A 144179-nucleotide genomic window follows, 5' to 3' on the forward strand; every position below is an offset into this window, starting at 1 on the left:
AAGAGAAAAATCGTGTAAATTCTCGTAGATGGCGTCACATTTAATGCATCGGAAGGGAATTCTCATTCCGATGTTTAAGGAGCCGCGATTACCGGCCGCGTGCTGAGACACGTAAACTGATACAGAAACAGGAACGATTGCCACACGTATCCAAAGAGGGTTTCGTCGTTTTCCTCGCCGGATGCCGTTAATGGAACCAAGCACGCCTTGGCAAAAGGATCGTGAGATATGTGAGTTACGTAAGTTAGTTGCTCGGTAAAAGTGGGTCGTCTCTGTAAGGGAGGCTTGATAACTTTCAAACAGATCTCTCAATAGACTTCACGATTTTAAATAGTTTTGGATCCGAGTCGATTTCGAACTATTGGACGATAGTCGCAGAAGTAATGGAGGATCCATTCGATGGATCTAAATGAAATGGATTTTCAAGGAGCAAAATTTATTTTATAATTGATATCGAGTCACGTTTTCCAAAATATGGGAATAGTTTTAAAATATTCAATTTTCTAGGTTAAGATTTATCTTTGTTATCGAGTTGTACAAATTTGAAAAATTTATAATTTATAATTGATGAAAATATAACGATAATATTTTAATTGTAGTTTTTTTTAATCGTTTTAGCAATATTTCTTTTCGAGTTTACAATGACATTATAATTGTTAAAATGAAAATTTATAATTTATTATTTATTTAAGAACGAAAAGTTATTGTTGATCACATATCTCAATGTTTTATTTAAATATATTAAAAATATAAAATATTTTTACATGTGTATTCAAAGAAGTTTCTTGAATGAAAAATTTTCAAATGATTCTTTTGACGAAGAATTCATTTATAACTATGATTCGATATTGAGAATTATTTAAAAATATATATTTTTACAAAAATAAGATAAGACATTGCCTAGAAAATATCGAATATCATATAATCAAAAAGTTTAATTACTTAACAATAATATTCATTATTAAAATATTTTTAATTTAATTTTTTAAACAGTATTTGATACAATCTATGATCTGATATATAAAATCTCAATGTTCATGAAAATGACTATAATCCATCATTTATTAAAGATTACTTCAAACATATTTTTGTTCAAAGTTTAATGCTGCATCCAAGCTCTAGTAATTTTTGTATAAATTTTTGACAGAAACGGGCTATTAATTATGCAGTTTTCATAAAAGTCGAGATTCATTATTCGATGTTACAAAATTGGAGAAATATCCCTTCGATCGATAAAACCATTTGTGCAGCGATAATACGATTTTTATCGATAACTTTGACAAGTTTGATCATTTGCTATATTTTGCAATACTTTTCCGTGGGGAGTAATGATTGATGCGAATCGAGACGAAAAAGGAAGAAAAACGTGACAACTGTGTGAAAAATATCGGTGAAAATTCAAAAGTTCAAATCGAGCTCAAAGAGATTAAGAAAAAAACCTTTTATTACATCGAACAACTGACAAACGTGTGAAAGAACGCCGATTCTGAGCGATACGTATATTAGAAAGACGCCTTGAACTATAGAAACGGAGATTGAACAATAGTAGATACGTGACGCGAATGTGTGTTGCATGTGTGAAAGATTGAGCCCTGCAGACAAGAGACTACGAATTCGTCTCTCACGAATTTTTTTGAAGTTTAAGCTTAAAGTGTATATAGTATATATATATATCAAAAAAATCAATTTTTCAATCTTTGTATCTTATTTGAAAGTTTGAATATGATAAAAGCACTTGATTATAATAAAAAAAATCTATAGTAATTCTTTGTATTGCATATATAATTTCTAATAAACTCTTTACAGAAAATTTCAATTTTAAAAAAATAAAGTATCACAGTATTGTTAAGATAAAAGAATAAAATATATTTATATTTGTACAGAATTTCCACTAAAATTAGATTTTTGTTTATACCGATATTTTAGTAATATCTATTGGGTTGGCAACTAAGTAATTGCGGATTTCATTCATAGATGGCTTCAGTTGAATTTTTAGGTTTACTGGCGTAGTCCAAATGTAAAACGCATTTTGTTATTTGATAGTGTGTGATTAAATTTAAAAAGAATTTGTTTAATATCCACAATCATTTCATTTCTTTTCGATGTAATATTCTAATTAAAGAAAAAAGAAAGAAAAAAAATTATCGTTCCACAGTCGTCATTTAACGCGATCCATCTATTTATTTAGCCAGCGTATCTCGGTAAATATCGGCATAGGTTAGGTTTTCGACACGTTTTCATACAACATAACCTCATCGCCCGCTCGAAGACGTGTCGTACATTCGTGCACAGTCATGCATATTTACGTTGCTCTGCACGAAAGCAACACACATAGAACGTACGTACGTTTCGTTCCACGTTGAGGAATGACTCAGGGGCTCTGCGCCCCTGCGACGATTGCGGCTCAGGGATCAGGAGAGGGAGAGGCGAGAGGAAAGCGAAAAGCACATTGCGCAGGACGTCGGCGCCCTAGCGTTACGGCCAACCCCTGACGGATTCGGTCGTTGTTTGCCAGCTCCGTATCGCTGGCAAGTCCGCGTGGAGAGAAGACGGACGAATATACTCGCGCGGTTGTTAAAAACACATTTGTTGTTCTCTCCTTCAATTCTCATTTCATTGAAAAACGGTGAGAGGGAAAGTTTCTCTTCAGGAATCGATCTTACGTAGCGAAGAAGAAAATATAGAAGAAGGAAATAGAGCTAAGAATCTACCGTGTGTGCCTCTATTCCCATGAGTTGAAACGGCGAGGAGGAGCGGCGGTAGGTGGTGGTGACAGTGGTGGTGGTTGCGGTAAAACGTGTCCACGAACTCTTCCCCTCCCCCTCTCCCCCTCCCAGGAGCCGGTACGAGTTACAGGACGGTTAAGGGTGAATTACAGAAAAGGAAGGAGGAGGAATATTCGTCGATATTCTTCTCCACGATCATTTTTCGATCGCATCCCTTTCCGTTGGGATTGTGGTGGATACGTGCGGAGAGTTATGCGCGTGCTATCGATCACGCGGCCTGATTGCGGGGATATGTGATACCGGAAGTGGGTAACGGCAGGCTTGACCTGCGTGCAGGTGCGTACCACTGTATGCGTACATGCACAGGGGCGCGGGTAGAGCGAGAAGAGACGTGTAGAGAAGGGTCGAGAAGAGGCCGCGTGCAAGGGCCAGTCGTGAAGATGCACGCCACAGACGCCGTCGACGCGACGGCGTCCCTGCCGTCATCCACGTCCTCCGTGCCCGCCTCCAGGAGCTTGGGACACGAAGTCAGGCTCGTCCTCGTCCTACTCGTATCGTGCTGGATCGTGCAGGATCGGTCAGTGCTCGGCATGTCCGAGCCGCCCGAGCTAACCACGGCCGAAGGTAAATTTTATTCATAGTTTTTTTTCAATCATCGTGCAATGATTTGGAAAAATAAATTTCAGTCTTTTCTTGAGATTTTTTTTTTCTCTTTTCTCGTCAGAGGAGAAGATGAATTTTGAAGCTTGAAAAGAATTAAAGTATTTTAATCGTTGGGAATATTTTCTTTGAAAATAGAGCGGAGTTGTGGATAATTTTGAGGGATTGTTGGAAAAAAGAAAAATTTAGAATTAATCTAGAATAATCAACTTTTCCATCCAAGTTTTATATTTTTTTTTTCAGAAACATGAGAATTTTATGGATATAATTAATTGTAATATTTTTTTGAATATAAATAAATCGAGAGAGAAAAAATTTATCGAAAGTCAACCGACAGGTTATTTAAATCGATCGAAGTGAACCGTGTCACTGATTACTTTTCTTCCACGTCTTCTTACGTATCGCTTTTTACCGCCGAATCGATACCCAAGCAAATATTATTCCAACATTGACGAGAAACTACGCGTGGATCGATGTCAAGATCTCTCCGTGTTTTAAGCCTTCTCGTCAGAGCAACGAAACACGTATGCATATCGGATACACAATAAGCTTTTCGCGCGATCGAGCACGAGTTATTTATCTACAATTGACCTAATATATATATATATATTTTACGAGTTTTCAAACAATATTGTCAACTCGTCGATAATCTTTAATACTTCTTTATGAGATCCGGATAACTATGCTCTTAAATGCATCGAAAAAGCATAACACGACAATTCCGTTCCAACGAGCAATTTTCACAAGTTTCATATGTTTTAAAAATTCTCATTTTTATTAATATAGGAGAAATGAAACCTCAAATACTTAATTTTAAATATTTTATGTTTTGTCATATCATATATTTTGCATATTTAAATTTAAATATATATTTACATTCATGTGACATAAATTTTAACAAAGTAGTTTTATAAAATAGGGAATGGATAAAATTATTTATTTTAATTCGGTATTAAAATATATTATTTTGCATTGTTCAGATTGTTGTCTATAAAGAACGAATATAATATTTAATTTTATTAAATCAAATTAGAAGAGAATAATGAAAGAAATATAATTTAATTAATATGTAATATTTCTGATAATTTTGAAATCTCTATTTTAAAAAATTTCAAATACTTAATTTTAAATATTTTATGTTTCGTCATACCATATATTTTGCATATTTAAATTTAAATATATATTTACATTCATGTGACATAAATTTTAACAAAGTAGTTTCACAAAATAGGGAATGGATAAAATTATTTATTTTAATTCGGTATTAAAATATATTATTTTGCATTGTTCAGATTGTTGTCTATAAAGAACGAATATAATATTTAATTATCAAATTACAAGAGAATAATGAAAGAAATATAATTTAATAATATTTCTGATAATTTTGAAATTTCTACTTTGAAAAATTTCAAATTTTATACGCTCTTTTCGTTTCAGATCATCGCCACATCATTTCTTTTTTCTATATATATATATATTCTTATTAAATTCTTATGAAATATTTTAATCGAATAACAAAATTATAATATAAATCGAATTTTTTTATTTTTCAAATTTGGAATCTCTCTTTCATTTGCATTACGTATATTAAATGCTTTGATATTTAAAAATTATTTGAAATTATAATATAAATCGAATTTTTTCAATTATCTTCCCATCTTTCTTTAAATTGTTGGAATTGATATATCTCCATCTTCTTGAACGAGACTAACGTTAGGCTCGAAAGTTCGATCATCAGTTCAAGAGGCTCGGTTTATTTCCTTTCTTCCACTTTGTGCTCTCATTTGCGTCCTTATTTCCTGGACGAATAAGCTCGAGTTTCCTCTTTCCAATCGTTAAATCCAAGCAAATTGCACCGGTAATGTCATTCCCTGAATTTCTTTAAGATCCGTCAATCTCACGTTAATCTCTTAATTTTTAGATCTCTGAAATTTATTGTCATTATTTTCCTTAATTTCGTACATATCGTAATTTATACATTCTTTTTTATTTTCAAAAATAATGAATTTAATTCATAATTTTTTTTGGAACAATAATTTGAAAAATTATATCGGATTATCTCATAATTTTAAAGATAAAAAATAAATAAAAATCATAGATAAAAATAATTATTTTATAATTTTGCATTTGTTTTTTTGTAACGTTACTTTGAATCCATATATATTTGAAATTTTTTTTTTATTTTTCTTTTTTTCTCGATAAATATTGATCTGGATACAATATTTGTATGTTGATATCAATAACAAATATTTTGAATCATCATTTATTAGAAATATTTTTAATATTATAAATATTTTGTTACATGTTAATGTTATTTTAAAATATTATAAAATATTTCATTTTTATACATTGTATAATTATAATATGATAATTATTGTCTTGAATAATAATGAATAATTAATTATGCAAATTATTTAAATATATACATAATAAATAAAATTTGTATATCAAAAGTATCTCTGAGAACATTATATAAGGTTAACTTTTATTATTTATATGAAATTTATAGATATCTACTTTTATTAAACATCAAAAAAAGAAATAATTGTTTCACATTATTTAAATTTTTATTCAAGTTGGACACTTTGAAATACTGGGACAAGATGAAAGAAATATCCAATCTTTTATTATTAGAAAAAGAAAGAATATTCAATCATTTTATTTATCCTCAGATACTTTGTTTCTCGCTTTACCCATTTATTATGCATGAAACTTGTGCAAAGTAAAAAATATAATTATATTATATTAATTAGAAATAAAAATTAAAAGGAATTGGAACATATTTTTTTAATTAGCATATCAATATTACAATAATGTGAAAATTTTATGATTTCACAATTCTATCAAAATAAAATTAAAGTAAAGATAAAATAAAGATAGAATAAAAGTAAAGATTATTGCAAATGTGGTCATAGATGCAATAATGGCAAAGATATCACGTTTTCCCTAAAAAGTGTTACAAATTTCACAATTTGTTCTCCCTAACTCAGTTCAGTTTGATCCCGACACTAAGAAAGTTATATCGATTCTTAAACAAGGAGCACTTAACTATGCTTATTGCATCCAATTTCTCCATTCTTTTCTTCGGTCTTTTATATCTGTACGTAATATTGATGTTCATTTCAAAAGCGTGTCAATTCAGTATTTAACTTTTCTCTCTCTCTCTCTTTTTTTTATAAAAATTAATATTTTTTTTGTATTCAAACTCAAATGATTTCATAATTTTTTAAAAAAGATATTATAAATTTTTATAAAAATTTCACATTATCTTTTAAATTACATTTATATCGAGAATCTTTCAAGTCAAATTGCTACGATTTTTATATTATTTGATTAAAATTTAAATGATTTTGCTTTACAAATTAAAAGTTATTTAATAAAAATAATTTGTAAGTTCATAATAATAATTTTAACGTATATAAATATCAATTTCTTAATACTTCAATCCAAATATCTTGATATTCTTTTGTGATATCTCAAATATGAAGCTTTCCTTATATTTCAAATCGAATTAAAGAAACCACATTGAAATAAAATTATCAACAATGGAATTTCGATTAATTTTCATACTTGGTTTCCAATTAATTAAATGTTCAATTTACTTATTTGGATTTATCCGAATATATCAAGACACTTGCTCTCAATTCATAAAATTAATAACAGTTCTATTAATAAAATATTTTCATCCACGAAGAAATTACGTGAATTACAATTTTGAAAAAAATTGAAATTCGAGATGCGTTACAAAAAATTGTAATAAAAAATATTCTCTGACAAAGGTAACGAAGAGACGAATAGAATAAATTGCGCCTCGTTGACTTTCCTCCGTATCGATTTCGTGGAAAACCGTTTCACGTAGAGAAACAGGCTTCTTTGATTATTCTGCAATGCGCAATAGCGCGATATAAATTCGTCTCTCTTTTTTCCCTTTCCTACGAAAAGGTCAACAATTTGAAACATCAGTTTCCAAGGTATCGAAGATCCCTTCGATCGATTCAATGGCGTCGTTCGAAATGTATTTTCCAATCAAAATATAGTTCTGTATCCGTATCCGGTCCTATTGTGCCAATAGCACAGCGGTCGTGCATCGACACATGGTTTTGGTTTCTAGTACATTTGCAAATTGCGCAAGGATAGGTTTGCAGTCTACGTTGCAGTAAAATGTGTTCCTCGTTTTATTAAATCATATTGCTTAATTAATTCGTTTAATTTACTTTGAAAGAGGCTGAATCTAATCGAGTGTTTTGATCGAGAAAAAGGAAACATGATTGTTATAGATTATTATCATTAGATTGTGGATATTTATGAAGAATTTGAATATAAAAAAATCTGTACAAGATATTAAGAATGGTATTGTATGTTAATAATACATGTTATATTTATGTTAGAATTTTTAGAAAAAATTAAAATTCATAAATTAAAAAAAAGTTTTCAAGAGATGCATTTATGTATCGAATCAGTATTTTATATTTTAATATAATGATTTCTAGTTTGAAAAATTTGTTTTTTATAAAAGTAAATTGGATAAAGATTATATTATTTGTTTGTAAAAAATTATTAGAGTTGAATATAATTATACTTTATATTTGTGTGTAATATAGAAAAAAAATGATATTTTTTTTCCTTTTCTCTTGTGAAAAATGGAGAATGAAATTTAATTTTTAAAAGTAAAATTATATCTTTGTAAATTGAAATTATGTTTTGTTACAAATTAAAAAATATGAAAATATGAGTAATAAAGATAATAAAAAAAAAATAGGAATCAAGATTAATTTATATTGGATCATTTGAAATTTTCATATTTTTGATAATTATTGTATTTTATATTTCATGAGATTAAAAAGAGAATAATTGAAAAGAATAAAAGCGTTGAATATCTACAATTCTACAATTAAAAAAAAAAATAGTTTATTGATTAATACGGAAGATATTTTTTATTTTTCTGAGTGAAAAATGTTTTTTATCAAAGAGCAAATAAAAATTATTGAGCTATCCATCACTTTTATTTATTGCTCTACTATCGCATTTCAGTCTTGAAACTTTACAAAACTTTTATTTAAAAAAGATTTAATGTTTTAAAATCTTGTGAAAACTATGTTAAACAGTTTATCTTGTAAAAGAATTTTCATCAAATTAAAATATTAAAATATAAAATAGTAATATAAAAGATGGAACTTAGTGGATAATGATAAAATTTCCATATGTTGAATATTTCTCTTTAGATCAAAAAATATTTCAAATAACAAAATAATAATCTGCTGTTACTATCTTTCCTTACCTTCTTGTTTACATAAGAATAAAAACAAGCTTTTATCCTCCATCTTTCTAGCATCTAGCCAAACACGATCGGTATCGACATTCGATTCAAGAACAATTTCAAGATGAAATTCGATCATTGGCCAGGTGATTTCGCGAGTATGGTCACAGGGGATGCCTCCTCCATATAATAATCTTGTGTTCTCAAGAGTGGCTTCGTGCCAACCGAGGCCTAAACAAATCCTAAGCAAGCTCACATTGGGTTCTTGCTTGGTTCAAATATCGATGCATGGGAGCATCAGGTTGTGAATAAATATTCGATGTCAGCCTTTATGAAGCATTCCGAAAGGCTCGTGTCATGCGAACTATTTAAAAACTGGAATTTTATCAAACGGCAAAAAAATCTCATCAACGTTAAATACGACGCAGTCGTATGTCCTACATAATTTGATTGGATGAAAAATATTCCCCTTATTATTTATGTTCCCTTTTAAAATATCGTAATGAAAGGAAAAAATTCGCCTCTACAATGATTAAGATAATTTAGGGGAAAAGTAATATTTTCGAAAAATATTACAATTTCAAATGGATGCTTCGAGATAGATGATATCTCGTTTGTATTTTCAAGCTAATGAAACATGAATATCAAAAAACATAGAAATCAAGATATCTCATCGTATATTCTCATTTTTGTTAAAATATTTCTTGTTTTATTGATTATTAGATATAATTGTTTGTTAATATTTATTTATTAGGATTAATTTCTTTTATTTTTTGCACGAGTTATTTAAAAATTTGAAATATTAAATCTATAAGTTATTATATGCTGAAAAAGTGTAAAGAATAAATCATTATGCAGTAATTACTATGCTCAATTTTAGAATACAATGACCTAGATATGTAGAAGATACCGATATTGTACTCTAGATATTGGATATTATGTTTTACGTTCTTTATTATATTTTTATTCTTTTATTTTCGTAAATAAATTTTACAGATAAAATTTACCTATAAAATTTCATTTACATTTTGCATTTTTATTTGTAGATTAAATCATAATTTAAGTTGGTTTACTTGGAGATTTATTAAATGATGCATCAATGAAAATTCACAAAAAGTTGTTTAAATATTGAAAAAACGATGAAAAAATTTTTTCTTAGAATTGGATTTATGTAATATAAAATAAAAATATTTAAGAAGTTACATTTAGAAGAAATTATTCAAATGATTACACTTTTCTGTAATCTAAAAGATTTTTGTTAGGTATTTTTATATATTTTATATTGTGAAATATAGAATATTTTTAATTTGCTACATCAATATATAAAAATAAAAAAAGAATAATGATTTGATTAGAAAAAAACTTGATTGAAATTATAAATATAAATAGAAATAGTTAAATTAAACAAATTGAACAGATCAATTAGTTAAGTGCACATTCAAATTTAATTTCTTATTCATCAAGTGACAAATCGGTCTTTTCCAAATTTAAATTACGTAAAAATATAATTTTAAAAAATTTCACGATTCGAGTGACAAAAATAAAATCTATTCAGATAATGAAAAATAATAATTTCAACTTTTTAATCATACATTCGCTGTAACGACGGTATAAAAAATTACAATTTCAGAGAAAATAATTTCGAATCGCTGCAAGAAGAATGTAAGAATGCTTAATTTAAAAACTCAGGATTCTACCGAATAAAAATAAAAGAAACGATAAAAAGTTTCTTAAATATAAAATATACATCAAGAGAAATGTGAAATGACATAAAAAACAAATTACGAATCATTGCAGGTAAATAAAAGGTAAATTTTTCTTTTCCACTTGCAAATTCTAAATCTTAATAAATCTCAAATAATCTTTTTCCCCATGTTTCATATTGGCAAAGACACACAATGAAGCCATTACATGAAATACAACATCTATCGTGGCATAATTTATCGTGAAAGCATTTAGTGTAAGCCTTGTTACCGCTAAATATATATATATATATATATATTTTACTGTGACAGTATTCTATGCAGTTCAATTAAATAGATTTTCAATTTTAATCGCACAGAACATTTAGACAGCAGCAAATGTCCCGTACTAAGCTCGAACAGAGTACGCGATGTCACGGCATCATTCAGCACAAATTCATACAAATATATTCAAACATTTGCAAACTCAAACACAAACATATTCAAACGTTCAACTTTTAAATATCCACAAATGTGTATAAAACGTGTTCTATAAGTCACATTTCCATTAGATTGTTTTGCAGAAAATTGTTTGTGAAAATTTTATAAACATAATAAAAAATAGAAATAAATAATAAATAATTTGTCTTTATATTTTCTTCTGCATTTTATAAAAAATATTAATTTTATATAAATTTTTGTATATTTTCTATAAATTATAAATTTTTGCAATATAATCAGATTTTTAAAAAATATAAATTCAAAATATGGATCAAAATTATAATTAATCAACTAGTTTTAAATTTTAAAGAAAATTATATTTCAATAATTTCATGATATAAATCTATTTTAATTTGTCAATATCGAAAAATAACTCGTTATTATTTTTTAAATTTTATGAAATTGTGCACAGACATTTGCAAAGAAGTTATAATAATAATTAAAAGATCCAAATTTACATATCGATAATCAATTATTAGAAGGACTATTCATAAGCTTTTGTTTAATATCATATAAAATTAGTTATAGTCGATATAGATGTACATAGAAAACTATTTACAAATATGTACAAACTGATCTATATATCATTACGTGCAAAGACATGGAGAGAGTCAGTTTCGTGACACTCGTGCGTGCAAGGATTACCTTGGTAAGAATTGAGCTTACCCCGTCGTGTATAATCGATATAAAATGATATTATATCGCCAACTATCACAAAGCTGGCACCCTTGAATTTCTGTGACGCAGTTCGACGCCAATATCGCGTCGCGTAGTGCGTTCATCACGGACAATTAGATGAGTCACCTTTGTGCATCGTAATTGCACGGAGAGAGCCACTACTCTTTCCGATATCTCCCGTCGAAGCGAACGATATACCATATAAAAAAGATGATAATGATGAAGAGGCCGTGCTCTCACGTACGTGACAGTATATACTTTGTACACGAATCTCTGCGTTTTTTTTTTTTTTTTCTTAATTAATAAGTCGCTCAGTGGCCGCTTAGAAGGACATTCCTTTTGTTTTTTTTTTTAAATCGCTGCAACCCCCTTCTCATTGCTTTTTTCATTTTCGTATTGGGCTTCCAAATTTTAATTGTTTAAAATCTGAATATTCGATTCATCTCGAGCTCAATATTTATACCGATTTTCGTGAAATTTTATAAATTGTATGTATATGTAATTTATTTAGATTGACAAGAATTGCACGTGTTTTAAATTTTCATTATAGGCTCAAATTCTTACTTGATTAGTCCAATTTTTAAAAATTATTTTTTATATAGTCTCAACAAAATTTAAATCGTTTTTTTTCATTCTTAAAAAAATTATTATCGCTATACAATAATTTTGCATTAAAAGTATTTTGTGAAAAGTGATTCTATTTCCATTTCACTTTCAAGTAATTTATATCTTAAAGAATAATATTATTTAACAAATAAGACTTAACATTTTTGTTTATTTTGGTCTTTTTGAATTAATCTCTGTATGTAAACATATATTTATAAAAATTTGATTTTTTAATGAATTCTTACAATATTAAAAATATTATAATTATTGTCCTTATCTTTCTTCTATCTTTTTTAAATCGATATATATACTATTTATTTTTGAAAAAATATCAGAATAAAATAAAAGTAGAAAATAAAAGTTTTTTATGACAATATTGTTTCGAATATATTTTATTATTAGAGGAAAATTCTCATACATGAAAATTAAGATTGCTTATAACGCAAATTCATATTTACCTAATCCATGTTATATGAGAATTTATTAGATATTATATAAAAGTATTACAATATTAATTTTATTTATCGAGAAATATATAATTTATTTGATCTATTGTATATAAACAAATATTGGAAATATAACAATAATTCTAAAGTTTACACGCATGAAGTTGAAAGTCGACGAGCTAATCAAAAGTTTAAAAGTGCTAATTAAATCACCTTGTTCTAAACTTTGTTGAAAATGACAAAACTTATCAAATTTTCAGCGTTATAAGTTATCTGGAAATTACTTTTCTTCCACTTTTATGGAAATCATCTCGATTCGGCAAATATGATAAACTTTTAATTAATCAAAGTTTACGATATATTTATTACTTCTTGTTTCTTTTCTTCTTTTTTTTTTTTTCGGATTTACGACGAACTGATTAAGTCGTTCATTCGTTCCCTTTGATTTCTATGCGTCCGCCAAGTTTTTTTCCATGTCGTCTATCGATCTTCGAATATGGTGGCATATTTCTGGCATAGATGAACACAAAGTTTTCTTTTTTTTTTTCCCCCCTTTCCTTTCTTTGTAATATTCAGTGTACTATAGATAAAGAGAATCAATACAAAGTCCTTTTGAATTCTTTTTTTGCTACTTGTCAAGAAAAGTTGCATTATAAATTTCACATTTTTTTAATCTTTTTTTTTCTTATATGTATAAAGTTTATCATAGTATTTTGTATTTTATTTTTCTTTCTTTATTTTTTATATTTTAATTACAATTAAAATATATTTTTTTCTTCTTCATAAATTTGATATTATTCAAGTTAATTATTCAATGTAACGAAAGTTGATGAACTCGATTCAGTTGGATTGTAAAATTGATTTTCCATAAAAGTTGAAGTACATATGTGGAAATATGTACGCCTTTTACGAGTTTCGTCGTCATAAAAGGCGATTGTGAAACTCGAACAATCTAATCAAATGTGTTTTTTATTTTTGTTGCAGTTTATCGATAGTTTTTTTTGAAGAATTTATTTATGATCGTTTAAAAAAAATGAAATTCACTGCTTCAAAGAATTACATCATAAATGAAATATTTTTCGCTTTAATTACTGTGGAATAATTACTATAAAAATAAAAAAGTTATATATATTTTTTAATAAGTTTTATTTTTTAAAGTTATATTTATACAAAAAATTAATATCGTACACAAGAATCGAAAAAAGTTAATTTCTTTTTTTTTTTATAAAACAAAAAAGATTTTAAATTGTAAAACTTTTAAAATTTATATAATATTATATAATATTATATAATTTATATTTTTATCCTTATAAAAATTTTACAAGAATACGTTTCTAAATTATAAAACTAATAAAAATAAAGCAGTTTTTTTAAAGAAAAAAGAAATTTGAAAAAAAATAAAATCTTTACAATTGATGTTCTTTAGAATAAAAATTAAAATATTAAATTAAATGGATTTAAAAAGAATGGAATTAATGGAATAAAATTAAAAAAAAATAATAATAACTCTAAAAATATAAAGAAAGAGAGAGAATAGACGCTTTTTTAAAAGAAAATGATTTATTTTATAGAAATCTCAAGAAAAATCCTTTCTTTTTATAAAGAAGAATGAAAAAAAAAAAACACGATATAAAGAAATCGTAGAATCAAAAGAATTTCACATATTTTAATCTCACGAAAAAAGAAAATTACATTAATTACAAATAATTGAGATCATTGATCCTCAAATATTTTAATCTTTCGCATCTGACGCGTAGGAGGTTGCCTTCTTTTACTTGCCTTTAAAAGAATATTGCTTTGATTATAAGAAAGATTTATTTTGGGATAAGGATTTGCCAGAAAAACATGTCGTAACATTTAATTAATCACGAGATATCCCCATGATTACATAAAAATTGCATCCACTTTTTGTCAAGTGGTAATTAGAACGTGCCCTGAGGTTGCTTCGTTTTAAAATACACCGTTGAAATTCTTACAGATCTCAGACCAGCAGGTAATAGATATATATATATATAGATTTTTCTTACTGCATGGAAAACGAGTTTTAACTATCGTAGGGTGTAATTAAAAGCACATTGTCCGCAATACTTCGATTGCTTTTTATTTCACAGTTTATTTACCTCAATTGTGTATCGTGCTAATCTTATTTCTCGCCTATTTTTTCTTCAACTCGTAAAAACAATTTATTTCATTTCATTCTTCTTTTTCTTAAACTAATAATAATATAAATGAATGATTTGTAATGTGGTTGATTTGGAGAAAAATTTATGCTTCTTTTGTTTAAAATGTATAAGATTGAAAAAATTATTTTTTTGAATAATTTTTCTTTTGGCAAAAAAGAGAATTTTTATATTATAAGGCAAAATTTTATTGCCTTTTTCTTTCTTTTATCAATTAAAGTAAATATTCTATGAAAATGTTATTTTTAGAAAATAATAATTTTTTAATATATGAGAAATGTGAATTTCTTGAATTTATTATTGTTTTCTTTTTTTTTTTTTTTTTTTTCATTTTTTTCTTTCATCAATAAATGTAATCTAATTTATGAAAAATACATAAAGATGAAATTTTAAATTTTCATATAAGAAAATGAAATTTCTTTTAAAAAATTTAATTTTCCAATATTTTTTAACAGAAAAATGTAAATTTTTTATTAAGTTTGTTTTCTATTCTTTTCTTTCTTTTCTTTTCATTATCATTAATATATTTCAGTTTGTGAAAAATAGATAAAAATATATTATATATAAATTATATAATAATTAAAGTTTTTAAAATATATAAATATATACATATATATAATATATATTTTTTTACAGAAATGATTCTTTCATCTAATTAAAATTTTTGAAATATTTATTTTGATTTTAGTTTCTCAGGACAATTTCCAATCATTATTACTTTTTTGTCTAGATTTATATATAAATTTATACATTTATAAATCAAATCAAATTTATGCTTTATATTTTATAAATATATGCAAATGTCGAAAACTTTGATCTTTTATGCATGATGTATTTTCTTACTAATCAAGTTAAAAAATTTCTGTTACTTGAATTGAAGTTGGCTCAAAAACATATCAAACATATTTGAACTCTTCTTCTTGTTTCAAATTTCAAATCCAGTCCAAAAATTTCTGCTACTTAACTCGAAAATATACATATTATTATTCTTTGATTCTTATTCTTGAATTCTTCTTCTTGTTTCAAATTTCAAATCCAGTTCAAAAATTTCTGCTACTTGAACTTGACTCGAAAATATATATATTATTCTTTGATTTTTATTCTTGAATTCTTCTTCTTGTTTCAAATTTCAAATCCAATCCAAAAATTTCTGCTACTTGAACTTAACTAGAAAATATACATATTATTCTTTGATTCTTATTCTTGAATTCTTCTTCTTGTTTCAAATGTCATCTATTTTTGTATACTTTACTAGTTAAATCATTTCTTTCATTAGTTAAAACTTTTTTCTAATATGTAATTAATAAAGATAATTAACCACTTTATATTTAATCATTTTATGATCAATATTGTATTTATATAAAGAGATAGAAAGACCTGTTTCGTACAGACAAAGTTTTGCAGATTATTTATAAAATATATCTGGTAATGGTGTGCTTATAAAAGAAATAAATGAATTAGAAATTAAAATTAGAAAATTAAAAAATTAGGAGAATAACAAAAGAAAAAGAAAAATATTGTTATATACATATATTCAATATATGTATATAAATATTAATTTGTTATTATATATTAACTTCAAAAAGAATGAATTTATTAAATATAAATAAAAGATAATTATCTCTTATTATTTTAAGTAATAAATAATATACATAAATTTGAAATTAGTTATTGTATTTATTATTCTATCTATATGTTATTATATTTGCTATTTAAAAAATATAATAAATTTATTTTTTAAACGAATCTTAAATTATAGTGAAAAATTACAGTAAATTATTATATTTTATTTACAAAGAATTATATTTTTTTTATTAATAATTATTAATGAAATGAAATTTATTTTTATTTATTATTTTTCTTATTTCTAAAAAATTATATCAATATCCAAAATTTATAACATAATGTAAATTGAGTAATTATTTCTGATAAAATATGATGTAAATAATATTTTAAATCTATACTGATGTAAATCTATATATATATAACTAATTTCAAATTTATGTGTATTATTTTATATTTAAAATAATAAGAGATAATTATCTTTTATTTAATATATTTAACAAATTCATCCTTATTGAAGTTAAAAACTTAATTTATTTAATAACTACCTCGTTATGTCTGTTATTCTACGTTCCATTTCATTCGCTTTTTGTTTGCTATTCGTTAGAAAGGTGAATGGTCGAGAAGTAAAAAACGTAAAGACACTGCAGTCTGCACTGCGGACTCACGTGCACAAGCAAACTTCCCGCTTAAAGTCAGAAGCCGTAGTTACATTCTCTGGAACATTCTGTTAGACTTGACTGAACCAGTTACGAATTTGACAGTGATAACAAACAATGATGGTTACGAAGTCTCATTGATTCCAGAATTAAACCATTATATAAAATTTCACGAAGGAATTTGATCTTTCTTTTTTATCTTCTATTTCCTTTCGATACACGATTGTAATTGTGATCTCAAATTTTATTTATGTTAAGCTATCATATCATTTATTTTGATTTCTCGATTTTTATTATCCTTTTTTTTATATACTTAATTATTTTTATAGTAATGGAACAAATAAAGAATAATTGAAACTTAATAGAAATATAATAATATAATAAAAATTTCTTATTTTAAAAAAGAATAAAAACTTTTTATCTTTATTTTTTAAATTAGATACTATTGCAATTTAATAATATTTATTAATAAAAATAGTTAGAAGATTTATTATATTTTTTAAAAAAATTCAAGTTCTTTTATATAAAAAAATTCATATTTTTATCATTCTTTTATAAATAATTTTAATATAAATAATATGAATATTATTTTTAAATAAATTTTTAAAACCATTCTTTAATGGTTATTTTATTAAATCTTTTATAAAAATTTTAAATTATTTCAATTTATTGTAATATTATTTAATTTTTTATTTTAAATAAAGAGATACTTTAATATAAATAATATTCTTTATCTTAAATTTTTAAATTTCTTATAATTTTACAATTTGTTACAATATTATTCATTTTTTAAATATTTTATTTTCCATTTTTCCCTATTGAAACACAAAATAAACTTAAAAATTATTACAATCTCATAAATATTTTCTAAATTGCAAACTAATGCTGTATTCCCAATGAAGATCGAATTAAAAATAATCAATATTCTCATTAATTGTATGGCACGATGATTACGTTCTCTTAGATCACGTTACATCGATGATTGTTACATCAAATGTAACAAGTTCTTGAATGTATTACGATCGAATTAGTAATTTTGTTTTCATCGACTTTATACAATCAATCGCAACGTGTGCAAATTTCATATAGAAATTTCAGAATGCTTCGAAATTACGAAAAATAAATATTTCAAATATTAAATTATACAGCTGAGAAATCAATTTATAACGGTAATCAATAATCACGATAAATGGGAAATATAATATTTAAATTTTCGAATAAAAAGAGTCTTGCCCATTAAAATGCATTTATTTCAAGTTATGCAACTTAATGTGGCACACATTTTCTTGCGTAATGTATTACTTAATGTTATGTAATGCATTACTGTAAGAGCACAAGTTCATTCACGAACACGAAAATCGAAAAAGAACGCCCGGCCTCCCTGCTTTTAAATTAATTCGTTTTCTGCTCGTAGTTGCAGATGCAATTAATGAGCGACATTAATTCTTTTCTTCTCAAAAATTTCAAGTTTGATTTTTTTTTTAGATTTAAAATTGTATAAATTATTGATCTTAACAAAAATTTATTAAAATTGTTAAAATTGTTAAAATAATTGAGAAATTAAAGTGAAAAAAAATTTTTTATAAAAACGAGAAATAAGAGAAATATTATTTTCAAATTTAATATATCTTTTTCACTAGATTTTTCTTCCAAAATTTCTCTTAGAGGATAAATAAATTATTTTAGAATTATTGAAATAAAAAATTTTCTTACTTTGAAATTGTAAAAATATTATCTATAAGAATACAAAATTTTAATAAATTTTTTTCGTTTTCTGCTCGGTTGCAGATGCAATTAATGAGCGACATTAATTCTTTTCTTCTCAAAGCTCAAAAATTTCAAGTTTGATTTTTTTTTTTTTTTAGATTTAAAATTATTGAGCATTGATCTCAACAAAAATTTATGCTAATATTAAAATTGTTAAAATAATTGAGAAATTAAAGTGGAAAAATATTTCGTATAAAAACGAGAAATAAGAGAAATATTATTTTCGAATTTTTATAATATATCTTTTTCACTAGATTTGAATGATTTTTCTTCCAAAATTCTTAGAGGATAAATAAATTATTTTAGAATTATTGAAATAAAAAATTTTCCTACTTTGAAATGTTATCAACAAAATTTTAATAAATTTTTTTCGTTTTCTGCTCGGTTGCAGATGCAATTAATGAGCGACATTAATTCTTTTCTTCTCAAAAATTTCAAGTTTGATCTTTTTTTTAGATTTAAAATTGTATAAATTATTGAGCATTGATCTTAACAAAAATTTATGCTAATATTAAAATTGTTAAAATAATTGAAAAATTAAAAGTGAAAAAATATTTTGTATAAAAACGAGAAATAAGAAAAATATTATTTTAGAATTTTTATAATATATTTTTCACTAGATTTGAATGATTTTTCTTCCAAAATTCTTCTTAGAGAATAAATAATTTTAGAATTATTGAAATAAAAAATTTTCCTATTTTGAAATTGTAAAAGAATAAGAATACAAAATTTTAATAAATTTTTTTTATCGAAAACAATAATTTTTTAAAATGTAAACAAAATGTGTTTTTGAAATGAGCTATATTAAAAATATATAATGTTACAATGATTACTCCATCTCTATCATTTCATCATACTTTCTTACGTTTAGCACGAAAATATCATACTTCTTTCGTAAGCAATTCGCATACGTTGTATAGCCTTTCTCCGCGTGATTTTGCAATCAATTTTTTACCCGTAGAACTTATATATTTCCATTATAATATAATTATAATATTTCCAATAAACCATTAAAACGATGAATATTTTAGATTTTTTACTCTTTTTTTTTTATATCTAACAATTTTTCTATAAATATTTTAATTTTTATTATTTTAGAACAAAGTAAAGGAAATTATTGTTAAATTTATATATTGATCGAATAATATTTAAATGTTCTATTACAAGCAGAGTATATTAAATTAATTTCATCAATTTCATTTATATATAACTTATAGATGTAGAGTATTATATATATTATGTATCATATATCCAAATAGATACTATATTATATAAATAGAGATACTTATAATTATAAGTATATTTTATAAGTTATAATTCCAATTAAAAATTTAAAATAAAATTAAGAAATGTTTCATGCTGAAAAAAGTTTAGAATTAAAATTAGTAGTTGCTTATTAAACTCTTATGAAATCTTAATAAAGAATCATCAATAGTTTCCAGTCAATTAAAAAAAGAATCTTTTCCCTTAAAAGATATTTTTCTTTCTTAATAAGATAATACAAGTTAATTGATGATAATGGATGATTAATGGAGAATCAAATTAAATGACCACTATTAATTATTAAGGGATGTTATCAGTTGAATATCATCGATAAGAGAAAAACTAAAATCGTTTACCATTCAATCAAATGAATAAAAAGGAAAGAAGATTTATTCGATGATTTACAAAAGTTTTCAATATGCAAATAAAGGGAGGAAATTATATCAAGTGCATTGCTTACAATTAGACTTTGAAACAATCCCTCTTATACCTTTTCAATTAAAATATTTTGCATCTTTTTTCTCGAGATATTGTAACATTTAAAATTCAATACACTCTTTGACTTTTAAATAAGATTAAAATATGCTATTTAGAGATCTATTGAATAGTTGAAATAAAAATGACTGAATTCTTATAGCTTTATTGAAAATAATATTAAGAGAAAGGAATTTTTACCATAAATGGATGATAAATTTAAAATATTTCATTAACTTATTCTTTTTATTTTTTATATTTTATATTGAATTTTTCATGAGAGATTATTTGCTTCTAACTTTTTCAAAAACTATATTAATAATATAAAAAAAGCATTTCAATTTTATATTCATTAAAATACACAATTTTCTTTTTATATATCATATAACAAAACGATTGGAACAATATTATTCAAGTAATATTCTGTAAACTTTAATTGATAACAATTTATAGATTTATTAAGATCTGTTTTATCTTTATTAATAAGGTCATAAAGAAAATAATGAAAAGAACAGTTTTTACGTGTACGTTTTCAAAATATCAGAAATAGAATATGTTGGAAGAAAGATTACATATTAAAAAATATTTATACTCGAGGTTGTTTCGAAAATAGAGAAGAGAACGGCGGAATAAGAAAAGTATGAAATCTGCGACACAAGATTGGTAGGTTTGAGCGCACACGAATTATTCACGAAACTCTTCTCGCTGTAAACCATTTCCTCGAAATAATGACATTCATAATTTATAGTCCCCGATCTTGGCCGATGAGTTGGATGAAATATTCAAGATAAAATCAACTGAAGATACTTTGTTTTGAGATTCGTGATTTTAAAATATTAAAAATATATTTAAATTGAGATATATTTCTATATTATTTTTTTATCATGTAATTTTTAAAATATAATATAATAATTAAAAATAAAAGTTGTCTCTTATAGGAATGGAGAAAAAAATGTACATTAAAAAGAAATATTTGAAATGGAAAATTACATGATATGTAAAAATTAAATAGTGAAAAAATAAATAAAGTTTAAATTACGACATTTTAATCTTTGTTTCTCGATTTTTTAACTGCATACATAGAAATGAATTATAAAATAATATAATATACAGTATAAATATGCAATATAATGCAAATAATAAATTCATATTTTATATTTAATTAAATAAAAATACATTTCATATTTAATTAATGAAACAAATTTTGACGATGCTATTTTACAATGATATAAAAGATCAGTAAATTAAATGGAATTAAAAAACTTTAAAAGTATTTTGAATTTATTTATTTTAAATTAATACAACAAATATAAAAATCAATCTAAAAAAATTAATATATTAAAATGAAAGAATTTTTTTTTTGATTTCTTTTATTTATATGTATTAAACAAATAAATTAGGAAGAAAAAAATTAGAAATAAGTGTAACAAGAAGAAGGAATTGGCAAGAAACACAAAGTACTTCAGAAGTGCTAAGTAAAGAAGTACTGTTAACTATATACAGTTATCGAAAATACTTGTGTCAAGATAAACCTTTTAGGTTTTCTATTCGATGTGAAGTAAATATCGTTCCATATTTACCTACATCTCGAAAGAAATAGAGAGAAGCGTGAAAATTTATTTAAAAAACATTTCGAGCAAAAATCACTCGCTGATACTTTTTCTCTGCAAATCGATACATAATGGCGGATTTTTAATCCACAAATGGAATAAGCGATTTGTCAAAAGTGATTTGTCAAAAAAAAATTGATAAGTTTTTTTTCTTTCACAATTCTTGTAAAAACTTTAGCGAGGACAACGAACTTGGTTTAAATTAGTCCTCTAATTTCTTTTCAGATGGGTTGGCAGATGTGTGATGTCAAACCGCAGCTATCTGTTGCATAAATTGCCACAAATACTAATGGAATATTTAAATAGAAATATTTAAACCTTTGTATAGAGACACATAGGGAAGGATTGGATATTTGAAAATTCGTAAAGGATAAAATCTATTTCCACAGAAATCCATTAGTGGTAATTAAATACTGTATGTCTTGTAAGATTATCTGCTAGCTCGTTAAAGGAAATCTCTTAGGAAAGTAAACTCCTCTTGTTATCACCTTCTGTTTCTCGGATCATTTAAATCGAGTTGTCTTGATCTAGAAAATTTAATTGCAATCAAGGACAAGTCTTTAAATATGAAAGACCGAGATAACAATTAAATTTAATATCATATTTATTTTTAAATTTTATATTGCGAATTACTTTAAAAATCATCTTAAGTTTCATTTTAGAAAAAGACGGAAGAAGAAAAATTATTATTAATAAAAAATATGTAATTAATAAAAAAGAAGAAGATAGATTATAATGATTTTTTGATTATGTTCTTAGAAAATAAATTATTGAATGATACTGGCTTTTCAAAAAGAGAGATCATTTTATAAATAAGAATAAGTAAATTAAAAAAGAAAATTTTACTTTAATTTATAATTATCAAAGATCATTTGCCAATTACTTTTACAATATTTTTTATTTTTTTACTGATGAAATTGCCAATTTTTCATAACAAAATCTATTATATCGAATCATGAAATATTTATATAACTTTTTTTATTAGGAGAAAACTGCTTTATATTCAATCAATGTTAATCGATAACAGAATCTTATTATATGTAAAAATTTAAAACAGAAATAATTAAAAAAAAAATATATCTAAAAAGATACTTTTCTTTTATTCAACATACAAAAAAAAAAAAAAGAAACAATATTGATCGTAATTTACTAAAAATTCTATTCTACATCTATTATACACTTTTTTTCACACTCATTTTCATCTTACAAACCAGCTATTCTTAAGCGAAGAATCGTTTTCTTTTCTTCTCGAGTATAAAAGCAAAAATAGAAGACAAAAGAAGGAAAAAAAGAAAAATAAAAAGAATTGCGTAGGAAGAAAAAAGGATTGAAAATAATTCTAAAGCAAGAGATCACATCGTTTCGAGAAAGGGGGTTGTTTTAGATGGTGGCGTGACAGGCGCACGATGATGATTATCGTTTCTCACGCAACATTGTAAACGCTGGTTGCACTTTTTGCCATTATCGTTATTATACGACTTTTCACACAATGAGTCGGCCCAGCCGTATGCACCAGTTTCGCGTCAATCGGGGCTAAATCGATCTTTATGGAAGCCAACCTGTCGACTGCGACACTGTCCATGTCCCGTGTCTCGTATAAAAAAAAAAAAAAAAAAAGAGAGAGAAAGAGAAAAAGCGTTGAAACTGATTTAACGAGCTATGAACCCATTAACAAAGATTTTTATCTATATTTATACCGTTAATTAACTCTGTTACAAAGTGAATCTCGAAAAAGACTTGAACAAACTGTTAAGGATAATTACATAAATTTTATCTTTATCTTTGGAGAGTTAGGATTTGAGGTTATATTCCATATTCCATGATGATACAATATTTTGATACAATATTATTTATTTATATTACACTATTATTATTATATTATTATATTACACTATTACACTATTATTATTATATTATTGTTATTATGATATTCAAATGTTGTTATATTAATTTTTTGTATGTTATACAATATATAATTATATTAATTTCATATTGTTCTATTACTGTAATATATACACTCTAAATAAAATAAAATATAATAATTTTTTTTATATCATGATACATATATAAGAATGAAATAACATAATCATATAAAATATCTTGTTTGTAATAATATTAAAAAAAAAATTTTAGATAAAAATCAAGTTTTTAAAGTATGCATATTTTAATCTATTACTTTTTCTCGTAAATTTATTACATGAAGATTATTTTTTTTTTCTAAATAAATTTTGTTATTTTTTATAAAAAAAGTTTTATAAATTTTTTATGTTAGTGTTAAATTATATAAAAAAAAAACATTAATTTTAATAAATATTTTGATTTGAATTTTATAACATTTACTATTTAAGAGATAAGAATAACTACTTTCCAGGAAAATAAAAAAACATTTGTTCGTGTTTTCCTTCATGTTTTTTATATGATGTTTTACAAAATTTAAATTAAATGTATTTCTAGAATTAATTTTTCGATAATCTTACGATAACGAATTATATAAATTCGTGTATGAAAAATTATATGATATCATTTAAAAATTCTATTTAAAAATACTTTTATATGATCTCTATTTATGAAAAATTCATAATATTAGAAATATGTGCTTTCTTCAAAATTATATTAATATAAATTATACATTTGTATTAATTTTTATTTAAAACAATTTTACATAAAAACAAATAAAATATTGAATTAGTTATTTCGTTAATATTTGTTAATTTAAAGAAATAATGATACTGAATAATCATTAAAATTTATTGACTATAATAAATGTATAAAGAATATATTTTGATCAAAATTTTTAATTGTAATGAAAAGAAAGTAATCATTTTTTTAAGAAACTTGTTTTGACTTTTTCACAATTTTATACATTGTCAAAAATTATTAGAATCGATATATGAAAAGAAATAAATAAGAAAGTAATCATAAATCATGAAATTAATATTTATAATTTGCGATAATTTCAAAAAGGAATTCAATTCAAAAAGGAAACATAATAAAAAAATAGAAAAAATAAAATTATTCTTTAAGTTTAATATTTTTATGTTCATTTTAACTTGGAAAATTGTTTATCCAATCATTTGTTGTTAAAAAGTTTTTTTAATTTTAAGATATTCATACATATTTCTAAAATAAAATTGTATGAAAAATCTCTTCTTTCTACAATGGAATAAATTTTTCATGAAATTTTATTTTCTTACATGAAAATTATTATTTATAAATTATTGGAAAAATTTAAAATGCCACTTTGTATATTAAAGAAATTATTTTTAAAATAAATATTTGCTTTAGTATTTAATTTATGGGTAAAATATTCACTGGAATATCTGTGTATAATAAAATAACAAAGAATATTTCTTTTTCAGCATGAAAATACTTGAATATCTAATTTGTGCATTATTCTGTACTTTATAAAGTCAAATACAAATGCTATATTCTATGTAAATGTATCGTCTGTTATGCAAATTAACAGCTACGATTCTTTCCAGCGTAATTCACATAACACTAAGGAATAATAACACAATTTTTCTCAAAATTCTTTCCATACGAGATTTAAGTACTTTCTTGAACTATGTATATATTATAATATGAAAGTAATTATAAATAATAAACAATAATAAACAAAATATATATATATTTTCATTTTCTAAAAAAAAATTTAAGTTGTTTGCTTTAATTTTAAAAAAATTGTTCCATTTTTGTAAACATAGTAAAAGAGTTAATTGAAAATTTTATCAATTTCAATTCTAAGAAAGTTTAAGACATAGTTACAATTTCTCTTCTGTATTTTTTTATACATTGATATATTTTAAAATTTTAATATCTAGTTTTTCATTTTTTTTTGTATGATATTTATATATGATTAAAAAAGCTCTTGCAAAGGAAATACGTACAAAGGTTAAACCAAAGACTCCTCTAATCCTGAACTTGACCTTTATAATTTTACGGCTTAGTACACAAAATCTCTAATACCAGTTCTTGTCCAAGGAATAGAAATATATATATAACGGTTGTCTAAAGAAATATTGACCAAGTTTAGCTTCACAACCTTCACCGATTTGTTCGAAAGTTCATTTACACATCTCAAAACGTCCATACAAGTATATCATCAATATATGAAATATATCAATTATTTTACTTTTAACCCTTTTATTTTATTGAAATTAATTAATTTCGTTTAATTAATTTTTGTAATATTATACAATTTGTTTTTTCTCCTTTTCATATTTTACGAATAAATAAACCTGTACATATTGATTAAAATTGAAATGAAAAATAGAATAGGATTATTTTATCATAAATTTTTAATACAAAAAATTTATATTTTTCTAGAGATAACATAAAAGTTGAAAATAAATATAATTCTCCATGGAATTCTGAAATTTACGCCACGTTGTTTTTTTCTCTTTGAAATACTTGCTGGTAAAGGCACAATTTACGCCACCTTGGGGAAAAGAAAATTCCACGAATGGAAAGATCATTGAGCACTTAGTGTCTAACGTTCGCACCTATTACGACGCAATAAATTCTCAATCATAGTAATAAAGTAATATATAAACATCCCTCGAGAGAACATCGAGTTTAAGTTAAGTTATTTTTACGATATTTTCTTAAATAATATATATTGTCCCTTACTCTTGTTTTTTTTTTTTTTATGTTTTTCGAAATGGAAGAAATTTTATTAAATTTACACGAGAAGATAAAATTTGTGAGTTTTAATTAAAAAGAATTTTTAATTGAAAATTAAATTCAAATAAAAATTATTAAAATTGATGTTTCGATTTGAAATTTTAATTCTATTTGGAAGAAAAAAATTTGTATAAAATGTAAAGAAACTAGATTTAGACTGAAAAACCTCATTCTAACTCGTCGTTTCTAAATCAATAATTGATTTCGATGAAACTTTAATATATGCTTTAAATTTTTATTATACATTCAAAATCGTAATTGTAATAATCTTCTAATAATCTAAAAAGAAATTCTTCTAACATCTCAAAAGAAATTCAAGTTATTTGATGCAATTTTAAAAAAGTTATTTTATTTTATTATTAAGTCATAAAGATTTAAAAATTACATTAAAAAAAAATATATCTGGAACAAGAGAAAAGATGATGGTATTTAAGAATAAGAATTCGATTTCTTTCTTGTTTCGACATTTTAACAAAGGATAAAAATAAATGGTAAAAAGGATGATAAAAATATTTAATGGCAGTCAGCTTCGACCAATTATTAAAATAGAAGCAGTCGCTTAAATCTTAAAACGGTAGCTCGAATCGCGTGCATATGGCCAATAAAAGTTCGTGTTTGAGCTTTAGATCTCATCGACGCCAACTATATAACGCGAAACCATCTGTACGCCAGAATTTTTATACTTTCTTATCATCCTTATTATAACATTCAAATCCGTTTAATGCTAGGATTTCTAATTAAATTTTGTTCAATGTAAGGATCATACGTTGTCGATTTTTATTTAATATTAATATTTTTCATAATCGATCAAGAAGCATAAATAATGAAAATAATTACATTTGTTCTATACATCTTGTTCTTTGTATTTTTTAAAAGGGGAAATTATTGAAAAAATTGTAAATAATTAATACTTTATTTGAGAATTATACAAAGAATTTCTCATATTTAAATAAAATTTTGAATATAATATTCTAATAAAAATAAAAGACTAAAAATATCAAAATAAACAGATAACAAAAAAAATGGTGATATTAATATTAATATATTCGCCATATGAGCCAATTCTACAATAATATTTCACGCTTCACGTCGTAAACAGGTGACTGAATTGAATTATTGAGCGAATCTTCTGAAAATGATGGATAGCCCCCTTTGCCATTCCGATTCGAATTGAAGCAAATTATTCGTCCAATAACATTTGCAGTTTATCATTTAAAATTATTCGGAAAACGTGACAGAGACTGAAATGACGATGGAGCTTCTTCTTTTCACAGATATTTTACGTTACTGACTCTGACGAAATAAATAAAAAAAATAGTAAAAATATAGAAAAGTAGTAGAAATATAGAAAAATATAGAAAATTTCTTTTCTCTTATTGCATTATTTTTTCATAAAATTTATGCAGTTTCCTAATTTATAATTATGTAATTTTAAACATTGAAAAAATTTTATATTGATCTTTCCTTGTACAAATAATATAAACGTGAAAATATTAAATTAATAAATTTAATATGGATAATATTTTAAAAAATACATATATGGAATATACACATGTAGGTATATAATTATAATTATATTTGAATTTAATTAGACTTTAAATTATAAATAATTAAATGAAAGGAAAGGAAAGATTAAGAAATTGTGAGAAAAGAAATGAAAGAATTGTATTAATTTTTAGAAAAACAATTTTTATTATAACATAATTATAATAAAAAAAATAACATATATCTATATTTATAATATATTTCTTTACCCTTTATAATGCTACATTCTCGATTATTAAATCATTTAAAGAAATTTAACTCTAATAATAATCTCTAAAAATAATATTATACGAATTAAGAGTTCAAAATATAGAAGAATACAATTTAAACAATCAATATCCACAATTCAAAGCTACATTCTAATTATACATTTTTAAATTTGATTATATATATATCAATAATAACCAATTAACAAAAAATTATTTAATTATATTTGATTCTCAATGTTCCAAAGTGGTCCCTCAATTTTACGTTAAAATTCGCTTTCGAATCTTTTGAACGAAAAGTATTATTAATTAAAACGATGCCAAGATACGAAAAAGGCTATTTTATCTAATTATTATATCAACGAATTCCCTTTAAAAAAACGATCAAAATCAATAAGATTCTACTATAGGCCTAATAGGTACCTGGCTACCCCTAGTTGTTGGGTCGGCCGTGTCTATAGGTGGTTGCCAGTTTGAAACTGCGACGGGCGTGAGACGGTTCACATGTGGGAGCGTTGGCAGTGTGCCACTGCAAAGTGACCCACTTTCAACGCGTAGATTGACCCAAGAGTCGCCATTTTTACCGAGCGGTTCTCGAGTAAGAGCCGCGGTCACCTTTTCCTACCTTTTTTCCTTCCCCTCCTTCTCTTCTTCTTCTTCTTCTTCTTCTTCTTTTTTTTTCAGGTCGTAGTAAGGAGGACAGATCGTTAACTGACCACGCAATTACGCGCGAACAGCTAGTTTCTTTGATGTTCGAGTCTCTTAAATTTGCACGTTTTCCCGTATCGCGTAGTCGTTTCAAAGCGGAAATTGCAAGCCGCGTTACCTGCAAGCGGGCAGGGTTTCTACCGGGAATGGGGAATCGTTTCAACGAAATGCACGTTTTCTTTTCAATTTGATAGGATCACAAGGTTTCAATCCATTTATAATTATCGTGTACGAAACGTGGATTAAAAGTAAACGAAATTTTTTAATTTACGTTTAATGCTTTGTGAAACGTATTCTCTAAACAACGTTTCATCCAATGTGTTATGAGACTATCAATGTATCATGAAGATGTTTTATTTTAATATAAACATAAAATATATATAATTTATGGACGATTAATGCAACAATTAAAAGTCATTATTGATTACAAAATTGAAATGCTGGTTTTTTGGTAATATTTTAATTTTTTTTATATTTTTAAAAAATAGATTTTAAATAAATTTTATCCTTTAAACTTATTTTTCAAGAACTTATTTGTAAGCAATTTAATTTTAATCAAGCAATAAATTCAATTTCTAAATATAATACAAAATACATCATACAAAATGAAAAAATTAATATATAATAAATTTGATGTATTTTCATATATTTTTATTGTCCATTGTTATAATATTTTATTGTCCATAATTTATGGACGATGCAAATGCAACAATTAAAAGTCGTTATTGATTACAAAATTATGAAAATGCTGGTTTTTTGGTAATATTTAAAATTTTTTTTGTTTAAATAAATCTATTTAAACAATCTATCTAAAGAATCTATCTAAAGAACTATGAGATCACTTATAATTCAAACAATATATACATATACATATAATTAAAAACTACATTTTTAGAAAATAGATTTTAAATAAATTTTATCCTTTGAACTTATTTTTCAAGAACTTATTTGTAAGCAATTTAATATTCATACAAAATGATTTCCTGTAAATTTGATGTATTTTCCATAATATTTTATTGTCCATAATTTATGGATGATGCAAATGCAACAATTAAAAGTCGTTATTGGTTACAAAATTAAAATGCTAGTTTTTTGGTAATATTTAAAATTTTTTTTGTTTAAATAAATAAAGAACTATGAGATCAATTATAATTCAAACAATATATACATATAATTAAGAAATAGATTTTTAGAAAATAGATTTTAAATAAATTTTATCCTCTGAACTTATTTTTTAAGAATTTATTTGTAAGCAATTTAATTTTAATCAAGCAATAAATTCAATTTCTATATATAATACTTATACAAAATGATTTCTTACATGATATAAATATGTAAATGCTATTTTGAGATAAAAAATATCTGAAATAAATAATTTTTAAAAAATTCTAATAATTTCTTATCATGATAATATATATATAAATTATCTTTTTTATTAGTTAGTTATATAAGTATTGAAAAATAAGTTATAAGATATATTATAAGATATATTCGATTTTCTTTAAAAATTCAACTTTTGAGATTTGTAAACGAGACTTAATGTAACGTTAATAGAAAAAAAAATTGAAAAATCACATTTTCATTGAAAAAAAAAAAAGAAACGTGTCGGAAGATAGAAATAAACGTCCTCGTTGATCATCTTCTTGAGCATAATTCGACAAATAACGGACCAAGAAAGAATGGAATACTGTCCACCCTCAACTCGCCTTATTCTACTTCGTCGCAATGGAGAATGGTTTTATTTCGCTCAGTAGAATGAGTGAAAAATACGGACTCGTAGTCGGGGAAATCTTAATTAACGAGTCACCTCTTCTCGCCAACGAAGAAGACGGTCAACTTTGCGAAAAGTCGACTTGACTGCAGGACTTTATGCAAGAAACTTTCTTTTATTCCGAAAGTACTGGAATTTTATTTCAAATTTTACGCTTTTTGGAGCAAAAAATTTAACGAACGTGTTGGAAATAAATTTGATATTTCTGCGGGTAAGGTGACAGAACCTAGTATGTTAATTTTTTTTTGAATATTAAGATATGAATTTTTTTACGTGTATTTTATATAAATAAATGAAATTATAATTTACAGAAAACATCTCATCAACGTGTATTATTTAATTTAACAAAAATCAAAGAGAATAAATTATATATATATTTTTAATATTCTATATCCAATTTAATTAGATATTTTATCATAGAATTTGTATTTTTGATAAATCTTTGAAAAATCTTTTATAAATATTTTATAAATAATATTAAAAATAGATAAATTGATGATAGAAAGATAGATTAATTGATCAAAGCATTGATAAAACAAATGACATTTACTAATTACATTGTAATTATATTACTGATTCATCAAGACAACTGTATGACTGTATCAATTATATCAACATTCTTACTTATCAATTTAATGGAATAAAATTATTTTTATTTTTTCAACTTATTATAGTTCAAGTGATAGTATTACATTAACAATTAAAATAATATTAATTATCAAAATAATAACAAATATTATTTCAGAATTCTTTGATAATTTTTCTAAAAAAAATTACATGAAAGAATTAAATTAATTTTAACTTTTTATTTGTGAAATACTATTATAATGCTTGCCTTTATGGAATAGGTTTCCTTTAGTAGCCACAGATCAATGCAAACGCCTTCTCCATTTCTAGAAATTCTTTTTATGGCCACTCTTGGAAATCAAGTTTAAATCACTCGGTATATTTCTTTATTTTTTCAATCGTTTGGAAATAAAATGTTTTCCCAGAATTGTTTAATAAATAATATTTAATACAAAGATGGAGCGACTATTTTAGCCAAAATCTATGAAATTAACTATGAAACTTAGACTTAATGTTTAATGAAACAGAATTGTAAATAATATAAATAACATTTAATAACAAATTATCTTTCGATGAATCTAGATATTCTGTCATTTATTTTCACCTCTAATCATTAAATATTTAAATTTTAATCTTTATAATTGACGTAATTTTTCATTAAACATAAAATTAATTTTGAAAATCATTTCTTTTTCCTACAATTTTTTTTATAATTCAAAAATCAAATCGATTAACTTTATTTTCTGAAAAAATTCTTAATCCCAAAATATAATTATTGTACTCTTAACTGTAATTGGTTAATGAATAATAAAAATTTCTTATTACTTTAAAATTGCAAATACACACATAACTACGACTTTCTAATTTTCTATACATCATTTTAATTATACATCAACTTTCATGTGAACCTCTTTTTTTATTACAAATGTATTGTCGCTGATGAAATGACTTCCTGATTTTATGTATTATTATTTATTCATCTTCTCTTTTATCTATATATTATGTATAATTATTTATCGTCATAAATTAGGAATTATGTGACATAATCGAAGAATGAAGATTTAAATGTAGAAAAAAATTGCATTGGACAGGTTAGCAAAGTTAACATTTATGTTAAACAATATTAATTACGAGACATTCTGGCACAATACCCTCTGTCGGATTAACCATTGAGAGCGGCGCCATCGTGGCGTCTCGATGATATCACGAAACCACTTTGCACGCACCTTTCTCGTTATTTGACATATCTATGGAATACTGATAATGTCGTGATCGTTAAGTTCCTCTCGTTTCGTATTCAGGCTTTACGTGTTATCGACCGTACATCATTCCATACATCTGTGTGTTCTATTTCTATATATATATATATATAGCTGGTCTATCTTTAATTCTCTTGCACGAATATCTATATTTGCGAAAAAAAAGGGAACTTACCCGAGGATCGATCGTATCTTTATTTATCAGTTTGGAAAAATTGGTCAAACGAACCGTGTCACGATACACTGAGAAATGTTTCGATGGAAAATGAAATTCGATGAAATTATATTATTTATTTATGGATGAAAAATTGCCATCTCAATTTGTTTTATTCTTAAAAGTATTTTTAGTCGATAATGATATTATTTGAGAAGATTTTTAGGTGATAAGTCTTATTTTTTCTATATTTTTCAATAAATTTTCAATTCTTTATGTTCAATCTTAATTTTTGTTCCTCTGTGATAATTATTAAAAATTATCATAGGTAATAAAAAAATGTCTATAAAGAAAAATGAAGATAGATTTGGAAAGTTACTTATTTGAATTTATTTATTATATAATGATTCATTTTGTAATGAATATGGATAACATTGGAAAATCATTTATTATAGATTAATTATTACATTAATTATTATAGATTGTTTTATTTAAAATTTATAATAATCTTCGTTTTTGAAATATAATCATAAAAAGAAATCAAGAAAAAATAAAAACAAAAAGAATTAAAATAATTAAAATAATTATATATTCAACTTGACAGACAAAAAGAAAAAAACAATTTTATGTAAAATTGTATTTTTTATATGTAGAATAAATAGAGTTTTTAAAAGAATTTTTTTTAATTTAATTGAAAATTTTATTAATTTTTTGTGAGATAAACCATTACATAAATATTATAATTTAAAAAGAAAAAAATTCTAGTAATAATTTAAACACAATTCAAAAGAATAATTCAAAGAATATATAAATGTAAAAAAATTTATGTAAAATTGTATATTAGTAATAATTATAAAAAAATATAAATTCAATATGATTAAAATTCAAAAAAATTACTTATTAAATTTAATTTATCTAATTTTATATAAAAAAAATATATTTTATATAATATAGAAAAAAATATTAAAGAAAATAAAGAGAGCAGAAATAAAAAAAAGAATGAAAAAGAAAACTAATTTTTAAATGATATTCAAGTAAGATCATTAAAAGATCATTTTAATTTAATTGAAAATTTTTAATTGAAAATATTAATTTTTTGTGAGATAAACCATTGCACAAATATTATAATTTAAAAAGAAAAAAATTCTAGCAGTAATTTAAACACAATTCAAAAGAATAATTCAAAGAATATATAAATATAAAAAATTGTGTCAAATTGTATATTAGTAATAATCATAAAAAAATATAAATTTAATATGATTAAAATTCAAAAAAAATTACTTATTAAATTACTTATTAATTTATCTAATTTTATATAAAAAAAATATATTTTATATAATATATAAAAAGATATTAAAGAAAGTTTAAAAAATCATTTTAAAACATTTTAAGCAAAAATATTCTCTATAATTATTATGTACATATTAGAATATAATCAGGCAATTTCATTTCAAGCTTATTAGATTTTCTATCAGGTATATCATCTCGCTTGTACATCTTTGCGTCATCGTACAATACGGCCACCCTTTAAGAAAGCGAACTTTCCATTGTCCCGCATCCTAAATCCTAAACGAAATTTTCTTTTCACGACCAGGTTTTTCACGATAGGTAGTTGAACGTATTATAAAAAAAAAACCTTTCTGGTTACATTCTGTTCTGACAAAAGAAACCGAAAAAAATATCAATTTATTTTGTACCAAAAAGTACTAAAGAGTATCTTTTTCTTTTTAATTTTTCCTTTGACAATATTTATGGACAAATTGAACGATTTCTTTATAACACTGAAGGTGTTTTTATAAATTACGCAATGTAGAAATCTATACAAATATTTTTGTTATAAATTTTTTGAAATTAAAAACTTAATTTTAATTAAAATTATCTCGTACAATAATTCGAAAAAGTTTGAAACTTTAATCTTTTTAGATTATTTCATCGACTTTAATGATTTTACGATAAAAAACTTATATTTTATTCCTTATTTTTGCAATAATCGCACTTTCATTTCTTCCAAAGGATAAAATCATAAATTCGTCTCATTTATTTTTCCACACTTAAAACACAATTTCCCAATCGCTAACTAAACGAGTTACACGAGAGTTACGCGTATTTTTACAACTCATTCGATTCTCGAGAGTCGTTTCTCTAAATTGCGATCACCACGATATTATTTCTCGAATTCTCGATCGTATTCGGCCCAAGTGCTATTGCGCGATGACAATGCAGCAATCAAGCTCGGTCTCTTTGCCTTGCAAAAAAGGATTCCTTCCTTGACTTTGCCTGGGGGATATCAACGAATTCTTGAACGCCTCGACGTCCGTTGAACTTCGAAGAAGGGAGAGCACTCGAGGAAAAGCATTAATCGCACGGACAGAGCGATCCAAGCACGCCAATCTTCCAATTCTCCGAGCTTTTTCTACGAGTAGTTAATTGACTGAATTTAGACGATGAGAATGACCATCGGGGATCATTGGCGAAATGAATTGCTTTCTTAGAAGGTATTGATAGCATTATATCGATAGTTTCTTTTACCAAAGATATTGTAATAGTAATTTACTGTCAGCGGTGTCTATCGATTAATTATCTTTAATTGGATCACGTCACCAGTGAAATATCGTAATTCGATCCTTGTTTCAAGTAGGGTTAATTGGGTCGATATAATATTCTTATGTGTACATAGAACGCATTTATTGATTGTTTTATATCGATTTTCAATTTGAGAAATGAAATAAAATATTTATACATTTTAATATTTTCCAATAATTATTTTACTTTCCTCTTAATTAATTCAATTTTGTTGTTCAACTATATAATGATTCAAGAAAATTGTACATTTCTAATTTATTAAACATAATGTACATAGAAGATAAAATAACTTTTTTTATTTGTTCGTAATTTCGAAGGAATTAACTTCTCATTCAGCTGCAAATATTAAGTGGAAATTGTAAAATGTAAATGTACACAATTGCAGCACAATTACGAAAACATTTCGTCATGCCTGATAGTTGGAGTTGGAGGATGATATATTTGTTTAGAACGTACCAGCTGGTATTACAATTCAGTTGTGGGATTTGTATCCGTCATTGGTTTCGAAAGTGATTTATCGGTAGAAATTCAATAGTTGATTACATCTTGATTAAATTATTCATACGCGGAAATTTCTGGTTTTATATTTCTTGTTGCTGCTTTAACTTTTAGATTTTTCTTTAATTTATAAAAAATTGTTGTATTTCAAAAGAGATGAGATATTGACCTATGAAAAATTAAATTTTACAATGTGTACACGATTTATCAATTTTTTTTCAACATATTTAATTTTTCTACCCTTTTGAGAGAAAGAAATTAGATATTTTAGAGTATTATAATTAATGTAATTTATGAGAAATAAAATATATTACATACAATTGTATGTATATATATATATATATATATATATATATATATATATATATCTTTTTTTATTATATTCGTTTTAATAATTAGAACAATTTAAAAGTTTCTATAAAAATTGATTGATATAGAATAAATGTAAATTCTTGAGGGAATAAGAAATGGAGATGGAAAAAGAGTTTCAGTGAGAAAAATTAATTTTAAGAAAAATAATTTTGAAATTAAATATTTCTTAGGATATATATTATTTCAAATTATTAAAAAATATATTATTTTTGTCGATAACTGTATTATATAATTTAATAAGATAAATTTTAATTATAAGTTTTTAGTATTATTTTGTATTATTCCTTTAATATTATTATATTTATAATTTTTTTAAATTTAGATTTTACAAGATATTCTGTACTGTCTTTTTTGAATTTAGTTTTTCTGGTTTCAAGTTTTGCTTATTAGTGATAGAAATTTACATAGCAAAAAGTTTTGTTTATTAAAAATATTTATTCATAAAAATAATGAAAAATAATGAAAAATATTCATAGATTCCAGAATATATTATTAAAGTGATATATTATAAAATATTAAAATATATCATGTATTTAATTCATATAGCATTTTGATTTTGATTTTGATTTTGTTTAGTAACAATGACGAAATAGGATCAATATTTTTATAATTAGTATTTTTAAAAATCTTGAAATCTTGAAATTTCTTGTGGATATCTTGAAGAGATTTTTTTTCTCATTAAAAATTAATATACAATTTTTTTTTTATATTTTTGACATTGGAATTTATTTTTTTTTTATATTTTTGACATTGAATATTAATTGTAGAATAATATGTTAAAAAAAAAGAATTTATAAGATAATTCATGCTGTTAATAAATAAATTTAAAATTTGATTACTGATCAACTAGTAACAGCTTTTTAAAATTTCTATATATAGTTATAAATAAATAAAATATTATTATTATAATTTATAATAATTTATATTAAGTATTCTTTTTTTCTAAAGAAAAGAGAAAACAAACATTTTTTTCTAATTTATTTTATTAGTCCCATAATATAATATAATAATTATTTTATAAGCAAATTTAAAACAATATGAATAGAAATTGTTTCGTCAAAGGGAATAATAATTTGCTATTGTTCTTACTACTGATATCAGAGATTTAAGAGAATTCTAAATATTCCATCAAATCTTTTTGCAGACTTAACCGACAGGGGGACGAAGAAGTTTGGCGATGATTGCGTGGAAGATCGTGAATGCAGTTTCTCTGGCTCGTATTGCGAGCCAAAAAAGAACAAATGTTCGTGCAGGGAGGAATTCGAGGCGACGAATCATATCGACAAATGTGGACACCGTAAGTTAGTATATTTTCAAGCGCGCCGACATTGCTTCGTAAGTGTCAATCTTTGCTCGATTTCGATCAATCAATCTAAGAATCATTGATCATATCATAAATGAAATAAAAAGCATAGGATATATTTAATAACTTATTATTTTGTCAACATAGAAAGATGTAATATTTATGAATAATTATTATATTTGGATCAACGTTCATTTTTTCGAAAATAATCAAAAATGACAAAAGAAGCTTTTAACGTTTCCTATGACGAATATGATGACGTATGCGAATTTTTTTATATTCGAAAAACGAAAGTGATCTAGTTTTTTAAATCATAAATTTGTTCGCATGGTGTTTGAGATCAGAAAAGCTCAAAAAAGAATAAAATAAATTGAATATCTCGTAATGTTATACTTTATTAATTTAATGCGTTCCAGATAACATTCTGGAATGTTGTTCTGCATACTAATACGCTTTTCTTATCTTTGATTAGAAATCGATAAAATGGAAAGATTGTCTAAAGAAAAATTATAAATCGAAAGATAAAAAAAAAAATCCAACGAAGACTTTATTTGAGGCATTTTGGCGATTGTGAAAGTCATTTTATTGAATTTATAAATTTCAATTCATTTATTATTAAATATTCTAGCCGAAACAGATCTAGAATCATTATTAAAATATATATAACATAAATATTTTCTCTAATACCAAAAGTTTAAAAAAATTTTTGATAATGGATTAATTATTTTCTACATTTTTCTTCCTCCCTTTTTGAATTTCTTAATTTTAATTAAACCCTATAATTTTATTATTATTATAGTTAAGGAGCGATATATCACAAAATGATTCGAATTTAAATTTAAAAATATCGAATAATCGAATTTTCTAAAATTATTAATAATACTAATTGAAAGTTAAAAAAAACGAAATTTTATATATTAAAAATAATATGAAATAAGATATTAATTATTATTATTAAAATAAAATATCGATGAAGACAGTTTATAATAAAATTGCTCAACTCACGTATAAATAAATGAAATTTTTCCCTTTAATGCGACCAAGTTTTACGATCGGAATGCCTACGGATAGTTGTTTATGACTTTCTTCCGTGGAATCTAAACGAAAGAACGCGATTCTTGATCTCTGACATTAAAAGCATCGCGAGAAATTAAAAAGCAAGAACGAAAGCATGAATTTATCGATCCAGATTATGTTTGTGCAACACGTTTTTAATTAAAAAAATGTTATCTATCGGTTGAATTATTTTTCATGTATTCATTTATCGAAAATTTTTCTTAAAATCGTGATGAACGTCATAATAATATTATTACAAATATTAAATAATAATAATAATATTAATTTCAAATAAACATTAATGAAAGAATATTAAAAACAATTATTTCAGGATTATTATCAAGAATTATCGAAATTAAGGCTTGAAAATGTAAACTGTGATATTTTGAATCTCACATACAATTTCTATTATTATTAAAAACACGCATTTTATTGGATAAAATCAATTTCACATTTTCTTTTCTAGTGGATCCATGGCGAAAATAAATTTTTATTCAATTTCAAATACGACAAAGATAGAAATGAATGATTCTAGAAGAATGAGAGATAAATGGAAATTGTCAGGATTAAAATTCAATCAATATTAAGCTTGCTAATTGCGAGCCTGTGGTCGATATATCGAGGACAGTGTGGCGTATAATCAGTAGATCAAATTCACCACATTAACCTCTGGATATACACTATCATCCGCAAGCACGCTACACAAGGAAATAATTCCTTCTTACATCGATGAATGATGACTGTACAATTGATTTTGTGAACACTGTTCGAATCAATTAATTCAATTGGATAATAATTTTATAAAATAGAGCAACGATAGGGTGTCAGATCATCGTGTGATGATCGATCGACAGATCGATAATGTTTCAATATTATTAATGTTTGAATGTTATTCGAGATATGATATTATGAAAGAATTGGAAAAAGGAAATGTTATAGTTACTCTTACTTAAGTCTTAAAAAAGATTAAGAAATATAATAAATTTGTGGCAATGCGAATAATTTTTGATCCATAAATGATACGAATTTTAAGTAAAAATGAATAAAAAATAATAGATGTATATTATGCAAAACTTCATCTCTGATAATAAACTTCATTACTCGATAAAGAACTTTGAATATAATAACTCATAAATGAATAAATGTAAATTATATTAACATAATTCTATAATAATAAGTTTTTTCAAATTAAAATTATAAAAAAAAAATATTATTATATTATATATCTTAATACTAAATTTCTCATTTTTCCAAATGAAATTATAATATTATAATAAAAGAAAGAAGAAAGAAAAAATACAAGAAAAATAAAAAAAAGGCACGAACTTTTAAAATTCAAAATCGAAGAATACCAAAAGTAACAAACTACTAAAAATCGGAATCGAATAACTCGTTAGAGGAAAATAAAAATGGAAATAGTGTCTCTTTTTTTAAAAATATAACTTTTTATAATAAAAATAACATTTCGTGAATTTATTTGATAAGAATGGCGGGAGAAAGCGAAGCTTACTCGTTAATGGTTTGTGCTTTTTCAGCGGTGAACGTGAACGAGTCGTGCTTTTTCCACGAGCAATGCGAGGCGAGGGTGAGCCAAACCGAATGCAGGGACAATCGTTGCATCTGCATCTTCGAGAAGATCCCGGTTCCCCAGCCTGACGGCACGATCGTGTGCGTCGGTAAGAAACGAAAGAAATGAAGAAAGAAAATTTTGGCAAATCTCTTTTTAACGTAAAATTTCATTCGCGTCCACCCACTCGAAAAGAGAGAAGCAAACTCGTTTCCTCCGTTAATGGGATTTAACGGCCTAAAATTTTACCAAGGGCCAAGTTCGTAAAATTCATCAACTGTTTTAACGCGATCAATTAAACAAACGCGAATAACGCGGAAATGGCGAACTGTCCGTTTCCGGTGCGGTAGAAATTAAAAGCACGTCACTCTGATACTTTTGCACACTTTTATTCTCAACTTAGCGTTGTAAATTGAATTAAATGGGTGACACGTGTGTGCAATTTCATCATGTTGAAAAAGCTCTTTCGCTTTTGGGTGAGATTATTAATTTGGGTTAAAAGATAATATGAATTCGTTTTGTTCCGATAAATGTATAGGTTATTTTGTTTTAATAAATATACGTACGTGTCTGATAAAAAGGAAAAGATATCAAAGATTAGTTGAGTTTATCATCTCTATTACAAAGAATTGAAAATGAAAGATGTTGCATTGTGTGAAATAAAAATAAGAAAATGAGACATTGTGATACAATAAAATAAGAAATAAATTATATTGTTTTTTAATAGATGATATAAAGAAAGATAAAAAAATAGAATTATATTGTATTATTTATTAAAAACATTTCAATTGTTAATTAGAAATCTAATCTAATCGCCCATTTCATACAAAATAAAATGGTATTAATTGATTAGAATGAAAGATATTATAGGAATTAAAGCACAAAAGTTTAGTTCATCTCGATCAAGGACGTGCTTTTTAAAAAATAACACTTTTTTTCTCTTCAAAGTTATCGTTTGAAATGAATTAATTTCTCTGATAAAAATCTTCGATAAAACGTCCTTGATAAAAATATCGAACAAAAATTAACCGGCGAATGGAATGAATGCAAATGAAATAAATGTTTCAGCTGAGCAAAAAGAGGAACCCAATCTTCAATATATCGATCCGACGATGATTGGTGTTCTCGTTGGTATGGCCCTCATGTTCATCATCATCTGCGTCGTCCTTAGGCTTTTCAGCAAGTAAGCCTCCTATTTGCATATTTTGCACGGTGATTCCTCCCTCTTAACAATTCTCGTAAACGAGAGAGTTTATAACCTACTTCTACTTGGCAGGAAATGTGAAAATGGACCGTTGATGTCGTATGCCTAATGCAAATTTAATGCTTTTTTATTCTCTTGACAAACTCGTACAAAACAAATTCAAAAGAATACAAAATCCGGATCTTGAAGTAACCAACATTATCAAATTATTCAAAAATACATCTTTTATCTCGTAGAAAAAGAAACTCTTTTTAGAAATGTATTGTATTAAAGAAAAAAAAAAAAAAAACTATAAACAGATTATGAGCATGAAAATTCTTATATCAAATTTGATTTAAATTTGAATAAATTTTAATATTAAAATTTATTTTAAGAGTCATTATTATTACGTTATGGATTGTTTTATTAAACTATATATTTGAAAGATTACAAATTGAATTACAATTAACAAATACACAAATCGGATCGATAAATTTATATTAGAAAAACGCATAATTTCACGAATCTTCGTTCGATCTGTTTCAGAGCTCGTTGGCGCGAGAATCGTACAATTTTTAACACCCCGAACGCCCGTCTAATGAACGTATCGTTGCTGAGAGAGAACAAGCTCCTGCATCCGCAGGAAAGACGCGGTTCGAGGGCAAGCGTACGAGTTCCCTCGAGGCAGCCCTCGATGGCCTCCCTACGTGCCCATTCGCCGAATGCCTCGCAAGGTGCGAAACACTCTCAGCACTCACAGCACAGAGTGAGCCGTACGGGTTTTTATTCATTCACTTACTAAGCAAGCAACTTGTTATACAGTGTCCCGTTGAAACAAAGCAAGCGACTCTTTTACGCGCCAGTTTATATCGGGTGTTCGATGGAAATCGAGACATCTCCCGTAGGAGTGGATCCTGTTTAGGAAATGAAAAAAAAAAAAAAAAGGGAAAAGTACAATGGAAAACGAGTTTTCTTTTTTACTTTTTTACTTTCGCTCATCTATTTCTTTTCTATTTTTTTTTCCTTTTATTCCATTCAACGATAGTTTTAGATTTATAGGTTATTGCAGGTTAAAAGACCGGGTAAACGTTCTTCTACTTCCCATCGTTGAGTAATTGTGTTTTAGTGACACACGATAGCGACTATAGTCCTCGCAGACATGTGTGTTGCATGAAATATTCAAGGTAAACATCTGTTCGGGAAATATACGCGTAGAGCCAGTTGTTTAGAACCAATTATTTCGTATGTAATTCATGAACAGACTGTTTTAAAAAATGCAACGATTGTGTCAGATATCTGTGTGTGTGTGTGTAGAGTACAGATATTATCATTGTTTTTCTCTTTTAATACTCATCATTGTGACCGAAAAGTTTTATAATTTTTTTTTTTTAATCTAATATTATAATTCGTATTTTCTATTTTTTGTTTTTAATCATATAGCAGAAAATAAAAAAAAATAGTTTTTGGTCATAATTCTTTTTCAAGGATCATTGTTCCAATGATTAATTATCTAATTTTGTAAATTATAGCCACGGAATAAGCTGAGAAGGTTGGAATGTTCCTCGAGCTAATCAGCTAGTATTAAAAATAGTTATTTTCCAGTATATCGATTTCCGTAGAACATCCCATATATTTATATAGATATAAATATCGCAAAGTAGGTAATTTACCTACTTTTGCCTATTCTACTCTGTACCTTAGAATTCTTCTATTAAGTTCAGAATCTTTCAGATATATTCTCGCATGCAATTGCTTGCCGAAAGGATAGATATTTGCTGGTTACTTTTAATTTGAGAGTGCATCGAGGTCGATGTATTATACTTTAAATGCATCGTTTTCAACTAAGCGTTGAGAACCACCTCTAGAAAACTTTTTACCATCGTCGTATCATGCGTCGATAATATCGTAAAAATCATATATATTTTTTTTTTTTATTCATTTCACGATCAAAATATTTCATTCTATTTTAATTTTATAAAGTTATGGGACAATAAGGATTAAATGAATTGCATCAAAACTCGTGACGAAGTGAAACTTAAAATGAACAAACTAGCTGAAAATATAATTTATAACCTATCGTCGATAATTCTTTAGCTGTTTTTATTCACAATTATTCAAATTCCGATTCTAGAAATTTTATATCATAATTCGACGATTAATATTTTTAATTTGAAAACATGGTCGAAAGGTTAAACGGTTTAAAAAGTTTTTTTCTCGTCGGGGAGAAAATAACAGCAAAACTAACCTTAAAAAAAAAAAAAAAAGTATCGCAATAAAACGATGCATCTCAACTTTCCATAATTATGTTTCCTTTTTTTAATAGACTTGACTCTCTTTACAGTCGATCATCTATAGCAGTAGTCTGTTTAATGATCCCGTCTGTGACCGTTGTTCTTGATTATCTTATATACTACGGATTATATACTACGGACCTATGAGGTGCTCTATTGTAAAAAACTTTTCAAATTGACGCGTCCTTCGAAGAGGGTAAGTTTCGTATATTCTTACCAGTTTTTATTATATTTTTCTATATAATTTACGGTGTTATCGTAGTATATGTATATTTTATATATATATATATGTGTATTTTGTACATAATCCTTATTAAGGTTACTTACCCTCTTTCGGATACGTCAGAACTTCGAGCTTAGAAGAGCTGTGTGTGCGTTTCTACAGATACAGATAGATCAGAGTCTCCTTTTTTCTAGCGTTTTCAAGGATCACAACTATAGTTGCTTGCTACAGTAAAAAATCGTTGCTTGCGTATATATGACGTTCCATCGTAGAAATCGCGATTTGAAAGTACCAATTATATACAGTTTAATCGATTATTGATTTGATGAAATAATGGATCAAATTGGGAGGGAATAAGAAAATTTATCGATACTCCATTTTTCAATCAAATATTTGTATCGAAAAATATTAATTAATTCGTTACGAAAGAATAAATTTGTTATTTCCTCCGTACAAGTATAATCGGATTAGAAGATAAAATAAAATAGTTGCAGTAACAAGAATCGATCCTACGATCGATTCTTTATACTTTATACATACATATGCGTACATTTTCATTATCGCACGGAGTTCTGAAGTAGTTTTTTTTCCAAGAGACCAGATCGCATTCGAGAAATGCATCCTGGTTATACGGTAAGATAGATTATCGATCTATTTTATTGGGGATGGAAATGGAATTAATTAAAATACAAGCCTTTTTAGCTTTGTGAATGTGAATTTGCAACCATTTCTAAAGATCCATTGACAGTGAAATCGATCGAGTATTCAAGTATCACTTCAAACATCTTTTTAACAGTTCAAGTTCTCGAGCACTTGTAGAATTAGACAATTGTTATGCATGTTGTGCACACAGTGGCGTTTGGATAATATCAATTATTAGAAAAAAAAAAAAAAAAACACGAAAAATAAAAATTTTTTATAAAAATTCCTAAAAATTTACAGTTTAATATTACCTATTTTTATGCTGCATCTCTCTGTCTGTCTCTCTTTTTCTCTTTATTTTTTTTAATACTGTATCAAATTGAATTTAATTCTTCGATAAAATACACAACCGCTGCTGTAAACTCTTTAAAAACTGAAGAATTCGCTCCGATCGAACTTACAACATAATATTCTCTCGGATGCACGATTCTTCATGCTTTCGACTGTATTCCAGCTTTCCGTGTCATGTGAAAAGTGTACGGTCGTGATAAAGCACGCGATACTTTAGCAAGAAAATGTGTCTGTCACCAGGGTCACGAACAGGATCACGACGGGGGAGTCGGGGCAGCAGTGGGAATGCGTCGGCCGTCTCAACGAAATCGAACAAATCGCCACCTAATCAGCCAAATACCATGTCTGAGACTGTTCATTCGGAGAATGTCACCGTTGAAATTCTCGAGGCTAAGGCGTAGATCCACGCTGGAGATCCACGACCATCGTTGCTATACTACGCCTTTCCATTTTCCAATGACGGTTGTGAAGTACTCGCCCCAAACGATGAATCGTCTTCTAAAAGCAATTTTACGCAATCTCTTTTCCAGAAATGTACAAATTCCTATTCGCGAAAATCCCTTTTCTCTCTCTTTTTTTTTTTTTTTTTTTATTCGAAAAGATTCGCCGCCCCTTTTACGTCTACCGCTTTGGTACGAAAGAAGAATATTTCCGATCGAGATCATGCGTTTGCATATAACTTATCCGGCCATTTCTTATCATCTTATCGATTATAAATCAAAGTTTAAACGCGAGGAAAATAGTTTTACGCCAGGAAACAATTAGTTTTGAGAATTTTAGGAAATAAGAGAAATTATATAATATTATAATTCGTACTGATTGTAAGATAATCGCTGTTTAATTTCTATCTTTAAAACATGTTAAATTCGATAAAGAATTAACGAATATATATATATTTGCGATATTGATAAAGTTAAACAAACAAACGTATTTTACGTCACGAAGAGATCTAATATTCGAAATATTTTGCACAAGAAAATAGATGATCGCTCTAATATCGAAAAAAGAAAAAAAAAAATCTACGATGTATTTTAAAAAGTATTGTGAAAGAAATCTCGAAATTAAATTTACCATAATATTGTTTAAATTTGGTTGTATTAAGAAAAAAAAAAAAAAAAGACGGAAAATTGAAGGAGAAGTATAAACTCTTTAAAAAAAAAAAGAAAAAGAAAAAGAAAAGAAAATTACGTCTTATGGATCGTTTATCATGGTACAAAACTTGTTCGTTTGATTAACATTGCAGACAGCAGATGAATGAAATCTGGAAACGAAACATAGCAAAGACGATGCAAAGTTTTTTTTTTTGTTATTTATTAAACGCGAAACCTTACATCGATTCGCCATGTTTTCACGATGTTTGGACCAAACGACGTACGTACGTTTCGCCATTAATACGATCACTTTCATTCAAACATCATCGCTTCAAGCTATATATTCACTCTATAGCTAATAATAAAAATGATTTCGTATTTTATAAATAACACTGTCGAACCAATAAACTCGACGCGTTGATCGATCTTTCTATATAAATATGTATGTGTGAACAATCGTTTTAAACGAAATAGCCAAACGGTGATCCATTAACAATCGCGGATCAACAATCAACTAAGGATTATTCAAATCGCCTCCTCCATAAGAGAGATAATCTTCACATTCATCGAATTCTATCTTTTATCTCTACTATCCAGCTGTATATTTTTAACCTCAAACTATATGCGAATCAATTTCTTAAAATGGCATTGACTCTTTACATTCTACAGAATGATTCTCATTAGATTAATAATATTGTATTATATATATATTCCACATGTATGATAATCATCTTTTTTTTTTCATTAAAAATCAATGATTAATTTTATTAAAAATTTCTGTATCTTTAATAATTGGCGAAAATAAGAAACTTGAATCCATCATTTCAATGAATTTAATAATTCTAATTTTAAAATGTCATTTCCACTGCGCATCAAAGATTGAGAATATTTTGCACGTGTAAATATAATTTATATGTGTGAAATAAAAAAAAAAAAGTTACAATAATTTTAGGTTATATATTTGGATAGAAAAGTATCGCCATATAATATCCATGTAATAATTAATTTCTCGACAGAGTTAAAAGATACAATTCTGATGTTATAGTTATGCTTATATAGTTATGCTATAAAATTGATATGCGTTATTATTGCAAGAAGGAATCAAGGAAGTGTCCGATGCAAACACAATTATTATCAAAGAGAGATCTTCCTGGCAGGTCCTTCCTGCGAATACATATTCCCAGCGTGATATAACGACGAAATATTGGTAGATCGTATCAAAAAAACACACAGTGTTTTTCTGGGATTTTCTTCTCGAGAAGCCAACACGAATGGGACCAGACGAAAAGTGTTTGAACCGACATCGTGAAGATAACGCTGCATATAGTATAGCGAAACAATTTAAGCCGTGATAATTAAGCACACCTTCGAGCTCTATATTTCGCGTTAGATTTTAAAGGTTAAGATACCGTACACGATAACAGTAAAAGATATATAACGTATATATATATATCTGTCGTTACACGTACTAGATACAATCGTTTCTCATCTCGTCGTGAGATTCATAGAATTATTATTGTTCATTCATAATTGATTGTTCATTTGATTTATTCTTACCTTTTATCACTTCTAACCAAGCGTTCATATTCCACGAGAGATATTTTCTCGCGCTTCTGAACTTTGCAAATATTTCTTATCCGATAGAATTTCTATTCTAGTCGCCTGCCTTGTGAAACAAGCTTTAGTCGTTGCTTGAGAAAAAGAAAAAATTTCATCGAAAGTAATACTATATCGCAAGAACGTGTTCACGCGGTTAGGTTAGGATACATCGCGCAAATTTTTAAACAACTTACAAAAATGGAGAAGAGAGGTCGATCTAATTCGTCGCGTGAACTGTTGCGCAGAAGAACTTGTTATATGAAATAGGAAATAAGAAGGGTGAAAGAAAGAAAATAATATCATCTCGAGAAATTTCACTTCAAATAAAATACGACCAAACGGATTGCACCACACACGTTTGTACGATTACTATATTACTTTATTATTAATTGCACAAGACCTCGTTATAGAAAATTAATATCGATCTACGAAAATACACTTTATACATGCATAAGGATATATATATATATAAATCGATATATTTACGTACACATTGGAAGCATCTTTTTTTTTCTGAATAAGTGAATGAGAATCATCGATAGTCCGGTATGAATTATATCTCAGCAATTTAGTGCCTGCGCTCTCGCGTACATAGCGTTTAAATAAAGGGAAAATGAGATTAATATATATATATATATATATATATATATATACGTGATACTAGGCTTGGCACTATTTGCACTATTTGTAGATTACTTTTTCGAATGCCTAGTGACTATATTCACTCTGTGATCTATATGCAACGTACAGCTAAAAAATTTTTCTTGCCATCATTATTATTATATTATTGTGTTGTTATTGTTATTATAGTATTATTATTATTATTATTATCGTTATTATTATTTCTTAAAAATTTACTAAAGATAATGGATATTAATATCGTGTAAACGACTCGCTTAGTTATTATCGTCCTGCAGCTAATTATCATACTCTACCTTCTGCACCCATAATGAAATCCACTTGTATAACATTCTCGTCGTAAAATTATATAATTTAGAAAAACTTTTTAACGATTAACAGCTTAACGGAACATTTAACAATCATAACTGATGACTGTTGTACGATTGTCAAATGATAATTGAATTGCGTGAAAAGCGTGTGTGATATCTATGGAAGATTAAAGGTGAGATAAAAATAAAGTAAAAATTAGAAAAAAAAAAAAATAAAAATACGTAAAAATATTAAAAAAAAAAATACGAAAAATAAGTAAATTGATGAAAAAAAAAATGCATTTTTATAAATGAAAGGTGAACAAATATTCATTCAAGTAAAAGTTTAAGAGAATAACGAGGAGGGATCGATCTGATCTGCAAACGAAATTTGGGGAAGGTTTCCGTTTTCGGATAGAACGTCCCCTCTGGTGTTCCATAACGTTTAATTAATAAATATTCGAGGCTCGATATTACATTCTTTATATCTTAACAAGTGTCCATTGAAAATATCTTCGATTTATATATAATTCAGCTTTGTGGAAAGTAATCGTTCGCTTGTAAGAATTTATAAGGTAATTTAACAAGATTTAGAGTATATATATATACATATAAAATGCTTTTTCGAGTTGTTAGTTTCTCTCCACCCTTTTATGATACGAAAGCACAATGAAAATTAACGAAGAAGCAGAGTGTCTCGTCTTTATCAATCAAAGACACTCGCTCACTCTTTTATAAAATTTCTTATTATAAAGAGGAGTGGAAATTTTTCTGCCTTACTTTGATCCAGCAAAAGATTTCATATTGCATAAACTGAAACAGTTTTGATCTATTTCTAAACCTTGTCACTAACGATGTAAATATCTAAGGTTAATCGTGCGTCTTCGTCCTTCTTTTCTCGTTATACTCTCTTCTTCCTTCGAATTCTCCTAGAATATTTACGATTACGATGAATTCAAGTTTATTGTCCGAATCGTCGATTCATCCGAATTTATCATAACCGATCCATCTTAAATCAATCTTTATCCCTTTAAAAGATATCTTTTCTATAGAACTATAAATTCATACTCAACATGAACAATTATACAAGCAGCTTGAAACTTAAAAATACAGTGAACGCAAAATCGAAAAAAATTACTCGTCTATTATCGATCATTGAACAAAAAAAAAAAAAAGGAATCTGTACTTTTCAATAACGAGTAAATATTATTTAGAATCTCTTGGTGGATTTTGAATCACTGAATTATCGAAGTTCAAGCGAGCTACGTTTCCTGAAATGTCCTCACACGTTTGTAGAAACACGGAAGAACGATACGGTAATCTAAATATGGGGAAGTGTTTGGATTACTTTTCGTTCACGTGAGACCAATTGTCCGAAATCCGATCTTTCATATTCAAGCACTCTACGATGACATGAAATATATACGTATAATAACATAAAGTATTTACCACGATTAAACGTATAACGTTAATGTTAAAGTGATCACTTTTGATATCTTTGTGGATATTCAATCGATGACGCTCTTTCTTCTCCCCGCATTCGTCGCGTTCAATAGAAACAAGACACCTCGAAACCGGAAGATGCAATACAAAACAAAAAAAAAACCGATAATTCTCACTGACAACGATGGAATGTCCCAAAAATCAAAATTAGACAATACCTTGTCGATATAATCTGAATCAGATTGATCAGAAATGGAAAATTTGTCGATCCGCGAAGAAACTATCTTCGTCAGTGTTTTGTCGAAATATATATACCATATATAGTATATACATATGAATATATAATATATACACATGCATACATACATACACACATATATATATATATATTTATATATATATTTATACATATATTTAGAGGAAACGATCTTTTATGATTTTGTAAATTTTTTCTATACAGCTTCGCCTATATAACACTTTCATATGCAATTTATTCGATTACAAAACAATGATATACAATATAAGATATATCATTGAAAACGAATATTCGTCGTTTCCTCTGAATGCTAGTAATATTATTATAACAAATTATACTTGATCATCGACACCGCCTGCTCTTTAAAAAAACTATATAGTATATATGCACATTTGAGCTTTTGTAGAATTATATTAATTAAGGATAAACACTTAGAATTTCCATCTAATCGCATTTTGTGCTTAAATTCAATGATCTCGTAATATTCTATGTAATATTCGAATTATGATCGTTGAACGGTTCGCGATGAAATTTTACGATTCGAATTAGAAATAATTAATGAAGATAAGAAAAAGATTATTATACACTCATCTCGAGATATTTATATACATATAATATATGTATATGGTATACAAACACAAATATAATATATTCATAAAATATAGCTCTTGCTTCTCGATTTAAAGAATAATTGTATAAGGATATCATTAAGCTCTATATATAATTACGTTATTAAACACTAAGAATATTTAAAATGCAGGACTTATGCTAGACAAGAATTGGTATCTTATTGAAACATATATTGTCAGAGATTATAAATACTTACATTATTATATCATTCGAAACAGATATTAGATGAACTTACATGAGGAATTCTGATTAGCAATTATATATGATAGAATTTCTTAGCGCGTGGATGGGTGCGGATAAAAACGAGTATGCGAGTCTCTCATTTTTCAATTTTCAATATTTTATAATGTTCGGTATGTAACGAAAATGAATATTATTAAATTTTTAGCGATATACTACCCACTATTTTATTAGCAGCTTAGCCTACATTATAATCTTTATATTATACATTTCATATTATAGCTTATAATGGATAAATTAATAATCTATAACAATTGTATTTGAAACTTAATTATATTCTGACTTTTCGTTTTAATAAAATCTTAATACACTGTATAAATTGTGTATGTTCATCTTTTTCTTTGAAAGAAAGTAAAAAAAAAAAAAAGAAAATAAAAATAAAAATAAAAAAAAGTTAAGAATTAAATTAATTCTAATATAAGAATTATTTTCTTTTTTTTTTTTTTTCTATTTTTTACATAAAAGATATTTAAAGATTTTATATGAGGGTTTAATTAATGTGTAACAATGTTTTAAATATATAGAATAATTTCAAAAGTATTTGGAAAGTATAATTCCAATATAATTTCACATATTTACAAGACCATAAATACTGTACATTAATATTAAAATTAATTTCATTTATAAGAATTTTTGGCCCTCCAATCCAGAAATTCATTGAATTCGGTTTCATCTTCGCTAGAAATATCTTCATCTATATTTTTCTGTTTCCTATCTGTAGCTTGTACTTGTTCTTTACGTTTTACTAGATCCATTACTCTATTAAAACAAAATTTCATTTAATTATTATGATCTATATAAATTAAATTTATTGCATTATTACCTAGACCAATGTCTTATTTGTTCCTCTATTTCATCTAATTGTCTTTCTGTTGTTGCCTCTTCTTGATCATCTGCAATAATTTGTGCAGATTGTGCTGTTTCTTCTTTGATTTCTTTCTGAAATTTTTCCCATTCCTCTTCTATAGGATTTTTATACTCAACATTACGAACCTATAAATTTACAAAAAAAAAAAATGCATGTAATTTGATATCATATTAATAATATATAAATTTTACATAATATTCTTACTTTAGCATCTAAAATTGGATCGTCAAAAAATCCTTCTGGAAGAGATTGTTGATTTGTATCTTTATTTTTTTCTTTTTCTTTCTCCTCTTCTACTTCTATATTCTTTATATCTTTTTCAACCACAAATTCTTTATCATTTTCCAACCTTGTTGTTATCACAGAAGTATTTGATAATTTTGTATTATTAGCTTCTTTAGAGGGATTATCAAAGAAGTTTGATGATAAATTTGATGGTATTTGTGCTGATTGTGTAGAATTTTTTAATATACTTTTGATTTTTTTATTCGTTGATGATTCTTGTGAAGGAGACGAAGACCTTTTATGTATTTGAATTTTTGTAGAATCTGTTTCTAATTTCGTTTTCTTTGCTTGAATGATATTTTCCTTATGAATTTTTGAATTTAAATGTATTGGCCAAACTGTCTCATTGCGTATAATGCTTTTGCATAAAATACACATAAGTTGTCCTGCATCTGTATATGTGTTTATCACGGTTAAGGATTTTTATAAATATTTTATTATTTTTAATATTCAATTATTGAATAAGCACAAAATGTATTTAATGTCTTTATTCTTAAAAATATAAGATATTAATAAATTTACATTTATATATGTTAAGATATTTAATAACTATTATTATTAAATAAAAATAAAAATAATATTTAATAATATAATAAATTATACAATATGAGAAAAAGTTAGAAAATTTATCTTAATCTTAATCTTAATCTTAATCTAAAATATATAATAAAAAAGGATATTTTGCTAATGGCGAATCAATTTTTTTAATTACTCCTATTTTCTTTTTGTGTTCACTCATAGCTTTACGCAAATCATCTTGTGTTAATTTTCTTTTAAGCGACATTTTAAATTAGATCTTTAAAGAACAAATGCAACTCTTATTTAGGTTATGTTTTGTATATATTATCTTCTACTCTAGCTCCTCTATTATCAAGTTTTAAAAGTATCAGCTGATGTAATTAAAATAATTTATATGAATTTTATTTTGAAATTATATTAATAATTATAGTGCTCATAAGTAAAAAAATATCTTTTATCTTAATGAAACTAATTCTATCTAAATAATATAATTTATATAATTCCTAATCAATTTTTAATGTGTTAAAATTTATTATACATTAAGCATTTTATAAGTTTTTGTAGTTTTTAATGTCAATATCTATTTAAATTCTTTTATTTTTAATTATAAAGTGGAAAATCGTGATATAATATTACGATAATAAAATTATGGAGGATGATATCCATATACCAACTGTCAATCATGATCCATTCACTGTGACTGGATCTTGTGAATTATGTTCCAGAGAATTAAATACTGCAGAATTATTATCAATAGTAATGAAATGTGTCAATTTTGCAGCAATAAAACACAAGGACCAAAGAAGAAAAGATGAGAAAGAAACACCATATATAAATCATCTAATTGGTTTGTAAATTTTTAAATTTTTAAATTTTTAAAAATAGAATTTATTTTATAATTAAATAAATAGAATATATAATTTTAAATAACTGCATATTCTAAAAATGTTTTTTTAGGAGTAGCAAATATTTTGGTTCAAGAAGGTAAAATTTATGATCCTGTTGTAATTGTAGCAGCTCTTTTACATGATATTGTAGAAGATACTAATACTACATTTGAAGAGATAGAAAATGAATTTGGCACTGAGGTTTGTAATATTATTAAAGAACTAACTGATGATAAAAGTTTACATAAAGCAGAACGCAAAAGATTACAAATACAGAATGCTTGTAACAAAAGTCGTAAAGCTAAATTGATTATCTTAGCAGATAAATTATATAATTTAAGAGATCTTCAAGAAAATATACCAGTTGGTTGGTCACAAGATAGAGTAAAAGAATATTTTAAGGTAATTAAATAAAAGTAAAGCAATTTTTTTAACTATTATTTAATTAAATAAGTAAATTTATAAAAGGTATTAATTACAGTGGGCCAAATCTGTAATTGATAAATGTCGTAAAATTAATTTTAATCTTGAAAGAGAATTAGATCTAATATTTGCAGAAAGGGTATCTAAAGATAGAGAAATTTGTACATGTAAAAAATCATCTAAACGATAATATTATTATTTTATTAAAATAAAATTCAAAAATAAAAATATATGTACTTATAATATAATATGATCTTATATAATTTAAAAAGATAATAAACATTATTATTAAATATTTTTTTTAATAAACATTGTACAAATTGTATAAAATATGTAAAGAACTTATAAATCTTTAGATAATATCATATTTTATATATATATATATATATATATATATATATATGAAATCATAATATATAATATTCATATATACATATATATATATATATATATGAAATCATAATAAAATATATAATAGAATCGTTAATTTTTACCATATTTTTGGTAAAACCACATCATGTATTCTGCCAATATTTCTACTTCTTCTATAGTAACAGCATTGTACAGTGATGCTCGAATTCCACCTACTAATCTATAATTAAATATTATTATATTTAATTTAAAAAATAATAAGATATATCAAACAATAATGAAAAATTATAATTTTGACAATAACGCATATTTCTATTATTTATTATCTCAATTAAAAGATCAATATTATATATTTGATAGATCTTTTTCTAATACTGACCTATGACCTTTCAACTGAAGCATTCCTCGTTCACTCGCGCCTGATAGAAATTCATTTTCAAGTTTTTCATCATTTTTACCTATTCTGAATGGCACATTCATCCTGCTTCTTACGTCTGATTTAACTGGACATGAGTAGAAATTTTTCGATTTATTGATCACATCATATATCTTTTGACTCTTTGCAATTGCCAATTTCTCCATTCCTTCAACACTACCATTTTCTTTGACCCATTTAAAAACTAAACCAACTACATATATTCTAAAAATTAGCAAAAACATTTTACAAAATATTATATGCTTATAAAATAAATATTTCAATCGAAATAAAAATTTCGATAAATAAATAATAGATTTTTTTCGAGATTTTAATCGAATTGTTATCTTGTTAAATATTTTTATCAGAAATACATACTGAAATACTGGTGGTGTATTATATATAGAGTTATTGTTTGCCATAATAGTAAAATCGAATATTATTGGACAAATTTTCATAGCTTGACCTAGAACATCTTCTCTTACTATCACGAGAGTCACACCAGCTGGACCAATATTTTTCTGAGCGCCAGCAAATATTAATGCAAACTGAATAACACATTACAATATATTAGTGTAATAATAATAATGATTATAATATATCATTACATTTCGTCAATTTATTATATATTAATATCAAAATTAACATTACGTACTTTTGAAACATCAAAAGATCTCGTAAGTATATTTGACGACATATCAGCAACTAATGGTATTCCATTCGTTTCAGGAATGTAATTAAACTCGATTCCTTAAACAATATATAAATATATTATATATAAATATATTTTTCAATTATTAGATTGTCATCTCAATTTTATTTTATTATTATTGAGTTACCGTGAATCGTTTCGTTAGCACAATAATATACATAAGATGCATTGGGATCCAGCTTCCAAGTGGACGGATCAGGAATTTCTGTATATTTCGTACTTTGTGGCAAAACTAAATTCACTTTGCCATACTTGACCGCTTCTTTTGCTGCTTTATCTGACCATGTACCTTAAAAATTTTATTTATATTAAAATACAAAAAATAATCATTATCATTTCATTATCATTTTTTTTAAATAATTATGTTGTTATGTTGTCAAAAGTTTAAATACAATGGTGTAGAAAAATGTTTAAGAATTTACCTGTTACTAAATAATCTGCAGTACCAGTTGTCATCATATTTAAAGGAATAGCGGCGAAAATTCCTGTTCCACCTCCTTGCATAAACAGAATTTTATAATTATCGGGAATATGCCTATAAAATATAAATATTTTGTTATAGATGTATTAATGTTATATATAAATTATTGATAAATTATTTTAATATTTTGTTAATGAAGTTTTCAAAAGAAAATTAAATTTTTATTTTATAATAACTTACAATATTTCTCGTAATATTATTTGTGCTTCTTCGACAATATTTTTAAAATCAATCGATCTGTGACTCAATTCTAAAATACTAATTCCAGTATTATTGTATGCAAGTAATTCTTTTTGTACATGTTGTAATACCTACAAGAAATATATTTTCATTCACGTAATGATATTTATAAAATGACATTTATAAAATATATATGCGATGCTTAAATAAAATTATTAATTTAAAGAGAAGATGATGTGTATTTACGTGTTTAATCAATCATAATTTATATATAATTATAATTCATTTTTCAATGATATTAAACAAATATCATAAATATATATTGTAAATTGAATAAACTAATTTGAAAATTTACGAAAGTGAATTCTTTATTTTAATTTATTATATTAAATCTATAATATATATAAAATTCTAAAATTGAAAAATTATATTTATTTGATATTTTATTTTAATAAGTATATATATAAGTAAAAATAAAATTAAATTATTTAAAGATAAATTTAAAAAAATTATTTAAAAAAATTTTTCAAAAAAAAATTTTTTTAAAATATTAATAAAAAAAAACAAAAATTGAATTAGAAAAATATATATAATAAAAATGTAAATATAAATTGATATGTTCATAAAATTAAAAAAGAATTTTTTATAAATCATATGTCAACATTTATTTTTATTTTTTTCTTATTTTCATATTTTAATATTTTTACCAATATGGTATTTTTATTAAGAATAAAAAACAAAACACTAAAGATAATACATATTGTATATAATTAAAAAGTGTTCGCGCTACCTGTTCCGGAAGTTTGCCTGGTCCTGCACCAAAATTGATCACTTTGTTTTTTGAAATATTGCTCTGATTGCTCATTTTAAAATTTGCTATTGTACTTGAAGATTATGATAGAAAGACTGAACTTTACTTTACTAGATACAATATAGAAACAAATTTCAGCGAGGTTCGTTATCTTGTTTTAAAGACTTTTATCGTGCACAATTGTTTTTTTTATTAAATATATGATAATTTTTTACAACTACAAACTACACCGAAAAGTGTGGATTTCTAAATACTTTACCAATATAATTATATAGATATAGATTCTTATAAATCGTTTTTTTTTATTACATAACTTTCTTTTACTTTCTCTTTAAATTTTTATTTTATTTATAATACCACTTTATACAATTAATCGTAAATTCGTAAATTTATTCATTAAGATAGAAATAGATAACTTATATGATTAACCGTAGATATCTTATATGTTATTTTATTTTGTTTTGAATAACTTGACGTTCGTAAAGACCTGTTGAACAGATCTTTATAAGAGAGAAATGTGAATTGGTCGTTCATAATATTCATATATATTCATATATAGGGTGTTAATATATTCGCAGAACATTTTTGGAGAATCAATTTTTTTATTTATCGCATTCTGTCTCGCTTCATTTCAACAAACTATAATTTAGTTATAAATAAATCTTAATTGATATTTTTATATATCAATTTCTGTTTTTGGCTTTTAAAATCGATTCTCCAAAAATGAAAATATTAACGTTCTGTAAATGTATGTATGTATTCCGCTGAGTAACGGCAAAAATTGATTTATTAATGCTAAAAGATTGATTGTTATATTGCAATGATTAAACAAATTAAAAATATAATATAATAATAATTTCAATAATTTTTTTGATTCCTTGAATGCATACAATTTCTTAATCTTAAATCTCTTTTATAATGTATACTATTATAAATTGTAATTATAAATGAAGCTGATATAATAAAAATAATGTTAAATTATTAGAATATTATTTTATGACGATTTTATTCTTTCGATAATTTTATCAATACCCCCAACGTTTTATCTTTTCATTATGGAAATAACTATTGCTGACCCATGACACGTGATTTATTTATCAGTTAAGTCTAAATTTTTTGGTTATTAATTCTAAGTATATAAATATATAAATGGCAATAGAATTCCTTTTATCTGCTATGTTTTATTACAATCTTTTATAATATCTATTATAATCTATTATAATATCTATATAAAATCTATATCAATCTATTATAATAATATACATATATATGTGAAAGAAAACCAAATCATTTCGAATGTGTCAGTTTGTCATCGATGATAAAATTCTTAATAAAAAAATATATTTCATTTCATGAATTTTTTATTAATTTTTAACATGCATTAATAATGTATTTTATGTATTATATTATTTGTTTCATAAAATAAAACTTGAAATAATTTTAATTAAAGAAATATATAATGTATAAATGTAAAATTGATGATACATAAAATGTTTTTCATTAGTCAAATAGAAAAATCATAAAACATATATATATATATATATTTTTCCGTCATGTAAGCATGTAATATTATATTTAACCCAAATTGTACAATATTTAAAAAATTCTTTTGTTTATATTTAATCAAAATAATTTTTAATTATAATATTTATACATTTAATTAAATATATCATTATATTTATTTACAGATATTAAAACAGTTAAAAATACTAAAAAAAAACTGTTGATGAAAAATGATGTAAAAATATGAAATAATATTCTATTATTAAATTAAAACAAATATTAAAACAAATATTAAAACATTTCAAATGTTAAATTGAAATTTATTCAATTTCTAAAATATGGATTCATTTAAAACATTTCTAAATATTTTTGAACGAGCTGTAATAGAAAGAAATAGTACAAATTTGATAGAAATTTTGAAGAATAGTCGAAAATATTTTCAAAATATAACAAAAGATGATAGTGGTACTAAATACTTCTTAAGTTATAATTTATAGTTATAATTAATTAAGTTATAATTTTAGAAAATATAATATTATATTTATTATATAAAAATAATGTAATTTTTATATTATAAAAAAAATTTGTTTGAACATATATATTTAATATTTGCAATTTTTGTATTTAGAATTGATGCTGTCTATGTTATTCAATAAAAACAAAGGCTTGCTTTCTTTTCTTAATAATGAACTTAAAAGATTCAATTCTCAAAAAGGTTTTGATGTAGCAATTAAAGAAACATTTTATCTTCTACAATTTATCATAGAACAATTCTCTGATATATTTATACCTTATATAATTGAAACAAAGGTATTTTACAACTTATATTCATATATTTATAATTAATATACATATATAATATATATTCTTTATATATATATTTAATAAATTTAACTTTTTATATATAAGATACTAAAGTTTCATTTATTTGAAGAATACATGTCAATTGGCACTCATAACACATTGTTCAGCATTTATTCAGAAGGCTGCCTCTAGTACATTTAATAAATTGATAGAAATTTTTAAAGAATATGACATTGAATTAGGTGAAACTATAAAAAAATTTGTGTCATTGTTTCATTTAATCGATATAAAAGGTAATATTAAAATATACAATAAATTTATATTATATAAACAATTTAGTATAAATATATTTATTCCATGATTTAGTATATTAATAAATTTGATTTTTTGTAGAGAGAAGTTTTCTATTTTCTGTACTTAGCACAATTACAAAATATTGTCCAGAAATTTCAGAAATACAAGAATATTCTAATATAATTTTTCAACAATTAAGAAATGATATTAAAAAACAGGTATATTATTTTTTAATGTTTTTAAAAAAAAAATTTTTATGGTACATAATTATACTTATAATTTTAGTATAATCCAAAAACTATGTCCCATTCGATGGATACGTTTCAAGTATATTTGGATGCACTTTCAAATATATTAGCAAAACTCCCAAAAGAAATGGAAATAGAAAAACATTATGAGGAATTGTATAATTGGATTAAAGAATTAAGTAATCCTAAAAAGTATTCAATTAAGAAAGTTTCAATGAAATCGGCAATTAATTTATTATCTAAACATATGTATCTCTTTCGTGAATTTGTTTATTGTGATTACAAATATTGGTATGACTTATTGATAACTTTTGCTCAAGATAAAAATGTACAATATAGTGAATGTGGACAACATGCTTTAAAAAGTTTTTATCGAGTAATGGGAAATACTTTAAAACATAAATCTTCTAATGATGATAAAACAATATTCTTGGTAACTTTTAATAATTTTTAAAAAAATTATTAAAATTATATTATATAATTTGACAATATTTAATATTTTTTATATTTTAGTATTTTAAAGATCTTTTTGAGGAACAATTAAAAAACAGCCATCATGTAAATTCAAATATGTTATGTTTTATTATATATGGATTTAGTCAAATGGCTGCTCCATGTAAAAGATATCTTAGCAATAAAGATGTGAAAGATATGTTTTCACTCATAGCTAATTGTGCTATGTTACTTTGTTCAAGGTATCAACAATATATTTTTTTCAATATTTTATAATAATTTATTATAAAATTATTTTATAATAATTTATAATATTATATAATAATTTATTTTAATTTTTAATATTATAGAAATGAATTAGAAAAAACACATTTACAAAGTATTTGTGATTATCAAGAAGCTTTCTCAGAAATAATATTACATATATCAGAACTTTCAATTAATCAAATTAATATAATTACAAAGCTTAGTATTCTTTTAGTTAAAAGATTTCCTGATTTTCCTATATCTAATCAAAATCTTGCCAGATCATCATTAATGAATACCATAATTAATATTGATATAATGAGTAAAAATTTTTTAGATGAATTTCTTTATAATTTAAGTAAGTATATAATATATACATATATATAATAATATGTATTATTAAATCTAATATTTTGATATTGTTTGAATATTCAGTTTATAATGGAATAGTATGGACTTGTTCACATACATTGTTGGTTGATGCTGAATTACAACGAGGATTGAATAATCTCCCAGAACGACCATTATGCTATAAAAATTATTTGCCTTTATGGTTATATCTGTCAAATCCAGATAATTATCAAAAACATAGACATATTACACAAAATATAATCGATTCAACTATAGATGTGGGCATTATATTAATTGATAAATTAAATCTGAATACAAAAATGAAAGAAGATAATATATTTTCAGATACAGCTTTTTCTCAAATTGCTGAGAATGAAGCAGACTTTCGAACATTCGTTAATATTGTAGATTTATATGTTGATATAATTAATAATTTAAACTCTTCTTTATTTATAAACACAATACATAAATTTTTAATGAAAATTATCAGTATATCTTATAAGCACCATTTAATATCAGGTTTTTATAAATTAGTACATGCAACATTTAAACATGTTTGCATTTTAAGTAATAATGAAGAAAACGAAATTGAAATAGAAACATTAGAAATGTTGTATAAATATTTAATAAATGTATTAGATTTGATTCCCACGTTTTCTAATGAATTATTAACTACATGCTTATATTTAATTTTAAATATACCATTAAGATTTGTAGAACGTATATTAAACAATACAATTCCAGCATTTAAAATTGCTTTTACTTTTGGGATAAGTGATTTTGAGTTAGCTCGTACAGCTTTAAATGCATTAGAAAAGTGGACAAATCATTTGGATAATCAACATATAACTCTATTTTTGCAAGAAGTAGTACCATTTTTAGAGCCATATTTGCATAGTGGAGAAAGTTCTGTAGAATTTTTACAAGACATCATCAAAACTGAGCGAAAAGTTATTAAACGAATAATATTAAGAGATGATGATAATACTTTGGAAAGATTTCAAATGAGAATTTTGTTGTTTATAGCTTCACTTGATACTAATATAATAATGCAGTTTATATATAAAAAATCTATGGAAACAGGAGCTACTTGGAATAAAAAAGATTTACTCAAATATTCATTAACATTATCGGATACACAAGTTGATATCTATTTTGATAAAATTCTACCAAGAATAATTTTACTGGCTCAAAATTCTGGAGATCGACGGACAAAAGTAATTGCTTGTGAAGTACTTCATTCAATTGTAGTTTATGTCCTTGGTAAAACATCACAACATTTAACATCTAATCCGAATCAGTTTGATCCCATTTATATAATGTTATGTCCAGCTTTACTAAATTTAAGTTGTGATCATGAAGAAGCAACGAGAAAAATTTTTCAACCATTAATGCTACAACTAATGCATTGGTTAAGCTCAAAATTTATGCTCAAGTCTCCAGCTACTATATATTTTCTTGATTCACTTTATAAAGGTCTTTGCAATGACAACAATTTATCTCTCAGAGAATTTTCTGGCATGTGTCTAGCCGAATTCACTAAATGGTCTATAAAACAATCTAATAATGAAATAAGTGAAATAAGTGAATCAAATATTTATGAAATCATACATAAAATGATAAATTTTGCTCTTCATCCTTCTACTTCTAAACGAATAGCAAGTTCAATAGCTTTCAACCATCTTTATACCATTTTACGCGAAGATGAGAAAATTATATCCACATATTGGCTGGAAATTTTATATAGTTTTGTCAAAAGTTTAAATGGTTGTAATAATCCATCAATTATTGTTTCTCTTAACCATATTGAGAAAGTTCTAATAATGAAAAAAAATCTATTTAATGTAGAACATCACAATCGTAGAAAACCTTATGAATTTGAAGGTTTAACTTTAATTCATGCTGTAAATTGGTTACTTACACAATGTGGATGTTTAGATCAACATTGTCGAATGAAATGTATGGATTTAGTTATAAAACTTTCTGAACATGTTGCAAACTGTGATTCAGTTAAAACAGTGATAAATAATTATATCAATACTTATGGAATTGAAACATTTAATCATATAATTTTAAATGAATTACCAAAGATGGAAAATCTATCTATTAATGGTATATTACCTTTTCTCAGAAGTTTAGATTGTTATATTTGGTTGATAAAAAACAATCTATTGAATATAGAATTTTTATTTGGTAATTCAAATCCACAAAGAGAAATAATCTTCAATTGTGCAAGAAATTTCGTGAATGTGATAAATAGAATTAAAATAGAGGATAAGGAAGACGATTTAATAATGTTATCAAAAGAAATTGAAAATTTACAGACATTACAATGTAAAACAATATTGACTTTATTTGATTTTATACAAATTTTATTGAATTTTAATGTAAATATTTTTATTTATAATTTTATTTAAAAAATTTCTATATATTTAAAAATTTTAATCTTTGATGTTTTTATTTAATTTTAGGAAAATTTTATTCCAGATTTCTTTTTTAATAAAGATTTTTTTGAATTAATTGCAAAATGTATAATATATCCTCAAGTAATTGGATTTGACACAAAGAATCTTGAAATTACTGCTATGCTTCCTATAATTATGGGAAATTTATTACAATCAATAATGCTCAAAGATCCCTTATCATATCTGATTAAGTGTGAATTATCGATATATGTGCAGAAACATAAAAATGATTACATTGAATTAGATAATATTACTTCTGATATGAACAATTTTAGTAAACTTAAACAATATGTTCGGGGTTTAATCTTCTTGAAACGTCATGATGTCCTCAATCAATTAGATAATGTAAAATATATGTTTATAAGTTTGTCTTATATTAATGCTTTATATAATTAAATTTATAATTAATATTATTTTATAGATTAAAGAATTGATTTATCAATCAGAGGATAAAATTGTGTATATATTTAAGTTTTTGGCAAAAGAATGGATAGGAGAACTTGTTTCTGCAGATTTAAAACCATTGGTAAAAAATTATTTGGAAATCTTAATGGAATTTTTACTTATACATTATGAGGTATGTTATCTAAGAATAAAAACAGAAAATTTAATATTTAATAAAATTATATTAAAAATATAAATAATTTATAAAATGATATTTGCAGTCTTCAATAACAATTAAAATAATTGAATTAATAGAAAATGATACAATGCTTGGACCAGATTCTAAGAAAATCGAACATGGTATACATTTTCTGAATACATTTAAATGTGAAATATTTAAATACATATTAAAAGATATAGAAAAAACTATAGAAATATTTAATGATGTAGTGGAAAGAAATCCGTTTCTTTTTTTAACTATAATAGAGCAATTATTTTTATTCGTACAACGACATAAAAAAAAATTACATAATCACACAAAAATATTAGTAGATACTGTTATTAAAAAATTTGCAATATTTGAAAAAGCTGCAAATAATTATGAAGATAGAAAACAAAAATTAATAAATATTTTTGGAATTGCAGTTCATTTAAAAACTAAGCCAATAGAAGTATTATCTATAAACGAAGATTTTTATATATGGATTCTTAATCAATTAATGGATAATTCAGATATAGAATACAAAATATACATCCTTCAGAATTTTCTCATATGTTTAACTGATATGACATCTGATACAAAACCAGAATTACTTGTTATTTTACGTAGTTTAAAGAATTATAAACACGATATATGCCCAAATGATTTTTTACAAAAAAATGTAAAAGCTTTAAAAATTATCAATTGTTTTCAAACATTAGTAACATTGTTACCAGTCACTAAATCGATGATAGTATTAGAAACTATTATTTCATTTGCGGCTGGTATTGCCGAATATTTGTGTAACGAAAAAAGTAATGAATATTTACAAAACTATTTTGTTTCAATTACTACTCATTATGTTTTAAAATCTCTACAATCAATATACAAATTATTTATGAACTTAAACACATTAATAAATGAAAGATTTGATATATTAAATAAATTTCTTTTACCATCATTTGAATTATGTAAAACTACTGAAATACATCAATTCTTTGAAATAAATATCAAAGAAATATATACAATTATTTGCCAAAGCTTGGTTGATAACTCAATTATAAAACAACTTACAGTATCAAAAATAGGATGTTATGATCTTATTGCAATTATGTTTACAAAATTACATATAAGAGATATAGATAATATTGAAAGTGTGATTACTCGAAATGCTATTGACAATGTAATTACTGGAAAAGAACTTTTGCAAAGTTTATATAGTAATGCATTAAATATACGTATGTTAAAGACACCTGAAATATCTGATTCTGAACTTAAAGAAACAATAAGATTGTTGCATTGTTCAGCATATAATTGTTCCATATCTATTGTATCTAATCTAAAAAAAGATGAAGATTCTTATGTAAGCATTTTTGCTGAAAATAGAAAAAAGAAACAGTTAATTTGGGAGAATATTATAGATTGCCAAAAACAATATAATTTTCAACAAACAGTTACTGAATATCCAAAATATCGTAAAAGATTGATTAATATAAGAAAGAGCATGAAAGAAAAACAAGTTTTAAATCGTTATTCATATATTTATAGTTATGATCTATCTACTTGTACTTTAAATGAAGATATAAATGCTTATGATTTTAATGAAACTATTATACATAATAAATCTGATGAAACTAATAAAAAAGAAAGTATGACTTTAACATTCGAAAATGATGAATTAAATAATCATGAATGTATGGCTTCTATTTGTGGAGTTTTAAATCATATAATATCAGAAGAAATATCTGTACCAACTACTGATGGTGATATCATATTACCTAAATGGTTAAAATGTTTTCTTAGTTCCATTACAACAACAAATTATGATAATGTTAGACTATTTATGTTAAAAGTTATTTTAAATATGCCCACTGTATTTCAACCTTATACAAAATTTTTTCTTCAACCAATAATGTATACAACGTATTTATATTTAAAAAAAAATCAATTAAATTATATCATTGTTGATGTTATAGAAATGTTAATAGATTGGCAAACTTCATTTTTTCAAAAATCAGGTGATTTCACATTTGATCAAAATAAGAATACAATTCAACAATTATGGGAAATAATCATTCAAAAAGTAATAATAATAAAAACTAAAGAAATTTCCAAAACAATTTATAAATATAACATGAACATGTTAAAAACAATGCTTGAAGTTTGGCATCCTTATTTAAAACTACCTGCAAATTTAGATGATAAGATGAGAACTGTACCTGGAGCTACTGTATATTTAATATTAATTTGTTTTGTTAATGGCATGGATAAAGATATTATTCATAGAAATAATATTTTAGAATTTTTAGAAAAATCTCTAGAAAATTGGAAAGATGATGAAGACACAATTTTACAATGTTGTGAATGTTATGGATTAATTTTGAAATTCTTAGATGATAACGTTACATTACTAAATAAAAAATGTATTATAATTGAAAAAATTCAAAATATATTAAGACAGATGCAAATGAAATTTGAAAACAGACAAATGAAATGCATTCGTGCGTTATGTAAAAATTATCCGGCTGCTGCAATGATTTATTTCGAATTTGTTACAACAAATATATTTAAAGTAGATGCTCAAGGCAAATCAAATTGTTTAGAAATATTTCTATTATGCATACCAAATCTCAATTCAGATCAATTATTGAAAGAACTATCTTATATGAAATTTCATGATTTATTAAGAAATAAAATTTCATCCTGTGAAAAAATAGCATTAAAAATAATTGATTCTCTAGTTCTTGTTCTATCACCTTCAAATATTTTATCATTTATAACTTTAGTACGACCTTATACAAAACATGAATTTTCTGAATATAGAGAAATTGTTTACAGTATATTTATTAATATTTTTAAGAAATATGTAGCAGATATTTCTGAAAATAATGAGATTAAGGAATTGGTACATATTAGTAAGGAAATATTACTTAATGGTATATTGGATCCTACTGAAACATTGCAAGAAATGATACTAAATTTTTGGACACAAGATGCACAATTAACAAATACTTGCAAAGAACGATTACTTGAAATTTTAGATATTTATACTCCCAGTGCTGGTCAAAATTTTTTGCCATTCACATTTTTATTAATTTCAGACCTTATTAAGAAATCTGGGGATTATACACGAATAATGTTTGAACCTTTATATAATTGTAGTTATAGAGATTACAAAATAGCTCTTTCATGGAGGACAAAGAATTTAGGATCAAAAGCTCCACTTTTTGCTCCATCTTTAACTAGTCAAATGAATCAAACGTTTACCCAAATGAACACTACATTGCTATCTTCTGATATTTCATACACAAAATCAATATATGAATCTAATGTTGAATTAGAACCTCAAGCAACTCAAGAACTTGAATTCGAACCGACTTATGCCAATGAAACATTTATTGAAACATTCAATAATCTGGAGCAAGGTGATATATTCAAAATATCAAAAGTACCGCAACCTGCTTACAATAAAAAATCAAAACGATTTTTACGCAATGTAAATGATGTTTCCGCAATTATGCGACAAAAAGAAATTAAGAAAAATATACAACATACGGAAATGATAAAAGAAGAAATTATTCGACAAAGAAGTAATGTAAAATTATGTAGAAAATACAGAATCGGTGATTTTCCAGACATTGAAATATCGCATGCTACATTAATTGAACCATTGCAACAATTAGCAAAAAATGATCAATTGATTTGTAAAGATTTAACAGTTTCTATTATTTATTCATTAATTGAAATGTGCAAAAAAACGAGCAAACACGATGATTTTACGAAAAAGTTTGTGGATAGAATAAAATATATTATAGAAAATGAACAAGATAGCAATTCTACTATAACAGCAATTTTAGAAATTTTATGGACTACTTCTATAACAGATTGTTCACCAGAAATCATCGCAAAAATCTCGAGATCTAATAGTTTGAATTTTCTCGGATCACTTGTTTTAGAAGAAAATTTAATTCATAATGTAAATATTTTTGAACCGCCTAAGAAAAAAATACAAAGCGAAATTATGAGTGATTCATCATCTGAATGGTTGCAATTAATAAATCTTTATAAATCTATGAATGATATTGATGTAGTTCTTTCTATTTTTCAAAATCATATTACGAATGAAGATATACAAGTATTTATTTATTTTATAATAAATATATATTTAATTGATCATGATATGTTTTTTTAAATCATTTTCTTTAAAATTTTAGATTGCATCATTTTCACAAGCATCCAACAATTGGGAAAAAGCAAAAGCAGCTTATAATAAAGCGTATGAAATTGAATCGGAACTAACGAAAGAACATTGCCTTCAAGGCTTGTTCGAATGTTTAAGTAATTTATGTTCTTGGAATGAGATTAATGAACATATAAAAAATGAACTTCATAAAAATTTGGACAATATTTGGAATGATCCACGAAAAGATTGGATGTTTCCTTGGATATTTACAGTAAATATCCATAAATTATTAAACGAAGATACTAGTGATGAGTTTTGCAATGATGTAAAACTCATGGAATCTTGGCTGAATGATGAAGAAAAAATAAAATACATTAAACGATTCTTTGGGGAAGAACTAGCAATGTTTTTTTTGAATAATCAAGTAGAAGTTGCTCGTGAATTTTTGTTAAATTCTTTAGATGAAATGAGAGAACAATGGATCAAGCTTCATCCTCTTTCTATTCAATTAAGAATTTCTAAATTACAAAAATTAAGAATCATTAATGACGTTAACATATTTATAAAGATTTTGAAAACAGCAAAATCCTGGAATGATTTAGATGAAGTATTCAAGTTTTGGAACAAGAGTATTCCTTTACCACAGGATGTTATACTTCTATGGGATAAATTAACATCCTATAGAATATATTTTATTGATTCATTACTTAGTAATAAATTGGAAGAATGGAATCAGATTAATACTGAAAGTAGTTTTGATGAAGAAGAAGTTGCAATTATGCATAGATTACATATTATTAATTTTAATATGAGATTAAAAATGGTTGAAGCATCAATGAATCAAGGGAATAAATACATAGCAAAAAAATATTTACGACAATTAAAACGAAATGTGGAAAATTATTCATCAGATCTGAAATATGAATTCTTATATCGTGGAAAATTGTTATATCTGACAGGAGAGATTGAAACAGATATGAAGAAAAAGCTATTAAAATATATATCTTCTTGGACACATTGTCATACTATTTTAAAAAAAAACGATCTTCAAGATACTATGAATATTAATATTCGAAAGCAAATCAGTGAGATAGCATCGAAAATCGTACAATTAAGCGAAAAAAATGAAACATTTGCAGAACTATTAATAGAAAAGATTACTGCTTTTAAAGAAATAAACATAAAAAATAATGATTTATCTAGTATTAAGAATGCATTGGAAACATATACGTTTAATCATTTAAAAATCTGTTGTGATATGACAGTTACGAATATTAAAGAATGTTATTTTGATCTTGCAAAATATTGTTACGATAAATTATCGCGTGGCTCAAATGATGTTCAATTGAGTAAAGAATTTATATATTCTATATTAAAAGCAATGAGTTATGGATCTCTTGAAGCAGCTCATTATTTTCCTTGTTTGCTAAAACCTGAATATTTCCATGATCAAGAAACAAAAGATATTTTCATTAAAGAGAGTGAAGGAATTCAAACATGGCTATTTCTCTCTTGGCAAGCTCAATTATTTTCTCATTTAGGAACATCCATTGCTCCATTAATTATACCTATTCTTAAACGAATCGTTGAAATGTATCCTAATGCGATTATTTATACATTTCATTTAACAGTCGAAACAAATCCTGTTCTTTTAAACGACATTAATACTTATGAAATTCGAAAAATTCTTTATAATAAACCAGAAATCGATCAATTTTTGCTAGCAATGCAATATATAGTCCAACCAGAATTATATTTGCAATATTATTTATTTGAATTTCGGAAAAATTTATCTCTTGGTACATGTACAGCTATAGATATACTTCTTAAAAAAGTATATCCGGATATACAGGAAACAAAAAATGATCCAAAACCAGGAAATATTTTTAATGAAATTAAAGTATATAAAAAAAAGATAAAAGAATTAGCAAATAAGAAAACTGAAGAAATAAAATTGCTAGTAGATAAAATGATTGAAAGTATTAAAATGTCATTTAACAAACGTAAAGATAAGCTTAAATTGCAAGATTATAGTCCATGGTTTTGTAATTTTTTTGAAAAAAACATAGAAATACCTGGTCAATATACTGGTAAAAGAAAACCTATGCCTCAATATCATGCAAAAATTATAAAGTTTGAATCTACTGTAAAAGTAATGCAATCAATACGGAAACCTATTCGAATTACTATGATTGGTAATGATGCAAAGGATTATCATTTTTTAGTAAAATTTGGAGAAGATTTACGACAAGATCAAAGATTACAACAGTTATTTACTATTATGAACAAAACTTTGTATATTAATGCAGCTTGTAGACAAAGACAATTACTTATTGATACTTATCAGGCAAGTAAATATTTTTTAAAATAATGTAAAACATTGAAAAATAATTAATTTTTTAAATGTAGGTGATTCCATTGTCTAAAACAATGGGTCTTATACAATGGATAGATAATACAAGATCTTTAAAAGAGTTAATATATTTCACATTATCAACACAAGAAATAAATCAGTATAATTCTATAATTAAAATGTATCAAGAATGGATACAAAAGGCTGCACCTTCTAAAAAATTGGTACATGAAAAGTATAAAGAAGCAGTGGTAAAATATAATGCTTCAGAAGTATATACCAAAATGAACGAATTTATTAATAAAACTAAATGGGATAGTTTACGCAAGACACTAATAGTATTATGTCCATCTATAGAAAGTTTCATTATAATGCGTCGAAATTTTATCACTTCATATGCTACTATGTGTATTGCGCATTGGATTTTAGGCATTGGAGATCGGCATTTGCAAAATACTCTAATCGTTATCGATTCAGGACGTTGTTTAGGTATCGATTTTGGGCTAGCTTTTGATGCTGGTGTTGATCAAAAAATACCAGAATTAATGCCTTTTCGTTTAACACCTCAAATTCTGGGTTTATTAAAACCTTTCACTGAAAAAGATCTTTTGAAAACAATAATGATTCATGCTTTACGAGCGATGAGAAATGAACAAGGACCTATTCTTTCTTGCATGAATATTTTTGTTCATGAACCTTTAAATTGGACTGAAAACGTTAATAAAGCATTAAAAGAAAGTGAAGAAAATGTTACAAGTAATTTTCAATTATGCAAAATAAAATATTTTAATTTTCAAATAGATATACATAGATATGTAACTAATATATTACTATTTTTATTTTAATTAAATTACAGATATTGAATGGATACCAATGAAAAAAATTAAAGCAGTTACAAAAAAATTAAATGGAATTAAACCATCTTTAATTATATTAGATCAATTAAAAGAACAACATTATGATAAATATTTCGATAGATATTTTACTATAATTACCGGAAATGACGTTATCAAACGTAAACGAGTAAAAATGAGTGACTTTTTAACTCTTGAAGAACAGGTAATATTGAAAAAAAACTTTATTTTTATGATTATTTAAAAATAAAATTTCTCAAATATTTAGGTTGAATATTTATTGGATCAAGCAACAGATTTAAATATTTTGGGTCGCACTTTTGTGGGATGGAGTCCTTGGCTTTAAAGTGTTTTATATAATTTATAATAAACTTCAACTATTTTTATGTATTTATGAATTTCTTTAATTGTTGTACAAATAAAAAACTAAAAAAAAAAAAAAATGAATAAGTCATAACAGTGTATAACAAATTTTAATATGATAAAAATATTAATATATTCATCGGATATGACGATTTTTTAAAGATCAAAATAAAATGAAAAGTTGGTATACAAAGTATTAATTAAATTAAAAACTGTTTGTTAAATTAAAAATAATTTAAGTTTGTATTAGATAAAATGAAATGAGAACAAAGTAAAATATTTTATATTTATTTTGATTAAATCGTTGTCTCATTTTCTTCATTTATTTAACGCAAATTCAAATTATTTATAATTATTATTTTAATTTTTAAATTAATTAAAAAGTGTGATTGTCTGATTCCATAAATATATTAACATTTTGCATATTCTTTTTATATTTTATTATTATTATATATTTTTCTGGTTCTTTTTTATGTTTAAATTATCAATAATAAATTTATTATTTAAGTACTTAGTATTTAATATTTATATTTATAATAAGTACTTAATAAATATTTTGAAAGAAAAATTAAGAGAATAAAAGATTAATATAAAATCTTCATATAATTAATCAACTTCAAATCATTTAGAAAAAAACTATGTGAAGAAAAAAACAGATATATGTGCATTTATTATTTTATATTTAAAATTAAATTGCAATTAATTTTAATATCAAATTATATTTAACATTTTTTTTTTAAATTACATTTTATAATTTTATAATATTTCGAAATAAATTATGCATTTTCACATGTTTTATAAGATTTTATGTAGATTAATAAATAACATTGAAATAATTTGTGATTTTTGTCTTTTTTTATCATTTCCATTATATTATTTTATTACACATAGATATACAATATAAAAATGTAATTAATTACATTTTTATTTTTTTTAATTAATAATAAATTTCAATCTTCAGTAAATTGATTATTCTATTTTTCAAATTCTATTATATGAAATAATTAGATTATATATCACTATCTTTCATTTTTATTTTCATTAATTTTAAAATAAATTCCATCATAATTGAAATAAATTGTATTTTAAATTTCTTCATTAAATTATTAAAATTGTTGATAAAATAGACATAAATATAGATTTTAAAATTTAATTTCTTATTTAACAAACTATTTTATAATCCTAATTCTTGCACACAATAAATTATATTCACATTAAATTGTCTTAATTCTGATGAACTAAATCGTCATTTGTGTATAATTCAAGATAAATAGTTCTTTCATTATACAAAATTGAGATCTTTGAAAATTTGCTTTTTTAAAGCATTCTTTTTATGAAAAATTATAGAAATTAATTTTTTGTATTTCACAAACGTTTACAATATTTGCCATATAATATATTACAATAGATCATCTGAAAAATATTTAACATTGTTGCAACTGATCTTGCAATTGTGCATATCGTGTTTGTAATACGCGCTCTCGTTCTGTTTGCCTATTGACATCTTCCATAAGTGCATTCACTCGTCTTGGTACAGCAGCTTCTTCTTGTGTTTGTAAAAATTTAAATGTTGAAAGTTCTAAATGCGCTTGTTCTATTTGTTCCCACAAATCATGCAATTGTTTCGTTAGTACTTGTGCTCTAGTCTATAATAAAGAAAATTTATGCATTAATATGAGTTAATATGTTAATAATAAGTTAATAAACATATTTTATATACAATAAAATAAAAAATATGAACCTGATAACCTCCAGTAAGAACCTTTAATTTTTTTTCCATTCTTGCTGCCCGTTTAGCTTCACCAGTCATATGCATGCGATTTTCTTCTAATTTTCTTTCGCATGCTTCTACTCTATCTTTTTTCGAAGCTAAAGTTGCTCGTGTATATCTTTTTTGTGTTTCTAGATATAATATCTGATAAAATACATTAGCAAATAAATAAAAAATTTATAAAATTTAAAATATTTCATTATAAAAAATATATAGTACCTGTGACAAGCATTCTTCCCATACAGTTGTATAAGAATCCAAACTTAGTTCTCCATGAGCCATACCTTCTTTTACTACTGCCATTTCATCAGTTAAAAGTTTCTTAGCCTATGTAAAATATGTCTATATTTATATTTATATATATATATATATATATATAAATTTATAAGTTTTATTAATTTAAAATTATATAATGAAATTAACTTACAGCAGCAAGTTCTTCTTTTTCAAAGTTAATATATGGATGTTGCTCTAAATAAGCTTGTGCTTGAGCTACTGAATTTGAAGAACTTTTACGATTTTGTTGTACTGGATTTTGTAATGCATCATATTGTAGCATTGTGATCATTTCTCTTTTAATTAGTTCTTCAGCCTAAAATAATATATTTGATAATAATTATAAATATATTGTATATATACATATATTCAATAATTATATGATATATATGATCATACCCTTTGTAAATCAGTTAATGGAGTATCCATAAATGGTCTCAAAATATTCATATTTACATCAACTGGACGTGGTAAATCACGTTGTATAACTTGTGATCTTCTAGACAATTCTTTTTTTCCTATAAAATATAATTAATATAAATAATTAATAATAATAAAATAATATATAAATAATTCCTAATAATATATTCCTAATACATATTTCAATATATTTTACTTTGTTCTATTAATTCTTGTTGCTGTCTAGCATCTATATCGGCTTGATCCTCTATGATTTCTGTCGTAGTTGGAGTAAGTTCTTCATCTTTTGTTTCTCCTTCAGGAACTACTATTTCATAATCATTACGCGGTGCAGGCAATGCATTCAATCCAGCACGTAATTGTTCTTTGACTTGTTTCTGAATTAATGGTGTCTCTGATCCATCCATATTTTCATCTGGGTTGATGCTTAACTTGTCACGAACTGGTGTGGCTGCTAGAACTCCATTTTGTGTTCGTGCAGATATTGGTGTATTAAAAGAATTAGCTGGTGTTCCATCACTACGTTGTGAACGAAATGGAGTAGCCAAAATTGTATTTGGAGTTGCTACAGCGTTCGTAGAAGGTACAACACCAGTGAAATCAGAATTATTTAAAGGAGTATTTAATCCACCTATATGAAAAAAATAAACAAAATAATATCTTAAATTCTCTATAAATAAAATTAAATATTTTTACAACCAACCTTTCAATGGAGTATCAACATGAGTAAGAGCCATAACATTTTGAGCTTCTTGAAGAATTCTATCTGCAGTAGCAGCCGGAGTACGTGGAGTTACAGCTGCATTAGTTGGTAAAGAATAATCAGCCAATAAACTATCTGATAATGTAATACCACTTTCTGTTGCAACTTCACGAGCAACCTGTTACAAATAATAAAATTTATATTATATATTTTTTTACAAATGATTAAATATATTAATTACAATAATATACCTCTGATGCTCTACCAAGCTTAACTACTTGTTGCAATTCTTGATCAGATATTTGTGGTTCTGGTAAAACAAGTTTACTTCTTTTCTTTATTGGTTCTTCATTATTTAACATTCCCATTGGAATATCATTTTCTTTACGTTGCTTCAATTTTTGTTTATCCTTCCTACGTTCCATTTCTTCTTTTTCTTGTCTCAATTCTCCATCTAAATGTTGCTGTCTCATTTTTGAAAAATCAATAGCAAGCGGATCTACATGTTCATTAGATGTATCATAAAATCCAGGTGCAGGTCGTTTTTCAAATGGAATTTCAGAATTATAATTTACTCCGCGTTTACGTTTATTCTTTTGTGATACAGTAATACCAGCAGCTCTTAATTCTCTACGTTTTTGCAAAGCAGCAAGCCTGCGAGCTTCTTCTAATTGTTTTTCTCTAGCTTTACGTTTTGCTTTTTTACCTTGTGTATTTGCAAGCCTAGCACGTGCTTCAGATAACATTTCCAATTCTGAAAATTACTAATTTTATTATAATACATATAATAAATATTAATAATTTTTTTAAATGGAAGATATACCATCTTCATCCATATCCTTAGGATCTGGCCTGGCTGGTTTTGTTTCAGGATTTGGATCAATTTCTCCAGGTTTTAGTTTACGAGGATCATCTGTAGCATCATCTCCTTCTTCTTTTTTTTGGGCTTGATCTCTGATATAAAAATAAAAATTCATAATACTCATTTTCAGAAACAATATGAATTTAAATTTATAAAATTTATCTCACAGCAAATATTCATAACGTTCTAAGCATTGTGCAGCTGTACGTCCTATAATTGGAGCAATTGTTCTCCATTGAGTAGGCATTAATTTTGCAAGATGAAGAAGTTTTTCATCTTCTTCTCTGCTCCATTCTGTTTTTTTAATGCTTGGATCTAACCATTCAAACCAACGTGCTTTACATTGTTTAGCAGACTTTCTATGTAAAAGAGATGCTATTCTGCTCCATTGATTTTTGCCATATTTCATTACAGCTGCTTTTAAGATTTCATCCTAAGAAATTAAAAGATTTCACATAAAAAATTATCTTTAATCATAAAATAATTAAAAACTTAAATATAGGTTAGAATTTCTTTCTTACCTCCGTATTACGCCAAACTCCACCTTTTATCATAATACGCGGCATTTTTTATATATTTTTTATTTTCATTAAAAAAACAATAAAAAATTAAAAATTTTCACTGGTATTCTTGTATTTATTTGATGAATAATAACCTCATTGGAATTAACGACAGTGACTTCAACAGAAGAGTAGTCAGTGCGACATCAGAGACATCAATGAAAAAAAGAAACATTAGTTAATTTCTAATATAAAAATAAAAATTATATTAAATTAAATAAAAATCATAATTTATATTAATATTCATATAATTAAAAACGAGATACATATAAAAATATATATAAATAATGAGAATATTTTTACATAAAAGATTTTAAAATCATTAGATTTATATATTTAATACATAATTATCGAATATATATATATATATATATGAATTATACATAATACATTGTGTATTATGTATAATAATGTACAATTCAAATAATATTTGAATTGTAAATACTAATTAAAAAAAAATATATATATATAGATATTGATATTAAGATAGAAATTAAATTAATATGACATATTATATTCAATTATTCACTATATTCAATTATATATTTACGAAAATATTCGAATATATTTTATTGAAAAATTTATTTAATTCAAAAATTCTGATTTTAATAAAAGTTTGTATATAAAGTATAACGAATTATATAGAATATAGGGCAACTTTTTTAAAAAATTTTTTTTGAAAAAGTAAAATGTATAAATTTTTTTATTTTCATATTTTGAATACATTTATAATTAAAATAAGAATTTTACGATTTATAGAGCATTATATTTTTGAAAAATTAAATAAATGAAATGAAATAAATAATTTTTCTATTATAAAATAGACTTTCTAGATTTCTTATATATAATACATATATTTTATATTTAGAAATAATTATTTAGGAGAAATTACTTTTTGCATATATAGTAGTTTTAAAATAAATTAATAAAATTTAATATTATGAAATCTTATGAATCTATAAATTTAATCTATGTTTTTTTTTATAAATTTCGAATTAATAAAATAATAGGTAATTTATAAAATCAATTGTTTTATATTTATATTTTTTTTATATAATTTTTATATATTTTATATAATTGATTTAAAAATAATATTAAATAAATATTTAATTATTCCATATTAAATTCTACATTACTATTTCTTTTTTATTTTATATTTCTAATTTCTAATTTCATACAAATTACTGATTGGACATTTATCTAAATGAATACATCAGTAACAATTAAGATGAAATTAATTATTAATAATATAAATATTTATATTACATTCAAACTATAAATAAATAATAAAAATTTTAGATACAAATATATACATATAAAGATTTTGTAAATATTATTATACACATTATTATAATATTTTCACTTTTTAATAAAATTATTTTTTATTTGAAAAATTTAAAAAAATTTAATTTAATTTAATTGTACAAAGAATGATTTAATTATTTACAACATAATAGTAATATATATTAACTATTTAGTATTATTATTAAAATTTTTATAGAATTATATTATATTATTATAATACATAATTTTAATATAGCATTTACATCAGCTTCTTTTAATGATATGTAAAATATAACAATATAATTTTTTTTATATCTATCTTTGAATTTTAAGGTTTCCAACTAAGAAAACTATCTTGTATAAATATTTGTTTAAATATACTAGGTGTAATAGATTGTGGAGTTTTACGATTACGTTGAGCTTCTAAAATGTATGAAACTTTTTCCCTTGCTTCACTACGAGAAATATCACCTCTAAGACCCAATAATCTAATCAAATGATCTTCAGTCATATCTGGATATTTTTCAACCAATGAATGTAAATCAAGAGAAAGAATTTCTGAATCTTCACAACGTAATACCTCAGCAAGACGTTTAATTATTTCAAAAGGAGAATTAAAATTTCCTATTTTTGGAGCTATTCTATCAAAAAAATTTTTTAGCTTATCTGCCTCTGTCATTATCTTTGATGTACATGTTAAACATTCATCATATGTTTTTAAAGATATTTTTCTCTGTAACATTGCAGAAATATAACGTTTTGCAATAAGATTTTGTGCTTCCGTAATAACATATTCAAAATTTTTCGGACATAGATGATTGTAATCCTGAAAATAATCTTCTAAAGTCACACAAATAGTTTCTACTGGAATAGGAGATGATAACCATTTAGGAGTAATCAAATCTTGAAATTGTAATTCTAAATCTAAGAAGGATTCTTCTAATAATATAGCTGCTGCTTCATTTCGTAATTGTTGATAATTTGATAATAAATTTTCAAATTTAACAGTAGCATCTCCACTAGTATTAGAAACCCAGTATAGCTGTTTCATTTGCTGCGCTAATTCTGTAAACTGTAAGCAATTATTAACAACTGTAATCATATGATGTGTAAAATAAGGTACTTGACTTCTATCTTCAAAATGTTTGCTTTTAAATTCCAATATTGCTTGTCTATACATAAATCCATATTTAATTACTTGTTCAATACATAGGACTATAGCTTGTGCTGTTAGTTCAGTACTAATTGTTTTTGTAACTTGAAGATTTTGATCAATCATTTGAAATATAATCACAGGTGCTGCTGTATGATAATATGCTTCTTGAGTGCTTCCTTCTGGTATCACTCCACTCCACCAATCCACTTTTTCAGTTTCCAAAGTCTTTTTCATCCAATCTTCATAATTTTGACACATATTTTTTAAATATTTCTCTTGAAGATTATTTATAATTTCTGAACTCAGCAAAGGACCTATATCACTTGTATCGATATTTAATTCAGGATGTTGCATTAATTCTGGACCAGTATAAGTATTCATAATCCATGATAATAAAGATACATATTCATTTCCTTCTAAACCATTGGCAATTATGTCTTTCAAATGTTGTGACAAACTTGTGTGATACATTTTAACAAAAGTTCTTACAATATTGTACCAAGGTGGAAAACAAGGTTCACATAGAGTTTTAGCAACTCTCAAATCTTCCAAAATTAATAGTCTTGTAAGTTCTAAATATCGAACTAACCACATTTTATTATCTACTCTTTCTTCAACATGAGTTCCTTCAATTCTATTGGCTACAGATTTTTCTAAAACTTTCATTGCCATATCTTTCCATCTTTTAGGTCTTCCTGGTGGCATAAATCCACTTTGCTTATGCCTTTGAATAGCAAAATGATCTGCTTTCTCTTCTCTTTCTATAATTCTTAATGCCGTTACAATGACAGTAGGTTCTTTTCTAACTGTATTCAAAGTACGGCTTAATACTAGTCTGATTTGTTTTTCCATTAGCTGTGAAAGCATTTCAACATCTTCTAAATAAGCTTTTAACATAACAGTATCAGCTGGTGATTGATTTGGAAGTTTATGAAGTTCATATAATAAATCATCTCTTGAATTTTCAAGATCCATAATAATTTGATGAGCGTACAAAAGATTCCCTTGATTTATCCACTGTTTAGTCATTTCAACGCTTTCAGGCAAAGTAAATGTATGCTTCAAATTTTCTTTAGCAGTAACATATTGAGAATGACGCATATTTTCTTCTTGAACAGCTTGTAATTTTGCACTAAGTTCTGGAACTTTATTGAAAAATTCATTAATATTATTCAAATCTTGTTTTATCGAAGCAATACTTTCTAAAGAACTTTGGAGTTGTTCAAAGCCTACACGAACTCCATCTAATTGACTTTGCATTGCAGTTTTGAGCATAGTTTCCACTGAAGCTTTTTTTCTACTTATTCTACGTTTGTACATATCAATTTTTTCCAATTGACCTGGTCGTTGCAATAAATTACATCCATATTTTGTTGCTCTTGCTTTAGCCTCCTCTTCCAATTTTTGCAAATCTTCCATTTTTAAAACTTTCTTTTCCTAATATTTTACTATTTTATAAATTAATGGTTTTATTTTATATACTTTTGTTTACTTATATAAAATGAAAAATAATGATTTTTACTTAAACAGATTCATTTAAAGGAAAAATATATAGATTATTTTGATATTCACACAATATAGGTTATTATACATGTATCTTAAGACATGTTTACATGTTAAAAAGTTGTCCTGTTAATTTTCGATATATGAACTCACCTTAATTTTTTAAATATAATCTTGCAAATGCACATTGTCGTTTTTTAATCCAAAACAAAAATAATTTGAAATTCAATTATAACAAGGAATGTAAGTTAAAAGAATTTAGATTATTTAACAATAATAAAAAAGGTTCACAAGTTATTAATATTTATAGAAATTGTAGATATAATTTAAATTTAATTTTTTTTATACAAATGCATTCTATAAAGCAAATATCGAATATAATCAATTTATATTATAAAAGTTATTTACGAAGATGTTTAACCTCTAAATCATCTGAAAATGTTTTGAAAGAAATTGATAGAGAACAAAAGGGTAAGTTTATTATTTTTATTTATATATTATATAATATATATTTATTATTAAAATTTTTATATTTTAAATAATATTTATTTTATTGTAGAAAAAAATATAGTAGTGGAATATTTTGAAGATGTTGCTATGATTGGTATAAATCGACCTGAAACAAAAAATGCTTTAAATGTTGCAACTGCACAAGAACTGGCAGATGAAATAGATAAATTTGAAAATGATGAAAACTGTTTAATCGGTGTACTTCATGGAATAGGAGGAAATTTTTGTAGTGGTTATGATCTTAAAGAAATTGCACAATATAATGGAAAAAATGAAGAAGTTTTACCTCAATTTGGAGCATTGGTAAATTAAATAAGTTTTAAAAAATTTTTTTTTAATTTACATTTCATGTAAAATTATTTACTTGTCATATACAAAATGCTTATAGGCTAATAAAATTGAATTGAGTAAAAAACCTTTAATAGCTGCTATAAACGGATATGCTCTAGGAGTAGGATTTGAACTTGCATTAATGTGCGATCTTAGAGTAATGGAAGAAAGTGCATTATTAGGTTTTGCCAATAGACGATTTGGGATACCCATATTATGTGGTGGTACGGTTCGATTACCTGCTCTAATTGGATATTCAAGAGCAATGGATTTGATTTTAACTGGTCGTCATATTGATGCAAAAGAAGCATTTTCATGTGGTTTAATTAATCGTTATACAGCCGTTGGTAACGGTATTTATAATAAATGCATTATATATAATAAATAATATAATATAATATAATATAAATATAACAAAAAATATAATAAATGTAATAAGAAGTATAATGAATGTGTAAATATGTATCTTTTTCTATTTACAGTGATAGGACATGCAGTAAATTTTGCAAGATCTTTTGTGAAGTTTCCCAAAAAAACGCTGCTTGCCGATCGAGCTTCTGTACATTATGCTACATTTTCTGCTAAACAATTAGAAGAAGCTATGCAATTTGAGAAAGACAATGCATCTCATTTATTATTTGAAGAAGGAGTTGAAGGTGCAAAAAGGTTTGTTACAGAGGGATTAGGAAAACATGGAAAATTTTATAATATTACGAAAATAAATTTGAAATTTAAGGAATTGGATAAAGATCTTTTATGAATATTCTATAAGCATAAATTTGTTTTAAAATTTTGTACATAATAGAAAACTACATTTTCATGTAGTTATCATATAATATATATTTAAAATGTAATTTCAAATTTTGTAATATGATTAAATTATATCTTATATTATATTCTATGCGTATTATTACCCCTTTTTAAAGAAGATTTAGCAGATAAATTTCTTTTAGGAAAGGCAAACTTTATTAACATATCATTGCACTTTTTCATTATTTTTCCGTTAAGAAGAGGTGTGACGTTTATCATTTGACCATTTATATCTCCTAAATAAATAATATTTATTGATAATAATATTTTATATAATATTTAAAACTTACGTTCAAATGTAATTATTATATATGTTAAATTTGCTTTAAAAACATTAAGACCAAGCGTGTATGGTTCAAAAAAGGTAATTTTTCTTAATTGACAGTTAATTTCATCGCATAAATCAAATTCGGCTATAAATACATATTATAAATATTTATTATTTATTTATTATTTAAACAAATTAATAGAAATAAATATATCCTAGTCACTTGTATCATCCAATCCCACTACATTTCGAATATAATTTAGAATTAATTTAAGTGGGCAATTAATATTTATTAAAATTTCTTTATGATCTTCCTCTAATTGATTATTTTGCTCGTGAACAGGAACTATAAATTAAATATAAATGATATATTTATTTAATAAATATTGTACGATAAAAATATTCTTACTGGAATATTTGACTCGGATAATCGACGTCATCGCATGATAAATATTTAACAAATATTGAAATATTGAGATCAATATATATATATATATATAGATAATAAGAAAAATAAATTATCAATTCGTTTTATATATTCTTTTCTAAAAGAATATCGTATGTTATAAGGTTAAAATAATCGAAAATTGTTCGATATTTATTACTCGTTCGATATTCAATTTGTGTTAAATTTTTGAACTTATTTTCAAAGAATATATTAAAGATCAAAATGTTTATTTTTACTTTTAATTATTATTATCATCCTTATCTAATATTATTATACTTATTTCAACTACATTATTATTATCATCAACACATATAAATATATATATATATATATATATATATATATATATATATATATATATATATATATAAATCGTTGAAGCTATTTCGATTTTAAATCGAAATTCATTGCCTGTATGCCTGAATAAATGCATCATCGATGTCATCAATAATGTGCGTTCAATGTGTTATCGGGTTGCAGTCAGATTTTCTTTTACCGATTATTGACGCATTCATTCGATTGGAATTTAAAATAATCATGGAATTTCATATTCAAGTTGAACAACGACCGTCCACAGGTTTAATTGGCGAAAGTAATGCGAACCAGCCACCACCATCGAGCCAGTTAAAGCTGTGTGACGAAATGGGTGCAGGTGGCGGTGCATTGTTGCGCAATCATTTATATCCCTTCTCTTCCTCCTCTTTCTTGTAACCAGGAGTCAGGACGAGAGTCCCCTTGGTAACCAGAAGGCCCTCCCCACCATGTACCTTCCTCCTTGCTCGACCTGGTGAATGTTGCGCACCCGCAAATCTCCTCTGATATTCTTTCGTTCCTTTCTTCTAAGTTTTAAATTTTCTAAGGATTCCATTTTTTCTTCTATTAATCTCTCATATTAATTAATTATTTTTCAATTTTATAAATATTTATTCTTGATATAAAATTTTTAAATTTAATTGTAAAAAAAAATTAGAAAAAATTTAATTAAGAAAAGAAAAAATAAAATTGTAGTTCAATAAATGCATATATTTATTTAACGTTTTATTTTATAATATATAAATTTTAATTTACTCAAATTATTAAAAAAAAAGTTTTTTTTTATCCTATAAAGTAATTGATCTTAAAGATTCAGAATTAATTAAAAATTGTTGATTGAAATTTTAGAAGAAAAACAAAAAATTGTTCTCAGTGTATTATATAACTAATAACTTTTTTTTTTTTACAGCAAAATGATGAGAAAGAAGATATAAAAGATATAAAAGGGCGGTTCTCAGGATCTTCGTTTTGATTAATCCCGTTGTACACATGGCATTTGAGAGGATGCCAGAGCCTTTCACGAATCACCACTCGATCGTATAATGTGTTATTGTTGCTGGTATACTAGCGAAACAAAAATTTCCTTTGTTGGGAGAGGTAAATCGATGCGTTCTTTGTAATATAAGGAAGCAAGGTGTGAAACTCATATAACTAATTGTTTCTAATATTTTTTTCTCTCTCATTTGATGTTTTTAGATATGAATACATGTAAGTATACTCATTTGAATATTAGTCTTTTTAATGATTATAAATTTTTCTCACAAATCTTTCAAAAAATTTGGGAAATAATTTTTCATAAAAAAATATATCCACTTTTGATATGATTATATATAAATGATTAATTATTTAATTGATAGTATATTTTTTTCATATTCTAAATAAGCTATTTTTATCTAAATAAAAGTAAAGTGAAAATTTTCTTTTATATTAAAAAAAGTTATTATATTAATTATCATTTATGTTGACAAATTATTATTATTATTACAAAAAATGTTAGTTAATCACAGAATATATAAAACTATAATGCTTCAAAGTAAGTAGTATTGAATGTACATCTCAGGCTTGAACAAACATATGAAACATATGTTAAAACAAATGTACGGAATAATTATTGAGAAAAAGTTATATCGGATTATTTACAAACAATTAATAAAGTAAATAAAGTCACATGTTATTTCTACCATCAGAGCATTGGATAATATTTATATAATAGTACCAATATTATACTATACGCTATCAATGTGACAATTTTATGTATTCTATTGATTGATTAATATTTTTCATTAACAAAAGCTGAAAATTTTCTTTTTGCAAAAGAAGAATAAATTATTTTAATAAATCGTCTTCAAAAATCATCAATAACCTTTGTTAATTAACTTTTTTGAATGAGTGAAAGATCAATCTCTTTGAAATTCTATAATCTACAATTATTTTAAATTTCATTGAACGTTTTTATGTAACATATAACAATTTATTGAATTAATAATCAATTATTTTTGTGAGCATAAATTACTGTAAAAAAACTTAGTTTAGATTAAATAATTTAATATTTATCTGAAAACCTGTGAACAGGAACAAGTATCTAAAATTTTATTATAGCTCATTCTGTATCTTCATTCCTTTTGGAGCTCAATAAAATATCAAATATTAAAGAGCCTGTTGGAAGTGTCTTTTGTTTTGGTAGATAAAATCGTTATAGGAAAACAGACTTGAACGTGCAATTTTCATATGAACACTGAAAAAATACCCGGACATTATGACAATCGCTTCAGCTTCTTTGTAAGCTCGATTCCTGTTCATTTTCTAGCTGATCGTATCTGCATACCACTTAACCATTACGTTTTACGAAGTGGATGGACATAAAGTTCTTTGTCCAGCAACAGGTTACATTGTTTATCCAGCGATAAAGATAAAAGAGAATAATTTTTCTTTTTTTCAGATGTATATATATATATTCTTGATATATCTTGCTGGATTGATAGGCTACGAATTTGCATCGATGTTTCCATCCAATTCTTCAACGATTGGAGATCTAAAAAGATAAAAGTAATTGCTTTAGTAATAAATAATACGGAGAATATCGCATCCTTTCGAGAGTGATGCAACTTGAAATATTTATTTATATGTATATGAATAATATAAATGATAATATAATAACAAAATATTGTTTTGTTAAATATTTGATTATTTTAATATGTCTTCAATATGAAGGTTGAGTTGAAAACTGTATATAATTTGATATAATAAATTGAATTATAGAGAATTTGGATTAACTGAAACGAGATTGAATGGAATTCACGCGAAAGGAGGAAATTAATTAAATTTTTAAGCGTTCTTAAATACATCAAATTATATTTCGAGCTTAATACAAGTGGTCAAGATGTCAATTATAATATTTTTAGTTAATATATAAATTGAAGTAAACCAGAGTGATTTATCCAAAGTGAATTTAAGATAATTTAGAGTTCAATTTAGAGTTGAAAGAGAGTTTGAGAGAGTTTGGATTAAGTTAGATTTTTAATGAAATCGAATGCTTTATAAAAATATCGACACCATAATGTCAATGTTCTTATGCATTTTGACATTTTGAATGCTTTGTATGTACAGCTTTTTCGAGAGTATCGATCGATAAGCATTTTCACGTCAAATTCAATGAAGTTTCGCACGTTATAGAGATATCAAGTTTTCAGTATTTATCTATAATATCTATATACAAAAAAGAAAAAGATATATTCCCAATCTCTAAAAAAAAATTAATTCTTTTTATAATATAATAGCTCGTTAACTCATATTTCTCTGATGATTCTTCTTTCCAATGAAAAGTATGAGACATTTGAATATTTATTTAAAAATATCAAGTGTTTGAAAATTATTAAAAAATACTCAACGATTTTTATATATTCTTAAAAATTAGCCATATCAACAAATTAATTTTCATCACATTTTCTCAAAAAAAAAAAAAAAAAGAAAGAAAGAATATTTTTGACTATTATGTACAACTTGCATAACTACAAAATTCATATTTGACATTTGATTTTCGATTTTCTAGTATATTAAACTTAAGACTAAAGATTCTCGAACTTGTGATCACAAGAATCGAACATTTTCCACATTTTATTTCACACGTGTGTTTTTCCATTGTTATATAACTAATTGTAGTTACGCTATTAATTTTTATTTATAGATTTCTAAACGATTTCACAGATTTTAGCCTAATGCGATTATCGTTATTTGAATGCTATTTCATTATTTTTGGATACATATGAAATTTTATTACATCCACATTTTTTGTTTCTTTTTTTTTTTTTTTTTTTTTAATCAACTGTATGCACACATAGATAATATAATATGGGTCTCAAATGGTTTCAACTCTAAATCATCTTAATTCATTTGGATAGACTTTGGATAAATCATTTTGGTTTACTCCAATTTATATATTAATTAAAAATATTATAATTGACATCTTGACCATTTATATTAAACTCGAAATATAATTTGATGTATTTAAGAACGCTTAAAAATTTAATTAATATAAATAAAGGTCTTCGAATAATAAATAAAAAAAAAAGAAAATCTATAATTAGTATTAATAAAAATTTTCACACAATCTTGCAAGGAAATTTATCTATTTTAAAATTTATATGTACGTAGATTATATAATAGAGCATAGAGGAATTTATTTTTCAATAGAGATGGATTCTCAAATGTTTATCATTTTTTTAAATGGTTTTTTTATACAATTTTGCCTGAAAACATTTTTTTGATAACAAAATAATAAAATATCGAAATTTAAATTTAAATATCTTGTCATTGAAGTTATATATTTAAAAAAAAAAAAGATGAAAGTAATATTTAATGATTAATTTCACTTTCTCAAAGTGATATTCTACTAATAGCTAATAAGATTGTTTTATAGAATTTATTATGATCCTTACAATATTTTACACAGAATAATTATTGGTTTTGATGAAACAAAATTTATTAATTGAATGTGACAATATAAAGAAATATTTTACTTTATTAAATAATCATAAATATGCAAAAAAGAAAAAGAATAATATAAAATTCATGAATTATATGCATTGTATCACGTGAGATATTCAGAAATTCAGTTTTCCAAACACTAGTTTCTTTAATTGGTCTCTGTAAAATTTCACGTTTCACATATTCGATTATTTCAGATCATTCTTGAATCGAGAAAATACGTAATCTCTGGGATTGATATTTTTCGATGACGGCTCGAGAGAGAGAGAGAGAGAGAGAGAGAGAGATTAATAATTGTGCAGATTCGTTCCGGACGAAACGGTTTCGCGGGTAATCACGCGAAATTGTGCAACAATTTATGCGAGTTTTTCGACTCGGCGAGAACAAGCCACGGAAGAGGTTTCAGAGGCTTTAACGCGCGAGATTCTCCCAACGTTTTCACCAACGAATTCACCGAGATCGGTGAGCAGATAAATTTCCGCGCGCTCGTTTCGTACGTGAATTTCCTATGAAAATCGAGTTTTCACGGGAAACGAGCGCGATATTTCTGTGGATTGTGCAAGTTGAAGGAAAATTGATGATCTGTGATTCAATTTTTTAAAATAATCGTATTTGGTCGTATTATATTTTTTGATTACTCTACATCTTGATTTGAGTGGAAATTTTCAAAATGAAAAATAGAAATTTCTAAATTTCTAAATAGCATTAATCAGATTTGAATTTATTTCGATTCGTGGAAAAATTAAATTGATCAAAGTATTTTGAATGAAATTTATTTTTTAAATTTTAAAAGAGATAAGTCATCATTATTTCGTATTATTATTTAAAATATTTAATTAATGTTATATATTGTGTCTTAAGTCAATTAAATATTCTACAAGAAAAAAAATTTTTGTTATCAATAAAAAATAATTAACAAAAACATTTCAATAAATGTATCATAATGTATATTATTTCTTAAAAATTTTTTTTACGTTTTTAAATTAAATTTTTCAAAAAAAAAAAAGAAAACGGAGAAATCGATCTTTAAATCTATAAAAATAATCAATAATTATTATCAAAATATAAGAATTTCACACTTCGTAAGATCTACTTTCTAGAATTTGCGAAAATAATAATTTTAAAAAACTTTCTTCAAAAATATCTTAATAGATAGATATATGAAACGTGTATTTAATTTTTTTATTTTTTTTGAATCGTATAAAAATCGTATAAAAAAATGTCTTCCAAGAACGAATCCATCCTCGAAAGAAAAGTAATTCAGAAACATTCCAATGATATTATATCGAAACACATTTGTCTTCAAATTCTTTCAAGAATTCACGTTTCAATTTCCCGCGCTCGATAAAACTTTCGAATCCCATCAAAAGAGAGAGAGAGAGAGAGAGAGAGACTTTTCCCGCGTCGACGTTGGATGGAAGAAGTTGTTCGGAAATGCATTTCCTGAAGCGCGAATATCGAGCTGTTTCCCAGCATGGCGCATCCAGCTTCTCGGCAATACGTAAACGGTACGCTCGGATCGCGTTCTATTCCGGAAAAGCGAGGTCCTTGAACTCGATTCCTCGGCCGCATCTCGCGAGACCTGACCACGTGACTCGTCCTTTATCCGCTCCTATGCCTGCATGCAAAGCGTCTCGAACTCGCACACGCATGCGCGTACAATATAAACAGGGAGTGGCCGACGAGTGGCAGATTTTCCGCAAACTTTGGACGTGACATTTGCATGATATTGAATTTCGCCAGTTGACCAGTTGTGTCAAAAGTTTGAGTTAAAGGTTAAATTCGGATTTGTTGTGCTTTTTTTTCTTTCTTTCCTTTTTTTCTCTAATAAATTAACACGCAGTAAGTAAATGATAAAAAGTTTGTTTTTGGATCGAATAATTCGTGGTACGATGATTTTCGATGAACTTGTTGCATTATCATTATTTTTATTTCAATCTTAGATTTTTGTTTTTTAGTAAATCGAGAAAATAAAATTTTAAATATTATTTCACGAAATTTAAATTATGAATTATCTCATCCATATTTTACTTTTAATTTTTCTGTCAATCTTCAACTTTTTATGCTTTATTTACTTATCTATTCATTTTTTATGTTTTCTTCTCATTTTAGCAAATAAAAAGACAGATTTTTCATATTGTAAACTAATCATAGAGATATTTTTTAAAAAATTTAATCAAAAATTGTTGATATTTCCATCACAATGGATATAATGGCATATCATGGTAACAAAATAATTATTTCATCGAGAATATTTTCATATTTAATAAACAAGCTCGATCGAGCTCGAATCTAATCCGCTAAATTAATAACTAAATTTACATTTCGCATTTCATCAACATTGAAAACGATGTTATAGCGACGTACAGAGGCGTTGAAATATTTATAATTTGATATATTAAATTGATGACCGTACAAAGATACGTTTGAATCGTTGTACGAAACTGTTTCTGTACAGGTTCGAAATCCTCATTATCTGAATTAATCGTGGTATGCGAAGCTCGATCGAACGTTTCGCATAGTAATGTTAATGCATACTTCATATAATTACATTCCAATATACGCGAGCTATTGCATCGCGGTATAAATTATCTCATAAAATAAACGGGAATGTGGGTGGCGGAGTAATAATTAGATCTAATAAGAGGGCAATAACGAAGATGCATATCGTGAAATTAATAATGTAATATAACGCGTTCAATTCAAGTTATTAGTATTTTTTTTTTTTTTTTTCCTTCCTTTTTTTCTCACAACAAACTTGTTGCCGCCTCGTGGAAATTTCACTCGAGTTTATTTTCTTTCTCTAAAGATTTATCGATTTAAATAATTTCTTTTATTTTATTTATTTATTTATAATTGGTATATTTAATTTTCAAATAATTTGATTATTATTATTAGAGAAACCAGGCAAGTAATTAAGGTAATTCAAGTATTATATTTAATTCGATCATTAGCTTTAATTATGCTTGTATATTAGTTTACATGATTCGAGAAGATTAAGAAATTATCCACATACGTGATCTGTTTCTGAAATGTAATTTTCATGTAATTTTCAATTGTGCACAATATTTAATACATAATTCAAAGTATAATTTATAAATAAAGATAAATAAATATTTCTAAAAATGATAAAAAATTCTTAAATAAATAACATTTATGGCTATTCGATATTTGCTTTTTCACAAAGTTTTTTCAAATTTTTCGAAACACGTGATTATCCTGTTGATTGAAATTTATATATATAAAAATTACTTGAAACAACTTAAGATACTTAATTAATTCAAATAAAGCAGATTTTAGAAAGAGAGGCCAATGCTAATAATAATGCTAATAATTGATCTTTTATCAGAAAATGAACTTGTCATTGTTGAATAAATTGTAATCGATATCTAGATGTGTAAAAAGACTTTTGGTAAACGAAATAAAAGTGAAAAAAAAATTAAATAAGGTTAATTTTTTTTTCGATTTTTATTTAAATTTTGGAGAATTTATGACAAGTGAACAATATCAGAAGAGATTGAAAATGGATACGATGGATAAATAAGGCTGCATTGGAATTTATTTAAAATTTTCAATAATATTATGTTTTATGCATACATATTTTAAGTGTTTATCAGAAAATTGAAATACTATTTTTAGTAAGTATACTTCATCCTTTATGCATACAGAAATTATTTGAAGAATCACTAATAAAAGTTATTATTTGTCTTTGTATATGACTCAATGAATTTTCATGAAACAATAAAATTAAATTAATTTGTAATTCTCGTATATCTTTTTTTTTTTTTTTTTTTTTCCTTTTCAAGTTAAATTCTTTTTCTGTGTCACACTTAAGCGACAATTTTATTATCTATCATAATAAACGATAATCGTTCCATCCTCTATAAATCTATTTTTTGATAATTCTTTTTTTTTTTTTTAATTTCATTCCACAATACCGTTTTATTATATATATACTGTTTTAATTGGAAATTTTCAATTTCGAATTATATTATATTTATATATTTCGTTATTTATTAATTTTAATCTTTTTGTTATATTATCTCCCTTTCGAAAAACTTTTATATTCATAGTTGCGAATCAAATTGTCGCTCGTTTTCTTCTTCTATCGATCTTATCGATCTATCATATGCGGAAGACATTCGGGTACTCCCCAATCTATCGAAATCGAGCAACGACACGAAGGATTCCAACGATGGTAAACCGAGGTATTCAGGTCGCAGCAAGGCCGAACTGCGTGCACAGTCGCAAAGTAAAAGTGCACAGAAATAAAATGTAGGCTGTTACGTGGCTCGAGGCATCTCACTCTAGGTCTGGACATTTTGGAGGCTTTGAATAACCATTCTCTAACAAGCTGTATATTAATATCTAACAATATATGCATTTTATTCTTTCGATTTAATAATAAAATAATGATAAGAATTTATGGTAGATGAATCCCAAATAAATAACCGATAATTCACACGTATGACTCTTTTAACTTATTGGAATTTTTTAGATTTGTGAAATTTAAAAATAAGATAAGTCAATAGATTCAATAGAAACTTTAGTGGGTTTTGAAACTCTGAAAATTTCTTTTTCCAAGGAAAAATACTTATTTTGCCAAACAGTAACAATTTTGATTTTTAGAATTCTTTAAATTCGAACTTATAACTAGTAATCAATAGTAACAGGATTTATCAGTTGTTCTTTTGAAAAATTTAATTTTTATGCAAATTATTCTTTATTTTGATAAATTACAAAATTAAAAAAGAAAAGTTTTAAAAAGTTTCGATAATGTTTTTCATTTATAAAATTTAAATAAAGTATAATATATAATTAATATTAATTTAAAATAATAATACATTGAAAAATCACTTTTTTTTCTTTTAAACATTGTTGATGGCGGATAATATTTTTTAATTTTTCACTAAACAAGAAATATGAGTTGAAATCATTTTTTTTTTATATTTATCGCATACGTGATTTTTCAGATAATAAGAACATGTCGATTCTTTCACTGTTTAATCAAATTTCGAGATATAATACAAAATAATTATCTGAATTATAAATTGTTTGAATTTATTTATTATCGAAAATAGTATCAAAATATTACAGCATATTTTTAATCAAATATTTTTAAAAATATCATATCAAATAAATTTTTTGAATCTTTATATTGGAAAGTAAAATTACATACAAGTGTGACAGCACATATTGATCTGAAAACAAGTTAATAAAACAAATTTATTTATTGATCGGTGCTGAGAACACGTTCGTTCTAGATGATTATTAAAATTCATTTAATAAAAAAAAAATGAAACGTGTGAGTGGAGAAATAATATCGTTCACGATATTCATAAATGTCCATAATAAACACGGGGAAAAAAGGTGAGCACGTAGGAGTATTGGGTTCCAAAGGATAACGATAACGATAGTGAAAAAGTACAAGTCGTGGTTTCGCCCCTGTGAAACGCAAGAGTGTCTTTACATGGATAAAAGCGTTGGTTTAAATTTAAATAACAAGAAATAAATAAATAAATAAATTTTGAACGAATAATATTTTTAATATATCGATTATTATATTTCGTATAATGGATAAATATTAATCACAATTGTAATATATATGAATATATATACAAAATTATGGGAATATATCAAGTGGAGATATTTCCTCAAATAATTTCAAACAATATTTTCTTTTGCAAAAATTTTCGTTATGGCTTTGTTAACGAGTTATTAATAAAAAAAACACTGGCCAATCAGAGAGCGCGTAACCGGTCAAGCCGCAACGATAAACGCTGGCTACGTGCCATCGACCCAACACGAACAAGTCCAAGCAACGTACGTCGAGGAAAATGTGTTGAATGTAACAAATATTTCTAACAAATTATACGCAATTATACTAGGAACAATGAATAAATACATGATATTCAACATTTTTCCATAATATTTTTGAGACACCTTTAATTAACAATATTATTATAATACTAGCATGATACGTTATATAATTAATATTTTAATACGTTCTTTATATTACATACGACAATAAAAATTAAGTATTTATTTACTTTTTTTGTGTTAACAGCATCTTTGGAATTTTAAAAATTATTAATAACATTTATGTATCTATATTTATTACAAATTGAATATTAATAAATGGATAATAAAAGATTCAACATTAATACTGATAAATTTTAAAATATTGTACTACTATGCCAATTACTTTATAATTTTAACAAACATATAGATAAGCATTAACATTATTTAAATATTATTTTGTTATACAACAATCTGTGTAATAAAAATAGAAGTAAATATTATTTCTAATCCAATTTGACTAGAATTTTAAAAATTATTACTAACATTTATGTATCTATATTTATTATAAATTGAATATTAATAAATGGTTTAATAAATGGATAATAAAAGATTCAACATTAATACTGATAAATTTTAAAATATTGTACTACTATGCCAATTACTTTATAATTTTAACAAACATATAGATAAGCATTAACATTATTTAAATATTATTTTGTTATACAACAATCTGTGTAATAAAAATAGAAGTAAATATTATTTCTAGTCCAAATAAATTAGAATTTTAAAAATTATTAATAACATTTATGTATCTACATTTATTATAAATTGAATATTAATAAATGGTTTAATAAATGGATAATAATTAAAGATTCAACATTAATACTGGTAAATTTTAAAATATTGTACTACTATGCTAATTACTTTATAATTTAAAATTTTAACAAACGTATAGATAAGCATTAACATTATTTAAATATTATTTTGTTATACAACAATCTGTATAATAAAAATAGAAGTAAATATTATTTCTAATCCTTTTATTTCTAATAAATAGACTAGAATTTTAAAAATTATTAATAACATTTATGTATTTACATTTATTATAAATTGAATATTAATAAATGGTTTAATAAATGGATAATAAAAGATTCAACATTAATACTGATAAATTTTAAAATATTGTACTACTATACCAATTACTTTATAATTTAAAATTTTAACAAATGTATAGATAGGCATTAACATTATTTAAATATTATTATTTAAATATTAATTAAATTTAATATTTAAATATTATTATTTAAATATTATTTTGTTATACAACAATCTGTGTAATAAAAATAGAAGTAAATATTATTTCTAATCAAAATAGACTAGAATTTTAAAAATTATTAATAACATTTATGTATCTACATTTATTATAAATTGAATATTAATAAATGGTTTAATAAATGGATAATAATTAAAGATTCAACTATACTCTTTAGATAAGCATTAACATTATTTAAATATTATTTTTTTATACAACAATCTGTGTAATAAAAATAGAAGTAAATATTATTTCTAATCCAAATAGACTAGAATAAAATCTCAATGCTTCTCGCTCTCGTTCCTTCTGCGAGGAACGCACGCTCGATACAGGATTTACAAGTTTCCTAAAAAGAAGACAACAGGGTAGTTCAACGTACCGATTATCGCGATCTTCTTCCCGCTTGCGAGCCAAGGAAATTATTCAAGCGTCAGTAGTTCTTCCTATCGCTTCATCAACCGGCTAATCGTTCAATCTGGCATTAATCTTTTTCGCAAAACATTGAGGAAGATGAACAATGAAATGATTTATAAAACTGTAAAAATATTAATCCAATAACCAAATATTTTGCCATTTAAAGTTGGAAAAGTACATTTCTCGAAGTATATTTTCGTTTCCATAGTGAATTGATTTTGCAATGTATGTATTTCTTTTCTTAAACGACAATTTAAACAAAAATCATAATTTGGAACGATTTATATATATAAAGATAGCGGATAATATTCATATATTCACAAAAATGGATTGTAATTAATTATCAGGATATTTTGGAGAAAGGAAAATCTATATATAATAAAAATATATGTTGAGAAATGAAAAAATTTGTTATAAACATCAATGTTACGATTTTATTATTTTTATTAAGGAAATATATTTTTGTGTTGAATTTATTTATATAAAGTTTTTATCATCGTGTCATCATTGATCGATTATGAAATATTAATTTTACATGAAAATACAATTCTTTCAGTTTAGATTAAATATTGCTGGAATTATTGTTTTAAAATTTTATATTTAGAGAGAAATAAATTCCCTAAAAATAATTTAATCTTAATCTGTAATCTGTAATATTCTCCAGCAAAATTATACTAAAAATTTATATTTTAATAGATGTCATTTAAATGAAAATTATTATATTTTTCTTTCCTAATAATAATACACTTGTGGTGTATAATAAAAAAAAGAAGCAGAGAAAAAAGACAAAATTCATTATATTAATAACGTTGTAGGTAAAAATAATTAAATAAAATTATCTCTAATTTTGCATGAAGATTAATTATATTTATTTGATAATTACTTACTTAATTCATATACTTATCAAATCTCATTTTTATAGAAAAAAATATTTATTTAATACAATTTTTATACAAAAATGAAAGAAAAATATAATAAGATATTCTTTAATCTTTAAATGACACAAATTTAAAGTTGGACACATAAATTAAATCGTTATACATTTTAAAACTTATCAATCAAGCTTTCTCTTTATTATATTAATCCTTAAAAAAATTTCCTTTCGTTATAATATTGGAATTTTCAAAAAATTAAGAAAAATTGATAAAAATGAATTTATTAAAAAAATCCTCTCCAATTCTTGAATAACATATCATTTTGTACATTTTATATATTTGTGGTCGCCTTAAAATATATCTAGAATACATACGTTTGTCAAAATAGACAATTTTTAAATTCCCACTGAATTGGAAATCGGGATCCAGGATCACTGGAAACAAATAATCCTTGACACGATCCTTGGCCACCGCCAAGATATTTGTCGTCGTATCGAATGGGGAAAGGGTGAGGCAAACTCGCCTCAGAAGGATCTTTTTCTTTTCTTGGTGGCTTCACGGTCAAAGAAACACCATCGTTACGAATTCCCCAGCGATCGTGCAACAGGTTCGTTTACGAGCAAACTGATCGATGTTCCGTCTATTTTCGAAGCAAGACACGCGTCCGACGCAACGTCGGTCATCATTGTAAATTTATCAACGATTCAATCCCACGTGGTTTGGAAATAGTCTGAATATTCCGTGAAATTAGATGTTTTCGATGGTGTTTTGCGACATTGCCTGTTGGAATATTCAGACATGCAAATGATTAGATATGTTTTCTCAAAATCCAAAGAATTTAATAGATTCGAAAGATTTTTTTAAATTTTGTTAAATGTGATGGATTATCGATGTCATCACGTGTTGTGTAGTTTCTTTTTTTATGGAAGATAACATTTTTTTAAGAATACGATTCTGCTATGATATTCTAGATTTCAGGAGAGAATCGATTTTTTTTAAGAAATCATTTTAAGAAATTAAACCTCAGATTATGTGATTTCGCTAATACATTTTATTGAGTTTTTAAAATTTATTAGATTTCAGGAGAGAATCGATTTTTTTTAAGAAATTATTTTAAGAAATTAAACCTCAGATTATGTGATTTCGCTAATACATTTTATTGAATTTTTAAAATTTTTTTTAAATTTTGTTGAATGTGAAGGATTATTGTGTTCTGTAGTTTCTTTTTTTTATAGAAGAGAACATTTTTTAAGAATACGATTCTGCTATGATATTCTAGATTTCAGGACAGAATCAATTTTTTTTAAGAAATTAATCCTCAGATTATGTGATTTCGCTAATACATTTTATTGAATTTTTAGTAATTTTTAAAGATTTTATAGTATATTTGTTAGTTAGCCTTTTATTAATTTTCAGAAAATTTTAATTAATATCAATGTATAAATTAAAATATTGATCGAAGATAAACGTTTTATTTTTCAAATTTCACTTCTTAATAAATAAATCTTTTTATTAAATAATGAATACTGATTAAAAGCTTTTTCTGAAAGCTAGTGACATCTACGATATATTCTACATGACTTTTAAAGATAAGATAAAAAAATAAAATAAAATTTTTGTTAAAATAAATTCTTCGAGATTGAAGATCCATAGTTGAGGAATTTTATAAGAACAGATAGAATTTATTCCTATCTAAATAATTGATTTTTCAGTTATATTTGGAAATTTTCCATTAGTTTATACAAAACAATAAAATATATAAAATATACTATATATCAAAATCAAAATTATTTTTCTAAATTATTCTAAGCTAATCTAAGCTAATTTTACTTAATGATTATTGAATTTGGTTTTGAGGGGAGAATTTTTATTATTAAACATAATCTTTAATTAATGACTTATAAGCTCACAAATGGTTTTTATCTTTTCTTGAAGAAGAAAAAAAAATACTTTTTTGAATCTCTCGTTATTTTTAAAATACAACGTGCGATATCAATCCATTTACAAGAGATATTACATATTCGCTAGACCACCGATTAAATTATTATTGAAATGTATCCGCCCTCTCTCGAATTAATAAAATATTTATATATAAATGGATAAATGATAGTTGATTGTAATGAAAAATTAAAAACTTAATTCAGATATAATAATGAGGTAAGTAAACAATATTTCCATGATATAATTAAATGATAAATCAAATTTAAGTTTAAAGAAATTAATTGCACATTTTATTACTAATTCTAAATCTATATTTTGAAAATCATCTATACTAATAAATTATTCGAAACTTTGAATTAAAATTCTTACAAGAAATTTTAATAATCTGAATTAATCTTATTAAAATGTAATCATTTATTTAAAAATATTAATTAATTTATTTTATTTATATTATTATATTATTTTATTATTATATATTTATTAATTTATTTTATTTAAAAATATTAATTAATAAAAATTAATGTTTGAAAATTCTGAAAAAGTATCTCGATACTGCATATTATTTTATCATCAATTATAGTTACTGTTCCCAACACGAGAATCAATTTTATCCATAATTAAAAATTTTACTTGAAATATTATTCTATATACGCAACAAACGACACGTGACGAACGGATTCTATTCGTTCTATTCAAGAATATTATTTTTTATCGTGGAAATGAAAAATGCGCGAATTATATACACACACAACACGATTAATTAAAGCGCAACTTGTACAATTAATAACTGTCCGGATACCATGATTCAAACGGTAAATCGAAATAATGTAAACATGATAAGTTCGCGAGTGAAGAAACAACGCCTCATCTTGTTCGGATTTAATTAATAGACCGTGATGGGATGGTAACGAGTGTAAATCTAGTCCGACCAAATATATATATATATATATATCGTTAAATTTGTTTGCAACATGAATTATTGATCTTTTATTAGAATCAACGACGTTTAATAAACGATCGAATGAAAGTGGAGATCATTGATACATCTAGAGATTAAATTTGTTTCTTAAAAATCGAGTTGTTAGATAAAAGTTATTTTATCATATATATCATAAAATATATAATATAAGATGTTGGTGAGAATATATTTTTTAACAAAAATTCAGTTTTATAAAATTCTTGATATTATTTAATTAATTCTTAATTGTGAATATGAATTTATAAAATTTAGAATCATAATAGTATGTATGGAAGAAATATTATATAGGAAATTTAATTATTATTATATATTAAATATGTAAAGAAAATGATTTTGATAAGATAATTTATAAATTAATACTGTTAAATTTGGTATATGTTCAAAAATAGAAAATATCCAATTTTGTGGAAAATTTTTTGAGGAAAATTTAAAAGAATGAAAGCATAAAGTAATAAATGTAAAAGTATAATAAAAACTATATAACATAATTAAATGTAATGATTTAAATTTGAAAATTATATTACAGTACTTTTCACAAGTGAATGCTATATAAATCACTTATTTGTACAATTTCTTTCAACATAGTATTCATTTAAAATCTAAAATAGGAAAGCAATTTTTGAAAATTTTATTCTGAAATTTTTAAAGCTCGATTGTAACGATTGCATCATTAAAGGATTAGATTTCTTATAATGACAGTATACGAATAACTCCATGTTTCTAGAAGTCGAATTAAAGTATATAAAATATTTCCAAAATTTTCTTTCTTATTCTTTCCAAAATTCTTTTTTTTATTTCTAAAATTACCTTCGTTACAAATATTGTGTAAATTTCCCGCCATAATTCACTATTGATTCATTATAATATTTTAATGATTAAATGAAATGCCCAAAAATCTTATTTTAATCCGCGTTCTATTTCTAAAATCATGCAAATTGGAAAAAAAAAAATTCTTATGCGATCTAAAATGATCGATGACAAAAGTTTAAATCCGTGGAAATCTTCTCACTTAGCTGTCACAAATTCGTGACACAAATGACACAATACGAAGGAATAATAATGGCGTATCCTGAGCGGGTTGCATTAAATAACGCGCGTGATTCACTGCTTGCGTATACGATATATGTACACATGTATGTACAGATGTATGGATTCTGGCTTTTGCCAGAGCGCAATCAATCTCTTTGTTTGCCATACGTCGGCTCTAACCGATTCCGCACAAGATGCACAGGCCGCTTTTACTTTTGCTTCTTTCACCTTCGCCGTCTCCTTTTCTCTCCTCGTCCAAGACATTTTTCTCACGGTAACGTCTGTTAAAGTCAGCCCGTTCGTTTGCCATTTATTACTCTCGTTAAATCCGGTAAAAACAAGTGATGGGCAAGATTCATTGATTTATTAATCGGGACGTGATCGAGATCGATAATTTACTATTTTGTTCAACGATTTTTCAATCCTTTTCATTTCATTCGTGTATAAACTAATTACTCAAAGCGTGTATCATCGAGTGAAATTAATTTCCTAGTTTTGAATAGTACAGAATTTTCTGTCAATCTTGTTATTTTATAAATTATAAATATCGATGTATAATTTTTATTTTAGTTTTTTGTTTAGATTAAAAATATTATAGATTAAAAATATTATCTATTTTTTAAATTTATTTTAATAAATGTGTATAAAACTAATCAAATTACATCAACAAAATGTCAGTATCAAATTGCTAATTCAAAATTTATATTATGTATGTTAGAAAAATGAATATTTAATATTCGATATAAAGAAATTAATAAAAAAATTGATCCAATTAATACGTGTAAACCATGGAATCCTGTTGCTATAAAGAAGATAAATAAATTCTGTCATTAAAGCAAAAAAATGAATTTAAATATTCAATTGTTTGAAGAATTGTTAATAGTAAATATGATTTTCTAAGTTTTAAATTATTAGTAATTAAGTAATAATGACTTAATGTAAATCCTGAAGATACTAAGATAAATGAATTAAGTAGAGGAGTTTCTATTGGATTAAAGAATTTAATATCTTTTGGAAGTCATGATATATCAATTTCAATATTTGGAGAAATTGAAGAATGAGGAAAGGAAAAGAATTAATAATTTTCAATATTTGTTACGATTAATATTTTTATCAGCGTAAATATAAACTTTTCTCTCCTCTGATAAATGTTAATTGATTCATAAAGAAAAATAATGTTCTTTTTATTTTTTATTTTAATTATTTATGCATTGCTATTAGAAAACAATTATTTTATGCATAATGCATGGTATCCATACATGAATATTTTTCTATATTCCAATATTTTCATCTATTATGAATTAACGTTTAATTCATATTGATATATGAAAAGACTTTGTCAATTTCTTTTGGAAGAATTTTTTTGAAATCAAATACAAAAATTTTGATTTGTTTATTTATAAGATTTTCTCAAGATTCAAGATTCGTTCATCTTTTTTCTTACATACAACAATAATAAAAGTAGTTTCAATATTTCATTCAATTTTTAAAGTTTTATTTTTATTATTTACTTTCAACTTTTGAGATAAAGATGATTAAAAGATATACATTAGAGTTCAATGATTACTGAAGATTGGAATAAATGGAAGTTAAAATTTTGTTAGATTTTATTCAATGTAAATTACAAATAATCCAAATCATTCATATTTTAATATTTCTAAATAAAAAATTGAAAATATTTCAATTTCCATGCACACAAGTATTTATGTAATAATGTATATGTAAAAAAATATCATAAACTATTTAAAAAGTCTCGTATTTATTTATTTTTCTATCATTTGATAAATAGAGTTAGAAAGATAGAATCGGATCGTTCATCGGTCAGAATTGCGTACAACTACGTTGCAACGAATTGCAACTTTGAAACCCTCGAAGCGATGCATCAGTGAATTGAGAAGTCAATGAACGGGGATAGCACAATGAATTAAATTGATCGGCTACGTAATGGAGATAAATTGAAGAAGCACGGAGAATTAGAAGATGCGCGTCTCGTTTGTAGGACTTGCATTATCATTTTAGCCGACAAAATGCTTCTTTTTAATCAGATTTCCAGTGGAATAATCAGGACAATTTCATGATGACAGTATTTATATATAAATATAATATAATATTTTCTTTAAGAAATCTCGAATATAAATAATTTAAGACAATTGAATTTTATCAAAGCACTTAGTTACACTTTGAGATTCTTTTTTCATGAATAAAAAAAAATTCAATCTGTCAATGATTTTTATATAAGGATAAATTTGTAAATTTCATGTCGAGTTATTTGCATCTTTTTTTATATTAAAATTATATTAAAAATATTAAAAATATTGAGAAATTTCTACTTCTTGCAAATCTGTGTTTCTCTCAGAATTTTAAATTTAACTTTCATTTTGTATATTTGAATATATTTGAATTTTTTCACGAGTTAAATGATAGAATAGAAAAAAATATATAATTATTTGAAAAAAAAAAGAGAGAAAACATCAATAAACTCATTTGATATTATTAATTTTTTGTGATTGGAAATATAAAAGATTTATAAAAATCAATTTTCTTTCCTTATATACAGAATAGTTTTTTCAATGCATGTTCAATATATTGATAAAGATAAGTAGAAAAAAAGAAATTAATTAATTTAAAAAATAATTAAATACTTTTTTATCTAAACAATATCTTGTAGAAAATGAGATTTTCTAAATGAAAAATGAAAAATATTCTATTTGAAAAAATAATTTTACTTTCAGGTCCTATCTCTCTAAAATATTTTTTAATGCCATCAGAAAAGGACAAGATTTCTATCTTGTATGGATCTTACAAAAAGTATTTACCTTTGTCTTAATTTACAAATTTTTCAAATTGAAATAAGACGAATATTATAAACAAAAAATTTCTATCAATAATAGAAAACATTAGAATATTTTCCAGCAAATTCAAACACTTTTATAAATACAAGAATAAAATTCCCTACATCTTGATACAGATATCGCCAATGTAAACAATATCTCCAAAGCAAAAAAAAATTAAACCAAAACCTCCACCTTCCAACCTTCCTTCTCGAACGTGGGCGTCGCTTGTTACATTTGCGAAACGGAGCGAGAGAGAGAGAGAAAAAGAAAGAAAGAATATCGGGCGAAATTAGTGGTTGTTGCAGCCGACGTGGATTGCGTAAACGCGGTCTCGATCGGCGATCAACGTCAATTCGAACAGGAGGCCCCCTCCTGATATACCCGATATACTTGGAACGAGGCGATAGCAAAGAGAGACGAAAGGATCAGGGCTCGAGCGCGAGGTAACTGCGCGACAGGTACCTGTCCGACCGGGTACCGGATCCAACGATATTTTTCTACAGCGGAGCGTGGCCGAGCCGCGAAGGTGAAGGCAATCGAAGCGGACTCCCGTGTGTTGTTTACGAGCTGGAAACTGACGCACGCATCCGCGAAGAAAGCGCGGACGAGGCCGCGCTCAGAGATCCGGGATTCCTGGAAATTACCACCTCCGGGATTTCAGATTGTGGCATATGTTATTGTATAAACTTGTTCCAACGTTGGACGAGATTATAGCTTTTTATTTTCTATTTTGTTCGCAAACATCGACTCGAAAAAGGGTTATACAATGTTGAGGATACTTTTAAGGATGCGGTCATTGTTTCTTATTTTTCTCGTTGATTTTTGTTCCAGTTTTTAAGTATTTAAGTTTTGTTTAAAATTGTTTGATTATTATAAAGAATTGTTGCGTGTAAAGATTTAGAATGATTTATAGGAATGTAGATATTAATGTAAAAAGGATGAAATGATCTTTATTATAATTTTATTATATTTTAAAATTTATTTAGGTTCCAATAATTTTACTTGCAAATATTCTACTCCGTCACAACGATAAAATTAAATTTTTAAATAATAAAAGGTATTTTTTTTTTGTCTTGATTTTTATGCTTAGTGGATCTTTTACGTATAATCAAATTGCGGAATGAAGGAAAGGAAGTAGTATGTGAATTATAATATGTTATAAAGATTATAATATCATGAATTGTAAATCGTAGACGATAAATTGATTTTTTTTACGCTTCTAAATTAAAGTCTAAAACTAACTTATTAACATTGCTGATGATTTTCGATACAATAGATAATTTTAAAGTGAATTATTTTTCTTTTGTGATAATAAAATTTTATAATAATACGAAATGAATAAAATTATGAGTTTTTTTTTTTTTTTAATATTATTTAACATTAGAGAATTTTAAATTGAAGAAATCATGATGTTCATTTGTTGAAATTTAATTTGAAACTCATACCTAAATCTTAAGTATGTAAAAGGCTTTTTAATATAATGATATTTTTATATAATAATTATTCGATAATTACAAAATCATCATAGAATTGTCATTTTATTTTATATTAGTTCAAAAATTTGTCAATCATATATGTTATGAATCTGTTATTCAAAAGTGAAAGGAGAACAAAATTTCAATAATAAAATTTTTCATACAGTTGTAGATAAGCTAATAGATAATTTAAAATATCTTTCTTATTATAAACTAATAAAACTAAAATAATTTTTTCTATTCTAAAAATATTTCCAAAGAAAAAAATTGCAATTCTAATTGAATCTAAAGCTAATATTATTGATGTTTTTTTTAAAATTAATTTTAAATTATCCAAATACTATGTAACAATTGACATAAATGTGAATATAAAAAGATTTTATCGTATGATTTTAATTAATTTTATGCAACTTTTAAATTTAAACTTACGTGAATTTATTATATTATAAATTCCAAAGAGATTGCCTTCCAACACTATTTTAAATAAGTGGGAAGCGAAAGAATATATTATAATTGACATTCAATTTTATGCAAATACAATTTCCGTTGATATAATTTACATTTAAAGTTACGCAAAATTTTTTCCTTTGATACAATTTGTATTATTTAATATCACGGGGAATCGAAGAAGCGACCATCGACGAAATCAAAATTTGTGACCTCTATTTTATCACGGTTCTATTTTGAGATACAAATTAAATTTCAATATAAAATACGCATTTCATCGTCCTTGATTCATATATTCATAGAAGTCCGCGAATCCATTCACGGAACTAGATTGCCTTCATAATCTGCAAGATTGGTTGAGTTTTAGTTAAACGAAATATTATGTTAATTTGAGTTCCTCACTTGTATCAATTATTATTGTTAACTTGACGAAACAAAGGTTTTATTTTTTTCTTCTCCAATAATTTTGCTTTTTACAAGTTTGAATCAATTTTATTTTTTTATTTTTACTTTTTTGATAATCATAAATTTCATATAATTAATTATTAGTTATTTATTAATAAAATTAAATATAAATATACTCCATTTTCTTAAAAAATTTAAAATGAAAACTGATGATTCTTTATTTTTTTTATGTTATGATTTTTCTTGTTCAATTTTGTTGCTTTTTTAAAAAGGTATCAGCGATGAAATGTGATCCAAATTTATTTCATTATTTAACATAAAATATCCACACAATTTCTAATCCATCATATTGAATCATATTGATTTTATCACAATTTTATATCCAAAACTTTTTTAAGTTGAAAAAAGATTGTCTTCTTGAAAAATTTCTTTCTTTTATTTCATTTTTTCCATTAAATTCTTTTTAATTTTCTTTCCCTTTTTGTCACTCGGAAGAAAATCCTTTTCGTCCTTTCCAAGTTTATTTTCCTCTCGTTTCTCAAGGCGAAACCGATGTCGTACTTCATTGTTTCTCAATGAAGTTACCTTCTTGACAGGAAAGATTGATAAGTTAAAGTCATGTTCACTATTCTCTACTTCTTTTTGCCATATTTATGGCGTAATAATAAACAAATGAATACTAAACACATATACAGATATATATACAATGTGCAATTAAAATCTATTTCATAAAAAAAAAAAAGGAAAATGGAACTGAATTATGAATTTAGAAAAAATTAATTTTATTGCATATTTATACTTTTATCGAATTGAACAATTGATCACAGCAAGAAGCACTCTTTTTTAATTATTTTAAATGATACATCTAAAAAAAATTCTGTATTACATTTATTATAATATTCTTTTTTTTTAAGAAAGAATTTTTAATTAATTATTATTACATGAAATCTATAACCTCAAAATTACTTCATTTTAATATGTAATTTTATTATATAGATATTATTTTTTTCATTAAACTGATTTTGTAAATTCAATATTAAGAATTCAATTCAAGAATTAATATAATTGAATCAATTATTTATTTGATTTATTGAAATTTTTCTTTCCCTTGTAGATATTTTTAAATTCTTATAATTTTATATTTTATTAATAATGTTTGATGTTTTAAATTGAAAAATTCTGTAGTATAAGCTAGATATTGTTTTGTGCAACAACGATATTTATTTACCATTTATTTTATGCAATAAGCAAGTAGATTCAAACAATCTTTTGCAACTAATAGAAAACAATAAAAAAAATCGAGTTTTATCGATTATTTTTGAAACGAAAATTAATTATTAATAATAAAATTATTGTGTGAAAAAAAATATTTTTTCAATTATTTACGACAGAAAACGTGTTCATTTTATCGATCGATAATTAAGACTCCAGAAAAATGATAAATTGCACGCATTTTGCTCATTGATAAGAATTTTCTCGCGTTCTAATTCTTTTTTCTAAAATTGGTTTGCTATTTTTTCCATCGTTTGACGAAAAAAAAAAAAAATCGATAGATATCGATGATATACTTAATCGGAATTAATTGATACGATTACATATGAAATTAGATATCAAAGTGATATATGACCAATCGAAATCCTGAATTTAATGTATTCTATGATGTTTATGACATTACAACACGTATCGACTTTCGTAAAACGAAAGTAAGTATAATATCAAGGTCTCGAATTATTGAAACCTTGGATTGAATTTGATTGTTCGCTTTTAATTTCTTGCACGATTTCTCAATAAAGATAATTAACTTACAAGGAGATATGAATGTTGTATATTTTAATAACTTCGTGTCAAAATGTTCATTTCGTGTGACATTTAATTTTTTTTATATTTTATATGTATTTAAGTATTACGCGAAATACGTTCAAGGTTTTTTTGACCATTGGCAATACGTTTTATATATGCAGTATGGAAAAGGATATTACACGTAAGAAAAAGAATTTATTATATAAATGGAAATTATTTGAAATCTATCTTGAAAAATCATTTTTAATTCATCTCACTTTTCTAAACAATAATTTTAATAATCTTTTAGAAATTTAAAAAATAATGCTAAGAAAAAAAGTAAATTTTTTGTTATATATAATTTTAAGATACATATATTTCAATATATAATCTTAATATTTTATTGTCTAAAGTAGGAAATGCTGTTTTGCATAAGATTTAACTTGCCTTATAATTTTATTTTAATTTATCATTTATCATAAAATTCTGATAATCCTGAATATAGGAAATTTTTAATATAATTTTCAATAAAAATTAATATATTTCACGTCGTTAACTTGGATATTGGTTATAACTTGGAAATTGACTTTTACAATCTTTTTTACTCCATAGTTCCACTTGAACAAAGTGCTTGAAATCTTTGCACCAACTTTGTTCGACAAGAGAAAAAGGAAAAAAGTATTAAAAAGACATTAATTTTATTCAATAAACAAAATTTCTTAGTAGTCTTTTATTTAAGGAACGAAAATTAATCGAATCATGAAAGTTAGACTGCAAGTTTAATTCGCTAAATAGTTAAATTAAATAGTGATAAAACTTTTGTAAAATTGCTTAAGAGTTTAAACAAGAAAGCTGCGTTAACAATTTAATTGAGATTAAAAATATTATAAATATTTTTGAATATTTCAAAAAAAGATTGAGACACATTGGATTTAAACATTTTGAAAGTTTCTTTAAGAAATTAATAAAAACTTGATTAAAAATTGGTAAAAAATGTATTAATTGAATGAAATTTTAGAAAATTCTCGAATATATTAGAAAATACAATGTTTTAAGAAATCAAAGATAACAAAAGTATTTTGGACAAATTTCATATTTTAAAATTTAATGCATTATATATTTATATTATTTGTATTAAAATTATTTCTTTTATTAAATTTTAATTTTAATACAATTTTATTTAAATAATGATGAATAATTTAATTTGGTTGTATATATATAGTTGTTATTATAAATTATTTGATAATACTAACAAAAAATGTTAATTTCTTGACATCATTAACCTTTATGATTCAAATGTTTTTACTAGTGTTTTAATAGTGTTGGCTATTATGGAATCATTCAATTTCTGTAGAAAATTAAAAAACTATAAATGTCTTATCATAAAAATATTTTTAAAAAATTTCGATTAGATATTACAGATATAAATATAGAAAATTCCAACATTTTCAAATTCGTATAGTTGAATTTGAAAAGTACAGAAAAAATAAATCTGATAATTGTATAATTTTAATATTTATGATATTAATTAATTATTGCAAAGAAATATTGTGTTTTAACAATCTTAATATAAATTTATTTTAATTTATTAAGCATTGAGTAAATAATAATTATACAACACTATTAAAGATAATAAATTGAGAATAATTTACACATTATTATATCAAAGTAATAAAATATTACATTGGAACAATAGATAATTCACTACATAATTTTAATTTATTATACAAGTTTATAGAAAAAGTTATAATTTAATAATTTTTATAATTAAAGTCATAATGTTATAAATATTTTCATTTGTTTTCAAATTTTATGAGATTATACGACTTGCAATTAGAAATAGAAAAATAAAAAAACAATCCATACTAATCCATACTATTAATAAATTAATATATAAATTAATTTATGTTTTGAAATTAATTAAGTATACATATTCTATTTTCTATTGAAAAAATGACAAATATTTCTATCTCAATGAGATCTTCAATGCTCTCAATGAGATCTCGAAAAGAATAGAATTTTTGGTTTTATCATGTTGAAAGCCATGGGCGAAGAAACTAGTTCCCTGGTTCGTTTTATGGGTAATAGGAAATTCAGTCAAACGGTGATTATTAGCGTGCAAATATATGCGTGAAAAGTAAATTTTACGAGTTTTCAATCGTGACCACCAACGCGTTCGAACGCATTCCATGGGTCAACTGACCGAGACGATCGAACTGTTTAACTTGATTCGCTCGTAAGAAACGCGGCCACCTTCGAAAATTCTAACCTCAAATTTGGATGCAGGCCTAAGAAGTTGCGATTCTTAATACTCTTTGAAATAAGATCCAACGACACGAGTAGCAGTCGATGAACAAGAAAGAAGATTTTTTTGACTTTACTTCTAATGGATAAATAATCTACTTTTTATCATTTGAATAGAAATACTTGAAATTAATTTAAAAAAATTTTTATTTCTTTATAAATAAATATAAATTGAAAAGCGAAAAAATAATTTAAAATTTATTTCATTAAAGAATTTTAAAAAAAGATATTTAAAATTATATATAAATAATAAAATAATAATAAAATACTACGTAACTTTGAATCGTCCATTTCCATCTATATTTCTACATTGCAACGATTATCGATTAAACGGAAAAAACTTACAAAAAAGAGAACAATATAATACATTGGATTTTATGTAACAGGGCGATGAATGTGAAAATTATCACATGCTCGTAATCGGCATAGCCGCGGGCACAAACTTAAACCTTAATTGATCGAATAGCTCTATCTGGTGAGCAAAAACCACAATACATAAATCACAAAGCAACGAGCTGCGATACTCGGGAAACGTCCAAATTGCGACACGGTTTTATATCGAAATTTTGCATGAGAAACCTTTTTTCTTTTCTTTTCTTTTTTTTTTTTTTTTTTTACCAAATCAATATTTCAATAAAATAGGTACATAATAACAACGTACGAATCGCATTAAAAATATTTAATGTTTTAGAACATGTGAACACTATCTTTCACACAGCTGATTACATATTGTGATATATTGGTTGATTGGAATTTTCCATTTGCACTTGGAGCTTGGAATTTTTATCGTGTATTTTTTTTTTTTTTTTTTTTTTTGCGAATATAATATTTTTGTTTAAATAATGTGTTACGTATTTGAAATAGCTGGGAGTTATGCAAATTCGGTGACAGTATGATTAAATATTAGATTACTCGAATAAATTATGGTATATTGTGGGTGAAAAGAATTTTAATTGAAGCGTAGATAATGTGAAATTTTTTTAATCGAAATTTGCCTTCGAATCGTTGAGACTTTCACGTGTTTTCGCATCAATGATTTTCAATTTATCGCGTTAAAAGAATTTTTTTTTTTTTAATTTCGCGTAATTATATACGTAAAGTGAAACATTTAATGAATAGATATTTCGAACGAATTTTAATTAGATCAGTTTTAGATTTTAGACTTAGATTTCTAATATCAAAGTTCGATTTATTCGTGAAAATATCAGACAAAAATTTTTTGAAATGGAAAAAGATATTATGTCATGCAGCATTAATTATAAAGTTTCTCTATAAATAGATGTATAAATATTAATGAACTTTAAACTATTTTTCAATTAGAATAATTATGACAAATATATAATAATTTTTATATACTCGTTCTAGGAAAAAGATATTCTAATTTAAAAATTACCATTATTATATATTATTATTAAAAATTTTCTTTCTATTTTCAATAATAAGTTTTGAATTTCAAATAACGATATTAATCTTAAATTAGAAAAATTTTACAAAACAAAGAGCTTCGTATTTTTTTTTTTTTTATAAGAAATAATGAATTGTATAGATTAATGGAATAAAAATTATATAGCTTCGTTTAAAAAATTAAAAATTATCATTTAAACTTGACTTTTATATTATTTCTCAATTTATAGAAAAATTATGATAATAACGAATTATCAAACAATTTTTGTCTGAAAAATTTCTTTATATCATTTATATTTTTCAAGATTTTAAAAAATTTTTAAAAATTATTATTAATCTAATAAATTTATAAAGTGCATTAAGGATAAAAGTATTCAAAAAATGAATAATATACGTAATAATATACATTTTTCTTCTTCGAAAAATTCTTCTTCGAAGATGAAGAGGAATCGAGTTCGAACTCTGTTCATTATCTACGACGATCAATGAAATTGACGCATGGATTCGATTGAATCCGCGTTGGAGACAAGTTGGAGGGTTAAGCGAAAATTAACAAAACGGTGTCTAGCGTCGAAATTCCTCTAACAACTAGAGCAATCCGATGGAGTGGAGTTGCAACAGAATTGCATTCGAAGTTTTGCGGCGACCTTGCGTAACTTACGATCCGAAGCTGGCATTTGGGAAATCGGTGGCAGGAGAAATTTATTCATCGCCTTCAGCCTCGATTGTTCCTGCTTGACTAATTAGTTTTCTCTCTCTTTTTTTTCTTCGTCTGTTCAAATTTTGGTAAAAGTAAAGATTGGCTTTTAATTAAATTCTTTGGATCAGGATTAAAATAATTGTAATCGATTAATTTGAATAAATAAATATAATAATAATAATAAATAAATGAATAAGAGAGATGATATGATAAATAAAAATTTTTTATGGAACTATTAATAAATATTTTTATTGGAAAAATTTTATAATTATTGTTATATTATTAATATTTTTTTTATTAGAAAAATATAAAAATAGAATTGAAAAACAATATTTGCTTAACTTCTTTTTTTTTATGAAAAATATATATATATATATTTGTCAAAGTAAATAAAATAAAAATTGTTATAATTTCTGAAATTTATATAACGCATAAATATAATAATAAATATTCATGTATATTTTTCGAAAAATCGTCAAGAATATGTACATATGTGAGAATATATAATACTTTGTACAGTGATTATAAGCGAGATAAACTCATTATTGATAAAAATACAATCGATATTAACCATATTGCACATAACAGACATATTATATACAATTTTCATGGTATTTAACGATTATAAAATTACAGTTAAATAAGTAGCTATTTGAATAAGTAAGTAAGTTGAATGAAATCACTTTTTAATAATTAATAGAGATTATTTAATGGAAAAACGTTTTAAAAATAGTTTTATTCAATTATCTCTTCTTTTCAAGTTTTCAAGATGTTTGAAGACGTGCAAGTGTTTGCAAGCAATCCATATATTGTTTGTAAATGATCAGCAAATAATGGAAGACAATACAAATCCGAGACAAGTTTGTGGACAATCCATTGCTAAGCTTTCTATTGGAATGGAAAATAAAAGGAAAATATTTGCAGAGAAATGAAGCAACGAAGAAATGTGCGAATAAAACATAAATTAAACTGGTAAATAAATCTCTTGAAACTAGATATTTCAATATCTTATGGAAGCAGGAAGCAATATCTTTGTTGCATAAATAATATCTTTATTTTTGCTTTTAGATATATCTTTGTAAAATTTCTGAATTTAATTAATTCTCTCTAAAAAATATTTTTATAGATAAATTTTGACTAAAAATCTACATTTTCACAATGTTCAATAAAAATTGAAAAATATAAAACATGATAATATTCAAAGATATGTATTGTATGTCTGAACTTTGGCTCTATGAATATCAGACCAATATCTATCATGCATAATGCTTCTATTTCCTGTATTAGCAAGCAAATCTACAAACTACTATTCTATGAATTCAACACATAACGATGGGAAGCTTAATTTTCCAGGCTTAGTTCGATCCTCGTGATATCATATTGATACAATATAATTTATAATCTATACGCCATTATTAAAACGTTCATAAGATGCTAAAAAATGCATCCTCTTTACAGGATCATGCAAAGACTAAGATGGCTAAGATATTGTTAAATGTAGCCACATAATATTATTTGCGAACATATCTATACATGTATATTGTTTGCGACAACATTGTGTATGCAGACAAAATTTTTCTGGTTGGATGAGATTTTATTTTATTTTTTAAAAATATTATATTTATATATTATTATATAATATAATAATTGTAGTATAATATATTATATATTGTACGTTACTATTATATTCAAACATTATTATATATTTTTATATAAAATTAAAAGATTCTTAAAATTTGATTTTTGAAAAATGATTAAATCATTAATCTGGTATAATTTTAGAAAGAAATATAATAATCTGAGTTAAGAAAGTTTTTATTTAAATCTTGATTGAATTTTTTTGAAGAAAATGCTCTTTTATATTAGAAAATAGATATTAGAAAGCTGAAATTGTTTTTTCAAAATTATTATATAAATATTTCATTAACTTACATAATTCCATAGAGTTTGATTTTTTCTTGTAATTTGTCTCAACGACGAATTTATACAGGAAAATATCTCCTTTATAAGAGTTACCTAAAATATCATTAGAAATTAAGAGTTTACATCAAATTTATATTATATATTATATATGTATGTATAGTGTATGTCTATTTTGTATTCAATGTGTATTAATTTCTAGATGTAATTATAAGAATATAATTTATATAATACAATAAAGTTAAGTATACATTTTAAACATATACTGAATACTAATTATCCATTAACAATAATAGTTGTGAAATATATTTGTTTGAAGGATTACAGGCAGAAAATTAGAATCGAGAGTTATTACAAAATATTTATTCACTGAAGTCGAGTTAAATCAAAAGCACAAAAGTTTTTAATTTTTCGAGCTCTTTCAAAATAATGTTTCAAATAATCTTTTTTAATCTTTTGCAAATAAAGTGAACGTTGGCATTGTTTTAGATATAATATTCATTATATTCATTATATTAATATTCATAATATTCATATTAGATATAAATTATTAGTTGTAATACTTACTTAGATATAATATTCACTAAAAATGTCAAAAGATCAATCTTAGAGTTTACATGAAACACAAGTTTAATTGTAATAATATTATACAACTTGTTGATGAAATGTTTTGATGATTATTTTATAAATAAATGTGACAGCTTATTCTTTATTTAATATGTAATAAAACGATAAAAAAAAATTATATGACAACCTTTGAGGATATTATTGCAAAAAAATGACTTCTACAAATTTATTATAAAAAGAATAAATAAAAAATTTGTATAGAATTATAGATATTTTAAACATTTCTAAAACATTTTAGAAATAATTGTAATAGTTTAAAAATTTTTCCATCAAAATTTAATAATGATAATAAATTTTAATTTGATAACTTTAATAGTCATTTTGGACTTAAACAATATCCTATATTAAATAGTGACAATATAATTTTCAATATTGACAAAAAATTAATTTCTTTCCTTTCCCTTCTAAATATAAAAATTCAAAGAATTGTGATCAATATTCTTCTCATTGATATAATTGTTGCTTCTGTAAAGAATTATTATATAATTAGTTAAAGACATATAAAATTCTTATTAATCTTTTAGTTTTTAAAATAATAAATAAAGCATAATTTATCCAATTTATCTGGATCAAAGCTACAAAAGAAAAATACAATATATTTTAATTACAATATGAAAATCATTATAAAAAAAAGAGAGAAAGAAAATGAATTCTTAATGATTTCTTAATTTTTCCTTTATTATGAATAAATTTTATTCCAGCTTATATAATAGCATATATTTAAAATTAAAAATAATTGTCTTCAAAATTTTTATGAAAAATAAACAAAAAACTTTTTTGTTATTCAAGATAATAATAATAATCGTGATATATGAAGAAAAATTTTCAGAGAATTACATAGATACGATAGATCATCATAGGATAACAATTATATTTTTTTCTAATAATTATTGTTAATGAGGGAAATTATATCCCTTATTATAGTTATCAATGATGAAAATGTTGTTTCGGTTGTATTCGACCAATTAAATTTTCGATTAATTTATATCTTATGAATAATGCAATTTCTGTTTCAAATTATCGATAACCAATATCAATGACGTAAACAAATCGTGGTGCAAAAGTAGATTAAAACGAGTCATATTTAACATAAGAGTCATATATATAGCGAATAGAGATATAGAATAATAATATATATTATTTATCACGATAATGGAAAAATTAATTGGTCGAAAATCAATCGAAATAATATTTCCATCGTTGATGAGGATTCATTGTTAACGAAATATAATTTTTTTTTTTTTTTTGATGATTATTATTATTATATACAATCGAAATACAATATCTCATATTTACGAGCAATCAAAAAAAAAAATATCTCCCATCGATAAAACGATCTAAATATATTTTTTTTCACTGATAATTATTACGAGCAATTATAATTTTCGATTTTGTAATTTATGTTCCATCATTGCGATCAAAACAATAATTGTTATCATCAATAACTAACTAAACAACTGAAACGAATTTACCTTCGATTTACTGTCAATAATGATTATCGGCAAACGAAAAAATAATTGTTATTCTATGACTTCTCTTTAAATTTTAGTTATAGCAATTGTGGTCTATACTTTAAAGAAACTTTATATCGAAGAATAAGTGTCTAAGGTCAAGACAACTGTATATTTTCAATACGAGGAAAATTCTCGTTTGGATCATCGATTTAAATAAATTTCCTCTGGTTTTTCCTTCAACCATCTTTTTTAATAAAAAAAAAAAATACTTTTTCACAATTATTGATATAACTTTAATTATTCTTCTTAATTATTTTACCAAAAATGGAAATTGAAAAAAGAGAATTATGCTGATATTTTCATCATGATAGTTTCATTATCTTAAAAAAAAGATTCTTTTCTATACAGGTTTGAAAAGATATAAAAGAGAAAAAATTGATAATGAAATGAAATTGAAAATGTCGATCGAGTAAATATAATAAGAAAAAAATGAATTTTTTGAAAATTTAGTTTATATAGTTTATATACAATTTATATATCCAAATTATAATAATACAAAAGATATTGCAGGTTTATAGGATGATGTTTCTATATATGATACATATTGATACATATTGATTCAATCTTTATAATTTTTTCTTAATTTCATAAAAAAATTAAGAATCTAAATTAGATTTGAAATTTTTTAAGATATGTTGTTTGAAGATTATTTATTCCAATAAATAATAATTGCATTTCAAAATCGATGACAAATTTTCAATTTGAAATTCATAACATTTTAAACGTTGCTAGAAATAATCATGCCAGACGTTCAGATTTAAAAATAGACTTTAATATATTAATCTTTAAGACATTGGATGCTGTAAATATCAATTAATAGTAGTATAGATATGTAAATTAATTAGTAATAAAAAATGTAAAGATTTAAAAAAATAAATATATCAAAACAGAATATTTTGTAGTATTGAATAAAAAATTATTCTGAATTGTTAATTTTTAAATAACATTGTATAAATCTTTTAGAGATATAATATTAAAAAATATTATAGAAAATAGTGAATTGTTAAAATGTTTTTATATAGATATTTTTAAAGAAAGAACGTTTGCAAAAGAGTAATAAAGTATTAAATAAGATTTACACGATACTTAATATTTTATTTTCTCAAGAAAAATATCTATATAAATCAAAAAGTTGAAAATACAATAAAATCGAGAAGATTAAAGTTTTAATTAAATTAGAATTATTATATTTTTTTCTCAAGAAAAATAATACACAAATAATGTATAAATCAAAAGAGTTGCAAAATGCAATAAAATCAAAAGAATTAAAATTTTCAATATCAGATTTAATAGAAATTTTTTTGTTTACTTTAGAATTTAATTTAAAAACGTAAATAAAAATGTTGCTATATCGTAATATAATTATTATACATATAAATTTTTCTTTTCTATAGAAATTATGATTTATTGACACTGTGGCATCGTTAATTGATTAATTTATTTTATTAAATGGAGAGGAAATTAATTGGTGAAATTATTGAAAAAAGATAAACAAACGTATTCTCGGTGTTTACATGATATTTATTTTCATGTTTTATAGGTAATCCTTATAACATTTTCTTACATATGGGATAATATATTCATGGGCAAGTCAGAGAAATAAAAAAAGAAATTAATCGCCGCCCACTCACGCACTCTTCGAACTCATCTTATAAAATAGCTCTCTCTTTCTCTCTCTCTCTCGCATACGTTCTACTTCTTACTTGTACCATCCACGTACATGCAATATTTATACTTTACATATAAATATTACATGTATACAGATGTACAATATTTCTCTCTCTCTCTCTCTCTCTCTCTCTTTCATTCCTGTCGCTTATTTTTTCCATTTATATATATATATATATATCTTTTTTTGTAAATTTTCTCCTTATCGTACAAACGGGTAATATTAAACTTCCTTATTTAATTATCATCGTAATTTTTCGTTACCATTGAGAATTATCGATGATCTATTAGCAATCATCGCGTATAATATACTAATTTCCATACGCATTTCCTCGCGTGTGCGTGTCGTTGTCTCTTTCTCTGTCTCGTTACTTCTCCTCTCTCTTTCCTATCCTTCTCCAACATGCGTCGTTTCTCGAGAAACAAATTGTATTTAATAATCCAGCCATTTTGAATCGTTTCGAGGGAAAATAATCTCATTTTTCTTTCGAAAAGAAAAAGAAGGAGTATCGTCGCTCGTAACCGGAAGTCATCCATCGATTAATCGGCTGAAGAATCGTAAGTACTCTCGATCTGTCAACTCTAGTCTTCTTCCATCATGATCTCGTGTCAATTTTTTAATTCTCGATTCTCGTTCTTCATAATTTGAACAGACATCGAATTTTAAACCCATTAGCTGTCTTTGTTTGAGGGTGAAAGGGGAGATATTTATAATCTATAAAATTGTAGTTAAAATTTAAATAAGAACGATAAAAGTAATTGAAATATTTTTATTCAATTTAAATTGTTTTAATTAATTTGGCATGGTTGGATGAGTTTATGGAATTTTTCGAGAAATTTAAATCAGATTAGATCGCGTATTTTATGGAAATAAATTTTGAAACAGTGTTCAATCCATTATAATATGTATAAATATATAAAATTCCCTCTTTTTTTAAATACAGTTCCATTTTTGCCTCGAGAAAATTTATTAAATCGGGCCCTCCATCATCATAAAAAATTTGATTGAATTGAACGTTTGCATCGCACACTTTATTTCGAATCTCGAATTATTAATTTCTCCTCTAATTTAAATCGGTTCTAAATCACGATCCTTTTATTCTCATATTTTTCACGCCTTCTTTCCTTTCGCTTTTTCAAATTTCTCCATTATATCTTCTCGATCCTTTTTTCGTTAATTAATATTCGAAATAAAATCGAATTATTTGGAAATATAAAGAAACTCAATGTTGAAACTCATCGAGATTAAATTAAAACAACGCGAAACTTTCGTTCGATCGCGAATTTTACGAAAATACGATTTATTAAAGTTTAAAGAATAACATATCCTACGTAAAAACAATCGTTATCGATATTTGTTTCTTCGAGAAAAGATAAAGAAAAGAGAAATTATTGAAATCGACAAATTAACAACGATCTGTCAAAAGAATTCTTTCCCTTCTAAAGATTAATATTTTTGCAAACAGCGAAGGAGAAATACGAGAAATATCGGATTCCTTTAAGGACGTTCCTCTTCTAAGGAGAAAGAAAATCGTTCCTAAAACAGATTCTTCTTTCCCTTCCTCGTTCGTACGTGGATTAGACGATGCTCGAAGGAGCGATGATCATTCGCAGTGGAGCAGCGAGCGGATCTATAATCTCCTCGTCGAATGATGCCAGAAAAATGCTTTCTTCTTTCTTTCTCTTCCCTCACTTTGCGTAAACATCCGAGAAAAAAAATTCTTCTACATTTCTTCTTCTTTTATGCTTTTTTTTTTTCTTTTTCTTTTTCTTTTTTTTCAAGTTGTTCTCGAAGAACAAGGCTGATCGCCTGGTAAAAAAAGAAGTCGAGGAGGGAGAATTCTGGCATCACCGAGGATTCAGCGAAGGAATGAAAGAACTAAATGATTCGATTGCTAAATCGTAAGTAATGGTAAAATGCATCGTCTCTCTCTCTCTCGTGCCTCTGAAAATTTTTCCTTCTCCTCTTCGAATAAATTTGATTTGCGATTTTTTCTTTTCAATCGAAATTTTAAAAAATAAAACGAGAGAATTATCTAGAAATTCTAAGTAAAAAGAAGAAGCAACGATATCTCGAAATGCTTGAAAAAATAATAAGAGAATAAACTTGCTCGAGCGAGTTCTTTCTTCGTGACATTTAATCAAAATATCGACTCTCTTTCTTTTCTTCATAAATCACGAGCGGCAAAAATATTTTCGAGCAACTTGCGATTTGAGAGACACGAGAGGATCGAGCAACGCTTGATTAATCTTATCGAATAAAATCTGCGCAATTATTTAAAACGCACAAGGATCGTGGCGCGAGCCGGGATTTCGCGAGTATCTTCTTTGCGATCGACTACTTCGTTAAAATCGAAGGATTGAACGTATCGTTGAAAAATCCAGCTTATTATCGTAATTCGAAAGGAGAGGCAATAAAATGAACGAAGGATGCGCGTTATTTCCTATCTTCTTTTCTATCTTCCTGTATAAAATCGGATTATTGTACTTCTTTTTTTCATTTCCGAACAACATCGATGAAAAAGATACTTTCCAATTAGTGAAAGAAATTATTTTTATCCTGTTTTTGAGCGATTGCAATAAATATTCTTTTATTCTATTTTCGATCAATCTTGACTTAAAATTTTTCTCAATTAATTTTCAATTCTCTAATTCTTATGGATTAATAATTAATTAAATTATTTTGATAAAAAATAAACAAAAAATTAAACCCATTCTTATCGCGTAAGAAAATTCTTAGGCCATCATTTTGCGAATAAAAATTACGATTTCTATGTTTAAATATTCCGTATAAAAGATTCTATTTAATTTTTTTATTTAATTATATGGAATTATACATTTAAAAATTTCTAAATAAAATAAAGCAAAATTAGAAATTAAATGGTAGAAAAGATGTCTACGTACATGATTTTTTTAAATACATTTAAAAACTTTTACAAGGACGCAAAATTTAAAAAAAAAAATCATGGCTCGAATATCATCAATGTTAAAGTCGTCAAAGATCGGCTGGAACGAACTAATCGATTTAGCTCGATCGAGTTTTTTTCACCGAAATCCCGGTTTCTTCTGTTATTACGCAACATCATCCACTCATCCAAGCATACAAGTTGGAGTATCGACACGGGTGTCTTATTTTTGCGTTCACGCCGTCCCTACTTAACGTATTATTTCTTTCTTTCTTTCTTTCGCAAAATTCGTCCGCTTTCATCGTGAGTAAAATCGTGAATCAAATTATCACCTCGTCGAATCGTATTTATCGATGGTTGCAATCTCGTTTATCCTTTTCTTTCGATCGATCATCATCACCTGATTCTTTCTTAGATTCGTTTTTTCGTTTAATTATTACTTGACGCGATCAGGATGGCATTAAACGATTTTCAATTCGATTATTTCTTAAGAGAATACACTGTGTATCTATTTATTTTTGTTTCACAATGTGAAAAAAATTCTCTTGATAGCAACAAGGTTATCTAGAAACATGTCCACCTTTGACTCGAAGGTAATTTAATTTTTAACATTTTCATTCCGTTTAATGTACACACACGATTTTTTTTTTCTTATTTTTCAAGAAAATGATAAAATAATAATATTACGATTCCAATAATACTCTTACCTAAAAATGGTCACATCCGACAAATATCACATCGTCCTGAAAGCGTTGACGACACGTTTACCGACACGAGATAAGATTCGCATCATAAGAACGTATCTCTCACATCTTTCGTTTCGTTATTTCATCGTATTATGCGTGCTCTCTTCGAGACACGCAACGATTCCAAGGGAGCGCCTGGGATATTCTACTGTTTGGTATGAAAAAAAAGTACGTACAAGATAAAAGGAAACGTGGCCGTGGAGATATTTTTTTTTTTCGCGATCAAAATTCATTATGAATGAGAGAGTTCTCGATTGTTGTTGATGGCGCTGCGGACGAGAGCGAGAGATCCTGCCGAGCTTTTCGAGCGTCGAACGAATCGAACGAAAGATCAACGTTATGCAAGTATTTTTCACGATTACTCTACTTGTGTTACTTTACTTTTGTCCGAAATTTAATTTCACGAGCAAATGCTTTATAAGATATAGGAACGAACCTTATTTTTCACAATTGTTGTTACGTTGTTAAACTTAACCTCAAACTGGTGACGTTACTTTCCAATAACGCTAATATCGATTTAAGAATTTTGAAATGAAAAATTATTTTAACGTTAATTTCAACATTATTCTCGTTTTATTATCGTTATCCAAATTTTTTATATACCACTCGATAAAAATGTTAGAATTTTAGATCGTAAAGAAAATTTAGGTTTGAAAATCTTTCAACGACGAAAGAAAGAGTTCAAGTTTTCATTTTAAACGAAATGTAATATCTAGTTTATTCTTTTCAAGTTTACAGCGGTGTATTAAAAAATTTGATCAAAAAAAAAACGATAGTTGTGTCGGAAAGTTTATCAAAAATAAAAAATAATAAATAAAAATTGAATAAAATGAACATAATTTTTACAGATTTGTTTGTTTAATTCAAAAATTAATACAATAATCACAAAGAACAATTGAATTTAAGAAGAAATATTCACAATCGTTACGGCGCTATTTTGACGTCACCATGTAAAGGTTAAGTATCGACGATATTTGTTATTTAATCATAATTTTGCCGAGAGAAACTTATCTAAACGAAGAATTCTCCTAATCGAATGTACAATTGACTTAGACCTTGATATTTCTTGTTAATATTAACACATTATATATTTACAATTTCGTTTAGACAGGTGTATGCAGCTTATCTCGAAATTTATATTTCATACGAATAGATTACAAACAATATCATATTGATCGATCGATCGATCGGTATGCTCTAGACGACCTTTCTACGAAGCTTACTTCTAGCGTTCTAAATTCATGAAAATTTTTAACATGGGATCTCTGTTATTTATATATAATAACTTAACCTAATTAAGAACATCGCGTTTGTACAGCTTATCGAATATATATCTGCGATCAGTCTGCTCGATATCAGCTAGTAACACTAGTAATTTGCGCGACTTTTTGAATGAACATTTCTTTTCTTCGATTTCTTTTCTTTCTTCTTCTTTACACACGCAAAAAAAAAAAAAAAAAAAAAAAAATAATTCGTTCGATTCTCTTTCTTTTCAGTTATTTGATTATATATCACATATTAATCATACGATTGGTAATTGAAGACATTGAGACAAAATATTATTTTCTTTTATTAAAAAGTTATTACAAAGATAATTGTTTTGTGTTTCGTTTTTTTTTTTTTTTCATTATTAAAAATCTATGTAAATTTCGAACATTTTAATTTTGATCTTTTGATAAAATTTTTTTTAACAAGTAATCGTATTATTCGTGAAGAAGAAAAGTACGTACAAATGTATTTTTTTTAAACAAATGATATCAATATAAAAATAAATACAAATGATGCATTACGAATTTTGTGGCGAATTTCCAAATTTTATTTTCTCCTATATCAAAATTTAATTCCTTACTCGCAGACTTATTTTATTACTTATTAATTAATAGCGTTACTCGTACTAATACATTCGTACAACACTTTTCTTCTAAATCTTTCGTTAAATAATAATCGAATAATTTTTTTTTTTTTTTCTTTTAAAAAAAGGAAAAGGAATCTTAGGAATTTTAAAACGAACATTGATTATTATTAAATTTAACCTTTTAACGCAAAAATGTAATAATTTCTTTTCTTCTCACAATAAAAAGCAATTAAAAGTGTGAACATTTTTTGAATTTTTGAAATTAAAAATTAATGTAAAAAAAAAAAAAAAAAAAAAAAAAACTATTTGCGAATAATATCACGGATACATGCGTTAAGTGGTTAAAATATAAATTGAAATACTGAATAAAAAGTCTGTATGTCATCGATAAAAAAGCTATGTCTCGAAGATTTTCTTTTTTTTCTTTTTCCCATCATTCAGTCGCGAAAATTATACACGTTTCTAATCCATCAACGCGTCTTTTTCTCTCTCTTTTTTTTCTCGCGATTTGATCAATTACCGTATATATAATAATAATAATAATAATACCATAATAATACGAATAAAATATCTAAATGAATTAAGGCTTGCTCGTGTCCCTCCTTTATATAAATCGTTTTAAACGACAAATTCATTTCTTGGGTGAGATTCAACGCGTCTGCTTTCCCCCCTCCACTTACATTACGTTTCTCTTATAATCGATTATGATTCCTTGGACGTACGTTGGACGAAAGTTGCGATTATTCACATTCATCTTTTTCTTTCTCTCAGGAACTAGTGAATTTCGCGAATCTATGCGAGGATGATGATGATGATGATTGTTTTCTTCTTTCCAACGATTTTTTTTGATAGTTTAGAAATGTTAAAATAATTTTAAATATAAATAAACTTTTTAAACTCTCCTTTTGAATACACAAGCAACGGTTTTAAAAAAGGGAGAAAGTAACAACCGATTATTAATCGCTGTATCCTCGCATAGATACGCCATAGTTTTGTTGAAAAACTTGTAAATTGTGTATCTTGGGATACGATATTCTCTCTCTTCACGTAAAAAGATTTATATTAAAAATCTACCACCTCTTTTCCTTTTCCTATTACGCGTTTTTTTTTTATATCATTAATCGCAAATATTTTAAAAATTATCGGGTATATATATATATATGTGTGTGTACTTAAAATTACTTTACTTTCCATTACTTTTTAATCGGAAAATTCAATTTTCATGTTCGAATAAATATCTCGACTCGGTTTGTTGAGAAAAAGAGGTGGGAAATTGGATCGATGTTCCTCGAAGGAACACGCGAAAAACGATCTTTCTCACCCAATTCAATTTCGACGCCATTTTTTTTTTTTTTCAGCTCGGTCTCTCGTTTCTCGGCCCCTCCTCTTCTTCCCACTCGCTCTATCAAAGACCTGCAGAGAATCTAGGACTCGGTTCTTGTCCCTTCGATTCGAAAACTAATTGAACGCATATTTCGCACGTATCTGTTATGTATCAATCGGGACGAGATCATTAATGCTTATCTCACTCGTTTCATTGTTAAAATCGAACGATTTTTTTGCCGTATGAGACACGCGTGTTGTCTTATTTCCTCGTTGTTTTTATTTCCGTACGATTCGAAACCGATCATAAATGATGATCGGTGAATCGATGACGAAAGACAATTTTTTTCTTTTTTTTTTTTTTTTTTTCCTCCCTTTTTCTTCTTTTTTTTTTTACTTTTTTCTTTTTTTTCTTTTTTCTTCTTGCAACAAAACCTGAAGGGGTTTTAAGACGATTTTTATACAAATCGAACAAATAAAAAAATGGACGCGAGAACTCTAATCGTTTTTCTTGCTTCGTTCTTCAATAATTTTAAATTTAATTAATAATTCTTCCAGCGCTGTCATTTAATAATTTCTTCGATTTCTTAAAATTTTTAATTTTTTTTTCCTTTTTCATTTTTAATTTTTAACCAATTTTTTTCTTAAATCTCCAATCAAATTAAATGTTCAATTTTCATAAGAGTATATATATGTATATATATATTTCCTAATCGTACAAATACCAATTATATCGAAAGAATCAAAGAAAGAAAAGAGGGTGGTGTGAAATTTAAATAACAAAATACGCAATTGTTTGAAAGAAAAAAAAATCAAGGAGAAAAATAAGAATCTTTATCGATATAAAACGCGATCGTTATGTATAACCTTTTCCCCTCCTCCTTTTTTTTTTTTAGTCTTATTCTTCGTCCAATTATCGTCAATTAATAACGTAATCTCGTCGATTTTTGTCAATATTCGCATAATAGGATATCATCTTTGTTTCGTCTTTTAATTCCTTGAACAATAACCATGTATAGTATTAGGATAAATGCATTTTTATTTCCTCTTCTTTTTCTCGATATAAAAAGGATCAATATTTCAATATGTAAATATATCTGTATACGTATTTTGATCAATCAAACGGAGTACAACAAGTATATCCTCGTGTAAGAATAATCGTACAAAATGGTTATTATTCGTGTTCGATAGGAAGATATTTTGCGATCGATGGAAAAAGAACGGAAGAAAAAGAAGAAAAAAGAAAAAGATAGACATATAAAAGGAAAATCCTTTTTTTGCAAAATAATGATGTTTTTTCTTTCTTTCTCTTTTCTTGAAAATTTTCATTCTTTCGTTGTTCCTTTGCTTACAACACATTTCGATTCTTTCCTTTGCACGCTCGTTTATAATTGTATAAATCCTTATTTTCTCGTCTTTCTCTCTCCCTCTTTCTTTCAACTCGCTTCGATTAAAACTATCCTTATCTTTATATTCTTTTTTTTTTTTTATTGATTTATATTTTGAAATAATTTTGTGCTCTTTTTTTTAATATCGATTCAACTCGTACGCTTTTTTCTTCATTCTTACAGCCACGATTTCCGTCAATTCTCCGATTCGTTGATTAAAATTTCACTCTCCCTTTCAAAGTATCGTCTCGATATATAATTTTCATTTCGTAATTTATTAACTTTTTCATTTATTTCGGTATATAAATAAAGATAAATTAATCGCAAGAGAATTTGTTATCAAGTTTTGTTTCTTTAAATTAATTACTAAAAAAAAAAAAAAAAATAAAAAATATTCATTCTCGGTTTGTTTGTTTTATTTTTTGGACTTTCTTTTCTTTTCTTTTCTCAATTAAATTTAATATACACTTTATAAAATAAGATTTATAAATTACTTTCTCTATTTTCAATTTTTTACGTGACATCTCGTTCTTACATCAAGTTTTGAATTCTTCATTTTTGAAAAATCGATCATTCATCTATTCGTGCAATCGAATCCAAGAGAGACGGAGGAAGAATTTTAAAAGAACAAAGAGATTTTTATTAATTTTAATCAACCAACTTTGAACCCTACAATTTTTGTCCGGCATAAATCTCGAATTTTATTAATTATTGCCTTTCAAGCGAAGAATTTTGAACGCTCTGTTCAAAAAATATTCCTCGTCCATCAATATGTTATTTCGTATCATTTTTAATATCGCTTTGATCACTCTGAAAGTATTAATTTGGAAAAAAACTATTCCATCAAAAAAACAAAGCATGAATATTCTTTTTACGTAAAGAAGATTCTTTGATCAAAGATCAGAGAATCAATCTCATCGTTTTTTTTCTTATTTTATTTGTATCGTAATCGATCGCTGAAGAATGGATCAATTTTCGAAGAAAGAACAACGAAAACGAAACCTTCAAGAAACCTTCTAATAAACGAGTGTAATATAAAAGAGACGTGATTTTTTTTATAAAGCATTTTTCTTTTTCTTTCCGTTAAAAATGCTCAGAAGAAGAACAATCGTATAAAATATGGTGTGCATTCTCTGCGCGTTTGTTTTCTTAAAATTCTTGTCTCGTCGATGAAAAGTAAACTGCATCTAAATAAAATCGAATTTTCCTTCGTTTGTTAAAGATCGAGAGAGAGAGAGAGAGAGAGAGAGAGAGAGAGAGGGGAGATACGTTAAAAAAGAAAAAAATATGGAATTCTTAGAGATTGAGCCATCCATCCATCCATCTATAGTTAAATCTTTCGAAAGGAAAATTATGCCAATCATAAACGATTGAATTCTTCGAATGTATTTATAAAATATATTTAAAAAAATTCATACAATGATAAGATATATATATACACACACGATATCGAGTAAAAACGAATGTGATAAAAAGATACGAGTTTTTTTTCTTTTTTTCTTCTTTTTTGTTTTTTTATAATTTTCAACTAATTTATAAAGTTTTATATGCATATATATATATATATACATTTCATTTATTTCCTTCTCTTTTCCTTTTATTACTTATTTTTTTTTTTGGAATACAAACGAATATATCTTAATTCTGTCACCTACGTTAAAAAGAAAGAACAATGTCTGGATCGAGAAACAGATAGATTAAGACAATCCATAATAATAATAAGGATTTAAAGCTTTGGAGAATTAAATAGACGCGATTGAAAAATTTTTTATCAAAAATAAAAACCCGAAAAATCTCGCTAAACCAAAGAAATTGAGATGGAAAACGAGAGAAAGAGAGAGAGAGAGAGAGAGAGAGAGAGAGAGAGAGAGAGAGAAAAGAAAAAAAGAATCGAGTAAATAAAGATGCTCCGTGCTCGATTATCGAATTTATAAAACAAACTTTCGCTTTAGATGTTAAACTATACTTTTATTTTTTTCCAATTCCAAATTCTAAACGTCTTAAAAATCTATGAAACGGGAACACATTCCGGAGACACTTGAAAACGAACTTAAGATACGTAAGATTTTAACCTATCTGATCTTTCTTTCAAGATAAACTTAAATATCGATCCAAAATCGCTACTATCGACATTCAAGATTCCTATTGTAATAAACCTAAAAAAAATGTAAGATCATCGATGCTGCAAACAATATATACGCATCAAACTCAAAAAGAGAGGAAAAAAAAAAAAAATCACCAAAAGCTTCGTATCAAAGAAGAAAATAGTTCAATTCTATATTCTTAATATCGAGTAACCTAATTCAAAAATAACGTTTACGAAAACTACCAGAATGACTATAATACTATAATCTTTTTATTTTTCTATGAATATTTACTTTACCGCGAATTTTCTGCGCGTCTTCCACCAGATTATATCATAAAAATCAACAATGGAAAAAAAAAAATAACATTTTTCAGCAACGACAACAAGTTGTCTCTGTACATAATATATCGCAACAGAAACGTAAGAGAAACGTATAAGAAAATCAATCGAGTCTCGCGAGGGAAGCAACTACTACACGAGAATCGGTTGATAGGTGGTAGAAAACGTAGTGATGATATCGAAGGAAACAGGCGGCTAGAGGTGTATACCGGGTGCATACAACGTCGCTAGTCGGCCTGGCTCTCCTTAGCATTAACACGCGATATACCTGAAAAACCAGTTTGCGGGCTTTTTATTAGGCCTTTACTTTCGCTTGCAAACTGAAAGGAAGAGTGAGCGAGTAAGCGAGCGAGCGAGCGAACCGAGCGAACGAACGAACGAGGCCTGGCTAGAAGCAGCTTAGCCGGTGAACGAGCGAGTGACTGACTGAGTTGACTAACGGGGTCACCAGTCGATACGAACAACGCGCAGAAAAGAGAGACGCGAACACTCATCCCCTCTTTCCCTCAGCCCTATATATATTAACGCCACTGTACGTGTATTATGATGTATATTACGTGTTCGTACAGAGAGAGAGGGAGAGAGAGAGAGAGACAAGGATAGAACAGAAAGATAGAGAGACAGAGACATCTGCAAAAGACGCGTGGAAACGGTCAAAGATATAGTGGCTGGTGGTGTATTCTCTGTGCATGTATAGGACGGATTATACACACGTGGATACACACACATGCGTGCTCGTTTGTGTGTATAACGCAGCGATTCGCAGAACGATATACAATTTGCAAGTTCGTCGCACCGAGTACTATTATGTTTTATTATGCAAATACGTTTTATCATGGGCAGAGAAACATAGGCACGCGAACGCGCGTGTATTTTATTTCTCTCTCTCTCTCTCTTTCTCGTTCTCGCTCTCTCTCTCTCTCTGCGACACATTATCAACGGATCTCGGGATGTAGCGTTAAATAATTATCGGTATCTAAAAAGAAAAAAAAAGTTATGCAAGCGGAGCTGATATTGTTGACCGTCGCTATCGAAGAAGCTACTAGTCGCCGTTTGATCAAAGGATCACACAAACGTGTGTGTATTCAAGTTCACATATATGTAAATATATATAATTATATATATACAATATATGTATTCGTCGTATGCGATTATGTGTGGAGGAATCTGTTTTCTAATTTATTTGAATTACGTCGTTCTTTGATAATTTCTCGAGCTTTTTCTTCTGAAATATTATAATTGAAAAAAGAAAAAAGAAATGTTTCAATCATTTTAACTATCTCATTTTCTATATACGTGTTTTTAGTAAATCATGGTTTGTTTTTTTCTTTACCTGGATTATTAACCTTCATCTTTGTTTACTTTTTACGATTCGCAATATGCACGAATATGTGTGTGCTCGTTATGTTTTTTTTTTTTTGTTTACTTGCGACATGACAGCGCTGGTTCACTGGCAAAAATTAGAAAAAGATATAAAAACGAATAGAACCGTCTTTCACCCCTGGTTGATTTTCTTCCTTCTCTATCTCCTTCGTTCTTTTTCTTTACTCTCTTTCCCACTCTCACACTCTCTCTCTCTCTCTCTCTCTCTCTCTGTCTCCGCGTACAAACTCTCGACCTCTCTCATGTCGTCACATGGATCGCGCCTCTCATCCTCAATTTTTTTCTCAATCTTATATATCACGTTACAGTAGTATCTAAATGAAATGTGTTCACAGCCACACATTAATATTTATACACAGATTTTTATACATGTATCTATATATACTTTTATATATATATATATTTGTATATATATATATATATATTTATTTATATATTTTATAATTAATATCTTTTTAGCAAACGCCACACCCGTTAATGTTTTTTCGTAGCCTGCTGTTTTAAATTTATTTTTGTTGTTGTTGTTTGTTTGTCTTCTTTTTTTTTTGTGAAATCTGTGTATTACCTTTCCTTTTTAGTATACATTCTTCGAAACATCGTGTCCATTCGTTTTATATATATATATATATGTATATTTTTTTATTTTTTTATTATTATTTTTTTTTTGTTTTTCGTTTTTCTTTGTCCGGGGAAAAAAGAAAAGAAAGAGCGACCGTGGAACGCTAACGGACGCTTCCATATTATAACGCGCAAACAATCGTTTCTCTCATTTTCTGACTCGATTCCAGGCGCTCTCTATCCTTTCGTTTTTTCTCTCTCTCTCGTCGTCGGTCTTTTTTTCTCGAATCTCTTCTCCCATACGCTTCTCCGCCTCACGATTGATTTCCATCGCCTTCTCTATTCGGAATCATCTTGGCGATAGAAGATGGTTACCGTTCACATCTCCCCAGGGACTTTGAAACATATTTTTCTTTTTTCTCTCTCGATGCACGCACAGTCTCCGTCTTTCTCGCGCCACTATCGCGAGTTTTATTATATATATATATATATATATATATATATATATACACGCGTCTATCTCGTTCTATTTCGACGCGCGCACAAATAAGAATGTAAACGTTAAAAGTCGTCTGTATCGTTTACCGCGCGTACCCGCAAACGGACGCATTTACATTTTCTCTCCACTATTCGTTTGAATTCGTTAGGCACAACACATTTTCTGCTATTTTTCTCTCTATCTGTTTCGCTTTGTTTGTTATCATTCTTTTTTTTTTTTTCTTTTTTTTTTTTTATTTTTTTATTTTTTTTATTTTGTTTCGTTCGGAGTCTTGTAGTCTCTCAGTTGATCCCCTACGACCAAGTTAGTTTTATTATTATTACAACAAGTACCATCGTGTTTTGGTCCTTCCCCCACGACAACAACCGATTCGATTCTATTGCAGAGTGTAGTGTATAGACCGTTCAGGAGAAAGGATACACGAGAACAACGTGTACGATATACAAATCGAATATTCTCGGTTTGGATCTTGGTGTCGAGTCTCCTCTTCCTCGGTCTTGAATCCGAATGGAAACGTTCATCACCACCGACGATCTTCGTTATCCATCATCACGAATCGATCACGGCGAATATCATTTTCTCTCTTGCTTTCTCGTCTCGAGAATATTACTCCTCGTCCACGTCGCGCTCGGAATTGGCGAATGCGCGTGACGTTCGATGCGCGTCCAAGCGTCAACTGAGAACTAAACGATACTCCTTCGGCCCGTGAACGATCGACGATCGATCGTTCTCGAAATTTTCGAAGAAGCGAGGATCACCATCCCGTCGACTGTGTCCTGACGGAGGATGCCCGGCGTGGTCGGTAAGCAGAGCGTGATCGACGTGTGTTTCGTAGTCGGTAATGATCGCAGAGATGTCGCGGACGTCGATGAGCGTGCCGGTAGTTGTCGTGGCGGTAGCAGTGATGGCGTTACTGGTGGCGGCGACGATGGCGTTAGCGTCGAGATCGCATCACGACGAGCACGCCATCCACGAGTTGCAGGTGCATGTGTAACACGCGGGTATCACCGGAGCGTAATAATAACCGTTCGCGTATACGTAGGTGGCAGGTGGTCCGGGCGGGGCTTGCTGATGATTCGTCAACCGTTGTTGCTGCTCTTGGCACAACACCTGGTAGGCAAGATTCTCGATCAGGGCGAGCGTTTGCCGTCTCTCGTGCCCCATCAGGCACACGGTGGACTCCTCCACCACGTTGTGCAGCAACATCAGGTACTGATACTTGAGGGTCTCCTCCTCGGGGCCGACAAAGTGATTCCACAGGTAGTTCTCGAGTTTTGCGCGTTGTTGGCCGATGTCCGGGAAATCGATGAAGAATCTCGAGCACATGTATCGCTCCAGCGTCTTTATGTACTCGGGTTGCGAGGGTTTGTACATCTTGACCAGAAGGTTGCAATACTTGAGCAGACCGCCTCCGCGAATCTCTTCCGGACTCCTCGTCGAGATCAGTTTCTTGTGAAGATGATACAACGCCTCTTGGAAGTCGCCGTACACGGATTCGCCTACCACGGTTGGATAGAAATTTTCGCCGATGGGCAGCTTGCTGCACTCGTAGAACAGGAGGAGCGAGTCGAGGACGATCTGGAACGAGTCGACGGAAAACTCGAACTGCCGCCTCATCGAGTCGACGAATTTCAGCTCGACGTTCCTGTGCCCTCTCGAGTTGCCCAGCGAGATCAGGGACCATCGGTCGCCTTCGTTATTCACCTTCACCATTTTGCTCACGTAAGCCTCCTTCAGGCTGCAAGTGGTGATGCGTTTACGGCTGACTCCCTCTGGGAGCAGGTCGAACAGCGAGCCGAGCACAGCGGCCTTCACCTTGTCGTAGTTCCGCCCGCTCGACAGCTCCACGGCGAAGATCAGATCCAGATCGTTGTACGGCTGCGACTCGGTGGCCAGAACGTGGGAGGCGGCGCCACCGTTCAGCCTTATGTCGCGCACCCTCATCCCGGCCCCGCCGCTGCTCGGATCCGACTCCAACTTGCTGCGGACCACGTTCACCAGATCTCTCAGCCTGACCTCCAGCGTGGGGAAGTTTCCGCGCCCGTGGATGCACACCACCTCGTTCATCACGTCGTTCAACCGCTTCACTTGGTCGAAACTGAGCACGGCCAGCCTCTGCTGGGGATCCGGGCAATTTGGGTTGTTGTTGTTGTTGTTGTTGTTGCCGTTCGTGTTGTTGTCGTTGCCTCCGTTGCCGCCAATGTTTTTGGTGCCGCTCACCTGGCACAGGGACTCCATCATAGCGACCCGACGTTGGCGTTCCTCGCCGATCTCCAGGGAGCCACACTGTAATGGAAACGAAACGGGAGATGTTATTAACACCGCATCATTTCCGCCTTCGATAAAACGTATTAAGCCGTGTTCTCAAATGGATGTATATATATATATATATATATATATATATATATATATACGTTGAACGTAGGTAGAAATAAAGTGGTTGAAAAGTATAATTTATTTTATATTATTGTTTTGCTTGTTTTTCAAAAATATCCAATTAAATTAGATGTCTTTTAAATGTAGATTATAAGAAATTATTCCTTTCTACTTTTCTGAAAATGATAAAAATTTATTTTTCAAAAATGATAAAGTTAAAAAGCAAAATATTTATATAGAAAAAGAAATTCGATAAAAGGTATTAAGCCGTGTTCTCAAATGGATATATATATATATATATATATATATATATATATATATATATATATATATATATATACGTTGACATAGGTAGAAATAAAGTGGTTGAAAAATATAATTTATTTATTTTATAAAGTATTGTTTTGCTTGTTTTTCAAAAATATCCAATTAAATTAGATGTCTTTTAAATGTAGATTAGAAGAAATTATTCCTCTCTACTTTTCTGAAAATGATAAAAATTTATTTTTCAAAAATGATAAAGTTAAAAAGCAAAATATTTATATAGAAAAAGAAATTCGATAAAAGGTATTAAGCCGTGTTCTCAAATGGATATATATATATATATATATATATATATATATATACGTTGACATAGGTAGAAATAAAGTGGTTGAAAAGTATAATTTATTTTATAAAGTATTGTATTGCTTGTTTCCAAAAATATTCAATTAAATTAGATGTCTTTTAAATATAGATTATAAGAAATTATTCCTTTCTATTTTTCTGAAAATGATAAAAATTTATTTTTCAAAAATGATAAAGTTAAAAAGCAAAATATTTATATAGAAAAAGAAAAGTTATGTAAGGTGATATTAATTTGATAAAACATATTAAGCTCTCAAATAGATATATATATATATATATATATATATCCAATTAAATTAGATATATTTTAAAGATTAGATTATAAGAAATAAAAATAGTAGATTATAAAAATAGTAGATTATAAGAAATTATTTCTTTCTACTTTTCTGAAAATGATAAAAATTCCAAAAATGATAAAGTTAGAAAGTGTATAAAATGTAAGGTGATATTAATTGACGATTGTCACGAAAATTATGACGCTAAAGTAAAGGATGGAATTAATAAAGCGATGATGCGATCAATCTTGATCGTATTGCAAATAGATAAACAGTTTCGAGAACAAACACGGTTAACATTCTATGCGCTACCAACGCATTGAGAATATCTTTGAGAATATCTAGCAAGTACATGTTTATGATTCAAACGTTCGCGCTTGGAAATATTCGAGTCTGTAAGAATTTTTCGTTCTTTGTCGATTGTTTGATCTTTTTGTAAAAGTAAAATAAAATAAAATAGTTTTTACTTTTTGCAAAAAATCTGGTATTTCATTGATAGATTTTGTTTTTTTTTTCTTCATCGAAAGCTTCAAATTAAAAATAAAAAGATATAAAGATTGCGAAATATTTCAAAATTTCTTGGAATTTTTTTCAAAGTTTCCTTTAAATAATTTTCCAATATTTTTAACATTCGTAAAATTCCTTAGGATCTTAAAAGAAATTTTTTGTAAAAATAAAAAGTTTTTACTTTTTGCAAAAAATCTGATATTTCATTGATAAATTTTTTTTTCTTTCATCGAAAGTTTTAAATTAAAAATAAAAAGATATAAAGATTGCGAAATATTTTAAAATTTTTTTCAAAGTTTCCTTTAAATAAATAATATTCCAAATTTTTAAAATTCCTAAAATTCTTTAGGATCTTAAAACAAATTTTTTGTAAAAATAAAAAGTTTTTATTTCTTGTAAAAAATCTGGTATTTCATTGATAGATTTTGTTCTTTTTTTCTTTCATCGAAAGTTTCAAATTAAAAATAAAAAGATATAAAGATTGAGAAATATTTCAAAATTTCTTGGAATTTTTTTCAAAGTTTCCTTTAAATAATTTTCCAATATTTTTAACATTCGTAAAATTCTTTAGAATTTTAAATTAAATTTTTTGTAAAAATAAAAAGTTTTTACTTTTTGCAAAAAATCTGATATTTCATTGATAGATTTTTTTTTTCTTTCATCGAAAGTTTCAAATTAAAAATAAAAAGATATAAAGTATGCAGGGTTGTTTTTTGACGCTTCAAAATTTTTTGTAAAAATAAAAAGTTTTTATTTCTTGCAAAAAATCTGTATTTCATTGGTAGATTTTGTTTCTTTTTTCCTTCATTGAAAGTTTCAAATTAAAAATAAAAAGATATAAAGATTGCGAAATATTTCAAAATTTCTTGGAATTTTTTTCAAAATTTTCTTTAAATAATTTTTCCTTAAATATTTTTAAAATTCGTAAAATTCCTTAGAATCTTAAAACAAATTTTAAGAAATATTCGACTTGTATCTAATTTCTAAGAATTTTTCAAAAATGTTTTCCTCCGAACTTTTTTAAAAATAATCAATCCAAATAATTTCCTAATTTTGCATAATTAAGATCCTGCAAGTTTAAAAAAAATTGGAAAAAACTTGATTCTTAGAAACATTCTAAGAATGTGAGAAAAACTGAGATCGAAGAATCAATATTTTCGGAATATTCGCAAAAAAAAAAAAATAAAAAAAGAAAAAAAAAAGAATTGCTATTATTAAATTTCACGCAAACGTACGCACCATGAACGTGTGCGCGTCAACATGTCGTTTATCAACTATTTATATAAACACACCGCAGTGTAGCGATTCCAACCGTATATAACGGGTGAACTAATATTATCACGTTTATCGTTCGGATCGAGGCGACGTTACAACAATAAATATTAAGTAAAAAGCTGATTTCATCGTCATTGTAATTTTACTCGCTCAAGGATTGTTTCATACATTATTATTTCCGCGTCTCTTCCTATCCAAAGAAGAGCTATTTCAAACTCAATAAAAATTCACGAGAAAAAAGTAGTTTTATAACCATTACTTCATCCGTTACACCGATTCTACCTGTTCTTTGTATTTATATAAACAATTGATTAATTCATAATTGCAACGACAACCATCTTTTCTCAATTAAAAAAGAAAGAGAAAAAGAATTTACATTTAAAATCTCTCAAATGATCCAAGTTCTGAAAATTCTAAAAAAGAAAGAGAGGAAAAACTGGATTACAATACGATCGAAAAGGTCGATGCCATTGGACGGATCTCCTGTCAGCTGTTGAAAGTAAACACCGAGGCGAGCGAAAGGAAGCCGACTCGAAGTGCAACGACGGGGGCCGCCGCCGAGAGCCGGAGACTCGGCTCTCCCCGTTGCCTCTCCTCGTTCACGGCCGCGACACACGGCGTTTTAATTATCGTCATTTCATTGGTGGATAACGAGAAAAGATACGGTCGATCCAAGCTCTTATCGAGCTCACGCGGCTTCGATATTAATATCGGGATAAAACCGGCCGATAAAACCGGTCGTCAAATTCTTTTCGTGCATCCCCCCCCCCCCTCCACGGCGATCCTTCTCTCGCCGTGCACTTGGGAACGGCTCGAGAGCAGTAACTTGGTTAGCTAATTGCCCCACACTTGCTCGATTACCGGATCCGTTGCGTCACGCGCTCCATCTATTTCGCACGATGCTTCATATCTGGGATGTTTATTCCCATCCTTCGTGCGAAAAGAAGTTTCGATAAGATTGTGCTACTTTTTTTCGCTCGAAAAGGGAGAAGGATTCGATTGTCGTATATATAGAATAAGAAATATTAACGTAGAATCATTTTTTTTCAGGATAAAAATTATTAACTGATAAGAATTGACTCGCCAGATATGTATTATCGCTTTTTTCCTATTTAAACACGATATACAACACGATTACGTTACACGTTTCGATTCAAATTAATATTCTTTTCATAATCGAAGAAAATTATTAACAATTCCAATTCGTGTCGTCACCTTATATATCTTCTCCACCGATGATACTCAAACTCGTTGAATTCCCTCTCTCCGTCGCACAAACCAATTCAATTCAATCCATCCGCAATTATTATTACATTATACACGGAATCAACCGGTTCGAGTTACTTTCACTCGATAACAGAGTGCGAACTTTTTCCAAAAACGATTGAACCACCTGTGGATATAACCCACGATGCGTTTCTTCGAGTTTCCTTCTCTCGAGGAATTCGATATCCCTTACCATGAACAAAAAAACGAATCACTCTGTTGTGTTTTTTTTTTTTTTTTTTTTAACTATATACAACGCTTCACAGCTTCGGTATATCACAGGCTTGATCACTTTTTTACTCTCTCGGGAAATATTTCGATCGAAATTGTTTGGAAACGTAGTTTGGAACGATGTATGTATTTCACGTTCGCGCGCGAAACCGAGAACCGAGGGCCGCTCGAGCCGAGCAGATCCACAGCTGATGAGAGGCGACAGCGAACTGAGAGCAGCGCGGTGAAAGGCGTGCGAGGAAGACTGGCGGCAGCGACGGTGACGGTGGCGGTGGCGGTGGCGGTGGCGGCGATACCTCCATCAATAGCAGCGATAGCGACGTCCTTAGTGTAGCGAGGAGGAGAGAGAGAGAGAGGGAGAGGGGTACAAAGCTACTAGCAAGCCGCTATCGATGTTCGTGTAAATCTCTGATCATTGTGCACGTTCTTTTTTTTTTTTTTTTTTTTTCTTTCTTTCAAACGTACCTGTGCTCGTAACGATTCTTCTGTTTGTAAAATTGTAGATATGTTTGAGCACGCGAATCGAGATGAAAATTTTATTGTAATTGGAATATCAGGGGCGAAAAATTGTCCTCGTGTTTCTGTTTCGAGGTTGAAATCTTCCAACGAGAGATAATCCAGCGTTGTAAACGTTTTCAAGGTCCCGAGATATCGATGGGCAATCGAGAATCCATTTGAATCTCTGTCACTTGCAAGGAAACTTTCTCGATACAATTCCTCGGGAAGTTTCCCCAACGCTTGTTCCATTGCTTTCTCGATATTTCCATTTCCCGGATTGTTCGAATATTCTTTCACCTTGCAAATTATGCGATCCAATATTGAATCCTTGTTTTCGAACACGTTTAATCAACCGTCAAAAAGTATGTGAATCGAGGTACTTTCTCCCTTTTTCGTGATAAATTATACGATGCATGAATAAAATAAATAAATTTTGTTATTTTTATTTTAGATTTGTTACTTTCAATTTTTAGTTATTTAAGTTTCGTTCGTTTATTTATTTAAAATTTTGTTTTTAGTTATTTAAAGTGTATTTATTTACTTAAAATTTTGTTTTTAGTTATTTAAAGATTGTTTGTTTATTTATTTAAAATTTTGTTTTTAGTTATTTAAAAATTGTTTGTTTATTTATTTAAAGTTTTTAGTTATTTAAAATTTGTTTATTTAAAATTTTGTTTTTAGTTATTTAAAGATTGTTTGTTTATTTAAAATTTTTATTTTTAGTTATTTAAAGTTTGTTTATTTATTTAAAATTTTTATTTTTAGTTATTTAAAGTTTGTTTATTTATTTAAAATTTTGTTTTAGTTATTTAAAGTTTGTTTCTTTATTTATTTAAAATTTGTTTTTAGTTATTTAAAATTTGTTTATTTATTTAAAATTTGTTTTTAATTATTTAAAATTTGTTTATTTATTTAAAATTTTGTTTTTAGTTATTTAAAAATTGTTTGTTTATTTAAAATTTTGTTTTTAGTTATTTAAAGTTTGTTTCTTTATTTAAAATTTTTATTTTTAGTTATTTAACGTTTGCTTGTTTATTTATAAAATTTTGTTTTTAGTTATTTAAAGTTTATTTATTTATTTATTTAAAAATTGTAATTCAAGGAAAGGCAATGATTATCATTTAAATATCGTTAAATGTACATTTTTTTTTCAGAAAAGAATAAATACGTGGGATGAAATGATATAAAAAATTAATTTATTACGAGGAAACATAATTCGAATAAATTATGGAATAAATTTAGTTTCGAAAAAACCGTTATTAATATTCTATTGTTGAAAATGGAGATCATTTCAAAATGGAATATCGATTAATATTAAATAAAATTTTGCTTGATCTCCGTTTGTTTTATGGAAAAAAATATTTTGAAACACGATATATCCTTTTCGTCGAAAAATACAACACAAAAATTAAAAAAAATAAATAATTTATTTACTAAATTATTTGCAAATTTATTTACAAAATGAATATGTAACAAATAATTGAAAAAGTCATTTTGAAGGTAAATTGTTGCAATTATTGTACAATTATAAGATTGTCATTGAATAACACGTACGTTATATGATTCTTCTTCGTGAGAAGAAATGTATAAAAATTACAATTAAGTTAAAATTCATCGAATATAATCGTGAAAAATATCCTTCTGTTCTTTCTCGAATCTAATAACTCGCGAATATTACATAAACATTGTTCAAACGCAATTACAATTAGCCACGTTTCAATGTGAAATGGATCTTTGAATTCGATTATCTCGAAAATATCACTTTATGTTTGTATTTATTATTATTACGTTATTCAATTATAAACACATTCTATACGCGAAATTTTTAATAAATAATTTCAATATTTATTTATCTTTATTCCACATTAGAAAATAATTATCCCTAAATGTAAATGCTTCTCAATCTTTTTTTAATTTCTCGAAATAAAATTTTATCCCCAGAAAATTTATTTCCCCTTAATTTCTTTTATTTCCCTAAAACCAATTTCATTTGGTATTACAATTCTAATCATTTCTTTGTTTCTATCCATTCACTTTATTCCACACTATTATTATCCTCTTTCTAGAATTAAAAAAAAAAAAGAAAAAAAGAAAAACAATATTTCTACGATGAAACAATTTCTCGAAAGATCATTCATCTTTACGTTTATCGTCACGTTACCATTCTCGCGCCATAACTCAATTTTTTCATTCGCCGACAATCGAAGCAATCGGAACATCTTGCGCAAAACCAATTTTCCCACACACCATTACGACAAAAAAACAACGATAAAGAGAAGAGACGAGCAAGCAACCCTCGTCAATCGCTCGTTCCTCTCTCGTTGCTCATCGAGAATAATGGCAGGTTGGATGAAATCAACTGGAAAAATGATGTGGCTCGTTGAATCGCCGCGACGTTCGACTCTGATCGACCATTAACCGTTTTCCATGAGAGAGAAACGAGGATAAAGGATAAAAAGAAGAAAGAAAGAAAGAGATAAATTGAAAGCGTGATAAAATCTAAATAAGTGGATGAAAATTGTTCAATAAAAGGAGAGACGAGTAACGCGAGCTTATCCAAAAAGATAAATCCAAAATAAAGAGGAAACAGAATGTCAACAAGTAGCATCAGATAACAAGTACAGAAGGTAAATACTGACAATTACTCTTGCATCCTTCTTTAAAACAAAAAACAAATAAATATAAAAAAGTTGAGTCCAAGATAAATATCCAAAAATGAAATTGATAAATGTCCAAATAATTTTTTCAATATTATAACAATATTATTCTCTGTATCCTTCTTTTAAAAACTTCTATTTCAATATTAAAAAGATAATTAAAAAACAATATATACAACAATATATATAACAATATATATGATATATACAACATGTATAACATATATAACTATATATATAACAATATATACAATATATACAATATATACAATATAATAATATATACAATTATATACAATATATATAATATATACAATATATACAATATATACAATATACAAATATATACAATATATAAATATATACAATATATAAATATATACAATATATACAATATATACAATATATACAATATATAAATATATACAATATATACAATATATACGATATAACAATATATACAATATATACAATATATACAATATATACAATATATAAAATATATGCAATATATACAATATGTACAATATATACAATATATGCAATATATACAATATGTACAATATATACAATATATACAATATATACAATATATACAATATATACAATATATACAATATATATAATATATACAATATATACAATATATACAATATATATGCAATACATATATACAATATATACAATATATGCAATATATACAATATATACAATTATATACAATATATACAATATATACGATATATACAATATATACAATATAACAATATATACAATTACATAGACAATTTCAATTAAAGCTGAACGGAATTAGCATGAGACGAGCAAGCGGATAAATGAAGAGAAAAGAGAGAAAAGAGATGGGGTGAAACGCGTTGCCCCAGATCCTTCCTCCCCTATCTCGCCACCCCGCGGTAATACCTTGAATGACGTCATGCCAGGGGGCGCGTGGGTGTCGGTGAATGAATACACCGCCGTTACGCTGCTCCCCCGTACGCGTACAACACGTTCAAACGCGCTCGTCCGTGTTTCTCGTTTGGATGACGTATATGTATAGCAGCACCCACGCGGGTCACGGAGAGAGAGGGAGGGAAAGAAATGGACCAACGAGATAGTATCGATCTCGAGGATGCTTCCAGTCATCAACCCACGTCAAACAGCCGCGGGGCTCGTTTTATCTTTACGTCATCGTCGATTCGGCGGGCAAAAGAAATATGAAATATCTGTGCATGGCGAGGAATTAGGAGTGAGTCATTTAGATAAGATTTCGTTTCGTCGCGTGCAAACATGTGTCGCTTCCTTCGTTTAAGGAAAAAAATAAAATACGTTCTCTTGGAGGCATTTTGGAACGACAAATGGAATATTTTTCGCGAGATCGTGTATTTTTATATTTATTTTAAGAAAATTAAAAGATTTTTTTAATTTAATTATTAATATTTTATATATATTTTTAATTTAATTATATATTATTTAAATATAATAATTTATTTAATTTAATTAAAATTAAAAGTAAAGATTTTTGAACGAGTAACGAAATATTTGTATCTTTTAGAAAATTTAATTGTCAAAATTGATGGTTTTCGAATTCTTATTACTTTTTATTGTTTATTCCTAAAATTTGGAAAAATGGTTATTTATATTTTCCTATAATAATAATAAAAAAATAAGATGATTAAATTAAATCAATTTTTACCACGATTTAATATCAAATTTCTTTAATTCATTTTTAAATCCTCTTTCATATTTATATTAAAATAAATAATTCTAAAATTAAATTTATTGAAGCTCACCTTGAATATACTACTTGAATTTTGATTTGAATTACTATTTTATAAAATTTCTCTAACTTGAATAAATTCAGGCCGGTTAAAACAACAATCATATCGTGGATTAATCAAATTAATCGACAAGCATCTCTGATTAGATATAAAAAGCCGCCATATCATTTAATTTTAACGATTCAACATTTAATATAATAGGATATCTAATCCTAGTTTTTTTTTCAATGACAAAAAAGATTATAAATTATTATCGATTAATTCTAAATTTCACCTAAAATCAATAAATTTAATTGTAAATAAAACAATTTGAATCTGTATTAGAAAAAATTAATTTATAAATCAAGTTTAACCTATAGCTGGCATGTATTTATCTTTACTAAAATTAATTTGCAAATAAAACTTTCATTTATTATAATCGACGATGTTCGTTTTTAATTAAAGCAACGGTAATGCAACAGTTTTCAACTATTTCTACAAACAACACGATGGTGGCTGGGATCCAAAATACACAACGATTCAGTAAATTTATCCAATTCGAGCATTCCTTTGGACGCTCAAAAATAAAAATAAAAATAAAACCTTGGAAATTGTACGAGATGATCCAAGTTGTAATGGATAATTGTGTCACATATATCATATTCGCCAATAATATAATTTGTAATCTGTATTGCGTCATCGGTAACGAAATGAATATTCAATGAAGCGATAATGGCGCTCGTTTATAGTAATTGCAAAAATAAAGGAAACGATTGAAAAATTTGATTAGATATACGTCAATTTACGCGACAGAAAAATTTATTTACAATGCGGGCGATCTCGAAAAATTTCATTTCCCTTTCTTTCTTTTCTTTTTGGACAATCTCGACTCAATCTCAAATATGAGAGAACTTAAAAGTGAATTGTAAATTTTCGAAAAGTAATCCTAAGCGATAAAAGAACACATAGTTTTGTTAGTTTCTGAATCATTCATCTTTAAAGTTTGGCGATAAAGATTTTTCCAAAGAAAGGAAATTTCTTATCAATTTAAAATCATTTTAATTATATTAATTATATCTCACTTTTGATCATATTCAATGAAATATGAATACGTTTTTATAAAAGAAAAATGGAAATTATCCTCGAGGATAATCGATGAAAATAGAATTATAAGATTCGGTTCTTAGAAAACGAAAAATATCATGATTGAAATAAATATAACAGGATATTCTCAATAAAATGATCATCACTTTTGCATTTATCTATTGTTTTTTCTCAAAATGCATGTCCACAATAGGATTGATTTCAATTACTTTCTAAATAATTTCACTCACTTTTCAAATCGAAGATGCGCACACTTTTTTTTTTTATTATTATTAAACGAGGATACAATCAAAGATTCGATCAAAGAAAAAAGAAAAAAATAGAAAACACTTTTTCTTTTTTTTTTTCTTTCCTTTTCGACAACAAACTTTATTTCGACTCGTAATAAATATTTTTTTTCTTTCTTTTTTTTTTTTTTTTTTTTTTTTCAAAACGAATATAATTTACGTTAATCATTCCGACTTGACAATTAGCACCGATGGATATCATATTACACGTTTCTGCGAACTATCGACTCATCACGGTTGCGTAACATCAATTATTTATATTCGAACAAAAATTCCCCGTTGATATTGCGCATTTTTTAACGTTTCATTAAAAGGTGATTTCAGGCGAATCACAGAAGCGAATTTTTCTTCTGATGAAAGTGCAACGCTATTCAAAACATTTGAATTCAATTAAGTTTATCTCACTCGTTTAATTTCATTATTATTAGTTTCTTTTTTCCTTTTTTTTTTTTTTTTATTATTGTTATTAAGAAAATAAAAAAGATTTAAAAAAGAAAGAGACGAGGATTCGAATAAAATTTTCAATTATAAATATATATATATTGAAAAATTATAAATTATAAAAACTTTGTTCGTGCAAACTTGTCAGGGAGAATAGATTCACATAGAGAGAAGAGATTTCATTTTTCTCTATCTAAAATTGTATTGGAAAATGTGAAATGAAATTTTTGTAAATTCATCATCAAGTTATATGAGTCAATATGGTATAGAAAATTTGAATCTACTTGGATTATTAAATTAATAAAATTTAATATAAACAAAATCTTAAGTAATTAATCAATAATTAAATTTATTTTAATACAAATAATATTTAATAACTAATAAATAATTATTAGTTAAAGTTAATTAATTAGCAATTTATTGTTAATAAATCATTTGGATAACTTTCTATCCCAATTAAGAATTTTTTTATTTAAAAAATTTAAAAAATTTTCATTAGTATTTTCAATATTATTGATATGCTTTAAATATAAGTATCTACTTAAATCTATTATTCTTTAATAGAGATTGTTGATAAAAGAGAAGATTTTGGTATAATAACGAATAATCGTTAAGAATAAAATAATTTAATTTAAATAATTATTTTCGACGAGTGAGATAAATTTCTATTTTTTTCTTTTTGAATACAGAGAATCAGGATTATTAAAGGCTGAAAATTTATTTCTATTCAATCAGATACTATTCGAAGAAGATTAGATTGGAAAAAATTGCTTTCAATTTTATTTTTATTTCT

General features: G+C 25.7%; 9 protein-coding genes across 15 annotated transcripts in view; 4 read left to right on the forward strand and 5 right to left on the reverse strand.

Moving 5' to 3' along the window:
- Positions 1-2000: 2000 nt before the first annotated feature.
- LOC552608 lies at positions 2001-50308 on the forward strand. Of its 5 annotated transcripts, none has more exons than XR_407451.3 (7): positions 2001-3350; positions 37563-37715; positions 40313-40453; positions 41413-41527; positions 42074-42300; positions 43869-44014; positions 45275-45408. XR_407451.3 is itself a non-coding variant. In XM_006557335.3 (6 exons), the coding sequence occupies exons 1-6, from the start codon at positions 3077-3079 to the stop codon at positions 45433-45435; spliced, it is 1071 nt and encodes a 356-aa protein (XP_006557398.1). In that variant the 5' UTR covers positions 2001-3076; the 3' UTR covers positions 45436-50308. The 5 variants fall into 5 exon arrangements, 3 of the variants coding, with proteins under 3 accessions (XP_006557398.1, XP_624985.3, XP_006557399.1); XR_407452.3 differs by having other exon boundaries at positions 42074-42261; XM_006557335.3 differs by lacking the exon at positions 43869-44014 and having other exon boundaries at positions 45275-50308.
- A 1424-nt stretch (positions 50309-51732) lies between these two features.
- Positions 51733-53279, reverse strand: LOC727140 (zinc finger protein 830). Its single transcript, XM_006557334.3, has 4 exons — positions 53056-53279; positions 52295-52775; positions 52046-52215; positions 51733-51981 (listed from the first exon to the last, which is right to left on the reverse strand). Exons 1-4 carry the CDS (start codon positions 53157-53159, stop codon positions 51840-51842), a joined length of 897 nt encoding a protein of 298 aa, XP_006557397.1. The 5' UTR covers positions 53160-53279; the 3' UTR covers positions 51733-51839.
- Positions 53280-53431: 152 nt separating this feature from the next.
- LOC552583 (guanosine-3',5'-bis(diphosphate) 3'-pyrophosphohydrolase MESH1) lies at positions 53432-54450 on the forward strand. Its single transcript, XM_624958.5, has 3 exons — positions 53432-53741; positions 53852-54183; positions 54263-54450. The coding sequence occupies exons 1-3, from the start codon at positions 53543-53545 to the stop codon at positions 54392-54394; spliced, it is 663 nt and encodes a 220-aa protein (XP_624961.2). The 5' UTR covers positions 53432-53542; the 3' UTR covers positions 54395-54450.
- Positions 54451-54642: 192 nt separating this feature from the next.
- On the reverse strand, positions 54643-57547 carry LOC412670 (probable phosphoserine aminotransferase). Its single transcript, XM_396126.6, has 8 exons — positions 57155-57547; positions 56365-56495; positions 56126-56238; positions 55831-55992; positions 55647-55741; positions 55370-55539; positions 54956-55216; positions 54643-54796 (listed from the first exon to the last, which is right to left on the reverse strand). The coding sequence occupies exons 1-8, from the start codon at positions 57227-57229 to the stop codon at positions 54688-54690; spliced, it is 1116 nt and encodes a 371-aa protein (XP_396126.2). The 5' UTR covers positions 57230-57547; the 3' UTR covers positions 54643-54687.
- Positions 57548-59016: 1469 nt separating this feature from the next.
- Positions 59017-71949, forward strand: LOC552548 (DNA-dependent protein kinase catalytic subunit). The gene is made up of 15 exons (XM_026440045.1): positions 59017-59143; positions 59307-59488; positions 59613-59775; positions 59876-59994; positions 60062-60457; positions 60538-60719; positions 60828-61081; positions 61159-63461; positions 63546-63884; positions 63961-64116; positions 64205-68257; positions 68337-70652; positions 70715-71414; positions 71515-71717; positions 71781-71949. The coding sequence occupies exons 1-15, from the start codon at positions 59017-59019 to the stop codon at positions 71856-71858; spliced, it is 11571 nt and encodes a 3856-aa protein (XP_026295830.1). The 3' UTR covers positions 71859-71949.
- Positions 71950-73009: 1060 nt separating this feature from the next.
- LOC552527 (cell division cycle 5-like protein) lies at positions 73010-76628 on the reverse strand. Its single transcript, XM_624903.6, has 11 exons — positions 76429-76628; positions 76075-76340; positions 75869-75999; positions 75297-75799; positions 75046-75223; positions 74539-74973; positions 74322-74440; positions 74074-74238; positions 73866-73973; positions 73617-73790; positions 73010-73521 (listed from the first exon to the last, which is right to left on the reverse strand). Exons 1-11 carry the CDS (start codon positions 76471-76473, stop codon positions 73300-73302), a joined length of 2346 nt encoding a protein of 781 aa, XP_624906.2. The 5' UTR covers positions 76474-76628; the 3' UTR covers positions 73010-73299.
- A 1358-nt stretch (positions 76629-77986) lies between these two features.
- LOC412036 (exocyst complex component 3) lies at positions 77987-80450 on the reverse strand. Its single transcript, XM_395502.6, has one exon. The coding sequence runs from the start codon at positions 80324-80326 to the stop codon at positions 78080-78082; it is 2247 nt and encodes a 748-aa protein (XP_395502.2). The 5' UTR covers positions 80327-80450; the 3' UTR covers positions 77987-78079.
- A 164-nt stretch (positions 80451-80614) lies between these two features.
- Positions 80615-82146, forward strand: LOC409324 (short-chain-enoyl-CoA hydratase). Its single transcript, XM_006557332.1, has 4 exons — positions 80615-80881; positions 80970-81223; positions 81309-81603; positions 81733-82146. Exons 1-4 carry the CDS (start codon positions 80761-80763, stop codon positions 82008-82010), a joined length of 948 nt encoding a protein of 315 aa, XP_006557395.1. The 5' UTR covers positions 80615-80760; the 3' UTR covers positions 82011-82146.
- Positions 82147-129052: 46906 nt separating this feature from the next.
- LOC411557 (terminal nucleotidyltransferase 5C) overlaps positions 129053-144179 on the reverse strand; it is a 188029-nt gene continuing 172902 nt past the window's right edge. For 2 of the 3 annotated variants that reach the window (XM_006557331.3, XM_003249045.4), the window contains one exon: positions 129053-132371. In XM_006557331.3, coding sequence (XP_006557394.2) covers positions 131037-132371 — 1335 coding nt within the window. In that variant the 3' untranslated portion in view covers positions 129053-131036. Of the gene's footprint in view, positions 132372-136360; positions 136875-144179 lie in introns of those variants that run through there. The other variant, XM_003249046.4, reaches the window with a different exon arrangement.

Source organism: Apis mellifera, linkage group LG4 (assembly GCF_003254395.2).
Source record: "Apis mellifera strain DH4 linkage group LG4, Amel_HAv3.1, whole genome shotgun sequence".
NCBI lineage: Eukaryota > Metazoa > Arthropoda > Insecta > Hymenoptera > Apidae > Apis > Apis mellifera.

Bases quoted from the DNA above. Each gene is read 5' to 3' on its own strand.
- LOC727140 (XM_006557334.3), bottom strand. From the start codon at position 53,159: ATGTCGCTTAAAAGAAAATTAACACAAGATGATTTGCGTAAAGCTATG. The intron at 52,776-53,055 runs ATATCCTTTTTT...CGTGATAAACAC, and splicing joins ATTGATTCGCCATTAGCAAA to ATATACAGATGCAGGACAAC. The intron at 52,216-52,294 runs GTAAGAATATTA...GTAAATTTATAG, and splicing joins ATCCAATTTTAGATGCTAAA to GTTCGTAATGTTGAGTATAA.
- LOC409324 (XM_006557332.1), top strand. From the start codon at position 80,761: ATGCATTCTATAAAGCAAATATCGAATATAATCAATTTATATTATAAA. The intron at 80,882-80,969 runs GTAAGTTTATTA...ATTTTATTGTAG, and splicing joins AATTGATAGAGAACAAAAGG to AAAAAAATATAGTAGTGGAA. The intron at 81,224-81,308 runs GTAAATTAAATA...AAATGCTTATAG, and splicing joins TACCTCAATTTGGAGCATTG to GCTAATAAAATTGAATTGAG.
- LOC412670 (XM_396126.6), bottom strand. From the start codon at position 57,229: ATGAGCAATCAGAGCAATATTTCAAAAAACAAAGTGATCAATTTTGGT. The intron at 55,993-56,125 runs GTAAATTCTTAA...AAAATTTTTAAG, and splicing joins TGCAGATTATTTAGTAACAG to GTACATGGTCAGATAAAGCA. The intron at 55,742-55,830 runs GTAACTCAATAA...ATATTGTTTAAG, and splicing joins TGCTAACGAAACGATTCACG to GAATCGAGTTTAATTACATT.
- LOC412036 (XM_395502.6), bottom strand. From the start codon at position 80,326: ATGGAAGATTTGCAAAAATTGGAAGAGGAGGCTAAAGCAAGAGCAACA.
- LOC552527 (XM_624903.6), bottom strand. From the start codon at position 76,473: ATGCCGCGTATTATGATAAAAGGTGGAGTTTGGCGTAATACGGAG. The intron at 73,974-74,073 runs GTAAGTTAATTT...TATTTTACATAG, and splicing joins AAAAAGAAGAACTTGCTGCT to GCTAAGAAACTTTTAACTGA. The intron at 73,791-73,865 runs GTACTATATATT...GTATTTTATCAG, and splicing joins GGGAAGAATGCTTGTCACAG to ATATTATATCTAGAAACACA.
- LOC552583 (XM_624958.5), top strand. From the start codon at position 53,543: ATGGAGGATGATATCCATATACCAACTGTCAATCATGATCCATTCACT. The intron at 53,742-53,851 runs GTTTGTAAATTT...ATGTTTTTTTAG, and splicing joins ATATATAAATCATCTAATTG to GAGTAGCAAATATTTTGGTT. The intron at 54,184-54,262 runs GTAATTAAATAA...TATTAATTACAG, and splicing joins GAGTAAAAGAATATTTTAAG to TGGGCCAAATCTGTAATTGA.
- LOC552608 (XM_006557335.3), top strand. From the start codon at position 3,077: ATGCGTACATGCACAGGGGCGCGGGTAGAGCGAGAAGAGACGTGTAGA. The intron at 37,716-40,312 runs GTAAGTTAGTAT...GTGCTTTTTCAG, and splicing joins TATCGACAAATGTGGACACC to CGGTGAACGTGAACGAGTCG. The intron at 41,528-42,073 runs GTAAGCCTCCTA...GATCTGTTTCAG, and splicing joins GTCCTTAGGCTTTTCAGCAA to AGCTCGTTGGCGCGAGAATC.
- LOC552548 (XM_026440045.1), top strand. From the start codon at position 59,017: ATGGATTCATTTAAAACATTTCTAAATATTTTTGAACGAGCTGTAATA. The intron at 63,462-63,545 runs GTAAATATTTTT...ATTTAATTTTAG, and splicing joins AAATTTTATTGAATTTTAAT to GAAAATTTTATTCCAGATTT. The intron at 70,653-70,714 runs GCAAGTAAATAT...TTTTAAATGTAG, and splicing joins TACTTATTGATACTTATCAG to GTGATTCCATTGTCTAAAAC.